This window comes from Sciurus carolinensis, chromosome 14 (genome assembly GCF_902686445.1).
Source record: "Sciurus carolinensis chromosome 14, mSciCar1.2, whole genome shotgun sequence".
NCBI classification, from domain to species: Eukaryota; Metazoa; Chordata; class Mammalia; order Rodentia; family Sciuridae; genus Sciurus; species Sciurus carolinensis.
The window spans coordinates 8,250,159-8,394,337 of record NC_062226.1 but is presented as its reverse complement, the minus strand read 5'-3'; the positions used below and the strand labels follow the sequence as shown (position 1 = coordinate 8,394,337).

The 144,179-nt window shown below is 43.0% G+C and overlaps 3 protein-coding genes, 1 non-coding gene and 1 pseudogene across 16 annotated transcripts; 3 read left to right on the top strand and 2 right to left on the bottom strand.

The window, feature by feature from the left end:
- Positions 1-5,648: 5,648 nt before the first annotated feature.
- Positions 5,649-5,721, bottom strand: Trnas-uga (transfer RNA serine (anticodon UGA)). The gene has a single exon. It is a non-coding gene; the product is annotated as a tRNA-Ser (tRNA).
- A 21,004-nt stretch (positions 5,722-26,725) lies between these two features.
- LOC124964793 (uncharacterized) lies at positions 26,726-92,736 on the bottom strand. The gene is made up of 3 exons (XM_047525456.1): positions 92,646-92,736; positions 77,390-77,902; positions 26,726-26,925 (listed from the first exon to the last, which is right to left on the bottom strand). The coding sequence occupies exons 1-3, from the start codon at positions 92,734-92,736 to the stop codon at positions 26,726-26,728; spliced, it is 804 nt and encodes a 267-aa protein (XP_047381412.1).
- LOC124964408 (single-stranded DNA-binding protein 2-like) lies at positions 41,645-42,725 on the top strand (annotated as a pseudogene).
- On the top strand, positions 76,530-97,576 carry Zbtb43 (zinc finger and BTB domain containing 43). 5 transcript variants are annotated; one of them, XM_047524662.1, is made up of 5 exons: positions 77,534-77,657; positions 81,425-81,545; positions 95,004-95,085; positions 95,782-95,895; positions 95,998-97,576. In XM_047524662.1, the coding sequence occupies exon 5, from the start codon at positions 96,021-96,023 to the stop codon at positions 97,422-97,424; it is 1,404 nt and encodes a 467-aa protein (XP_047380618.1). In that variant the 5' UTR covers positions 77,534-77,657; positions 81,425-81,545; positions 95,004-95,085; positions 95,782-95,895; positions 95,998-96,020; the 3' UTR covers positions 97,425-97,576. The 5 variants fall into 5 exon arrangements, with proteins under 5 accessions (XP_047380619.1, XP_047380620.1, XP_047380618.1 ...); XM_047524663.1 differs by lacking the exons at positions 77,534-77,657; positions 95,004-95,085; positions 95,782-95,895 and adding exons at positions 76,530-76,651; positions 76,756-76,965; XM_047524661.1 differs by lacking the exon at positions 95,782-95,895.
- Positions 97,577-117,978: 20,402 nt separating this feature from the next.
- On the top strand, positions 117,979-143,336 carry Zbtb34 (zinc finger and BTB domain containing 34). Of its 9 annotated transcripts, none has more exons than XM_047525457.1 (4): positions 117,979-118,030; positions 120,833-120,953; positions 136,131-136,225; positions 136,872-143,336. In XM_047525457.1, exons 2-4 carry the CDS (start codon positions 120,942-120,944, stop codon positions 138,394-138,396), a joined length of 1,632 nt encoding a protein of 543 aa, XP_047381413.1. In that variant the 5' UTR covers positions 117,979-118,030; positions 120,833-120,941; the 3' UTR covers positions 138,397-143,336. The 9 variants fall into 9 exon arrangements, with proteins under 9 accessions (XP_047381413.1, XP_047381416.1, XP_047381421.1 ...); XM_047525458.1 differs by lacking the exon at positions 117,979-118,030 and adding an exon at positions 118,488-118,504; XM_047525461.1 differs by lacking the exon at positions 117,979-118,030 and adding an exon at positions 136,704-136,771 and having other exon boundaries at positions 120,935-120,953.
- Positions 143,337-144,179: the final 843 nt, after the last annotated feature.

The following is a 144,179-nucleotide window of genomic DNA, read 5'->3' as shown; positions in this document are numbered from 1 at the left end:
AATCCTGGTCCTCATTACAGGTGGGTCTTCTGCAGCCTCAGGGACAATGTGAGGGGGGCTCAGAGGAAAGAGAAGGTCTGTGCGGGAGTAACATTCAAGCTGGTCACAATGCCACCATTGGCCCCTTTCTCCTCATCCACGCCACAGTTAGGGTGGCTGCAGAGTCCCCCGTCCAGGCAAGTCCAGAAACAGACTGGGTTGGCAATAGGTCCTACACAAAACTAGGTTTTCCTGTTTCATTCAACAACAGTTCCTTCCTCCAGCCAGGTCCCCACCCTCAGGAAGCTATCAGTCTGGTGCAGTTCTATCACTAAGGCACATCCCTAGCCCTTTTAAAAAAATTTTTTTTTTTTTTTAACTTCGAGACAGTTGCCCAGGTTGGCCTCAAACTTGTGAGCCTCCTGCCTCAGTCTTCAGAGTAGATGGGATGACAGGCCACCATACTCCATTTGCAAGATTATCTTAACAGTCTATGACACCAGGGGACAAAGAGGACACAGAGGCCATGAAATCACAGTTGAGTGAATGCACCCTACAAAACTTCCCAGCAGAGGGATATTTGAGCTGAGCCTGGAAGCACCCTTGAGGACTTAACCTAGAGAAGGGAGGGAAGGGCATTTCAGGCAGTGGGAACCACAGTGTGGTAGGCTCAGAGGCATGAAAACACATTCCCTCTAGAAAAACAAGGTAAGGAAAGCAGGAAAGTTGCCAAAGAAGGGAGGTTTGTCAGGGCCTTTGAACAAGATGCTGTGAATTTGGGCTTTAACCAGGGAATAGTGGGCAGTGCTTAGGTGGTTGTATTGAGGGTATGACAAGGCCCTGTTGTCCCTGGCAAGGAGCCTGTTTTAATAATACAGAAGAGAGACACGGGAACTAGAAGACAATGGCTATGATGGCAGGGATAAGAAGGAAGGGGACAGATTTGAGGGATATTTAGAAGGTCAGATGGAAAGGACTTGGTGAGAGATTGCCTGTGAGAAGGATGGGGCGTGGACCGGAGAGGGAAGTGAGGAGCAGGGCAGGGAGGGCAGGCAGAGGGGGCCATCAGAACTGACCTCACCAGGTCATGTGGAGGTGACCAGTTTTCCTCATAAGAGATCAGCGGTTGAGTTCCCCCGAGTGTGATATCCAGGGCATTATTTTTCCGAGTCAACACGACAAAAAGAATATTCCAGAGCCTTCTTCAGCCCTAGGGCTTCTAGCAGGCTGCAGCCGGCTGCAGGCTTGCCCTCTGCCCCCTATCCTGAACTGCACCAGTCCCAGAGTCCCACAGCCTGTGAGCGGGCATCCCAGGTGGCTGGTGTCTCCCACTGCTGAGCCGCTGAGTCACCACCGCCCCTCATCCCCAGGCCAGTGGAGCCACACTTCATTCCCATGCCCGTTTCCTTGTTCTGGTACATGCATGTCACAAAGTCATGTCTGTGGCTCTTAGGTTGTGCAGCCTGGGGCTGAATTAATGCGAAGGGAATTGTGGTGGAGTCAAGTTGGTGACTAGAAATCTAAGAACGGCGGCTCTGGAGTCAGTGTGTTCAAACCCTCACTCTGCCCTGGCTGGCTGCACGCCTGGGGCGGAACCTCTCCTGCTCAACCGCACTCAGATATTCCGCCCTCTACTCACGCCCCCTCCACCCACACCCCCTCTGCAGCTCACACCCCTCCCTCAAGGCCTCCGTCCACACACCCCTCTCCCTCAGCCCTCTCCGCTGTTCACACTTGTCTCCTGTTCATGCTCCCCTTCTCCCTCATCACCCCCTGCCCCAGGCCACACTCCTTTCCTGCCCACACCCAAGTCCGGTTCCCCAGTTCTGCAGATTGATACTGCGAAGGAGTCACTGCAGGCCCCCGAGGAAATAGCGCCGGGGACTCAGAGGCCTTCCGACTCTCCCCTTCTTCTCCAGCCCCAACCTGGTTTCCAGGCAGGTGCCAGTTCGAGCACCAGGGACCAGAGACGTTGCCTGGCCGGCCCGGTACACTTGACCCTGACTCAGACTCAGGGACATTCTCAGAGGAAGCCTGAGGACTGTCACCTGAGGTTCCAAGGCTGGTCTCCATTTCTGTCCCTCTTACTCCCTGGTCCACTGCCCCTCTCCCACCCCACGCCCCAACACTCTCCCGCGGGTGGGCGGAGGGAGGTGTGGCCCGAGGAGGGGGAAGGGGCGGGGCCTGACCAGCCGCGGCGAGGCAAGCCCCGCCCTTGGGGCTCGGACGCTGGGACCCCTCGGGAATGGCCGGGAACCAGCGGGGTCACAGGCTTGGCGCCCCGCAGAGGCCGGGCGCCCCGGGCCTGACCCGCGCCCTGCCTGGCGGGGCCACCCTCGACCGGGGAGGCTCCCAGACTCGGCACCCGCTTCCTCCCCGGGGCGGGGCCGGCGGCCACGGGCCAAGCGCCGTAAAATTTAAAGAGGTGAGAGAGACACTTCGCAGAAACCTCAGCAGCGCGGGGAAATGAAATAAGGCCTCCCCCCGGGGCGCCTCCCCCGCCCGCGCCGCCCGCCCCGGGGCGCCCGGAGGGTCCAGGTGCCGGGCCCGCGTTCCACACCCTCCCCTGGAGGGGGAGAGACGCTGCCCTCCGCTGTCCCCAGCCCCGGAGAGCCAGGTCCACGCGGGGATGTGGACCTCCGCAAGCCGCGCAGTCCCCGCGGGACCGAGGCTGGACCCGGTGCTTGTCCCCTTCCAGGGCAGACAGCGTCCCCTCCCCCACGTGGAAAACGGACCCAGAAATCGCCCCCGACTTGTCCCCGTGCCTTTCTCGGGTGTCCGCTGGTGGGTCTGGTTCCTGCCGCCCCTCCCTCCGCGCGCCGTCTGCGAGCCCCCCTCCCCGCCCCGTCTGTCCCCCCGTGATGGATGGAGCCTTCAGGGAACCAGCGCGGGCGGGCTCGGCTCGGGCGGAAATGAAGAGGATAAGATCTGCGAGGCGAGCCGCCCGTGACACCGTGATATCCGCCCCGCTCGCTGCGCTCGGGGTGATGGATGGGGCGGAGCTCCCCCCTCCGGGCACCGACAGATGGAGGGGCCCCGCCCCGGAACCCCGCCCTCGCGCGCGCGCACACACGCACTCACACACACGCGCGCGAGCGCGCGCACACACACACACATGCACATACACACACACACACACACACCACCCCCACCCCCAGCGGCGCCCCTCCCAGAAACTCCGCACTGCGGTCGCACACGAGGCATTCTCAACTCTCTACACAAACACACACACACACACACACACACACTCACACACACTCACACACACTGTCCCGCACATATCTGGCTGTGCCCCTCACGCACTTATGAAACTGTTCCTCTTCACACCTCCTAGCACTCTAGCACTCACAGGAGCAAGACTCTGTTCTTAGGCAAACCACACCTTACTCATTTGTCCATAACACTGCCTCCTCCCTGCCACGTACACACATCCAGGCAGACTGCACACCTTCCCACCAAAATGAGCTCTTGAACTTTCTGGGTCATGCAAGAGGAGTGTGCGACCATTGTGAAACTCAGCCCTGGGCAGGGGTCTTGGAACAGGAGTTGGACAATAGCTGCCAGATGTGATCACCATCTTATTGGTCCATTAAACAGGTCTGGCTTGGCATTGGACTGGGGCAGCTGTGAGGCCAGTAAGGTCCAAACAGTCCTCCCCATCAATGTTACCATGGTTACCATCAGCACTATCACTCAGCAACATTGCTGTTACTATGGTTACAGGCACCCCATCTCTCTTCACTGCTTTGCTACTATTTGATTCCCATCACCATTACCATTCATTCATTCACTCTGGGTATGCACTCACCCCCTCAATTTATTCATCAGTTAGGGATACAGAGATGAGTAAGTTGGGAACCTTTGGGAACACGTAGCTGAGGGGGGAACCAGAGAGGTAAGCAACCAGCAGTATGGTACATTCTACAGAGCCTGTGGATGGTAGGGCAGGAAGCAGAGCAGGGAGGGTAACGGTGAGAAAAAAGGCACGAAGCCATCACCAGCATCGTGATCACCATGCGGGGCTCTGGGTGTTTGGAGAAATGTACACGCTGGGGGTCAGAGGCAGGCAGTAAGGAAGGGGGCCACTTGGGATTACACTCTGAGGGTTCTTTAATGACCCGTGGTTGTCCATGGCATGTAGTTAAGAACAGTGCTCTGGGAATCTGACAGACTTGGGTTTGAGTCCTGACCCTGCCCCCAATTTAGGACTTGAAGCACACCATTTCTTCACAGTTGTCCTTAAAAATGAAATTGACCAAATTATATTATTCTATTATGTGCACGTACAAGTATGTAACAACAAATGCCATTGTGCATAATTATAATGCAACAATAAAAGACTAAGAAAAAGTGCTTTGGGAGTCATTGTTTTTCTTTTTGTTATTTTGCTCCCACGCATGAGAGCTTTGGAGAATCACCAACATTAACTCTTTTGGCCTCTAGGGGAGCTCACGTTCCTCTCTTCCCCAACCTTCCTCCTCACCCACACCCAGGAGGAACCAATATGAATTAGAATACTTTTGATCCTCCCTAGGCTGAATCCTTGGGTGTGGAACCCGCTGATACTGAGGGCCAACAATCCTCTTGTGTGCATATTTATATGAATGAATCATTCTCAACTTGATTTCCCTCAACATTTATTTTCTGAGATTTGCCCATGTTGATACATGTAGCCTGGTTAATTGATTTTACGATGAATAGCCTGCCCTCTGTATGAAAATACTACAATCTCATCGTGTACTCCACTACAGAGAGATATACACACTGTTCTGATTTTGTTGCAATTACAAATGATCCTGCAATGAACATTCTTGTACATGTCTCTTTGTGTGTAATAGTAAAAAATTTCTGGTGCATTTATTAAAAAGAGAAATTGCTGGGTCTATGAATGTATACATTGCCAAGTTGTAGTATTTCTAAACTACTCTCCAAATCCATTGCACTAATCTACCAGCAGTGTTCCAGAATCTTCCTTCCCACATCCTTGCTACTACTTGGTACTGCTGGACTTTAAAATTTTCTGCACATTCGAAGGATGTGATGGGGGGCACTGTTTGTTATTTTTTTTTTTTCTTTTTCAATTATTAGTGAAATCAAGCATCTTTTCTTTTTTATGGGAAATTTCCCATTTTCTCCTTTGTATGTTAACTGTTTGTACCCTTTGTCCATCTTTCTACTTTTTTGCCTTTATCTTAGTGGATTGAAAAAGTTCCTTATGTAATCTGAATATTAACCTTTTATAGTTTTTTAGTTTGGAAATATTTTTCCCACTTTGTGATTTTAAAAAAACTTTTGTGAAGAGTGTTATCTTCTAATTTTATTTTACTTTCAAATGACAAATATTAATTGTATATGTTATGAATTTAGGAGCTACAGCTTGTGTTTTGATATGTTTGTGGAATGATTAAATATACATCGTGGAATGATTAAATCAAACTAATTAACAAATTCATCACCTTAAATATCTGTTTTTTGTAGTGAGAGAACTTATATAATCTTTCAGTTATTTGGATACTTTTTAAATTGGGCACAGGGATAAACAAAACAACAGAGCAGAGAGGAAGTCAAATTTATCTGTCTTCATGGTTGGTGTTTTCTTTCCTCCCTCCCTTCCTTCTGTCTTCCCTTCCCCCCGACCCCCTTTTTTTTTTTTTTTTTTTTTTTTTTTTTGTGGGTGCTGGGAATTAAACCCAGGGCCTTATGCTTTCAAGGGAGACACTCTACCAACTGAGCTACATCCCCAGTTCCTCTTCTTTTTCCTCCTCTTCTTCTTCTCCTTCTTCCTCTTCTTCTTGTTCCCCCCCCCCCCCACACACACACCTCTTGTCTCTTTCCTATGCTTAAGAAATTTTTCCCTAAACTGGGTGTGGAGGCACACACCTGTAATCCCAGCGATTTGGGAGGCTGAGGCAGGAGGATCACAGGTTCAAAGTCAGCCTAAACAATTTAGCAAGGTCGTAAGCAACAGAGACCCTGTTTCAAAATAAAAAAAAAGCTGGGGATGTGGCTCAGTAGTTAAGTGCCTTTGGGTTCAATCTCCCTGGTACAAAAAAAAAAAAAAAAAAAAAAAAAAGAAAGAAAGAAAAGAAAAAGAAAGAAAGAAAAGCAAAGAAAGAAAGAAAGAAAGAAATCTTCCCTATCCAAGAACATGAAATAGTCCTTTAATACCTTCTTCTAATTAAAGTCTTTTTTTTTTCTTTTTACATTTGGGCTTTTAATCACCTAGAATTTATTTTTGCACATGGCCATCCATATATTATTTATTATTTTATATTTGTTTTCATATTGTTAGCCAATTGTTCCAGCACTATATAATTAATACATGGCTCCCTGCTTCCCCACTGATTCATGAAGCTGTCATGTCATATACAGACTTCCCATATGGGTAACTCGTTTTCTGGTCTCTGCTTTGTGCTCCATAGACATGAGATCTGTTTGTTTATCCCTGTTTCGATGCTCATATCCATAAAAGCGATCTTGATGGATGGCAGATATGACAGAGACTAGCTTGCTTCTCATTACAGCTGTTTCCTCTTGTTCCTGGGACACTACTGGGCTCTATCTCACAGACTCCCCCTAAGTTGGTGTGGCCACATACGTGAGTTCTGGCCAAGGATGTGAAAGAAGCCATGTGCTTTTTCTAGGCACTACTTATAAAACCTCCCATTCATAACCCATCATCATCTTGCTACAAACCAGCACGGTGACCTGGAAAGGTGGAAGCCCAAACTGTAAGAAACTTGGGTCTCTGAATTGCCTCTTAAAGGAGAGCTGACCAGGGCTGAGGTTGTGGCTCAGTGGTAGAGCACTTGTCTGTCATGTGTGAGGCACTATGTTCAATTCTCAGCAACATATAAAAAAATAAATAAATAAAATAAAGGTATTGCATCCATCTACAACTAAAACTATTAGAAAAAAAAAAAAGGAGATCTGATCACTATCAGAGAAATCCATTTTGGATTTTACACAAGCCAGAAATAAACTTTTATCCTATTTGACCCTCAGACATGTTGGGGTTGGTTTGTTTCAGCAGCTAGTGCCACTCTAATACAGTATGGCCTAGTGTATCCCTTGCCCCTTGTTTCTCCACTTTAAAACTCTCGTGGCCAGGATGGGGGTGTAACTCGATTGTAGAGCACTTGCTTAGCATGTGCAAGGCCTTGGATTCCATCACCAGCACTGCAATTAACTCACTAAATAAAATAAAATTGTCTTGGCTATTCTTGGGTTTTATCCTCATAGGAATTTTCAGATCAGTTGGCTGGGTTCCTTTAAAAAAAAAAAAAACAACCTCGCTGGGTCTTTGGTTTTAATTCAAATTAATTTCAATTTTAATTGCTGGAGATTTACTCTCTTTACAACCCTGAGTCTTTCCATTCATAAATATAGTCCACTTATTTTTATATTATTCATTAGATATTATTTGATTAGATTTTATTAAGCCAGTGAAGCTTTATGATTTATCTTTCACATAGGTCTTCATGTCTTCTGTTATGTTTAGTTGGTTTTGTTGCCACAGCTAATATTTTTCCTTTTTGTATTCTGTGCCCTAATTAGTTGGGGCTACTGTATAGGGATCCCACTGGTTTTTGAATATTTATCTTGTATCTGGTAACCTTGCTAAATTCTTCCCTTAGTTCTAACAATGTATATTTGGGTGGGGGGGTTCAATGAAGATGTCTCCAATGGCTGATTTCATCTGCCAAGGACTTGGTTACCCAAGATGTGTGTGGCTCCCTCCTGTGTGACCTCCAGGTCTATGTTCCAATGTCATTGGTTAGCAGCCCTCCCCTGACCTCCTCTATGGCTGTTGCACATTCCTGGCTCTCCTCTCTTGACCTTTGCTTTTGTTCTTCTTAGAACTGACCTAAGTTATTGGTTTATTTCCATCTGCCTTCTCTGCCAGAAGGTAAACTCCAGGAAAACAAAAATCCCTTCGACTTTGTGCTGAAAAGAAATAAGCAGACGGAGATATGAAAGAATAAATTTGACATTATTTATTTTTTAAAAATCATACATTGATTTAAGCATCGTGAGAAACCAAAGTAAGTGAAACCACAAATAATATCAATTTTTTTTCTTTCCTATTCCTTTCCTCTTATTTCTTTTCAACACAAAATCAAAAGGATTGCTTCTAATATTTCACCATTAAAATCTTTAAAGTAGGTTTTGGTAGGTTCACTTGATCAGGTTAAAAAGTTTTACTTAAATGTAAGGTTTTCCATGAATATAATTTTCCATGGACATAGGGTTTTCTAAGAGTTTATATATTTTATTATGGTTTCACATGGTTTTTCTCCATCTTTTGAAATTAAAAACTATTTTTAGTTTTCATCTGTTAATATGGTGAATTGTTCCAATAGATTTACTAATATTAAAGCAGTATTATGTTCCTGGGATAAATTTAATTTAATCTTAGTATATTTTTAGTATAAATTTGAAGATTCCTTTTGCCAACATTTTAAAAGAATTTTTGCATCTATGTTCATAAGTGAGATTGGCCTATCGTTTTCGTTTTCTCAGTTTTTTTCAGATCTGGTTGCAATGTTATCTTGGCCACAGAAAAGAAGGTAGAGGTAGAGGTGGTCATCCCTTCCATGAAACAGTTCTAATTTAGAAAGGAATTATCTATTTCTTGGAGTTTTAAAATAACTCACCTTTAAAAAATCCAAGTTCTGATGTTTTCATTGTGGTTAAATTCTTAAGTGGATATAGGTCTACTTAAATTTGCCATTTTTTTTCTGAAGCTAATATTGATCATTCTTCAGACTTCTAGATGTCTATTTCATAAGAATTTATAAATGTATTGGCATAGTAGCAAAGTATCCCCAAATGATCCTTTTATCTCTATTGTCTCTGAATTGTTGTCCTTCTTTAAAATTTTCTCTTTTCCTTCATTAGCCTTGCTAGAGTCTGTCTCTTTTATCAGAATTATTTTTTCAAAGAACTTATTTTTGGTGGTGTTGATAATTTCTGTTACTTTGTTTTTTTGATTCATTTTTCTTTCCTCTTGATTGAAAATTCAGTTCAATTATTTTAAGTCATTTTGAGCTTTTTTGTTTTGTTTTGGTTTGGTTTGGTTTGGTTTTGGTACTGGGGATTGAACCTGGGGCACTTAACCACTAAACCACATCCCCAACCCTTTTTATTTTTAGTTTTGAGACAAAGTCTTGCTTAGTTTGTTAGGGTCTCCCTAAGTTGCTAAGGCTGGCTTCGAACTTGTGATCCTCCTGCCTCAGCCTCCCAAGTTGCTATATTACAGGCATTTGTCACCATGTCTTGCTTGTTTACTTTTTGAGTCTTCTTTAATGTGTTAGAATGGGTTGATGTTTATAGACATCCCACACCTGCATGAAGAGACTGTTTATTCTCCGTTTGCTACATTCAGAATTTTACATAGGTTCTTTACATTAGCTTGTTTAATTTTAAGACATGGTCTTGCTAAGTTGCAGAAGCTGGCCTTGAACTTGTGGTGCTCCTGCTTCGGCCTCCTGAGTTGGATTACAGATGGGCATTACCATGCCCAGCTACATTAGCTTGTTAATTCTGTTGTTTAGACTCCCATCTTCTTTATTCTTACTCATTTATTTTTCTTATTCCATTGCTTTTTAAAAATGTCTTATTTTTTTAGTTGCAGATGGACACAATACCTTTATTTAGTTATTTTTATGTGGTGCTGAGGGTCAAACTCAGTGCCTCATACATGCGAGGCAAGCGCTCTACCGCTGAGCCACAACCCCTGCCCGTTCCATTGCTTTTGAATGTGTTAAAATCTTCCAGTAGAATCAAGGATTTGTTCATTTTGCTTACTTCATGCTGGGCACTCCAGGTAGGATCAGATGTTCTGAGGAAGTTCTTTTCATCATTCCTTGTCACACACTTTTCTTAGGGTTGCTTTTGCCCTGCAGTTTAGTTTAGCTAACTTTGCTATACTGGTTCTCTTTTGATTAGTGTCTCCTCATTACCATGTGTCTCTTCCCATACATTTGCCACGGCCCATGTCATTTTTTAGATGTGTCTTTGAAAAGAGCATTTATAGCTATATTCTAAAACCAATCTGATTTTTTGTTTGTTAGTTTGTTTTTTTGGTACTGGGGATTGAACTCTGGGGCATTCAACCACTGAGCCACATCCCCAGACCTATTTTGTATTTTATTTAGAGACAGGGTCTCACTGAGTTGCTCAGCGCCTCGCTTTTGTTGAGGCTGGCTTTGAACTTGTGTTCCTCCTGCCTCAGCCTCCCAAGCTGCTGGGATTATAGGCGTGTGTCACCACACCCAACATGAACAGTTTTTAATAAGTGAATTTAATTTGTTTACATTTGATGTGACTGTTATTTTATTTGCAATTATTTATAACTTCTTATTTTGTGTTTGTGTGGGTCTCAACTATGTTTTTCTTTGTTCCTTATTTCTTTCTTTTTTACCTTCCACCAAATCAATCATTTTTCCTTTTTTTCTCAATTGGTTTATAAGTTGTATATCTATTTACATTATTTGGGTAGTTATTCTTAAAATTGAATGTAATTAACACAACGAAGTTGAGCTAATGCCTCTAACATATTTCATAATAATATAAGGACAAAGACTTTTAGTTCACATGTCACCCTCGTCTCCCATATTTTTATTGTCTAGCACTTAGTGTCACTTCATTTTTGACTCTTCCATTAGTCGGCCAGTTATGTTTTATAGCTGAGGCTTACCATATTTTATCAAATCTAAGATGTCGTCAATTGAAGGAACACTATTATTTTATGCACCTCTAAGAAATAAAAAGGGTGACGTCAGCAAAAATGGCAGAGTAAGGATGTCGGGAAAATTCCTTCCTCCATAAAAGCCATGAAAACACTAGCAAAAATTGTCAGAAACAACTTTTTCAGAACTCTGGAAATTAACCAAAGGCTTGCAGCAATCTGGGGAGTGTTTATTTTAAAAGAAAAAAAAAAAAGAGTCCTATAGCTGAATTTCAGTCAGAACAGTAAGCTTTATTGCCTTTTAAACTTCCCTGTTTCCATCTGCCCTACCCAACTCTGCAGTAGCCTTTTTACTGCAATTACAGTGAAAACCAGCAGCCTGGTAGTCATTAGAAGGGGCAGAATGGGTTGGAGCATCTTCAAAGCCCCCTTCCCAGAAAATAGTCATTATTTGACCTATTTGGCGGTTCCATAGAAGATCCCACATACAAAGTTGGCTTTATTTGACCCAACTCAGCTCAAATAACCTTCCTGCAGGGGCTCATGCCAAAAAAAAAAAAATTAGAGGCAATTGTTGAACATTAGGTCCCTTAGGCTACAATAATGGGACAAAAAGAAGCTGACCAAAAAGCTTAAAAGGAAAATATAGGGAAATGGAATGACTATTGGGGGTTTTGGAAAAGTTTTGACATACTCCAGGAAATCAAGAAGGCCACACATGTGCATAGGACTGTGCACGTGCTCAGGAAAAACGTGACAAGGACTTAAGCTCTCGCCTCTGGCTAACCTTGAGACTCTGTGCACACTGTATTGTGTAAGGTAAGGTGGAGCTGTATACTGCCCATCTGAATGATGAAGGCTTGCTCCAGCCCAAGCGTGCATGTGCACTCACACTCACTCAGAAAGACTTAAAGACTTGATGGTTCCAGGCATCTAGGGAAATATTTGTCCAATTATTAGCTCACCACTAACCAGAGACTTCAGTGGTCACATGTGAGAAAGAACATAGATTTTCAGAAGTAGTTCAGAAAACTCACAAAACAAACAGCCAAAAACTATCATGACAACAAATCCCAGGGGAAGAAGAAGGAGGAATTGGATTTACTGACCTGCCACATTAAATTATTTGAATTGTCCAATTCTCAACACAAAAATGAGACACGCAAAGAAACAAGAAAATATGGGCCCACAAACAGGAAAAAAGCAGTCAATTGCAACTGTTCCTGTGAAAACCCAGATGTTGTACTTATGAGAAAAAGACTCTGCATCAGCTATTTCAAGTGTGTTAAGAACTAAAAGAAACGACATCTAAAACACTAAAGGGAAGTATGGGAATAATGTCAAATAGAGAATATCAATAAAGAGATAGAAGTTATAGAAAATAATCAAATGGAAATTTTAGAGTTCAAAAATTAAAATAACTGAAGTGAAAAATTCACTATGGGGACTCAACAGTGGATCTGAATAAGAGGAAGAAAGAATAAGCAAACTTGAAGATAGATCAATTGAGGTTCTCCACTATGGGAAACCAAAGGAAAAGAAAATGAAGAAATACAGACAGATATATAGAGACCTCTGAGATGTCACAGTATATAAATGTGTAAAGAGAATGTTCCAGAAGAAGAGATAGAAAGAGAAATGAAGAATATTTGAAGAAGAAATGGCCAGAAACTTCCCAAATTTGACAAATAACACTAATATGCACCTCCAAGAAACTCAGGGAACTCCAAACCAGGTAAAATCAAAGAGATCCACACCCAGACATAGCAAAAAAATAACTCATCACACACAAGGGATCCTCCAACAAGATTAACAGCTGATTTCTCGCTAGACTCCAAGGAGGCCAGATAATAGTGAGATGGCATATCCAAGTACTGAAAAAATAAAAACCCAAGTCGAATAAGACTTACGTATCTAGCAAACCTGTCCTTCAAAAATGAAGGAGAAAATAAGACATTCCCACATAAAGAAAAACTAAGAAAATGTATCAGTATTAGCTCTACCCTGCCCTACAAGAAGTGGTTAAAGGGATTTTCCAGTGAAAGGACCAAAATGACAGGATGCCAAACAGTTATTCCAATGCACATGAAGAAATAACGGTCACTATTAAAGGTAGGCAACTATAAAAAGGAGTATAAACATATTTTTTGTTTGTAACTTTTTCTCCTATATGATTTAAAGGAAAAAAATATACCTGAATAGATCAATAATTATAAATTAATGTATTTATACATTTGATGTATAAAGATGTAATTTCTATAACAGTAACATCTGAAAGAAGGGAGTGGGAACAGAGCTATGTAAGATGAAAAATTTCTACTACTATAATTAAATTGGCATTAAAATGAATTAGATTATTATAAATTATTAATTCTAATCCTTCAGGCAACCACTAAAAAATAACTCAAATAAACAAATAAAAGACATGACAAGGGAATGAAAATAGTATACAAATTAGACAGTAATAGAGGAAGAAAAAGGTCAAAGGACATATAGAAATCAAGCAGCAAATTTTCAGATGTAAATACGACCTTATTGGTAAATACATTAAATGTAAGTGGATTGGACACTCCAATAAAAATACAGAGATTGGGAGAATGGGTTAAAAAAAAAAAAACAATCTAACCAATGTACTATCTCTTATACTTCAGATTCAAACATACAAATAGGTTGAAAGTAAAAGAATAGAAATCGATACACTATATTAACAGTAAACAAAAGAGATCTGGAGTGGTTATCCTATTGGACAAAACAGACTTCTAGATAAAAAGTGTTATTAGAGACAAAGAAGGTCATTTTATAATAATAAAAGGAGCTATTCTTGAAGGAGATATGACAATTATAAATATAAATGAATTTAATAACAGAATCCCAAAATAATGAAGTAAAAACTGACAGAATTGAAAGGAGAAACGGACAATCCAACATTTGTAATTGGAGACTTTAAGTACCCAATTTCAATCATGATTGGAACATATACACAGAAGAATAACAAAGAAATGTAAGACTTGAAAAATGCCATTCGATAAATAGACACCAACAGAACACTCTTGTTCAACAATAGCAGAACACACACCCTTGCCAAGTGCACATGGAATATTCTCCAGGGTAGGCCATTTGTTAGGCCACCAAACAAATCTCAACAAATTAAAAATATTGGAATCAAAGTGTCTTTTCTAACCACAATGGAACGAAATTCAAAGGGGCTAGGGATATTGCTTAGTGGTAGAGCACCTGCCTAGCATGTGTTAGGCCCTGGGGGGAATTCACAGGTATGTGGAAATTTGACAAACGATTCTATGGGTCAAAAAAGAAATCACAGGGGACATTAGAAAATACTTTGAAATGAATTAAAATGAAAACACAGAATACTAAACTTAGGAAATGTGTTATTATCAATACCTATATTAAAATAGAAAGATATCAGAACAGTAATCTAAATTTTCATCTTAAGAAACTAGAAAAAAAAAAAAAAAGAAAATGGAAAAAGAAGACTAAAGATGTCTTAAGAAGTTAGAAAAAGAAGACTAAAAAAAGACTTAAGAAACTAAAAGAAAGCAGAAAGAAAAATAAATAAATATTTAAATAGAAATAAATGCAATAAACAATAAAAAACAGTAGAAAAAATACAAAGGAAAATTGACTTTTTGAAAAGATTGATAACATTAACAGTCTTTAGCATGTCTGCTCAAGGAAAAAAGAAAGGCCTTTCCTCCGGAACTGCCATCTTCCAATAATTCTCCAAAAAGACGAACACAAAAGGGAAAGAGGAGAGGAACCAATATATGTTTTCTAGGCCGTTTAGAAAACTTGGAGGGGCTGGGGTTGTGGCTCAGTGGTAGTGTGCTCGCCTGGCATGCGTGAGGCCCTGGCACCACATAAAAATAAAATAAAGGGATTGTGTCCACCTACGACAAAATTAAAATATTTTAAAAAAAAACAGAGTTGTTACTTTAGCCACATATATGTGAATCTTCAAGAAGGGTGACATTGTAGACATTAGGGAATGGGTACAGTTCAAAAAGGAATGCCCCACACAGGTTATCATGGCAAAACTGGAGAGTCTACAATGTTACCCAGCATGCTGCTGGCATTGTTGTGAATAAGCAAGTTAAGGGCACCATTCTTGCCAGGAGAATTAATGTGCATATTGAGCACATTAACATTCTAAGAACCGAGACAACTTCCTGACACGTGTGAAGTAAAATGATCAGAAAAAGAAGGAAGCCAAAGAGAAAGCTACCTGCGTTCAGCTGAAGCGCCAGTCTGCTCCACCCAGAGAAGCACGTTTTGTAAGAAGAAATGGAAAGGAGCCTGAGCTGCTGGAAACTATTCCCTAGAATTCATGGCACAATAAATGTAACAATAAGTAAATAAATAAATAGATGCCCATGAACTATTAAAAAAAGAAAAAAGAAGAAAAAAGAGAGAAGACTCAAATTACTAAAATCAGAAATGAAAGAGAGTACTATTGACATTTCAGATAAAAAAAGGATTATAAGGGAATACCATGAACAAATTAAATAAGTTATATGAAATGGATAAATTCCTAGAAAGACACAAACCACTGAAAGCAAATTAAAAATTGAATTAGCTGGGGTTGGGGTTGTGGCTCAGTGGCAGAGCACTTGCTTAGCATTTGTGAGGCACTGGGTTCAATTCTCAGCACCACATATAGATAAATAAAATAAAGGTCCATCGACAACTAAAAAAATATTTTAAAAAAAAATTGAATTAGCTGGGAATGGTGGCACATGCCCTTAATTCCAGCAACTTAGGAGGTTGAGGCTTTGACAGGTTCAAAACCAGCTTCAGCAACTTAGCGAGGCCCAAAGCAACTTACTGAGACCCTGTCTCAAAATTGAAATATATATATATCTCAGGCTGGGGAAGTGACTCAGTGGTAAAGAGCCCCTCTATTCAGTTCTGGGTACAAAAAATATATTTATTGAATTAACTGAAGAGATTTATAATAATGAAAGAGGTCAAATCAGGAATTTAAAAATTTCCGCAAAGAAAATTCTAGGACCAGATGGCTCTACTGCTGAATCCTGCCAGATGTTAAAGAAGAATTCACACAAATCCTTCCAAAAAATAGAAGAGGAAACATCCCAGGCATTCTATAAATCCAGCATTAACCTGATACCAAGGCATTCTACAGAAAGAAAACTACACATAGGAGTCCTTCACAAAAGAGGACGACTGGCTAACTCTACAGACAGAATAGCAACAAAGAGCTGTCAGAGACAAGAAGGAAAAACCAACATTTTGAACCCTCTGAGTAATGAACTTGTCTCTAATTCATATGAACACTGGGACAAATATTTTACAGCATGGGTTCGTGTGTATTATCCACCTACTTCACTCCACCCACCTCACAGCAGAAAAACTATGTATTTCATTTACCCCAAATTTTATTGTTTCACTGAGAAAATAGTTAACCATTAGGATTTTGTTGTTTGGATTGTTTGCAACTCTAATAAACCCCAAATCAATAAAAAATACCCACAAACCAACAACATTTTAAAAGGATAATACACCATGATCAAATGGGATTTATCACAGGAATGCAAGATTGGTTTAACATATAAAAATCAATCTATGTAACATACCATATTAATAGAACAAAAGACAAAAGCCATGTCATCGGTAAGTATAGAAAACATTTGCCAAGAAAGAATAAGGTTGAGAGATTCTGATGCAATGCTTTCATTTGAAATAGATTTTTTATAGTTTTTTTTAAAATTAGTGTCTTATGGCTCTGCAGAGTGGTGAGATTCACTGTGGTATGTTCATAAATGCACCAAGGAAGAGTAGGTTAGAGTCATTCCACCATTCTTATCCAGTCCTTCCTCCCTCCCCCTCAATTCCCTTCCTCTATTCCACTGATATTACTGAAAACGTTTTAAAAACACCTATTAGAGGACTTTTTTTTTTTTTTTGGATATAGATGTTAATCATTTATTACTCTTAGGAAAGTATAAAAGAAAAATACAAGCAAATTTAATTAATTATCGTATTCCTAAAACTTCTTCATATTCAGAACAACTCTTCTGAAGAATCGGTCAATATAATCATATCAAAGTATGGAAGAAACTCGAAGCTACCACAGCTCTCAATTCTGCCATGGGTACCACTGGCTGTAGTCAGTATTTGTAACTTTCTTCTTCCACTCCATATGTCATATTCGCTTTGTTCTCAGCAAGCACGCAACTGGTCGTGTCTCCTTGCTTGCAGGATGACCCTCGCCTTCATTTCTCAAGCATCTCTGTATACCAGTAGCAATATTGCCTATTGCCTAGTATGAGTCAGTTTTTCATCACTATAACAAAATATCTGACATAGGCTACTTAGGAAGAAGAGGTTTATTTAACTCACTCTCAGGTGGTTCAAGGGCATGGTGCTGGCATTGGCTTGGTTCTAGTGAGGGCCCTCCCTCTCAACTGTGACATATCATGGCAGAGACGTGTACACTGCACACAAAACTTATACAGCCAAACAGGAAGTCAGGAGAGGAACCGTGGTCCCACAATCCCTTCTGAGGGCATATTCCCATGGATTTGAGGATCTCCCACTGACTTCCCCTCTTAAAGATTTCACCCAATACCATTACCCCTCCAGTGATGGTGGACCCTTGGGGAACACAATTCAACCACATACAAATCATGGAACCTGCATTGGGATATTGTAATTCTTCATTAACCTTTATTTCAAGATATGAGAGAAGTATCCCAGAAAACTTACTGTGTTTCAGAAACATTCCTCCCTGCCCCCATAGTAGAAACCCATATTCCTGATCAATTCCAGGATCGTTCAATCAACCATTGTGGTAAATCTTCATTGCCTGTTGGCTCATTGGCATGAGAACTCTGTGTGGCCAGGTGGCTGACTCGGCTTCCAGTTTAATGGAAACTCAGTGTGCCCACAAGAGGGAGCATTCCTCCCATTGGAACCACGGTCTTTATCAGTATAGTCCAAAGTGTCAGGGACATGAAGCAAAAATTCTGTTCGTGAACCATTGGGGTAATAGTGAGAGGAGTCGTTCCCATTCCCACCTTTTGATCCCAGGACCTCGAATCCTGCTTATGGAATAAATTACACTGCATATTGGTCACAATGATTCAGAACATACATCATATTCTGGAGGACTCTGCCTTAGCCCTACGAGGTGTTGGTACACCTGAGGAATGATACCCCTCAGGGCTCAGTATTGCTCTCTGCTGTTACCAGGTAGGACACTCAGCAGTAATCGCAGCCAAATCAGTTTTGGTGAGTGGAAATTCTTGAAGCTGAGCGTGCCCACACATAATCTCCCTCTCCACCTGCACGGCCACTTTGTTCAACATCCCATGAGGAAGGACAGGATTGGTTGGCTGGGACCCAGAAAACTGGTCACCTTGTCACCTGAGTATTAAGATCCTTCTCTGCTAAGGTTTCTCTTTGAAGACAGTTTCACAGGACACAAATATCTTCACACTATGTTACACTTTGAAGTGTATTCACATGTCTTTTCCCCAGATCTCTTTGTTACCAGTTTCCAATCTTGTTCTTTCCAAGTCCCTAACCATCAACCAAAACATTAGCTACTATCTGCAACTAATTTTTATGAATCCCTAGATCTATGGGAGTGATCAGTCAATCAACCAGTATGAGTGACTGATCACCATCTTTTGTTCCAAGCAAAACGGACAATGAGGTGCACGGCCCAGTTGTCCACTGGGAGGATTCCCTCCCCACTGCTCTTCAGAACCACCCCACAGTGAGGCGTTAATACTGCAGTGGTTCAGCTACAGGTGGTTCCAGAATGCAGAACCATTTATTTTCCAATCTGAATAGTTTCGTTCTTAGTTAACTGGTCACAGGACCAACTGTAACTGGTCCTTATAGCTGAGGATTGAAAGCAAGAGACAAGGCAGCAGAAGTAGGAACCACTTGCTGATCCAACTTACATGTCATGCTAGACCCGCTCAACAATCACTTCCACCTGATGATGGAGGGGTGTGATATGATGATGTGAATGACCACAGAGTTGTTTTGGGGCCCAGTGAGCCCACAGTGAGACAGACACATGCCAAAACTCAATTAATTATCAGTTATCCTTTTGTCAAATTGGTGGATCACAGTGTCATTTGGGTCCCTAAGTATACAGTGACGCCCCCCAATCTGTCTATTTTTTCCCAAATGCACAGTCACTCTGGTAAATGGCTATAGCTCTCTTTAGAAAAGATTAGGACAAAGAGTTATAGCACATTAAAAAAACGTTCTAGAATATCTTTATTGACAGTGTAGTGTTCCTCCTCAAAAGCCTCCCCATCATTCAAAAGATTCTGGGTCTCTGAATTGACCTAAGTTGAAATTAGTTTGGAGAATATGGCTCTCTGTTGTGTCGATTCAGGTCTGACTTAGGTTCACTGGATGGAGAGTTTTTTCCTTAAATAAGTCAAGTAAGACATTAGCAGGCTGCCCATCTGCTTCAGTCCTAAGAATGCCACAGTCCACCAGCCAATGCTAAAGTGTCCTCCAGGTCAGACCACTCTGAGTGCTGCTTTGGCTTCCATTATAGTAAACATGCCTAACTTTGTTTCTTTCTAAATACCATCACTTGGTCCCTGTTACCCCAGGATCTTACTGTCCCCACTGAATTTAGAGAGTGCAATTTTATGACATCATTTCCCACTCTTGTAAGAAATGGACACTACACTGCTCTTCAGAGTTTCCGGGACTCCCCTCATCAGTGTATTCTTCCTTCTCTTTCTTATTTATTTATTTTGAGATGGGGGTCTTGCTATGTATGTTGCCCAGGCTAGCCTCAAATTCCTGGGCTCAAGCAATCCTCCTGCTCCAGCCTTCTGAGTATCTGGGGTGACAGGTGCATGTCACCACACCTGGTTTACTAATGTATTTCTTAAAACCTTGGTAAGCATGTATCCTGGGCCTTCCTGGGGGACAGAGAGAGAAGGTGGGTAAGCAGGTCTTAAATAATAATCCATCCCAGTATCCTGGCTTCCCTAAGTACTTGGATACCTCCCTCTATAGTAGATTGAAAAAGTTATAAAACCTCAACCTTATTCAGTAAGGGGCATATTGAATATTGAGTGGGCCAGACACTCAAAGGACTACAATAAATTTAGAATCTTTACCTATACATGCATGCCAATAAATTCAGTCAACTTCAACATTACAGTCATTCCACCATGATCTGACACCATTAGGGCCCATTCCTATGTTGATATAAGTTGGAGATATCTTGCCTTTTTTGTGTGTGTGTGTATGCAGTGCCTCTATGAGTCACGCTTTGTACCTGATCACCAAAGCTAGCTGGTTCTTGAGTCTGGTTATAAATCTAGAAGCAACAAGAGTTATGAGGGTTAGTTGAGGAAGATCACCATTCCCCTGCAAGGATATTATCTCAGTGGAGGCCACCACAAATTCTCCAGGCAAGAAGTGAGTAATCTCAGAATGAGAGCAAAGGATGATGCATCTACAGGCAAAAAATTGACAGAATTAGAGATTCAAGTTCCCCGTCTTAATGAAAATCTGCCTGAATGTCCCCATCCCAAGTTTTAGAGTCCCACTCCTTCTCAATAAATGGTGTCTGACTTTAACCTACAACCCTCCAGGGTTGTGAATTCAGTTGGCATTGTAATTAGTTGCCTACAAGATCAGATTTTGGTTTGATTTTCAGAACTCTCAACTGGCAGCTCCAAGAGCTGAGGTTTTTTTCACAGTACTCATAAATGCTTTCAGGTTCTTTACCTATTTCTTGAGCTGAGAATTTAAAGCCCTGAACTCATTATCTTCTCCAGAATTTCCAGCTTACTAAAAAGCAACCAACCAACCTCTTGGTCTTTGTACTTTTGATTTCCACTGCAATATTATGTGGAAGTAGCTAACTGCTCAACCAAAATCTTGCCATCTGTAGCCTTGACTACGGGATTTAAAGGTTATAATTCAAGTAGCTCTTCACCAGTACATGTCAGGCTCCAGCAGAGTCCCCTTTATCACTGAGAACAGCATCCTTAATGCCTGTAAGTCTACTAAGATTGGAGAACCATGCCAGATTCTCATCCTTCAGACTCTCTTGCCCTGGAAGCATCACCAGTACCAATAACTGTATCATTTAGGATTCTATCAGGAAAGCAAAGCTACTGTGAATGTTATAGGTTATGGGTTTATTACAGGAAGTAGGCCTGACAGTTGTGGGTGAAGGTAAGGTAGTGAAGATCTGGAGGGGGAATTGGAGGGTCTGAGGCAAAGTCACTAAGTGGTCCTCCTGAGGCACTGACTTGAGTGGAATCTAAGAAGCCAAGCACTTGAAGCCACTGAAGTGGGACTACAAAGGGGGCCTTGTAGAGAAGTCCATGGGATGCTGCTCCTTCTTGGTAGGTAACTCCCCTGTGACTCCACTGCAAAGCAACTCATGTTGAACCCAAGCTGCTCCTGGTGAACAGGAAGATGAGCAGGTTGTGGAGCAGAGAAGAAGGAAGACAAACAGGGACCCACCCAGCACCTCAGCATCATGACCATACATGACCAGAAAGACCATCAGAGAATAATCTCAACTCTTTCACTTGCACCTCCCATTTCCTGCCTCTTGATTCCTTTTTTTGATCAAGTTTACCCTCGAAGGAAATTCTGGAATCAGTAGCATTCAGATTAACTAAGCTAACAATAGAACATTGCAGCCTGGAATATAATGGCTCTACAGCTCATAAATTTACAAGTTATAATTTCAGATGTGATTGAGACCAATCTGCTCCATCAAGGAAGGCTCCAAACAGCTTGGAAAGAGAAAATGATCAACTCAACTTGGGTCCTGTGTCCAGACGTGATCCAAATACCTATGATCAAGGGACATGAGTCATGTAGTAAAAAAATGGCCCAAGGGCCCTCTCCTGGGAATCAGATACAGTCTTCAGAGAAGAGAGTTGGCTCCAAGCCCTCAGTTGGTGCTGTGTGAAATCGAGAACCTTGGGGAATTGCTTGCTACTAATGAGAAGTTTCCTGTTCACAAGAGAAAGGAGAGCTGGGTCCACACAGGAGTGCACACTCCAGTTTTGGGTGCCAGGACAGCAGGAAGCAAGGGGAAATGGAAATCCTGTCATTTACTCCAAGGATTTTTCCTCACATGCCAGGCACTGCATTAGATTTTGGAACTAATACAACGCTCTCATAGAAATTGCAAATGAGAAGGTTTTAAATAGTTGGGGCCTGCACCCAAAGAAAGAAGGGATCCAGAAAAAAGAACAGGGAACCTGTTCTGTGCCCAGGAGATGGGACCCCCACATGTGCTTGTCACTGAGACCACCTTGGCCCCTGCACCTTTCCCTTGGAAGTTCCAATGTCCATTCAGATTTCTTAAACAGTGTTCACTGCCATGCTAAGAGATTCATCTATGTTCTTTCAGTTGATGTTGATCAGGTGTGGCCATCAGGGGGACAGACAGGAGAGGCTCAGGCAAGTAAAGTTTATTATTCTCCTGGAAGAGACAGTCACTGAACACCAAGATGGAAGCAGTGCCAGGGGCCCCTGGGAAAGGGCCATAGTAAAGTGCCCAAGAAAAGGCACTGGGAATTTCGCTAGGTATGAGTGTCACTAGGTCATGGTGAGAGGCAGGAAGAGGAACTCGTGGCAGGGGCCCACCTTAACACATGGGCATACCTGGTCACCTGGCAGGGTGCTCATAGCCTGTTTGTGGGGACATTGAAGCAATCGGGTGGAAAAAATATGAAGTTTAAGAAATTCACAATGCAGAGATGGAGAAAGAGTAAGGAGATACAGGTGAGGGAGAGGCGGGAACACAGGAACGCTCCCCGGGTTCCAGCTCAGCAGAACACTCCAGGATCTTCTTTCCCCTGTCTCTCCCTCTTCTCCTTTCTTTCTGTCTTCCCTTCCTTCCTCCCTCCCTGCTCTCCTCTCCCAGAGAGATGAGGAAGCAGGAGCAGTCTGAGGCTCAGTGGTTAGCTGTTATATATTACTGGTCACATATTTTACACTCGGCAGCATGAAAAAAGGGCATAAAATTGCAATTAAATGTCTGAACTGTTGCTATTTTGGAAATTAAAACAGCCTACATTATCCTCGGTGCAACTCTGCTTACTGACTCAGGGCTGAGAAGCAGTTATTCCCACCACTTTAACCGACTTCTTTCCCATAAAAACCCGTTGTTAATGGGTCCCCAGGGACCTCTGAAAATAACAAGATCTGTAATAAAGAAATTAATAACATGCAGAGCAGGCCACAGCTAAAAAGCTTTTTAGAATACATTAATGGTTCTGTTCTGAATGAGGGATATTTGCACCCACGCCCCTCCCTCCTGTGCTTGATGGCTGCTAGGTGCCAGGGTGGGAGGGAGATGAGTGGGCTTCTTGGCTGCAGTAGCAGCAGGGGTCATCCCAGTGATGGGGTGTCAGCCACCGCCAGGTGCCAGTCACGCTGGGGTGTCAGGCTCCCTGCAGACCACAGAGCCCAGCAACCCCCAGGCCTGCCCCTCTCTGCTCCCTCTGTCCCCCTCTTGCCTCTTCCCTGGTTCTCTGCTACCACTTCCCGCCTACACGCCCCTCTCCTGCCTCAGGTCGCTTTCTGTTCCCATCTGGTCCACTCTGGTTCCTGGTGCCGACTCTCTGCCTTTCTCCCTTGATCTGGACCTCTATAGCGCTTCTCTCCGCAGCTGCCTCCGTGTTTCCACGTCTTTTCTTTCTCAGTTTTGTTTTCCATCTCTCATTCAACATTCTGACCCTTCCTCAGTTTCTCTATCTGCAACTAGAGGCTTTTCTGTGTCTCCCTACATTTCTGCTGTCCATCCATATCTGCACATACATGTAAGGTGTGCGCTGCTTAACCTTCTGGGAAATGCCTTGACCTTGTGTGGACATCATAGAGTACACTTCCCCAAACCCAGCCCCCTGTGACGTCACTAGGAGACAGAATCTTATGGGACCATTGTTGTATATGTGATCTATTATTGATCAAAATATCATATGTTACATGACTGTATATGTGTAGGTTGCATGTGTATGCAAGTTTATATGTGTGTATGTCACTATATACATGTATATATGTATTGTATATATTATCTACATATTATACATAAATATGGTCTTTAGCTAACTCTCTGTCACCCTTGTACATCTTGGTTTCCATTCCTACTTCTCTGTCCCTGACCTTTCTGCCTCTCCCATGCCTTCAGAGCTGTATCTCACAAACTTCCACATACATTCAAAGCTCCTTGTCCTTTTGTACATCCAAGGCAAAGCTGGGATTTTTCTACACTTGATTTGGAAAATAAGTGGCCACTAAGAAAATATAGCTGTCTAGAAAGTGTGGCATTCCCCCCTGATATCCCATTTCCTTTCCACATGGGGCCAGGAAGACCTCTGGGACACATGCTGGGCTGTGGGGATAGGGGTCATTATCCACATAGGGCCCTCTCCCAGTGTTGAGGACAGGCTTTGGAATTAGACCACCTTCCAATTCCACACCCTTATCCACTTCTGCCCTGCTGTGGAACTTGGAGTAAATCATGGCCAGTTTTCCTATCTGTAAAAGGGGGAGGTAATTAATTTTTGCACATTTAGTGATCGAACATGGGCACAATGAATGGAAAGCAGAAATAGGATGGCAGAAACATTTTACAAGTGATGTTTCAGCTCTTCCCATCCAGAGATGGAGCCTATTTCTCCACCTTTTTAATCTGGCCTGGCCTGTGACGGGCTAGGACCAATGGGATACAGCAGGGTATCACTGCTGAACTTGACCTTCTCTCCTGCCTTTGCCATGAAAACAAGCCTGGCTAACCTGCTGAAGGATGAGGCCAGTGAGCAGATACTACCTGTCCCAGCTGAGCCATCCCAGGCCAGCCAGCCCGGGGCCAGGCAGGCAGCAACTGCAGACTGCAACAGAGGCCAACCCAGGTCAGCAGAACCACCCCACCAAGCCCAGTCTAAAGTGACCTGTGGAATCTTGAGCCAACAACAACTGCCGTTTTCAATATTTTTTCTTTTTTAAGAAAATAAACTTGCTTTTTAGTGGGAATTGGGAGGGAGAGCTGCCTGGGCAGGAATGGGATGAGGGTGTCAGAAGTGCAAGTCCTCGTGGACTCGTTCCTGGCTCTGGAGCTCACCAGTGGCATCTCTGCAGTCATAAAAAGTGGCTGCACGATAACCACAGTGCCCAGAGCATAGCAGCCAGTGGACACCAGCAAGGAGGTGGGCGTGACCACAGGAGCTCCTGGCATGTCAAGGGCAGCTCCGGGCCCAGAGCTCCCACAGTCAGGGGGTGCAGGTGGAGCCCAGGAGCGCCAGGGACCAAAGTCTCTGCACTAATTTTATCGTGTTCACTTTCAGCAGCATCTTGCTGTCCCATTTTAATTTTTTAAAACAAACTTAACCCATTTTTAAAGGTCCAGTTCAGTAGTGTGAGGTGGATTCACATGGTTGTGTCACAAATCTCCAGAACCTTTACAACTGGCAAGTTCTGTACCCATTAAACAAGCCCCCATGTCCCCTCCCCAGCTCCCAGCAACCACCATGTTACTTTCTCTGAATAAATTTGACTCCTGTAGGTCCCATGCAGCGTCTGTCTTTGGCGACTCACTTATTTCCCTTAGCATAAAGTCCTCAAGCTCACCCATGGTCTTTAGTTTTGGTTTGGCAAGCACTCTACCACTGAGCTACACCCCAGCCCTTTTTATTAACTTGGGATCCTCCTGCCTCAGCCTCCAGTGTGGCTGGGATTGTAGGCCTGCCCCCATGCCCTGAGGCTCCTCTGCATATTGATGTTGATGTGAGTCACTAAATTTGGGGGTACTTTTCTACTCAGCAAAAGATAACTGCTAAATATGGCTTCTTCATTACTCCTCCCACACACATTGGTTTTCTTTTTTTTTTTTTCTTCTGATGATTGATCAAAAAAAATTCTTTCTTTGTCCTCTAGAAATTTGAGAGTCACACATTCTATATCTGGTGTTCTAAAGGTTATCATTAAGGATATTTTTGCTCTTAGATTTTGGGTATCCATTACCAAACATAGCTCTACTAAAAAGGTACTTAGAACTTATGTGATTCACCTTAAAAAAAAGAAATTTGACATTTTTTCATTCTTTCTTGTACACACACACACAGACACTTTCAGGTTCAAATTGTGATATCAGTTTATTTAAATACTTTTTTAAAACTACCACTAGTTGTTAAAAATCACCAATGAGTGTTAGCCTTTCCTTGCTTATGTGGCCCACTACTTCCTGGTGACTTCGTTGTTCTTCCTTCCCTTCGTTACTCACCTTTTATCAGCTCTCAGCTGGCCTGTGAGTGGCACACTCTGCTTTCTCGGATGTCAGCTATGCCTTCAGATGACCTTCAAGTCTGAATGATGCTGTAGAACCCCAGGTTCCAAGCTGTTTCCCAGCAGCACATTAAAGACAGTCTGACTTTTTTCTTGCATCCAGTGCAGATGATGAGAAATCTCATGCCCGCTAGAGTCTCCTTTCTTTGTAGGGAATTTCTTTCTTTTGGTGGAGGCATCACTTTTAAGATTTCTATTAACTCCAGTAGATAGATGTTTGCATTTTGAAATCTAGTCTCTTTATATTTAACTTTTCTTTCCAACTTTTCTTCTCTTTTTCTCTTGGTGCTATGTTCTGGGAAAATCCTGCAGCTTGATTTCCAGCTCATTTATTTATGCTTTAGCCCCTCTAGGTTTGCATTTTTTCCTAATTAATTTCTTTGTAACTAAAATAATAAAATAATATAACATAGATTTTAGCCATGTAACCATCTTAGCCATGTTCAATTGTACAGGCCAGTGGCATTAAGGACATTGTCGTCTGCCATTACCACCATCTACCTCCAGAACTCTTTTAATCTTGCAAAACTGAAACTTGGTCCCCATCACACACAAACACCCCATACCCCCGCTGGCAACCCCCATTCTACATTCTCCATGAATCCTACTTATCTACGTATCTAAGTACGCCACACATACATATCTAAGGGTAACCATACAGGTTTTTCTCCTTTTGTGTCTGGCTTATTTCACTTACCATGTCCTCAGAGTTCATCTCAGAGTGTTGAAGCCTGTGCCAGAATTTCCTTTCTTCTCAAGCTGAATACTTCTCCACTGCACGTACACACCACAGTGTGTTGATCCATCCATCACCGGCATTGATGGACGCCAGGCTGCTTCCACCTTCTGGCTACTGGGAAGAGTACTGCCATGATATCTGTCTTGACGCCTTGTTTTCAATTCATCCGGGTCTATACCCAGAAGTGGAATTTCAGAATTATATGGTAATTCCATTCTTTTTTTTCTGAATATCTACACTGTTTACCACAGGAGCTGCACCATTTCACATTCCCATGAACCATAACCTGAGTGCACTGAGAATGTGCTTAACACGCTTACAGTGGTTACAAGGATGACGTGTATGTTCTGTGTATTTTACCCTAACTTATCCACATACTGATCGACACTTGTTATGTTCTGTGTACACACACATATACATACGTGTTGATTAAGTATGTAGACATACATACGTGTGTGTATTTTTTTGTGTACTGGGGGTTGAATCCAGGGGTGCTCTACTATTGAGCCATATCTACTCCCCCTTATTGTGTGTGACAGTGTGCTAAGTTGCCCAGGCTGGCTTCAAACTTGAAATCCTTCCACCTCAGCTTCCTGAGTAGCTAGGATTACAGACGTGAACCACCACAATCTACTATTTATTCTATTTTATATTTTAACATGTATATATAATTTTTTTAGTTGTAGACAGGCATGTTAGCTTTATTTATTTATTTGTATGTGGTGCTGAGGATGAACCCGGTACCTCACGCTGCTAGGCAAGTGCTCCACCACCGAGCTGCCGCTCCAGCCCCCTTACTATTTATTTTTGATAATGGCCACCCTAATGGGTGTGAGGTGGCAGGTCTGGATTTTTATTGGGATGGGCGCCCAGCCATTCCCACTGACGGGGTGAGGCGGGGTGTAGACAGAGCTGTGATGAGCTGCCAAGATCCTCCTGGGGTCCAAGGCGCTCATTTGGCTTCCAGCAGTGTAGCCTGCTGACAGCTCACATCTAAACTCCTCCCTCCCCAGGAATTGCCCTTGGCCGAAGGGTCTGGCTTCCCTCGGGACGCTCCTTCCCTGGGATGGCCTCCATCCTGCCTGATGCAGCAGTAAAAGGCCCAGCCTCACTGCCTCAACTCGGAACCACCCTGAGGGCCGTGCCAGTCCCACAGCCATGTGGCGGTTCACCTGCACCCTCCCCGTGCTGCTCCCTCACTGCAGTTCTTGGGAGCTGGTAGGACCAGATACAGGCTCGTATCCCCTCCTCAAGGGAAGCAGTTTGAGGACCGCCCCGCTGAACACTGAACACTGTTCAGTTCTCGGTAGATGGCCAGGAGGTGGTCAGGTGCAGCAGCGTCTGGTTGCCCGCCGTATGGCCCTGGCCTTGGGACTCTGCGTTGAGACCAGCCCACCTCAACCGGCAACCATGCCCCCAGTCCCCAGGCCCCACACAGCTCTGGCCCTAGAAGGCACTGACTCCTGTCAACACTTCGCTAAGTACTGCCATCTTGACCACCAGGCGCCTCAAGGGATGAAAGGTCCTCACCCAGACGCTGACCTGCAGTCTTGGTGTCCACAGGGTGGCCCACTTCACGCTGCATCCCTTGGAGCATGCTGGTTCCAGGAGGAAAGCCCTTCCCACTTAGACAAACTCCTACTGGTCCTTCTTAGTCCAGCCAAGTGACTCCCTTCATGAAAGCTTTCCTGATACCCCTCACCACTCCACACAGGTGGGAGGACAGACAGCAGCCCCTAAATTCCCTACACGCAGCTATGTGTTGCCCTACTAGACTACATGCCTCTTGAGGACAGAGTTTGGGTTAGAGTCTCCTGATGCCCCTCAAGCGCCTGGCCCAGAGCAGGCATTGTGACTGCAAGGGATGGGCCTGGCTCGGCCCTGGGAACACCCGGGGACCTGTCTGCTCTTGTTCCAGTAATGCCTAGACTTCTCAGAAGGGTTGGTTCTGTCGCAGGTGAGACTGTTCCACTGCCCAAACCCCAGGGGCCTGTGTCTGTCTGGGCACGTAGGTGCCCCAGCCAAGAAGGAAATGTCCCAGTTAGCTGGGACAAGGGGGAGGCAAGTGAGCTTTCAGGGTACACAGTGCAAGGAGGTGCAGACTCAGGCATCCACCTGCCCTGCTCACCCCTGAGAGTGAGCCCTCTTGTATTTCACCCCCAAGAACCTCACCTGCCTCTCCCTGGTCCCAGCCTGCCTTGGAATAATAGCAGTGTTACAGCCACACCTGACATATGGGAAACAGGCCTAAGCCAGTCACTTGACAGGCATTAAGTCACTTAATCTGCTCAACACCCTTAGAGATGGGAACCTCAACATCTTTATTTTATAAATGAGAATACAGGTGAGTGACTGCCAAGCTACACAGAGCTTTGCCTGCAGCCTGGTCTGGCATTGTGCCATCCTGACCCTGAAGAAGGAGTCACTTCCCTCCACGGAGTTCTGCCAGGTTCTCCCAACACCCTGAGACTGTTCCCACCTCTGGTCCTTTGCACATGCTGTGCCAAGCACCAAGTAAACTTCCCAAGTCATATTTCCCAGAGTCGTCCCAGCAGCCCTGTGCAGCAGGCACTGTGGTTTTCCCTATTTTACAGGTGAAGAAACTGAGTCACGGAAAGGGATGGTGGCTGACCTGTGGCCACCCAGAGTGCCAGCAGCAGAACTGGAAAAGGTTCTCTTCTCCTGCCTTCTCCCTGCCCCCGTACTCCTCTATGAGACCTTCCACCAACCCTCACCTCATCAGGTATTTATGGTTTTGCCCATAAAAGGACAAGCCATCCCGATAAGATAGAAACATTTTATGGGGCAACAAAAATATAGATAAAATTTTATAGCGCAAATCAGGGGGAGGAAAGTATTAAGTTCCACAAACACCTTTAAATTTTAAACAGCCCCCATCACAGGGTCCCTGGAGCCAAACTTAAATAATGGATCAGAAAAGGGATAAATCTCCCAGTCCCCTGTGTGATGGTCGGAGAGACCTGATCGACAAGCAGACAGGAAGGGGGAGGGCGGTGGCGGCCGGTGCAACGCTGGGCCCCGGCGGCCGCAGTGCGGGCACACAGCCTCGTCTTTATTGTACTTATAAAATATACATGGCCCTTTATTGAATTGCCTGCTGTCGAAATCTGCAAGAACGTTATTGCCTTTTACTGTCCTGGAGAGAAGCAGAGCAGCAACATCTGTGTAATTTCATAAGATGCAGGAGCCATAAATCTGATTGTGCCGGATATAAGATCGATCGTAAAAAGTCACGCATTGAACAGAGATCGGGGATGCCGGGAAGTGGCAGAGGCAGGAGCAGCTTGCAGGGTGCTGCCGTGCACCCCGCATGTGTGGTGCTAGGTGTGGCCCTGGCAGGCAGGTGCTGTGGAGGAGCAGGGTCCTCCCTGCAGTCAGAGCCTCAGTCAGACCCTGGTGCTGAGGGGAGGGACCCTACCCAGGTCAAAACCTTCCCCCGGCATGGGAGACCCACCGACAGGAGAGAAGCAAGAGCTGGAAGAGGCCCAGGATTCACTGTGCTTGGTTCACAGAAGGGACAGAAGGTGCAGACGCACACAGGCATACTCACTCCCTCACTATCAGAGACGCACCGGGGAACGCCAAGGTACAAAGGACATACGCCCCCACCATCCAGGATAACCTGGTTGCCTGATTCTTCCCTTGTATCAAAACCTGCCTTGTATTTTCATAAAAGTTCAGCTATTTTGGATAGACACGTAGACAAAGAGATAGAGATACAGATATTGACAGTCTGGATGGAGAAAACAAAACCCTTCTATTTCCCTCCATGCTCAGAACTGATGAGGAATAAGTCAGAGAGAGATAGGTCACAGTACCTGCACGAGGAGCCACCAGGCTGAATTGAAGGGTGTGGTTTAGGTGAGTTGCACAGTGGCTTCCTGGGATTCCTCCTGAACTGAATTTGTCCCTTCCACTTATGGGCTGTCCCCTGCAGGGGGTGGGCCTCCCAGGGAAGTCTCAGATCCCCCGTCAGGAGCAGGCCAGTGGGCACCATGCCTGGAGCAGTCCCTGGGGTCAAGACAACCCAAAAGCACCTGGGTAGTGCAGGCTGGGTTCCCACCAAATGCAGCAAGCTGAGTCTCACCTCATGTAATCCTTGTATAATCTGTTCACATAATCCCTGAGGGGTCTGCTGCAGAGACAGGCCAGAACTATTCCTCATGGAAATACAAATCCTCATAGTATGTCCACCCTGGTGTCTCCCCTGAGATGAAGTTCCAAGAAACTCATCAGAAAAGTAACCAGACAGGGAAAGGTCACATGAGACCGCCAGCTCTCTGAATGCTGTGAGTTACTCTGTCTTGGTCACAGCTTCTCTTTCCCTCCAGTTGTGTGAGAAGAGGCAAATTTTTAAAGGGCAGGAAAATAATGCAGAGATAGGAACTGATTGATCCCAAAGAGATGATCTTGCACTGAATAGCACTGAATTAGTTACTGCTGCTGTGTAACAAATTGTCCCAAAACAGAGGGGTTTGAGACAAGAACATTTGCTATCTCACATTGCTATTTTCTGAACATTTGCTATTTTCTTGGCGGTTTGGATCCTACAAGCTGTGATTTAGCAGGGTCCTCAGCTTCAGGGTCTGTCAGAGGCTGCAGTCAAGGTCTTGACTGAGGCTGCAGTCATCTCAGGGGTCAACTGGAAGAGGATCTGCTCCCAGGCTCCTGCATGATGTTGCTCACAGGATTCAGTTCCCACAATGCCAGCTGGGGACACTCTCAGTTCCACCTTATAGGACCCTCTCTGACATATCAGCTTGCTTCATCAAAGTGTGCAAGATGAGAAGACAATAGAGAGACTACTAGCAGTCCAAATATGGAAGACTTTTGCAACCTAATCCCAGAAGTGACATCTCATAATTTTTGCTGTATTTTATTCCTTAGCAGCAAGGCAAACTCAGGGGAAGGCAAATACACAAGGGCATGAATACTAGGGGGTAAGGACAATAGGCACCATGTGAGAAACTGCCTATCACAAGCACTCTTTCTAGAAGGTTCTCTTCCCCAGACACAAATAGACTCCAGAAGGATCTCTGAGATTTATGGTACAAGGGAGATGACAGTGAGAAGGCACACTAGTGAGTACAACTAGAGTCACTATGACCAGGACCAAAAAGTGGTGGCCCTGGATTCAAGAGTGAAATTCATTACACTGAAGCCTGAGACTTACTCCTCAGAGGGGATGCTATAGCAGGATTGTTCCTGCTACTAAACCACGACCAATCTCATCTTTCCTTGCCACCTTCCACAAGAGGTCAGGAAGTTGTTACTCTTTAAATTCCCAGTCTCGTTTGCCACTGGGATAGCCACACAACTCAGTTCTGATAATGAAATGTAAGCATTCAGGGTGAGTTCTGGATAAGAAATAGCTAGTGTCATCTGTCTGTCCCTCCTTTCTGCCTGGGACCCAGACATGTCGACCAGAGTGGTGGCAGCCAACTTGTGACTATCAGTTGACTGCCACAAAGCCATAAAGGACTGCCTGTTAAGAATTAGAAAGAAAGACCTTTGAAGGCATCATGGAGTGGGTCAGCCACCATAAGCAGCCACCTTTCTCCAATCTTTTTACATGAGAAAATAGACTCCTACTTGTCTGAGTCAATCTTGCTGTTTTCTGTTACCAACATAACCAAACACATCTATCTGGCAACTAGCAAGTGGTAACCCATGGGAAAAAGTGCAGCTTTGAAAATGGGTCTCCCCCTCTGCAATGCATTAACTGGTGTGCAGATTTCACAGGGCAGAGAGTGAAGAGAAAGGATTAACAGAAGTGCTGTCTAATTTGGCAAGAGTGTGCGAAAATGATCACTCTTATATACTACTGGCAGAAGTATAAATTGGATTAGCCTTATCAGAGAATAATTTGGAGATATATATATAATGCATATATATTGGGGGGGGTTTTGTTCAGAGCTGGAACTTAAACCCAGGGCCTCACATGTGCCAGGCAAGTTCTCCACTGCTGAGCTACACCTTGGCCATTAGCTATATTCATTATACTGTAAAATACATAAAGCCTTTGACTTAGAAAACTTGTTTCTATAAATCTATCCCAAAGAAATAGTCACGTGCCTGTGTGACATGATAAGCCTAAGAATGTTCATTGTAGCATCACTTCTAACAGCAAAAATTGGAAGAGACCTCTATTTCCATGGGCAGGCACACTTTTAAATAAGTTATGGTTGAAACCTATGTCACCCTCTAAGTATGGCTGCACTGGCCACATGTGGCTGCTGGGGACATGTGACTAGTCCAAAAAAAAAAAATTCTGATATAAGGTACACCTTGGATTTCAAAGATTTAATAATTAAAAAGAATGTAAAACAATTTCAATAATTGTACATTATTTGTGTGTTGGCATTGTAATACATTAGACATATCGAGCGAAGTAAAATACATTAGTAAAATTAATTCCACTTGTTTGATTATATTTTATTTTCATTGGGGCTACCAGAAAATTGAAATTAAAGTGTGGTTCACATTCTCTTCCTATTGGACAGTGCTGTTTAAACAAATAGAATCCTACACAGTCTTTTAAATAGTAAGGTAGATATGAGTGCACATTTGGAAACGTGCCCACAAAATGTTCTAAATTAATAAAGAATTTGTAGAAATAAAAAATTAGGATGGTCCTAATTTTGTAAAAGAAAAAAAAAAGCATTGTGCGTGTGGATAGAATTCTTAAAGACATACTAAGCCACTAACTTGGAATGAGCTTTGGGAATTGCTCTTTATTTCTTATGCTTCTATTATTATTATTATTTAATTTTGCTGCACCAAGCATGAATTCCTTCTGCAACTTAAATAATTTGTAATGGGAAAGAGAGGACAAGCAGCAGCAAGACAGCAGTTGTCACACGTTAGCCATAGAAACTTACACTTGAGAAGTGTAAATACAAGTGCAAGTACAGAGGGGCTGTTCAGGGAAGAAAGGTCAAGCAAGATAGCCAGCCAGGGTCCCTGCGCCACCGCGTGGCATCCTGAAGGCACCTGCCCACTGCTCTTCACTCCTGCACTAATTCATGCTCGTTGAATATTTTGACACCCTCCCTGACCTCTAGGTACCAGGCTAGATGCTGCTACTGAGTCCTCTGGAGCAAGGGGCCCAAGAGGTGAGTCCTCCGTGCTGCTCTCTAGCCATTTTGCATGTAGTGCACCCACTTGAGAAGTCTCAGGACAGACGCATTTGCAAATAAGGGAAGTGCACCTCCAACCAGCTTGGGTGCTGGTTGTCATTGTCATGGGGTCTTTACTGTCTGGCAGTCTCTAGAGCTTCAAGATTAGGCAAGGGGGCTGTGGCTGTGGCTCAGTGGTAAAGCACTTGCCTGGTATGTGTGAGGCACTGGGTTCGGTCCTCAGCACTACATATAAATAAAGTTATTGTGTCCATCTACAACAAAACATATATATGACATATATATATATATATATGGCAAGGGCTTAACCAGAGTTGGAATGCTGGGTTTATATCTGCTCAATCACTTGCACTGCCACCAGCCCTTGGTCAAATTGCTCAACCTGTGTGTACCTCAGTTTTATCTATAATATGGGGATAATATGAGCTTCTACCTCATATGCTTCCTGTGAAGATGAATAAATTAAAACCTTTAACATGCTTAGAATAATGCCTGGTGCACAGTGAGCAGTCCACAAATGTATTTTTTTGTTCTTTACACATTTAGTGATTGCTATAGTTTGGGTCTTAAATGTTTCCATGTGTTAAAGGCTTGGTGCCCGGAGTGGTGCTATTGAAAGGTTGTTGACACTTTAAAAGGTGGGTTTTAGTGAGAGGCCTCTAGGTCACTGGGAGCATGCCCCGGAAGGGGATGGGGAATACTGACTCCCTCCTTACTCTCTTTTTGCTTCCTGGTGATAAGGCCAGTGGTTTTGCTCTGCCATGTGCTCCTGCCATACTGTGCTCTCTCACCACAGGCCCAAAGCAATAAGGCCAACTGATCATGGACTAGAACCTCCAAAGTTGTGAACCAAAATAAACCTTTTCTCTTTATAAGTTGATTGTCTTAAGTATTTGTTATAGTGATGGAAAGCTAACACAGTGATTAACATATTAAACTTAAAAGAACAAAAAGTTCCCCAAATATTTGATACCTTTATGCAAGTATTCAATCAAAAACTTGTAGATGTAATCAAGTTCTGTTAAACACTGATTATGTCATTAATTATATATTTTCATTGATTAAAATCTCTTAAACACTGATGACAAATTTTCCCCATCCCCCTAAACATCTAGATTAAATCATGCATCTAATATTCAATCTTCTTTTAATAGCTTCAAACATCTTCAAAGTAGATGGACTGAACATAATGATCACCAATATGCCTGCTGCCTTGCAGCTAGGGAGGCTTTTACAGAAGTTTCTCTAAAATGGGTAAGGTGGATTTTTATGCATTTCTCCATTATTTCTGTTTTAGTTAGCTCTTGTATCATTGTGACCAAAATAACTGAAAAGAACAATTTAGAGGAGGAGAAGTGTATTTGGTGTTCATAATTTTGGAGTTCTTAGTCCAATGCTCTGGGCCCAAGTTGAGGCAGTATATCATGAGAGAAAAGCACTGCAGAAAGAAGCTGCTCTTTTCCTGGCAGCAAGGAAGGAAGGAGGACGGGGGAGAAGAAGAAAGAGAGAGGGAAAAGAAAGAGAGAAAGGTCAGGGGGGCAGTTAGAACAACTCCTCCAGGACATGCCCCTGGTGACCCATCTTCTCTAACCACATCCCACCTTCCTACAGTTCCCACCCAATCAGTCCACTCAAACCAGGGTGGACTGATCAGGTTACAGCTTCTATAATCCAGTGATTTCGTCTCTGAAAATTCTTGCATGAACAAATTTTGGGGGACACCAGATATCCAAACCATGACAATTTCCATACTTGTGTTTTACCTTCCTGAGGTTACAGTAATCCTGCCAGATCTAAAAGAGAAAGGACACCCTGGGCAGAACCAAAGTTGCAGTGTCAGGGTGCAGGACCAGTCATGCCTCCTACAGTGACACCTGACCAAGCAGTCGTGATGGGGATGCGCCCCTTCTCGGTGAGGTTCCCCAGCTGCTCACTGAGATTCCCCAAGCCCGTCTATTCTTGCAACCTGGCACCTCCTCACCCTTCCCGTGTTCACTGAGGAATCTGTCACCATGGCATGACCCAGGTAACAGTTGCCTGGGAGTTCTTTAGAAGTGTGACTTCCTGGAGCCTCCCTTGTCAGGTAGAGGGCAGCAAGGCCTCAGATAAATGGGACATTGGGTTGGGCAGAGGATGTAAAATGTTTTTGCCTCACTGTTATTATTGTTGTTGTTCCCTTCCATTCATTCTTGAATTTTCAAAGGGTCAAGTTTAAGAACCCCACTTGTGCATGAAGGTGGAATCACCAGAGCAGAGGAAAACTTGCTGGACCACATACCCCCCAGGACCTTGTCAGGGAGTCTGTATGATGCAAATTGCCATGTTCCTAGATATGCAGCAAGACTCATCATGACACCTGGCAGGCCCTGTCCCTGATCCCACCAGTGGAAAGTAAGGTGATGTCAACTGGCTGCCTGCCTATCTTCATATCCACCTTGTCCAGAGGCTGCCTGGCACTCCTCCCCACCCACCCCCACATTCCACACCTTCTTGAGTCCTACATTTGCACTCCAGGCCCAGGGTGGAGGTGAGAGAAAGCAGTAAGGGGAGCAAGAGAGTTCTTATTACCGTCCTGCCATGAGGGGAATTCATGTTTTCCAGGATTGAGAGGAGCGTAAAGGTAAGTTTCCTTCTTGGGTCTTTACATGGATTCTTCCCTTGGTCCCCTGACCCAGACAAATGCCCCTTATTCCAGGAACTAGCTCACTCCCTCCTCAGCTCTGGACAATTGTGTTTGGCTTGGCTCTGCTAGGGTGTCAGGCCTCCCCACTGAGAGTTGAAGACAAGCCCACATTTGGTCTACAGGAAGCACCTATGTCAGGTGCACCTCAGTCAGGACAGAGCTCAGGAGCAGAAACCACTGTCACATGGACACCTCTTGTTTGCTTCCAGCAGCCAGACTTCTCAGGTGAGGATCAGAATCAAGTTCCTGCTTTGGGGGCCACATGGTAAGCTCTCCACTGAAGCTCCTCTGACTAAGCCTAAGGGCTGGGGGAGGACCTTATGCTTATACCCCTGGGGACTGGGATCCTGGCACAACAGCTCTCTCCAAAACACACCCAACGATCTTTTAGCAGCTGCCATCCTGCCCCCTTCATACGCCTGGTGTGGAGAGGAATAGGAGGGGCATCTAATCAGCCTCCCAGACACATGCTTTCTGCAGGTCCCACACCATGGTTGGTCTCCTGATTCCCACTGGTATCTGAATGTCTTTGCTTAGGGCTTGGTCAGAATCAACATTCCATAATACTGTTAGCAACACAAGAATCAGAACTATAAGAAAATTGCTACAAATTTCCAGATAGATGCAATATGGGAAAAAATAACAAATTGTCAGTGGACATCTAATTTGCCATACTGAGCTTGAGATGGAAAACATTATTTATAGAGTTCTGGAGAGGAAAGGATTGTGATCCCAGCATTGTATATCCAATCAGATGTTATTCCTTTAGGATAAAAGAATTTCAGGGCTCAGTGGGTAGTTCAGGGATAGAGCATGGCTTAACATGCGTGAAGCTCTGGGTTCAATTTCCAGCATCCCTCCCTCTAAAGGCCCCCCCAAATTTCAGACCTGTACTACCAATATATTCTTTCCGAAAAAGTTATTCAAAGAAGAATCAAGTCAAGATAAAAGACTTTGTAAACTGTGATCTGCAAGAAACATGGGTAAGAAATCAAACCTGTTAAACTGGTAGCTCATTCTAACCAAAGGCTGACAAATGTGGGTTGTAACATTTTAAGTTATCTTCAAAAAGAATTCTTGAAATATGAGGCATACGGTGAAAAAATTAATAATAATATATACTTTACCTTACATGCTAATTTAATGTTTTTGAAGTGTGGATGGCACAGGTTCTAAAGGTCAAATCTTGTTTGGAGAAAAGGATGGAAGTTATAGAAGTCATTTAATTTTTGACATTGTTAGAAACATAATTTTGAATATGTTTGTTGAATCTTTATGTTAAACGTACTTCTAGAAAAGCACATAAAATTATAAAAAACGAAGAAGGGAAAAGATCAAGGGAATAAAGCAGAAAAGGAAATGATAGGAAAGTGGAAAAAACAGAAAACAACACAAGACGTTAAAAGCAAGACCAATAACTAACTGCAAAGATTTTAGTGATTAAATCCTCCTTTTACCAAAATGAAGATTCTTAGATAGAATAAAAAAGAAAAACCTAGTCCTAGCTCTCAATTCCAGTTCCCGTCGTTTACTGTTGAGTAACAAACCACCCCAAAATTCAGTGACTTAAAACGACAATGAGTTGCTATTTCCCACGCTCCCGTGGGCCTGGGATGGTAGCAGGCCTGGCTGGGGTGTTCTGTTCCCTGGGGAAGGGACTGGGTCACTCAGTTGTGTTCTGAGGGGGCTGGGCAGGGAGTCCTCTGTCTCCTGCCGCGCCTCATTACTTAATATTCTAGCCTGAGCTTCCTCAAGTATGGCAGCAGGCATTTCCAAACACAAGCAGACCTTGCCTCTTGAAGTCTAGGTCTGGAGCTGAGGCAACGGCCCTTCCTCTGCTTTCTATTGGTCAAAGCAAGACACAAGGCCATCCCTATTGGATGGCAGGGCAATAGATCCCGCCTCCTGGTGGGTGGAGCCAAAGGGAAAGGCTTTATGGCGGTCAGCTTTGGCCATCTTTTTTAGCGACTACCTCAATTTTGCTTTAGAAGAGATTCAGTTAACGTTGAATAATTATGAAAGATCTAAAGTATACCAGTATATTCCTGGAAAATGCAAATAGAAGAGAGTCCCTTGACGTAAAAATATATCTAGAGAAAAAGTATTAATTAGAACTGAGGGTTTTTTTTTTTAACAATTGTGTACTGATGAGATGTACAATCATTCATTAAGAAAATGTGGTAATATCCATTTGTTGAACATTTACCTGGATAATTTTGTTTAATCTCATAGCAGTTATGTGAAGTAAATGCTATTCTTTGTCCTACTTCACAGATGAAGAAGTTGAGACTTAGAAATATTAAGTAATTAATTGATTTTGTAAGGGAAAGAACCAAGATTTGAACCCAGTATCCTAACACCAGAGTTAGTCCTCAATCACTGAGTGAGTGGTTTATCATGAATCTGACTCAGTCACACAGACAGATATACTGAAAAAATATATAAAGCAAAATCTTTAATGCAAGGAGAATTTTATAAAACCACAACTAGAATGGGAGATTTTAAGACACATGTCTCAGAATTTAACAGATCAAATATTTTAAAAATCAAATAGACTATCTAAATAACAAAATCAACAAGATTGTTGTAATATATCCAGGTAGAATTTGAACAGGGAATACTCTTGTTTTCCTCAAATGCTCACAGAACAAATAGACAAATTGATTAAGTAATGAGTCTCAAAATAAGCCTCAATAAATTCCAAACACTAGAAACTACATAGGCAATTTCAACAAATCAATAAGAAAAAGACAAATGACCAGACAGAAAAATGGGCAAAGGATAGAAAAGGACTATTTACAAATGAGGATATATAAATGGCCAAAAGTATATAAAAAGATGCTCAAACCTCAGTAGCCAACATGGAACCTGAAATCAAATCAATAAGATAGTATTTCTTTTCACCTAACAGATTGGAAAGAAACAAACAGTTGGATATCAGTTGTTGGTAAGGGGAGAGGAAAGGGTTTCTTTTTTACAGTACTTGTGTAATATAGATTGGCATGGCCGTTTTAAAGAACAATTTGGAATTATCAATTAATAGTGTAAACATATGTGACTTTGTCGCACAGCAATTCCATTTGCAAAATACAGCCTGCACTCCAGTGCTGGTTGAGAGAAGAACCACTATAGCTTCCCTCTCAGTGACCACAACTTCAAGGTCTGGACAAAATGCAAACTGCAAATGCTTGAGGACTCAGAAAATAACAGGTGGATTGGTGAAGGGGACAAAACTTGAAGAAAGGCCCTTCCAGGAGGAGATTGCAGAACTCATTCTTCCCTTGTCACCTGCATTGACCTGCGGTGACTTAAATAAGGAAATGTGCAGCAGGTGCAGGAAGCAAAAGCTCCAAGAGAAACCCAGTTTCCTGGACAGAGACTGTAAGGGGTCTCTGTGAGTCAGAGAGAGTAGGGTCTCTCTTTTTCTCTGTTGACCTGTCCCACAGGTGATCCTGTCAAAAAGCTGCACTATGGTAATGGGGTAGTGGCATTGATCCTAAAATACCAAGAGAAAACCCATCTTTCTTGCCAGATGAATTAGGAAAAGGGGATATGGAGAAGAAATTCCCTATTCTCTCTCTCTTGGCGTTGCCCTGAGGGTGACCCAAGTCATGTGAAGCAGAGCTACAACACAGGTGGCTAAAATTCTACAAGAAATTCCATTCAGTAGCCATTTGGAAGACACACCACCATTTGGAAGACAATGTTGTCAGATTGAGCTGACAAGGTTGTGTCTACTCTCTCTCTCACTCTCACTCTCTCTCTCTCTCTCTCTCTCTCTCTCTCTCTCTCTCTCTGTCACACACACAAACACACACACACACACACACACACAGATTGGACTTCTGTCTACTTGAAAGTCACTGTAATATATTTACAAAGAGAAAGAAAAATGAAGATAAGCATACACCTGTAAGTATTGAACAAAAGATAGCCAGAATAGTTATATTAATGTTAGACAGAGTAGACTACAGAACAAGAAATATTTGCAGACAAAGAGAGATTATGTAACAATTCACCAAGAAGATATAAAAACCCTAAATGTGAATGTATTTAACAACGAGCTTCAAGATGCATGAAGTAAACACTGATAGAACTAAAATGAGAAATAGATAAATTCACTGTTATAATTGGTGAGTCAAACACTCCTTTCAGTAAGCAATTGAAAAATAAACAAAAATTAGTAAGGATGAAGAGGATCCGAACATCACTGTCAACCACGGGACTTGCCTGACAGTCCATGCAACAAGAGCAGATACATATTTTTTCAAGTGCATGGAAGTCTCACCAAGATAAGCCATATTCTGGATCACAGAATAAGCCTTCAAATTTTTAGAGGAATAGAGATCATACAATGTTTCCTACTCATAAAGTAATTAAGTCAAAACTCAATAATAAGAAGATATTTATTTATGTATTTATTTATTTATTTTTGGTGGTACTGGGAATTTAACCCAGGGGTGCTGAGTCAATCCTTAGCCCTTCTTATTTTTATTATAAGACAAGCTCTCACTAAATTGCTGAGTCTGGCCTCAAATTTGCAATCCTTCTTTCTCTGTCTTCTGAGTAGCAGGGTTTACAGGCATGTGCCACCACACCCAGCTGCAAGATACTTTTTAAAACCACCCAATATTTTGAAATTAAGCAGTGTGATTCTAAATAACCCATGGCTCAAAGAGGATGCCTCAAGGTAATATTTGAGCTTAATGAAAATATACATATAACATTCTGTGGGAGAAAGGTGCTGAGGGATGGGAAAGGGGAGTTGCCATGCAGTGTGTAGAGTGTCAGTCCTACAAGATGATAAAGTTCTAGAGATGCTGTACTAACAAGACTTCATTCACACTTAAATGTGCTAATAGTGTAGATTTTTATATTGTGTTTTATTATAATAGGGAATTATGAAATGCAGCTAAAACATTGCCTAGAGGGAAATTCATAGCATATGTGCTTATATTAAAAAAAAAGGGGGGGGGACGGGGCTGTTCCCAGGGAGGCTCTGATGGGTTGACAGGTGCGTGATAGTGGGAGCTGCTCTCGGCACAAGCATGTATGGCAAAGGCAAGAGTAACAGCAGCGCAGTCCAGTCCGACAGCCAGGCCTGGGAGAAGTTAGCACTCTACGTATATGAATATCTGCTCCGTGTAGGAGCTCAGAAATCGGCCCAAACATTTTTATCAGAGATAAGATGGGAAAAAACATCACATTGGGGGAACCACCAGGATTCTTACATTCTTGGTGGTGTGTATTTTGGGATCTCTACTGTGCAGCTCCAGAGAGACAGTAAACATGTGAACACTCAAGCGAAGCAAAAGCCTTCCATGATTATAGTGCTGCAGCAGCTCCCAGTCCAGCGCTAGGAAACATTCCCCCAGGAGACGGCATGCCAGTAGGTCCTGTACCACTAGGGTTCTTTCAGCCTTTTATGCTACCTCGGTACCCTGGAGGTCCAAGGCCCCCATTGAGGATACCTAATCAGGCACTTGGAGGTGTCCCAGGAAGTCAGCCGTTACTCCCCAGTGGAATGGACCCAATGCGACAACAAGGACATCCAAATATGGGTGGGCCAATGCAGAGAATGACTCCTCCAAGAGGAACGGTGCCCTTAGGACCACAGAACTATGGAGGTGCAATGAGACCCCCACTGAATGCTTTAGGTGGTCCCAGAATGCCTGAATGAACATGGGTCCGGCTGGTGGTAGACCTTGGCCAAACCCAACAAATCCAATTCAATACCATACTCCTCAGCACCTCCTGGGAATGATGTAGGTCGTCCAGGAGGTGGAGGGCCACCAGGAACCCCATCATGCCTGGTCCAGCAAATTCAACCAATTCTGGAGACAACATGTATACTTTAATGAATGCAGTACCTCCTGGACTGAACAGACCTAATTTTCCATGGGTCCTGGGTCAGATGGTCCCACGGGTGGATTAGGAGGAATGGAGTCACATCACATGAATGGCTCTTTAGGCTCAGGAGACAGGGACAGTATTTCTAAGAATTCTCCCAATAATATGAGACTGAGTAATCAATTGGGCACTCCAAGGGATGATGGTGAAATGGGGGGGAATTTCTTAAATTCTTTTCAGAGTGAGAGTTACTCCCCTAGCATGACAATGAGTGTGTGATCCACTACCAAGTCTCCTCATGAAAACCATAGTGACTCAGCCCTTCACAGAACTACTACGGAAGAAGATTATTCATCACAGTGTACAGTTAAACAAAGGACTCTCGGCCACATCAAACCAATCTTTTTATTTCTTGCTCTCTCCCCTGTTTTGTGAAGAAAGCAGGTCCAAACACGATCCAAACAACTGTACGGAGCGCACATTAGAATTGCCCTAAACTGAACTGCAAATAATTATCTGTGTATGTATATGTGTGGGAAAGAGAATGTATTGTATATGCATATGTTATATGGACATATGCGCATACATGCATTGACCCACGGGACATTGTGAAATATTATCACATGACATCTTAAGTAGAAGTAAGTAGGGACTTTTATTCCATCCTTTTTTCACGTTTACATTTTAATTATTAAAAGTTGCTCCTGCCCCTTCCCTGAACTATTTTGTGCTGTGTATATCACTGCTTTATATAAGTTATTTTTTTAAGGTGAACTCAGATGTTATGGTTTTGTAAATGTCTGCAATCATGGATAGGAATAAAATCGCTTATTTGAGAGCTTTCATAAAAAAAAAAAGCTAGCAAATGAGATATATAAGCTTCTATCTTAAGAAACTAGATAAAAATAGATGCAAAACAACAGAAGGAACACATAATTAATATAAACATTAATTAATAAAAAGAACAGAAAAATATTAGAGATGATCAAATCAAATTTGATTCTTTGAAAAGACCGATAATTGCTAGTCATCTCACTGCATAACCCTAAATGCTTTTACTAATAAACAAGAAAGTTTACAAATAAATGAACCAAGCATTCATCTAAAAGAGTTAGAAAAAGACAAAATACAGTAGAAAGAAAGAATTAATGAATAAAAAAGAAGACACTGCCTAGGGTTAAAGCCCAACTCCACCACTTAGCTGTATGCCATTATGCAAGTCATTTACTAATTTTGTGATTTAGCTTCTGATCTGTAAAATGAAATAATAATGCATAAAGTTGTTAAAAAATGAAATGAGTTAATATACCTTAGAACAGTGCTTGTCTCGGAGTAAGCACTTGTAAATGTTTGTTATTATATTTCCCTACTGCAGCTACCTCTATTACATTTCTAGCAAGTCTGATGAAGAAAACAAAAAACTAATAATAATAAATGCACAAATACATCATCACTAAGATCAGGTAGATCTAGAGACAGAGAGAGAGAGAGAGATACAGGGTTTTGGGTTATAATCCTGAAAGACACAATCCCAGACTCCATAATTCCAGATGTTGAAATTCCCAAAGACCAAAATCCCTAAATCTAAAGATCAAAGACTCCAAAATATAATCCTATAAAAATAATGTTTAAAATTATCCAGAAGATATTTATTTAAAAATTTAAAAGAGGATATATTTGATAACAGAACACTTCCTAGGCCACTTTATGCAATAAAGTATGTAATAATAACATGTATTTTTGCAAATATAAACCCTCAGGTAGACTAACAGTAGTCACATTATATAGCAGTTACAACAGAGGAAACACAGTCATAAATAAATCGATCAGAAAGTGAAATACATAAGTTCCTTTCACTGTGATTGATAATTGTGTGGTCCTGGTCATCTGAAATGCCATGATGGACAACCTGTCTTTTTAAAATATATACATATATTTTTTTCAATGCAGATGGACACAATACCTTTATTTATTTATGCATTTATTTTTATGTGGTGCTGAGGATCAAACCCAGTGCCTCACATATGCTAGACAAGTGCTCCACCACTGAGCTACAATTCCAGCCCCCAACCTAACTTTTGATGAGATGGATCAAAAAAACCATGAGGGGTGTCCAAAATGTAATTGTTCAAAAAACTGAGATCTTGAGAAATCTTATCTTTTACAAACACAGTTGTACAAACAGGACATCTCTTCCTATATTGAGGGGATTTCAACATTTTGGTTTCTTGTTTTGTTTTTGTGGTGTTGAAAATAGAACCCAGTCTCTCAGCGTGCCAGCAAGCACTCTACCACTGAGCCACACAGTAAGAGGAGGTTTCAATATTGTACACACACACTACTTAAACACAAAGTCAATGTTGTGATAATGCACTTCCATGGAGTTGAATTTGCAAAAACTGCATAACAAGAATTAGAACTCTCTGAAAGTTTTTACATGGTTTAGATTTCCACTGCTAGGAGTGATGTGAAGATAAATACATAGCACAGTGAATTGTAAAAACTAATGCTGACAAGTAGAAAGGGAAAATCAAAACCACAACTGAAGAGCCGGGGACCCAGGGTGCCCCTGGTGCAAGCCCTAGAGTCCGAGTCTGACAGTCTGGAGTTCTGATGTCCAAGGCAGCAGAAGAAAACTGTCACAGTTCTCCGAGACCAAATCACCTTCTCTGTTTGTTCCCCTTAGACCCCACCTGACAGATACATTAACCTCCTCTGGAAACACCCTCACAGATGCACTCAGAAGAGCGCTGTGCCAGGTTTCTGGTATCTGTTCCACCCAACACGAGGCAACTATCCTGCAAACAACCAAGAAAGCATTAATCCCTTTTGTAGTACTTGGCTATCTTTGTTCTGTAGACTTCCTCTTTCAGTGGGTATTGTGGTTTTCAGGATTTTTACTTCCAGATTTTCAGCCTTCAGGATTTTAACATTCTGGATTTTAATCTTTCAAAATTGGGATAGCATGGATTTTAGACTGTAATTTTGATTATTTGGATTTCAGCATTGAGAATTACGGTGTTTATGACTACATCTTTCAGGATTATGAATGGCAACAGAAATACAAAGATTTTTTTAAAATAAAATATGAATACTATGTATCACTCAATGCTAATAAATCTGAACTTTTCTAAGTAACAATGATAACTATTTTAGGAAAACCTAAATGACACAATAGTGAAGAACCAGAAAAGATGAATAATGTAACAAATAAGTTCACAATAATTGTCAAAGGCTCCCGGACCAGATGGTTTTACAGATGGAATAGCGAATGCTGTCAGAACAGATATTGCTTAAATTCTTTAAAAACTGTCAAAGCACTAAAATGTACAGAAAACCTCCAATTCATTTTACAAATCTCATGTAATCCTGATACCCAAAGCAAATAAAACATAAGAAAAAGGGAAACTGTTGAAAAATCTCACTTATACACAAAAATTCTAAATGATATGTTAGCAAATAAAGCCAAAAAATAATAAAATAAAGAGCACACACCATTCCTGGATCTGTTTCTGGAAGCAAAGAGCAAGGGAGGTTAAACTCGGGAGTGTAGATTTTAGAGGCAAACTGCCAGGTGTTGACTCTGGCTTCACTGCATACTAGGAACTGGCTGGGTGACCTGGGTAAGTGACATAAACTCTCTGTGGATATTTTCCAGTTTAAGAAATGAAAATACTATCTAACTCAGAGGGAGAGAAGGATTAGATGAAAATAATTCATTTGAAGGATGTAACCAAGTATTTAGTACATAGTAAATACTAAGTAATGGTTAGATATCAGTATTCACTCTGAAAATAATTTTAAAACCACTAGGTAATACAGTTGGAGACGGTCTTGAGTTCTGCACCCAGTCCAAATAATTAATTTCTGAGCCTTAATTTCTGAGTGGTGGATGGAGAGAACGTGGAGAGGAGGGCAATGCAGGTAGGACTGAGATCCAATGAGCAGGAGGCAGAGCTGAGGCCCTATTTCCAGGGTTCTTCCCATCTATTCTCCTTAGCACCTGATAACCTAGGACATCCCTGGAATTGCTGCTCCTCTCCTGGAAGTCTTAGCCAGTCAGAGCCCAGAATTCTCCCATAGATATTTAAGTTATAGCAACACACACCAGGGGACAGAAAACTGCAGCCAAAGTCGTTAAATTGTCACAGCCAGATGCTGGTCTGTTAGCTACTCAGTCTTACCCCATTTGCTCCATGAACATCACGGCATGAAGTCATGTGGCATGTTTTGAACCATATATAATGCATCGTGGCAGAGTTTCGTCCATTTAAAGGGGAAAATAACCATTTGATCAAATTCACTTCCATTCCTAATTTTAAAAAGAAAACAAAACCCAAACTAGACATGTCATGCCTGTAGTCCCAGCTGCTTGTGAGGCTGAGACAGGAGGATCTCCTGAGCCCAGGAGGTCAGGGCTGTGGTGCCCTATGTAGATCAGGCATCCACACTGTCAGGAGTGGGATTTTGTCTGTGAATAGCCACTGTATTCCAGACTAGACAATACAGGTAAAAAGAGAGAGAGAGAGAGAGAGAGAGAGAGAGAGAGAGAGAGAGAGAGAAGAGAGAGAGAGAGAGAGAGAGAGAGAGAGAGAGAGAGAGAGAGAAAGAAATAAAATTTTGAAAATTGCAAAGAAACTCTCAGTAAAGTAGGAATTGAAGAAAATAGTCTTACCATGATGAAAATATTTGTTCATTCATGCAACAAGTCTGTATCTAGAAATCACAGCCAATACACTGTGGCAAATTCTTAGTGTAGTAATTCCAACACTACCCTGTGGACCACATCTCCATGCAAGAGTAAGGCATGAAGCAAATAGGTCAGTGGTCAAGTTAGTTTAAGACACATTATGTAGTATCCCTCCTTCCTGGACATCTACCAGGCAAATTAACCTCAAATTTTCTAATTATAGCTGAGATTCTGAAATGAGTTTGTCTTTGTGACCCATCATATTCTAAAGTTATTTGGATCCAGACACTTTTTTCTCAATAAAACAATTAGTAACAATTAGCATTTGTGAACCAGTCCTCACAGATGCTATTCTGAAAATACCATTATAGTCTTTCTATTCAAGGTAGAAACATTTCAGGTTTCTGCTATCACAATTACTTGCCTTAATATTGGTCAATAAGATAACAAAAAAGAAAAGAAGGTATATGTATCATCAAGGCAAAGACAAAATTATCATTATTTGCAGATAACAAGCATGTTCACCCTGCAAAATCAAGACAATAAACTGGAAAGTTACAAGAACGTATCAGAGCATTGACTAAAGAGGCTGGCACAGGTGATAAATAGATCCAGATCAATGCCTGTCCTGTACAACCAGCAGAAACTAGTTGGAAAACATCAGGGGACCAAAAATGTGTGCTTAGCAAAATTTGTGCAAAGATATATGTTGAACATGGAGGAAGGACATTAAAAAAGGATTTGAATCAATGGAGGAATGGATCCTGTTCTTGAACGGCATTGTAAAAGTGTCAATCCTCCCTCAAGTAATCTATAAATTTGATGCATAATTTCAACGAAAATCTTCACAGGAATTTTTTATCTTGAGAAATCAATTCTCTAGTTCATCTGGTAGAGGAACGGTGCAGAATGGTCAAGAAATTTGGGAAGAAAAGGGAAATAATTGGTTGATTTGCCTTACATCATTTAAATATTACAAAGCTAAGATACTAGTAGACAATTTGGCAAATTGAAATTTTTGAAAAAGGCACAGAGATAAAATAGCACATTTTATTGCTTTTAATGGTGTTTTTGTTAAGGCTTTAGACAATGCGGAGAGCAAAAACCCATTCACATTAGTTTAATCAAAATAGGGGATTATTAGAAGAATGTTAGATTCTCTTACAGATCCAGAACCTCATAATGGGCAGGAGCAGAGCTCGGCCAAAGGTCAGCCACAAGAGGTGTGTCCTCTATGTGACCCACCTCCATCGGTGCAGCCCTGCACCCGCTAACCCACCTTCCGTCTTCCTCTCACATCAGATCTCAAGCTGTTGATTTAGCTGTCTGAGCCCACCCAAGACGACCTGGGGTTCAGGACTTTCCCTTGGTGAGGCAGGGAAGGTTCCCAGAGGAGAACCCTGAAGGTGCCTCCTGGGCACTACCTGTTCACTTCTGAGACTCTTCCAACTCCACTTGGAAAAACTGAACACAGGGTCTCTGCCACTAACCCGCTCCTTCTCCAGGGGTTTTCTATTTCAGAATATACCACCATATACCAGAATCCAGCTGGAATCCAGATGTCCCCAGACCCCCTGGCTCTCCCCTATCCCATCTGTCCAACTGGCACAATGTCCAGTTGATTTATCTCCTAAAGATTTCTAGAATTGGTCCACTTTTGTCCATCTCTGTGGCCATCACCCTGGTTCAAGGAACCGTCCTACTTCACAGGGACCCCTCGGCCGGTGTTCTTGCCACTTCCCAACATTCCCCCATTGCAGCAGTGAGCTGAACTCATCCTTCAGGGTTCAGCCTGCTTCCCCCAGGGCTCCCTGACTAGACCAGATCTGCCTCCTGCTCCTGGCTGTCACTGTTAGCTCTCTGTCCTATGCAGCGTGTGTCACAAGGCTAAATGCATCACTAATTGCATACTCATTAAGGCATGTTCATTGAGATATCACTTGTTTACACTAAAATTCACCTATTTTCAGTGTAGATGTGTGAGTTTTGGCAAAGGGTTGCAGAACCACCGTGGCAATCAGGATATAGAATATCTGCCGCCTTAGAGAGTTCTCGATGACCCTGAGAGTCCACCCTCAGGATGGACTCACCCCGGGAGCAATGAGCTGATTGCGGTAATTGTAGTTTGCCTTTCACAGGATGTCGCAGAAGCAGGGTCTACGGTATGCAGTCTTTTGGATCTGGCTTCTGTCACTTAGTCACTGTATAATAATTTAGTGCATATCTTCCCTGTAGGAAGGATAGCTCCACAAGGGACCATGTCCCACTCAATACCTACTGTCACCCAGGCCTCATTTGGGGTTTCTCAACCTTCTTTTTCACTATTGATCCACTGAGGAGAAAATTTGAATTGAAATTATCCCTAACGAGAGAGATTAAATACTAAGTAATAAATTTTTGTACATAAGAGCTGAGCTTTGGAGGGTGTCTCAACCTGCTGTAACAAATCACCATAGACTAAAACAATAAGCAATTGTGTTTCACAATTATGGAGGCTGGGAAGACTAAGGTGTCTGGTGAGGGCGTGACTCCTGGTGTTCAGATGGCCATGTTAGTCTGGGTCCTCATGTGGCAGAGAGAGATCCAGAGTCTCCTGTGCTAGTGTTGGGTCCTGACATGGCAGAGAGAGATCCAGAGTCTCCTCCTCTTTTAATCCCATCACAAGGACCCCACCCTCACGATCTAGTTTACTCCTAATCGCCTTCCCAAAGCCCCACTAAAAGTGCCATCACGCTGGAGTTGGAATTTCAACATATAGGCTTTAGGGACACAACCATTCAGTCTACAACGAAGGCCACAAAACACTTTAATAATCACTTCTTCCCCCCAAGAATGAAGTTTTACTTCTTGGGGGTGAGACTACTCCCACTGAGCTTGCATGACTTAGCACATACTAGGTGTTCAACAAATATTTGCAAATTAATACGAATACTTACAGATATTGTCACAGGGTAGTGCCTCCCAAGAAAGCCAGCTCATCGCATTGGAAAGCACTGCTGGGTTTCAAACAGGGCTGAGTGACCAGAATCCTCGTGTGAACATACTTCCCCACTTCTCTTGAAACCCCACCAGTAGTTACAAGGTACCCTGTTAGGGGCTTCAGAAGTACACCCCACATGCATGTTCTCAGGACATAACCAAACTTGTGCTTTTGAAAGTACACTCTGACTCCAGGGAAGGAGATGGGTCAGAAGAAGCCAGATGGAAGGAGAGGGAGCAGATGGAATGTGTCATTGTAGGCGTGGATAGAAATGACAGTGGTTTGGGCTGGGGCTATAGCTCAGTGACAGAGCACTTGCCTAGCATGTGTGAAGCACTGTGTTTGATCCTTAGCACCACGTAAAAATAAAACAAAATAAAGTCACGCTGTCCATCTACAACTACAAAAAAGGATTTAAAAAAAAAGAAAGAAATGACAGTGGTTTGCACTCAGTGACAGTGGGGATGGAGGCAAACAGATTTCTCAAGAATTACTTAGAAATTAGAAGCGGGGGTGCTGGGACTGTAGTTCACTGGTAGAGTACTTGCCTAGCATGTGTGAGGCACTGGGTTCGATTCTTCACAACACATATAAATAAAATAAACTCTCATCAACAACTAAAAAAATATTAAAAAAGAAAATAGAACTAGGACTTAGTGGTGATTTAGCTGTGGACAGAGGGAGGGAGGGTAGATGTTCAAATTTCTAGCTTGGGACACCCAGAGAATGGCGTGCCATCTTGGGAGTTAGGATGCCTGGTTTCTGGGGTGAAGATGAAGGTGTCATGAAGGTTGGCTTTGGACTCCTGAGGCTGAGGCGGCTGTGGGTTATTCAGGGCTACTGGATATACAGGTGAGATGTTCAAGAGAGCAGTGAGGGTCAGAAGGAAGGATTTGGGAAGAGACCGGGAAGATGCTAACCCAGGCCACAGGAAGGGATGACCTCATCAGCGAGTGTGGAGCTTGCGAAGGTGCTACAGGCAGACACCTGGAGGGCAGCATCACCCAGGGTGAAGCCCAGCAGGAGGAAGAGGCACCCCAGTGAAACAGCCATTTCTGTAGCACTAACATTTAGGTGGTGGCCAGCTGTTCATTATGGTTCTTGGCATTTCGTTTTGTTTTGCTTTTGTGCTAATATGAACAATGCTGTCATTTCTTCATGCAGAAAGCTTTTTCTGTGCATAGGATTACTTTCTCAGCATAGAGCCTTAGCAGAATAAGTAGGTCAAAGGATAAGGTTTTTGATTTTTGATGTCTTCTGCCACACTGCCTTCCAACAGTTACAATGTGCCCTCCTGTCACCAAAGTATGAGGGCAAGCAGTCTTCAGTCTAGCTCTTTTTTTCCTGGCTAATTTGATAGAGAGGGAATGAAAGGAGGAAGGGAGGGATGCAGAGAGGGTTGAAGGAGGAGAAGGAAAAGGCAGATGGAATCCATGAGATTTGGTGACTGCTCACATGCAGAGAGTGACGGAGAAGGAGAAGTCAAGGATGAGCCTTAGGTTGTCCACTTGGGCCCCAGGTGGATGCTGGCATGAAGGAGGAGCTGGGTTGGCATGGAGGTGAGGAGTTTGGTGCTGTTCTCTGAATTTGAGGAAGTCGTGAGGCACCCGGAACAGCAGCTATTGGTGGATTAATGGCATTTACAGCTCTGAAGCTCTGAAGTCCTGGATTCCAAAGGGAAGACTGCAATAGTTCCTGACCTTAAAGAGCAGCCACACTGTGGCTCAAAGGACACGTTTCTGGGGACCCCAGGATCCCACGTCCCACCCTCGCAGCTCACCCTGGCTTTTGGCTGCAGCAGAGGCGCACAGCTCTGTGAAAGCACAGGCTCCCAGGCACTGGCAGTGTGCCCCCCAAGCGCCCTCCTCAGGTCTTTTCCCTTCTCCAATGCCACGGCCTTAGCCACGTGCTCAGCTAAACTCGGGTGCCATCTGGAAATGCAGGGAGGCCCCCCAGGGATGTTCCTCACACAATGGAGACAGGCGCCTATGGATCAGTGCTGCCCCCATCCTGAGAGGACCATCCCCTGCAGAACTCTACCTCCCGAGGCCAGAGGACCACACGTCCTTACACTGATTTTTCCTCCCTCCTTTCCTCGTCCTTTCTGCCCCCTCACTTGGCTTCCTGGAATCATATTCTTTAAAAAATGACCTCGCTTCAGGTCATGTGGCAGGATGCTAGAGGACCAGCTTGACTATGCCTTCTCCCTGTCCCATTACAGAAAAACTGGCTGCAACCTATGCCCCCGCGCATCCCCACGCCCAGCTGCCATTTCCTTTCCGTACGTGTGGGACGCATGTGCCTCTGGGCAGGGCAGCTCTTCTTTCCTCTGGCAGGACCAGCTCTTTTCGGGGGATGAACTGCTGGAAAACTACTCAACTTGCTGGTAAGGGGAACCCCTCAGGATGCACTCGCACCCTGATATGAGCAAGAATGAGGTGCCTGCCCTGAGGGGCATCAGAGGGTTCAGTGGAGCAGCTGTGGTTCTCTTGTCTAGGATGGTGGCACCTATGGACTCCAGGGGATTCAAGTCATTCACTGACTCGTCCCTCCATCTACTCAGTCACTACTTTTTAACAGACAGGGACTGTGTGCCAGGTTATGTTCCAGTGAGTGACACAGGCTCTGTCCAGTAATTAGCAGAAACTCTGGGCCTCATACTCATGACCTGATCAAGTCCAAGAGCACTCACTCCCATTCTGCACTGGGCCTCCATTGCTGTCTTCGGACTTCCACAATGAGGTATATATTGGGGTGTCTTCCTCCAAAGTCTCATAATCCTTTCTTGGCCACCAACAAAGGGGACCATGCTTATGGCACACAGGCCTCCTCTCTGGTGAGAGAGGTGAATTCTGACTGAGCTGGGTCAACAGGATTCTGTCCTGGGAATCCGAACTGGAACACCAGACACTGGTTACTGGGGTGGGGGTGCTGGGTAGTAGGGGACATCACTCAAGATGGGGTGACCATTTCCCACCACGTGTAGAATGTGGCGGAGAAAGCCAGTCTCAGAGGGAGAAGAGAGGAAAGCACTTTTCTGCCCTGGCTCCAGACCTTTCCAAGTCCTCCCAGTCCATGAATACACTTGTGTCCTCCAAGGGATGTCCCCATTGCCCCCAACCGGTTTGCATTGATTTCCTTTACTTACAAGCAAGCCAAATTGGACTTCCCTTGCTCCTCTCCCGCACCTCTTCTTGATGGTCCCCATCATGGATCACGGAACACCTGGGTGAGAGTGATCAGAAGGCAGAGCCTGGGGGGCCCAGGGTCCTGGGTGCTGGGAGGAACAGTCTGTGTTCTGCTCTCAGTACTCTCACTCTCTGCCGAGGCCCCAACTGTGAACTCTTGTGAGGAGGCTGCATCAGGCCTGAGGCCCCACAGCTCACCAGAAAGAAAAGAAGGCAGGGAGTGAGGGTGGGAAGCAGGAGAAGCCCTTTAAGGGGCTGACCAAAGTTTATCTGCACCCAGCCCTGGGATCCGGACCCCAGGTCATCTCCTCAGAGCCAGGTTTGCTCAAAACGGTTTCCTGGAGTGTGTTCGGTCTCCCTCCCAGAGAAGAGGTTGAAGAATAAAGGCAGGCCTCAATGTGATGTCACCCCTGCCTTCTCCCCCAACTGTCTACTGCCCCTAGAGCTGGTGACCTTGCCTATTCCTGGAGGGCACTCCATCATCCTTCTATGCCCTCCTCCCACTCCCACTCACAGGTCTGGTCTCTCACCTGTCCTGGACCAACCGCAACAGCGCCGCCTCCAGGCCATCTTGGAGAAGTGCATTTTCTGAACCCCATGGGTACCTGGATTACCTTGTTGGGGGCTGGTGGTGTTGGGCAACGGACCTCCTATCTCTGAGACCCTCTGTAAAATGGGGTTGGTAAAACCTCAAGGGGCAGCTGCGATGATGCTGTGAGATCACTCATATACCTGGAACGTGTCTGGCACCAAGCAAGAATCCAATAACTGAATCTGTTTGAGTTTGAATGATGTACTTGTTGGCCTGGCTTGAAAAATTCCCAAACATCCAACAGTTTCTGAGTTTCATGAAAATCTTATAGAAGTCTTGGCTTCTTTCTTTCCTTTTTTTCTTTGGCTTTCAGATGCATGGCATTAAATTGATGACAATCTTCAGTTCCACTTACAGTCATTCTGGACTACACATGGGTCCTCTGGCCTCTTTGTTTCCTTTATTTGTCTATTTCATCTCCTTCTCCAATCTTCTCCCCTCCTTCTCCCCTCTCCCCACAAGTGAACATTCTTATGTTGTCAATGTGTGAGTGTATGTGTGTCTGTGTCCATGAAAATACAGCAGCATATATATAAGTAGTATTCAACAGACATCTTATTTGTCAAAATAGGTTTTGCTGGTTTTTTTTTTGTTGTTGTTGTTGTTTTGATACCAAAGATTGGGGGGCCCTTAACCACTGAGCCACATCCACAGTCTGCTTCTATTATTTTTTTTATTTAATTTGCTTAGGGACTCACTAAATGGCTGAGGTTGGCTTTGAACTTTTGATCCTCCTGCCTCAGCCTCCTGAGCCACTGGGATTACAGGTGTGGGCCACCGTGCCAAGCTTACTCTCTTCTTTCATTCCAGCAAACTGCTGCGTGGTGATCATTCTTTGTATATGCCACATGTGACTTATCCATCCCTTCACATGGGCATTTTGTTCTTTCCATCCCTTGGCTGGTATATACTTGAAGAAACATCCTTAGACCTTTGTATTTGCACCCTGGTGTGAGAGGTGCTCAGGGTATGTCCCCAGAAGTGGAATTCCTTCAGTGTGGGGTGCATGTTCTCAAATACGGCTGAGTTCACGTTCCCTCTAGGACCAGGGTTCCTGCATCCCTGGTCCTCACCAGCAAACACCAATCTGATGGCTGTAAAATGGAGCTCATTGTCACCTCTCTCTCCTTTCCATCCTAGCTGTCCCTCCTGGATGTGCTGCAGAAGGAATTGATGTAGCCTCTGACATGCCAGATACTGTTTGTCACCTTTTAAGACAAGTGGTTTCTGCTGCTGGACATGCCCCCCACACCCCACTGCTCCCCACCACCCTTGCTCTATGCTTTGTCAGGGAGGCCATGCAAGGCACTGACTTGGTCACCGGGGCATGGGCTGGGACATGAGCCTGGAGACAAGCCAGACCCAAGAATTCTACCCATTTCAGGATGCAAATCAGAAATGTGGGCAGAGGACAGTGGTGTGGTGACTACATTTGGGCTGCCATCCTGAGCCCATTAGTTGTCCCTTCTCCTGGCTGCCTCTGAGGCAAGAGGGGCTGCTGCAGTAGGGGCTGGGAATGGGTGGCTGCATTCCCTTCAAGCTCACATTTTCCAAGTCCATGAAGTGCTTTTGTGTACAGGCTTTCAGGGTCTGGAGCTCTGGAATCAGAATGTGCTGGAACCACGTTCTGACTTAGCCACTTCAAAAGGCTGTTGTAAACGACAGACACAGTACATGTGAAGGGCTTAGTGGGGTTCCAGACACATGCTAAACCTCAAAAATGGTGATATATTATTATTAACAACCCAAAACCACAGGAAATACATTCTCCACTTTATGAATAATAAAAATGACGCCCAGAGAGGCTGAATAACTTGTAGGAACGCAGAATTCAAATTCAGCCCCATCTGTCTGGTGTGTCATCGCCCCCACCCCCATTTCCATCTTTCTGGGCTGCCTGACTTCATTAACTCCCATCCTCTGCCAGGACCCTGGCTGGGTCCAACACTAGATGCCTGATGAGGGCTCCAGGTCCTGAAGGCCTCCCCCAGTCGGGGGAACATGTCCCACTGGACTGTCCTGGCAGGAGTCCCTCAGGGGGTGGGACCCAGAGCAGGCCCAGGCTGGACTACAGGAGGCTCCCAGGTGTTGGGGAAGGCGGTTGCCTGGCTATTCTCCAAGCACATTCAGAGCCAACCCAAGGGAAACCCCAATTCTGTCAGTGCTGGCCTGCCTGGGGCACAAGCAATGGAGACATTAAATATTAAACATGTCGGCTGCCTTCCAAGGCTGGTAATTAAAACTCTTATTTCATATTTTACACAGGATGGACGGGGAGGTCACAGGCTGCTCTAAGAGGTTTCATAGTTTCTTGTTCACAAATGAAGTGGCTCTTCTGAGGAAAACTGCCCTCTCACTTGGGACCCTCTTGCCCTACTTTATAAAGTGATTTCCAGGGAGGGAGGGGGAGGGAGTGGAGGTCGGAAGGTCTCCAGGGTACAGAGCCGCACTCTGGGACCCCAGCAGGCTCTCGGGCTTTCTTCCAACCTCTCCAAAATGCCTATGTACCCAGGAGGCTGCGGAGGGCTCGGCCTTAGACCCTGGCTGCTGGAACGGGCACTGCAAACCCAGAGGGAAGGAGCGCCGAGACCCCACGCGGTGAGGGTCGGAGGGAGGGGCGTCTTCTCTTAGCCTCCGGCGCCATCTGCTGGCCGCAAGCTGAACTGCAGTTCTCCCAAAGGCCAGGAGACCAAATTTGAGTTCAGGGAGGGGTGGAGAGGTGGTGGGGATCAAGGATAAAACCGTCCTGGTGCTCCCAGAGGCATTTTAAAAATACGATTGAGGTGTTGATCACTCGGTCATTCCCCGGTGTCAAGGGGGAAATCTCATTCTGGGATCCTTGGGGACCCAACCCAGAGCAGTTGAGTAGTGATCTCAGCTGGCTATCCATGAGGGTGGGCTGTCCATGTGGCCAGCACTGATGGAGTGAGTGGAGCCCTGGACTACATGACTGACATTATCTCACTGAGCATGCCATCAAGACGCTTGTCATGCCCATTTTACAGATGAAAACACTCAGGCTGAGAGAAAACCCTAACCAGACAACTTCCTTGATCACCACCATCACCACAGTCAGCCTCTCTAGGGCCTCTGTTTCTCCTGGGACACACCCAGGAGCCCCTGTCCTTGTCCCATCATTGTAACCCCTCAACCCTAGGCACACTCACCTCTGCCAGGACTTCCTGCCCCCTGCTTGTCCTTCTCACTATTCCGCATGGTAGCCAATCTGATTTTAAGACATGAAGCATAACACCCCCCCACCCCCCGCAGCTCAAAATCTTTGGCAGCACCCATTGTTCTTTAAATAAACTCTAAGCTCCTTACCATGTTCCAGAAGGCCCCATGGGGTCTGCAGGAGGCTGGGGTCTCACCTGGGTTGCCTGGAGCCCCTTTCCCCTCTTCTCCTTCCCTGTGCTCAAGCCTCGCTGTTCCTCAAATACACCAAGTTTTTTCTGGCCTCATCCTTTTTGCAGGGGTTGTTCCCTCTGCCTGGAGTGCTCCTCTCTTCGCTTCTCTAATTGAGAGTATGGCTTGCCATGGAAACAGGCCCCTCCTAGACCCCCTCTCTGAAGTCCACCTGCCTTTCCATTTTCTATCCCAGTCCCTTGTTTTGTTTTTCTTCACAGAACACACTGCCACTTGCAACAGCGATTTTTACTTTCCCACTAACTTGTTTTTGTTGTCTTCCCAACGAGAATGTAAATTCTGAGTCGGTGGCAAGCATGTCCCTTTTGTTCACCAGCACACAAGGCCTGGTGCATAGTAGGTACAAAAGTATCTGTGGAATGAATGAAAAAGCGCTGTGCTATGGAAGGGACAAGTTGCCCCGGAAGCAGAGCGGGACAGCTCCACTGAGACCTGGAAAATGAATAGGAGCAGCCCAGCTGAGAAGTGGGTGGCCAGGAAGAGCACGGCAGGAAAAGGACGAGCAGGAGAAACGGGCAGGAGGTTGCGGGCCACCTTCCAGAACCTGAAATTGGAAAGAAAACCTATACAGGGGGAGAGGAGGGAGAATGTGGAGGACCCACGTCAAGGCTGTGGCAGAGGGTCCAGGGCTCCTGGACTTGGACCTTTGGCACTAATGCCACTGAGAGGTGAGGGGTAGGGAGGAAGGTGCAGATTTGTGTTGCATGCACAAGGCCCTGGGTTCCATCCCCAGCACTAAGGATAAATAAATTAACTATTCCTCAATTGTACTGTAAAGCATGCAGGGGAAGGCTGGGTCAGGGAGACCAGCTGGGAGGCCACTGCGGTCGTCAGGTGAGACGGAGGCAGGGAGTGTTGCCAAACCGGCCAGAGGAAGCAGGAGTGAAGTGGAAGGCGTGGGAGACAGAGGCTGGGCCGAGAGGCTAGCAGCCTTGGGAACAGATTAGACAGGGAGTCTTGAAGGACAGAGAAGCATTCAGTGGCACATTTCTGCCAAACTGGAGAGACATGTGGAGGTGGCATTCATGGAGATGAGGCACAGGTTGATGTGTGGGAAAGAAAATAAATGTATCAGCTATAATCTTTATGTTGCAAATCACAGAAAACTCAACTCAAATTGGCAATTACTGGGAGGTCCAGAGGTGGGGTGTTTGGGGAATGTTTTGCTTAGAGGTCAATCATATCATTGGGGACCCTGCTTTGTTCTGATGTTTTGTTAGTGTTGTTCTTCTTTTGATCCTGCCATAGTGTTAGTGTCTTCCTGAGGCAGCTCCCTTTGTGGTGACAAAATGGCTGCAGCAGCTCCAGGCTTCACCTCTGCACCTACCCAACCCATAAGAAAAAGCGCAGCAGCAGCAGAATAGTCTTTATCTAAAATCCTAGCATACTTCCCCATGTCTCATTGGCCTAAACTAAACAGGCCTTTGGTGCCCATTTCTGTCCCAGTGAGTGTAGCCTGGGGATGGCATGGCTTCAGTGCTCAAGGTTGCTTACTTGAGCTAATCACCGGCAGTGTCTTCTCTGAGTGGGTCAGAGCAGCTTCTCACCTTGGCTGAACTTGAGTCCCTGGGGGTCAGGTCCAGGGCTGGGCATTTGAAGAGCTCCCCTGGGTGATCCCAATGAGGCATACGGGGTTGAAACCCACTGAGTTATCAAACTGGAGCCTGTTCCTCAATTCAGAGAGGTGTCAACTCCAGCCCCTCCCAATGTATGCAGTTGGGGAGGGCTGGCAGGGAGGTTGAAAAGGAACCACTGCATCCAGCCCACCTTGACCACACTGGATTTGAGCTGCCCGTGGGCACCAAAGGCCAATGCAGTGCTGGGCACAGATTCAGGGCTGGTTTGCTTTAGCACCTCAATCAGCTGCCGTGACCTATTAATACTTTACATCTTCAGTGACTGCAACCTTATTTTGTAATTGAATTGACGCTGTTTATATGCTCCACCCACCTGCGATCACAGTGAATTTTTCCGTCTGACTGCTGGTAGCAGAAAACAATTTTGGTGAATAACTGTTTGGGGATCGAGGCGTCACTGAGCCCTGAGTATTGAATTTGTCTGTAGCCCCATTAGTCTCACAGCCAGTCAGGGGTGCACATTCCCAAGATGGACATTGAGGCAGCAATCCCTGTGGTGACATCCTCCCACATCCATCGCAGAATTTTCCATTTTATCCTGTGTCAGTTTGTTCCTTAATGAACATCCTAAAATCCTGGGGCTGAACACAGCAGTTGATTGTGTCACTCACATGTCCACAGGACAGCTGGGTGAACTGATGGGGGCTGGGCTCAGTGGGGCCACTCTGCTCCAAGGGTCTGTCACCCTCCCTGGGACAGCAGGCACTGTGGTAAAGCACAGGAGTGAGGGAAGCACAGGAGGCCCCTTCTGCCCCTCCTGACCGGCCGGGTCACTCAGGATGGGGAGTGTGCTCTCCTTTGGTGGAAAGGACCAGGAGGGCATATGGCAGACAGTGCAGATAGGAGGGGAGGCAGAGAACTGGAGCCAGGGAAGCGCAGACCATGCCTGGAGATGAGATCACAAAGGCGTGAGGAGTCACGTCCTCTCCCACACACAGCCTCGCCTGAAGGGGAGGGAGTCCTGCAGGTTAGCAGCTCCTGGCTGCCCTTTCCTTGTGGAGATGCTGGTTAAATGGCGAATCTCACATGAAGAAGCAGGAGGAGCTGAGCAGATCTATGTAACAGAGGCAAGAGAGTGAGGGGAGGGGAGGTGGGAGCTGGGCCAGGAGAAAGAGTGCTGCCTGGCTCCAGGCAGCTCTGTGGCCCTATCCCAGCCCTTCCCAGGCCCATCCAGGTTCCTGGCCTGGGTTCCTTTAATACACCATTGGAGGAGGCAGGGCTGGAGATGTGACATAGATTTTTAATATATTTTATATTTTATTTTTAACTTCAAGCACTTGCTCTACTATCAACATACATTTTTTAAAAAACTACTCTGGCCAAGAATAGCAGAGACACTCAAGAACAGGTAGCAGGCGTCAGAAGCTGCTTATTGCCAAGCAATGGGAATCCTGGTAGTATGATATTAGCCCAAGAGTAGGCACAAAGACCAACCGAGGGGGACAGAGACAGGAAACAGTCCCTCACACATGCAGGCACTTGACAGAGGTGGCCATAGACAGTGGGGAAAGGAGAGTCCTTGTGTAAGCTTACTAAACAAGTACCTGAGATAACCAACTTATGAAGGGAAAATGTTGTTTTGGTACTTGGTCTCGAAGGTTCCAGTCCATGATCACTTGGCCTGTTGCTCTGAGCCTGTGGTGAGGCAGTACATGGTGGCAGGAGCACCCAGCTGAGCAAACTGCTTCCCATGCCAGGGAACAGAACGAAAGAGGGGCTGGGATCAAGTGCCCTTTAGAGCATGCACCCCATGACCTAATCTAGGCCCGCCTCTCCCCGTTGCCTCGCACTGTGGACCTAACTGTAATATATGGGTCCTTGGAGGACATTCATGATCCAAAATATAGGTCCTTGATAAGTAATTAGGGGACAATTGATTATTTATGAGAAATAAACCAAATAGACCTCTACTTTCATCCTGCACAACAATACAAATTGTGTGCAGGTCTCAAGGACGGTGGAGAGCAGGAACTGGAGGGCTGTGAAGGACCATGGTGGCTCCTCTGCCCCGCACTCTGTCCTCCTCCTCCTGTTTACAGGTGTGTTTTAGGCACTGGGCACTAGATTAGGACTTCAGTGCATTCTCATTGAATCTCTACAACATTTCTCCTGGGCTGGTATGATCATCCCATTTTATAGCTGAGGAAGCTGAGGCTTGAAGAGTAAGTTATGTGCATAAGGATATCTAAATCACAGGGGCAGGATTGGGATTCCAACTCAAGTAGGGCAGTTCCAGAGCCCTCTGCATTACAGCATTCCTGCTGGAGACAAGAAGTTCAATAAGAGTGGAGCCTGATGTGGGGAAGGATTGGGGGTGTGGCGGTTAGAGGGTGAATGGAGTGAGGCGGATAGAACCAGACCATTGAGGGCCTAGAATGCCAATCAAAGAGCTTGCCCCTCCTCCTCCAGGTAAGAGAGCATGGGGAGGGTTGGGAACCCAAAGAGTCACTTGCTTCTCTATGGCAAGTCCCCCATCACCATGCGAACTTCTGCTGAGGCACACCATCAGGACCCCGGGTCAGGAGTTCTGAGTGAGGGCTGTTCAGATGCAAGCTGCTCCCTTCCAACTTTACTCCTTATCTCTTAAGTCTTAGAGGTGACCCAGATGCACCTTCCCTGTCCAGGTCATGTCAGAATCTGGCTTCGCTGGATGCCAGGTGAGGGTAGAACCAGCAGGCTGGCTAGCCATATCAGTTGGAATGTTTTGCTCACATAAACACAGAAATGCACTGGAACTGGCTCATGACCTACACTGGAAATCTTATGTTTCAAAAACACAGAATCAGAAATGCCACCAGGGCCCTGGAAAAACTAGAATCAGGAATGAAAGATTAAATGGAAACAGGTGGCTCCTCCTCTTCCTGCATCCCCTCACTGCTTAGTCTGGGTCCATCTTCATGCTTCTCTATCATTCCCACAGTCCTCTGCCTCTCCAGCCACCCTGATTCCCACATGATTCTGCACCATGATTCCCACATCCCTGGCTCTAGCTCTGTCTGCTCCCTGAGCCCAGGATCTTATTCCCAAACCCCTCCCAGGCATTGCCATTTGGATAATCCCACAAATATCTCAAACTCAGCATGTCCCAAATTACATTCACCACCTGCTCTGAACCTGGTTTCTTCACACTGTGTTTCCACCCCATGAGCGCCACCATCACCCAGTTGACCTAGTTGCCGATGCCAAAAATCTGAGTCACCCTATGCTCCTCCTGCTCCCTCACTGCCACATTTGAGTCACCAGGTTTAGGTAATTATTTCTCTGAAGGAGCCCTCAGATCTGTTCCTTTCTCGAAATCTCCATGGCCACTACCTTAAACTTCTCTCACAAGGAGAACAGTTGTAGCCTCCGTATAGGTCTCTCCCCTTCAATCTAAAAACAAAGCAGGTGAGTCACTCCTCTGTTTAAAATCTTCATTTACTGGCATAAGGACAGACAAATAGTTTGATGGAAAAAAATTGAGACTCCAGAAATAAACCCATACATTTATGATCCATTGATTTTCAACAAGAGTGCAAAAATGATTCATGATTGAAACTTCAATCTTCTCAACAAACAATTCTAAAACAACTGGATCTCGAAATGCAAAAGAATGAAATTGGATCCCTGTCTCACACCACATGCAAATATTAACTCAAATGGATCAAAGATCTGAATGCAAGAGCTGAAACTATAAAATTCTTAGAGGAAAACATAGGTATAAATATTTGTGACCTTGGTTTACGTCAAGCACAAGCAACCAAAGAAAAAACTTTTAATTGCACCAAAGTTTAAAAATTTTTCTGCTTTAGCTGGGGGTGGTGGTGCACATGGGTAGTTTCAGCTCCTTGGGAGATTGAGGCAGGAGGATCTCTTGAGCTCAGAAGTTTGGGACCAACCTGGGCAACAAAGACTCCATCTCTTTTGTAAAAATGTGTTTCCCATCAATATGTACAACTATAATGCACCAATAAAAAAATAAGTGGAAGAAAAAGGAAAAATATGTTTCAAAGGACACTGCCAAGAAAATGAAAATATTTACAAATCATAAATGTAATAAGGATCTATTTTCAAGAACATATGAGGAATTATTAGAACTCACCAATAAAAAGGCGAATAAACCAATTTAAAAAGTCAAATGATTAGGTTGGGGTGATGCTCACTGAGAGAGCACTTGCCTAGCATTCATCAGGCCCCAGGTTAGATCCATACCCCCCCAAACAGAACAACAAAAAAATCTGAATAGATATTTCTTCAGGGAAGATAAACAAGTGGCCAATACACATATGAATGAAAAGATGTTTAACATCATTAGTCACTAGGGAAAAGCAAATCAAAACCACAATGAGACACTTTATACCCTCTAGGGTGGCAACAATAAAAGGGACAGACAATAGCTGAGACAGGAGGATGTGGAGAAGTTAGAATTCTGATACACTGCTGGTAGAAATGTGAAAGGGTGTGAAAGGGTGAAAGGGTGTGGAAAACAGGGTGAGTTCCTCAAAAAGTCAAGCACAGGGCTGGGGCTGTAGCTCAGTGGTAAGGTGCTTGCCTGGCATGCATGAGGCCCTGGGTTTGAACCCTAACACCACATTTGAAAAAATTTAAAGTTATTTAAATATGTTTCTAAAATGTGTTATTTAAAAAAAGAGTCAAACACAGAGCTACCATATGGTCTAGCAATTTCACATCTAGGTATATACCTAAGAGATCTGAAAATATATGATGTTCACCCAAAGATGTGCACGTGGATATTCATTGTCAGCATTAGCCATAGTAGCCAAAAAGGGAAAGCAACCCTGATGTCCAGAATATTATTCAGCCCTAAAAAGTACTGACACATGAGACAAAGATGAACCCTAGGAAAACACAGTGGCCACTTGTGTTTGATTTCATTTATAGGGAATGTCCAGAATAGCTAAGGGCAAAGAGACACAGAGCAGATTGGTGGTTTCCAGGGACTTGGGGGAGGAAGGAATGGGGAGTGGCTGCTAATGAACGCAAACTTTGAGCAGCTCCACATGGCCCCAAGGACCTTTCATGATCTAGCCCCTGCCTGCCCTTCTAGTCCCTTGCTAGTCTTTCCATTGATCACTTTACCCAGAGAATCAGAACCACAGGAGTGATTTTTTTTTTTTTTTAAAGGATTTAACATTGGGACTTGACTTTAGTTCCTGGGAGCTGGATAAGCAGTTTTTCTGTTGGATGTCCTTGTGTCTAATGTATGGCCTCCAACAGCGTCTGACTAAGTGGAACCAAGTCTGCTGCTTCATCTCTTCTTCCTACCTTCGCACAAATTTCCCTTGAAGCCAACACAGCCCCAGAACTGCACAGGGAAGGGCATTCTGGGAAATGTAGTTCCAGCTTAATTAAATTGCACAGTACAAAGATTACAGTGGTTCTTCTCACCCGTGCCTGGAGCACAGGCCCTGTTCTCATCAGATCATAACAACTCATCTTTCAACTCTAGCCTCCTCTGATCTGCCTCAGCCTACTTCATGAAGTCTACAGTTGGGGAGCTTCTGTACAACTCCGAGGGCACAGATCACATAGTCATCATGGACTTGCATCTTTATGTGATTTTTCCCACAATGGCAATAAAGTGACTGGAGCCAAGAGGCATCTTTTTCTAATTCTAACACAAGTTAGAATTAGAGGCTCTTGTGGGGCAGATTGCACTTCTTTTATCTCAGGGGTGGAGGCTGTTTCACGTCCTAGACTGTGAGACCCACCTGAAAGAGATCACAGCAGAACAACTCGGCTGTGGTTCCCATCATTTAAAATAGGGCCTGGCACATAGCAGACTCTCAATGTTTGTAAAGCAGGAAAAAATGAATATCTGGGAGTTGAAAGAGGAGTGGCCGAAGAGAGTCCAACAGGATGAGTGGGTTCAGGAACTGGGCTAGAGGTAGACAGCTAGACAGCATAGCAGGGTGGATCAGAGTATGGCTTCAGGAGCAGGCTCCCATCTCCACCACTCACTAGGGTGTGACCCACCCTGTTACATCACCTCTCTGTGCCTCAATTTGCTCATCTAAAACTGAGCACCTCCCTCAAGGGGTTGGAGGAGAATGCATTGGGCTAATGTCTGCAGAACACTTGGATAAAAGCATACAAATATTTGTTAAGTAAATACACACACACACATGTGCACGTGTTACACACACACAATAAATAAATAAAATGAAGGAAAGATGAAGCATTTTGTTTCTCTCTCAAAGCCAGGGCAAAAGGCAATGCCCCTCTAAGGAAGTTGCTGCTGGGGTTCCCCATTGCAGCAGCTGGAAGGCAGCATAGTGTTTCTACTCTGAAAATGTATAGGTTTAAGAGTGGGAAGACAAATGCCCTGGCGGTAAGAACATTTAGACTAGAGGGTGTTGCATTAGCATACTGTTAGTTAAGGAATTATAGCTCTTAGGATACCAGCTTTGGCACAATAAAATGATTTTTAAAACAACATTTTAAGAACCTGATTAAAACATAATGCTCTGTTTAGTTACTGCCACAAAATGTTTCGTTTGCAAATTACAGCCCAGCGGATTTAATTTACTTTCTGCTGACACCCATATTAGACGTGATGGACCAGGCCGGCGCAGCAGGGCTGCAGGCTCCAGAGCAGTGTGGCGGGGAGATGAGCTTATGGGGTCCACCGCGGAACTGCTTTGGAGGAAGTGTGATGACCGGGACTCTGTGCTACCCCTGCATGGCACACCCCAAGGGTCTCATGAACGGCCTGCACACGTGGTCCTTCTTGCCCGGTAGGGTTTGGGGCTGTCAGGACACTGTGCTGAGAAGAGACTGAACATTGGTGATCAATGACCAACTTCAGCCCCTTATTGTGACCTGACTGTCACCCTGACTTCTAAAACTGATTTGAGCCGACACTGGACAACAGAAGCTCTCATTTGAAAACCTTGTTTTGTTACTCTGGAAAAATGGGAAGAACTGATAATATTGAACTGTCGTTGTCATGGCAACAAAGGGCTGGGATTTGAGAGGCCATGTGCTTTTTGTTTGTCACAGCCCCTGCTAGTCCTTACTGTCTGCCTCACATGAAGGAGCTTGAGACCACCGGGATGCTGGTTTTTTGCATGTGAACCGTTTTTCTTGGGTAGAGAAGCATTCTCTCACTCATTCTGGGATCCAGCAGGAACAGATGGCTTTGACGCTGGGTAACTGAGGAGAGTTTACTGGGATCACCTATAAAGGTAAGGCCGGGACTTTACAATGATATAATACTCAAGGCTACCGACTGGGAGCTATTGCCACTGTAAGTCTGAAGGGACATGGGCAGGAGGCCTGAAGAAGAGGGGGCTACTGACCTGGCTAAGGCTGGGTCAAAGGCTGCAGCCACACATATCACTCTATGGGAAGGAAACCCTCAAGATAGTTATTCAAATGCACGCTCCCCACTCCCTCCAATCTTCTCTGTGGCTCCCATGAGTTACGCAACTGGAAGTCAGCAGATGAGGGAGTCCATGCAGAAAAGCCTCCACCCAGCACCGTCAAGGATAGGGAGGCAGAAAGGATCGGAAGGAAAGGCCAAGTGGAAGAGACTCAGCATGTCCTATGTCAACACACACGCAGGTGCACGCACACGTGCAGGAGCAGATGTTAAGGACAAATGAAGAATGTAGTTTTGTGTGGTAGTTAAGGTCACACCTCCTCGTACACTTACTGTGTAAATGCACACTCCTCTCTTCTCATCCATATCACCTTCCAGGCCCCCAAGATATCTGACCTTGCCTCTGGGACTCTGGGAGAGCTATCCTCTTCTCCACCTCCGACCCTCACACCCAACCACACTCTTGGTTTTATGTCCATTTGAGGAAGGAGATTCCCATTAGTTCTATGACAAGGAAACGGCATCAGAGGACCCTTCTGGTCCTCTCCACCCCCTAGTCGGTGTGGTGAGGCAGGGGCAAGTCAAGCTGTCACTGGCCTTCCCCTGATACGCCCTTTAGAATAGCTCATCCCTGTTCTGCTCCTGCTGTCCTGCAGCAACTAAGCAAGGCAGAACATCCAGGAGGGAGGTTCAAGCTGCATTCTTCAATTCAGACTTACCATAAATAAAACTGAAGCTAGTGTCCCTGTTTGATCTCAGTCCCTTGTGGCCCATGTTGAATGTTTGGTTTGTTTTGGCTGCCTACCATGGAGCCAAATCACCTGGATTTGAGGAACCCTCATTTTATGAGACTTGGAGGGAGGCAGAACCCACCTCCCACTCTAGAAACCCAAAGGGCTAGTTAGTTGATTTCCCAGCCTCCCTCACAGCTGGGAAGTAGGCACTGTCCCCAGCATCACTAGCCAGGGGACTCTGACTTGACCACTGGCCCTGAGAGGCAGTGGTGGCAGCTGCAGCAAGATCTGCCTAAAAGTAGCAGGGCAGCAAGAGTGCAGACTGGGGAGTCCAGTCAGCAGTGACAATGACGGTGGCTATGGTTGTGGCTGTGGTGGCAGCAGCAGCCTGAGCACTCCAGTTCTGTGGCCCAGGTGTAGTGTGGTTTGGTCACATAGTCAAGGAGCTTGACTTTCCAGCACTCCCAGGGACTATGTGAGCCACCCAAGACCCTTTCAGTGCATTCCTTCTCTGCTAAAATCCATTCCAGTTCCATGCAGCGTAGAACTTCTACTGGTATACACATGCCCCAACAGCCAGGCCCCTGGAGGAAAGGGGGTGAGTGGCAACCGCCCACAGCCTGCGAACCCAATAAAACTACCTTGATTGCTGGGCGGGGGGGGGGGGCACTTTCCTATAAACCCAGCTACTCAGGAGGCTTAGGCAGGAGGATCACAAGGTCAAGGCCAGCCTCTACAACTGAGCAAGACCCTGTCTCAAAAAATAAAAAGGGTTGGGGATGTAGCTCAGTAGGAGAGCGCCCCCTGTGTTCAATCCCTAGGTCGGCAAACAAATTTTTTTTAATTTTCAAAAAAACAACCTTGATTATAAAAACCAGAAGAAGCCAAAGCCTCAGACTGACAAACAGTGAAGTGAATGTGCCAGTTCTCTTGAGTCTGCCTTTCTCAGGCAAAGCCGAATCCAAACTTTCACCAAGAAATTTCCTTTTCCTGGCTCTTTTTGACATCTTCTTGCTGTCAACTTCTCTGTCAGATCCTCTCAAGGTTCCTCCTCTTATGGCATGCTGAGTCTACAATGATTCCTGACCTTATATCCTCTCACACCATCTGACAAACGAGAGCTTGCCCACGAGTCCTGGGAGTCCAGGCTGGGTTGCACGCCTGTCCCAGAATACCATGGTGGCAGGAAAATGGAATATGCGATCAGCTTTAGCTAACCAAGGCTCCTCCCAGAGCTGAATCCCCTCACACCTCACAGTGAGAAGGGGACAGGTGGCAAAATCCCCAAAGAAAATTAGCTCCCTGTGAGTGGAAAGAGGAGGATAATGCTGGGACTCAGGAGACTCAGGTGACCTGGGCCAGTCTCAGCTCTGCTCCTGCCCAGTGGTGTGAAGCTGGCCCAGTCCCTGCCCTCCTCATGGTACAGTGCTCACGTCGGGACCATGGTGGAGAGTGGGCCCAGGCTGGAGTCCTTCCAGCCCTGCTGTTCTACAGACCTGTGGGCCTCTGAGGCATTAGGCACTGTGGATACAGTGGGTGTGAACTGAACTGTCCCTCCTCCCCGATTCGCATGTTGGAGGCCTAACCCCCAGTGCCTCAAGTATTGGGAACAGGGACTTGAATAGGTGATTTAAGTTAAAATGAGGCCAGTAGGGTGAGCCCCAAATGGATCTGACTATTGTCATTATAAGAAGAGGAGACAAAAAAAAAAAAAAAAAAAAAAAAAAATCCAGAGATGCTGGGGTGCCCGTAGTAGAACATCTGCAAACCCAGCAGGGACACCTTGGGAGAAACCAAACCTACCGCATCTTGATTTTAGGCTTTCAATTTCCAGAACTGTGAGACAATGAATGTCTGTTGTTTCCTTTTATTTACTCCTTCTTCCCTTCTTTCCCTCCCTCCCTCTTTCTCTCTTCCTCTCTCCAGGGTCTGCTCCATTGCCCAGGTTGGCCTTGAACTTGAGATCCTCCTGCCTCAGTCTCCTGGTAGCTGATATTACAGCCATGCATCACAGCACCAGGAAAATATCTATTGAAGCCACCAGTCTCTGGTATTTTGTTATGACGGCCCTAGAAAATTGGCACAGTGGCTATGAACTTGGAAGAAGCAAGTCAATCCATGAAGTGGGAAGATGAATCAGTCAGAGTTCCTATCCCTGTCTGGCCCTCACCAGATTTTGTTGAACCCACTCACTTCAGTTCTCTGAGCCCAGAACAAAATAGGGGGAATACATTCTACGAAAGCAGTTGAACTTACAACAGTCTCAGTTGGTCATTTACAGACAGGGTGACCATGGGGAATGTGATAAAGCGGTATCAGTGAGAGAAGGGTTAGGCCTTGGGCCCCAGGTGAGTACTCAGTGTGGTGACCCATCACTGGCCAGAGGAAGTCACCTTCTCTCAGCCCCACACAGCCTACACCAGACTCTGCCCTCTATGCCTAGGCTCAGAAAGTTTTATAGGCTCCCTCTCCCAAATTAGAAGATTTGCCTTATGCTTCTTCTGGAGTCTCAGACACCTCACCTGTGAGATTAGGATGTGTCTTGCACAGTACTCAGTAGTGTGAAGATTACCATGATGGGGTAGGCTCAGACCCTGACCTTGCCTGAGTTAAAGCCGTACTGTTTCCTAAATGCACCCCACTCACCCACACAAAACCCACTCCAGCCCACACCTGGGTAGCTGGACAAGCCACCTCATTTGGTCTCTGGGTACCCAGGTTACTTCCCTCCATCCCAAGCTCTACTTGGCAGCCAGCATGATCTTTCCAAATAGTCTTGAACATATAATCCCTGCAGAAACATCCTCGCTCCTTCCATGTTTTCCTGTCCTCAGAGTCAAATGCAAGTTCCTCCCATGGCTTAGCAAGCAGGCCTGCAGCGATCAGATCCCTGCTGCCCTTCCAGCCTCAGTGCCACCCCCCGCTGCCTTTAAGCACCATGGTCCCACCAGACTGAACTATTTTCAGTTCCTTAAACATATGGGGCTGTGTGCTTTGTTCTCTCCAACAGGAAAGTGCTTGTCCCTCCTCTTCACTTGGCGAGCTCATCCTTTAGAATTTATTCTAGGAAGCCCTGCCTGGTCTGAGTCCATGGTGGGCCTCCTCTGGACTCCTTCAGCCCACAGCTCCGTCGCTGGATGGGAAATGCCCTTTTCTTCACCTGTCTCCCTGATGCATCCAGAACTCTGATGAGGAAAGGAATTGTGACTGAATCCTTGGACCTGGCAGAGTCCAGAATATCACCACAGGCCCTGGCTAAACATTTGCTAATTGTATTAGTTTTCCATTGCTGCTGTAACAACCTACCACACGTAACAGCTTAAACAACACAACCTGATATACAGTTCTGTAGAGGGGGTGTTGAGTCAGAAGACTGACATGAGTCCCAACCACTCTGGAAGCTCAAGAGGAGGCTATTTCCTTGCCTGTTTAGATTGTTGGCAGAATTCAATTTCTCAATAGTTGTGGGACTGACAGTTTTCTTTTGAGTGGTCAGCTGAGGGTTATTTCTATCCTCAAGGAATAGCCCTTGTGACTGACTTCCTCCATCTTCAAAGCCAGCAACAGATCAAGTCCCCCAAACACTTCAAGTATCTCCTCCCCCTAACATCTCATCTGTTAGGCAGGAAAGAAAGTTGTTTTTTTTTTCCTTTTAAGGACTCATGTGAATAAACCACGTAGGTAATCCAGGATAAACTCCCATCTCCAGGTCTGTGACCTTAATCACATCTGCACAAATCTCTTTTTCAATGTAAGTTAACATTTGTAGAATTTCCAGAGATTAGCTCTTTAAGGAGCTATTATTCTGCTTATCATGCTAATGAATGAAAACTACTGAAAAATCAGCAGGATAGAGAAAAGGCCTAGATGAGGGCACCACAGTTAGAGAGTTTTGGGGCCTGATTCAGTGTCCACTGCCCAGTTGACAGGAAGGTGGAGGAGTTGAGTTAGTAGTCCACAGGGAGGGTGTACAAACCAGGGGAGTAGGAGGGAGCTGGAAAGAAGAGCCTTCTCCACAAAGGGTAGGGCCAGATTAGAATTCTTTGGGGCTAGTGAAGATGCAAGGTCAGAAAGAATTAAGATCCCAGGTAGGATGTCTGGGAGGTGGGTTCAACACCCCTTGGACTGGATACTGATCCTCCCAATAAATTATAACCCAGATGTCAGATAGAGTCCAGGTCCCTAAAGGATGGTCAGCTGAAACCACCATCCTTTCCCTATGGAGAGCTCCATGTATTTCCAAGATGCCTGCAAGTATAGCCAGGGCAGACTTGTCACTAGTCCCTCCTGGATCTGAGTGACAGCTTGTGCTGAACTTGTTCAACTTGTCCCTTGTACCTCATTGTCTCCAAAGGAACTTGACCCTTGCTTTGATGTAGACCCCCCCACACACCATTCCTGCAGGGCCTTTGTGGGTCAAACAGTTTTTACTGAAAGTCTTAGATGACAGAGGGGATCACGTATGAAATCCCTTTTATCCCGAATGAACGTTCATGGACAGGCATCCTTCCCTCGCCAGGCTGTCCCTCTGCTTGCACCCAGTGGCTCCCTGCACTCTCACCACCTTGCTGCTGGCGCTCTCTTTCACCCTTCCTCTTCACCCCCTTTCCTAGATGGCTCTCCCAATTCTCATCTCAATACACAGAGAGAAGGTGATAGACTGAATTTTTGGACCTAATTCTTCACCCTTCTGTGTCCTTTCCCATATGATTTTGTAGTTCCCCTCCCTAGTGGTGGACTCTACTTTCCTACCCATTGGCCTGGGCTCAGTCGTGTGACTCTTTTTGGTCACTGGGATGTTAACTGAAATGACATAAGCCAAACACAAGATATACTTGCATAGTGAGGCTTGATCTCTCACCTCTGCACGCCATGAAAAGAAATTCCTCTGGGTAACTGTTGTTCCATTAACCCAGGCCCCAGAATGAAGATACACGAGGCAGATCTGAGCCCCACCTGCAGAGAAGAGCCAAGCCCCACTAGACCCACAGCTGGGAAGCAGAGCAGTCCAACTGAGCTCAGGTTAAATCAGCAAATCCTTAGCTGACCTGCAGTCACACAAGTGAGAATAAATAATTTTCTTAAGCCACTGAGTTTTAGGGATTATTTTGAAGGATATTACAGTAACTGATGCTGGAAAGGGTGGGGGCTGCCATAACAAAACTTTAAATATCGGTTTGGGGACCAGGTCTGGTCCACTGGGTCTGGGACCAGGCAATAAGCAGCAAGGAAACATTTACAGGATAGAGGTTGGAGAACAGTGGGAGAAACACAGGGAAAAGGCAGCCCGTGTTAAGTAGCGTAAAACATTTAATAAAACTATTGTAGGTGAAGATCCAAATGGCAGAAAATTTAACGAACTTTTAGAGTTGAGAGAAGACATCTAGAAGCAGAATATCAAAAGCAGGACTTTTTGATACTAGATAAATTTAAATGTTTCTACTATAAGAAAGACATACGCAGAAAAGAACTAACTAGTTTTGCAAGCATAGCTAGAAAGAATCTAAGTCCAGAAACTGCTTGGTTGAAAAATAGAAGTTTATAATCTTCAGCCTCTCTCATCAGTAAAATGCTTAAATTAGAATACAATTTGGGAGCAAAAACCAATCAAGGGTATGGATCTTTTGGGCTGACAAAAGAGTTCCTAGAAAGATTAGGGATGTGTCCCTGCACAATCCGGTTGATCTATAGAAAGACATGTCAAAAGGAATTATGAGTATGGCTTTTGTCACATGGCATTGACTGGAATAAAATACATAGAAAACCCGCAATGTTTTCAAAAGCTATGTATTGGCAAAAGTACCTCCAGTCTGCACTGAAAGAAGCAGAGATTTCCCCAACTTTCTATGGGAATGTATGGAGCTGAGAATGCTTATCAGTCACCAACACGTGTATACTCTTCAAATGATTTCGAGGTACTCTTCAGAATTAACCAAGGGAGTTGTTGGAAAAGGAAGAATTTCCAAAGGGCAGAACCAAGAGATGTAGAGAATGAACTGGGAAACCATTTCCAGAATCAAGGGCCTGATCTAGAAACATAACTTAATCCCAGGTAGGGAGACCTGACAATATTTGCCCAATGGGACTTCAGAATTGCTATGGGCCAGTGACATCATCCCATTTGTCCTCCTTCTCAAATGATAGTGCTTGTTGCAGTTACTTTATTCCTGTTCCACCATTGTACACTGGGTATGGGGGTGAGGAGGCAGATAACTTTGTCTTTTTAATTCACAGATCTTAGAATCCAGAGGAACCACATCCAGACCTGACTTAGATCATGGGATCTTGAACTTTAAGCCTTATAAGGCTTTTGAGTCTGGATGAAACTTTGGAGGATTTGGAGATTGGGGGTGAATGTGTTTTGCATGTGGGAGGAACCCACATAGCTTTTAAGACTGCAGACTTTGGTCAATTCATTTACTGTTCTTAACTGTTCATGACACCCTGTGTCCATGCCTATTGTCATGACTTTGTGGTTTATTCCTATAGAAGCAGAGTGCACTTCCCTGCCCCTTGACTTGGGCCTTATTGTGTAACTTGCATTAGAACATTAACAAAAAAAGAGAAGGCTTAAGATGCTGAACCCCTGACATCCTTACAAGATGAGTTTCCCTGGGTAGCTGCTGTCACTTTAACTTGGGCCTGAATGAGTGAATACCTGTGGAACAGACCCATTCCCCCAACCAACAGAAAGAAACCAAACTGGGCTAGACACAGTTGAAAGCACAAAAGAATACACAATGGTGTTCTAATCCCCCAGGCTGGGTGTTTGTTATTCAACAATAGCTAAATAATATACTTGCCTTTTGCCTCTGTGGTCCCTACCATCAAAGGACTCTAGACTAACACTTGCATATCAAAACCACATTGAGGTTCTTAGTTAAACAGAATTGGCTTCCTAAGATTACTTCCGCCCACAAATTTCACACTCTTAACAAGATGGTCATACTTTTAAATCACAATCTTTAATTTTCTGTTTGGTTTTATCAATTGGAAATATATTTGGCTATAGAGAAAATCCACAAAATAGTGCCTTAAATGAATAAGGGGTTTGTTCATTTGATGGATGGATAGATGAAAGATAGGTAGATACATATAGTGATTGAAATGAACAAAGGACTTATTTGATGGATAAAGATAGAAAATGTTTTATGTGATATATATGTGTATATATGAATACACAGACATGTATTTTTCAACCTTGCTAGAGATCTGTTTAATTAGTCTTTTTTTTGGGGGGGGGGGGATACCATCCCCAGTCCTATTTTGTCTTTTATTTAGAGATAGGGTCTCACTGAATTGTTTAGCATCTCACCGGTGCTAAGGCTGGCTTTGAACTCCTGATCTTCCTGCCTCAGCCACCCGAGAGGCTGGGATTATACGTGTGTACCATTGCACCTGGCCTTGGTTTGACCTTTTTCAATCTTACAAACTATAAATTGCTATTGTTTTTTGCCCTTGATTTTTGTTATATTTACTTATGTTTGCCATTCTATATTCTCACCAATTTAAATTTTTTCTCATATCTTCCCCCAGAATAATTTTTTTCATCCTGCGATACATCTTCCAGAAGAAGCTTGAGTTAAATTCTAATGGTAGAAATTTAGTTTTTGTTGATCTAAAAACTATTGGGTTTTCATCCTTGAAAGATTATTTTGCGAAGTATACAATTCTAAGTGGGTATTTTCTCTTATTACAGTAACACTTTTATTTCAAGCTATCATTATCAGAAATTCCATTATTGCTGTTGAAAAGTCAGATGTTAGAATCATTGTCATTACATTGTTGATTATCTGATTTTCCTCTTCACCTGCTTTTAAAATCTCTTGTTCTTTGGGTGTTCTGTGGTTTCACCAGAATGGACCTAGGTCTCCCTTTTCCTTACTCTGTTTAGGATTCCTGGTCCTTCCGAGGGCTCTTACCTTTCATCAATTCTGGAATTTCTTGGTCATTATTATTTGACAACTACCTTGCCCCACTTTATTGCAACATCTCACATGAGTGCTAAACATATGCTGGACCTTCTTACTCTTTCACTTTCTTGTCTCTGAGATGTCTTTTGGATTATTTTCTTCAAATCTATCCTCCAGTTCACTAATCTCTCTTCAGCTATACCTCATTTGGTATTTAACCATTCTAATGAGATGTACAGTTAAATTATTATAATAGGCATGTCTATACCTCTTTTAAAGTAGTTCATTTTAACATCTGCTTGGTAATTTTCAAGAGTATTTTGATCCTCATTTGTGATTCTAGTTCTTTGTTTTTTAAAACATGCTTTTTCAATATTCTGGTTCTAAAACGTCCATGGCAGTTGTGGATTTGCTTCTGCTGCTTGTCTTCTCTTCTTATTTCCTAATGGGTTTTGTGGTGAAGTACCACACACACTACCTACTCAGCTCAATTTTAAATACAAATGTTCAGCTCATAGGGTTTGGGACCATGCAAACTGCCCATATGAAAGTTGGACTTTGGCTATGAATCCTCTTGAGAAATGTTGTTTCCCTCCATCCAGAGCCAAAGCAAAGACAGACGACCATCCTTGCTCTCTACCTCTGCATGGCATATTTAAAAAAAAAATTTTGTTGTTGTTGTTGTAGATGGACATAGTATCTTTATATTTTTTATGTGGTGCTGAGGATAGAACCCAGTGCCTCACATGTTCAAGGCAAGTGCTCTACCACTGGGCTACAGTCCCACTGCCCGGCATATTTTTATACCCTAGTTTACCTTTTCTCTAAGGTATGTAGCTTCTTGGGTCCCAACATGATGCTACAATTTGGTTCTTACCCTGCCTGGACTCGGGTAAACACCTTGCAGTTGGTAGCAGCACTAGTGTTTACCTATCTTCAGAAATGATTTTCAAAATATTTATCAGATAGCATATACAAAAACCAACCAGAACAGATGCAGACAGTATGCATGCATAACTTCTGAACATTGACTCTAACATTGATTCCTAGGTTACTGCTTTTTTCCTGATGTTCTTGATGATTTTCCTGATTTTCTTGCAAGTTTATCTTCTCTTAACTTTAAATACTTTGTTGCAGTAATATTTGGAGACAGAGTTCACAAGATTTCTGGAAATAAGTCTAAGTAAGTTTATTTGGCTCATGAAACAAAGCATTTGATAGTGAGCAGTCTACAGCTGGGATTGTAGCTTAATGTCATATGAATGCTAGTCTCTCTCGATCTTCTTGCTTTGCCAGCTTTAGTATTTGCTTGTCACTTCATAGACACATAATGGTGGCTGAACTTCTAAATTTCAGGTCTGCTTAGAGGCGGAAAGAAAATCAGCAAAGCACTTAGAAAAGCACACTCAATTAGAAGTCCTAGTGAACTCTGTAAACAGTCCTTTTCCAGAATTCCCATTCAATGACTTCTACTCACTTATTGGCAAGAAGTTGGTCACATGACCATGCCTAGCTTAATTACTGGCTGAGAGAAAGATTAACAGGATGGTGTGAGCCAATTATGAGTCATCCACTGCAGCTGAGTTGAAGGTCTACCTCCCTTGAAACCAAGGGATTTCTCCTCCTAACTGAATTTTTTTGGGGGGTGGGGAAGAGTAAGGGAAGTTCCCTATCTTGGAGGCACTGGTAGAGGGAGTGGGCTTCAGTTGCGCATAAAAGGGGTAGGAACATACACACTTGAACCAGAATCTTTTTAAAAAGTCATTCTGCACCCATCCCTATTTCTGTGCTTCAATATCTTTTTTTTCCTTTGGCTGTTTTCTAGAATTCCCGTGTAGACTTCGGAAAGTCGCAGCCTCCTCGCTGAACACCCTTCAGTTCTAGAGTCTAAGAAGCAGCAAGACAGGCATACACCTGGGAAACTGGGCACTTTAAGCCAAGACAGAAACAACATCAAACAAGTACGTGTGACCCAACAAGAGAATTCATCCTAAATCCAGAAGCCACCAAATCCATGAAGCTGCCTGAATTTCAGGTATGAATTAACACTTAAACGAAGTGGGATCTTGGCCTCTGAACAGATCCAAAGGTACGTGGCGGCTGGGGTCCCACACACCACTAAAAACTTACCTCTCTTCTACACTAATGGAGAGGGAAAAGGCAGGGTTGCTGGGGTGGCAGAATTGGAAGCCTCAGGAAACGCTCCTGTCCCACCACCTCTACGACGCCGCTGCCCAGTACAATGCCAACCACAGAAGGGACACTGGTCCTTTGGCTGAACATTTACTGAACATCTACTACACGCCAAAGAGTGGGGTGGGCGCTGTTGGAGGCTGACCCAGATTCTGACATAAAGTCGGTTACAAGGCCTGAAATAGGTCAAGGTTTTTAAAGGGTTTAGAACCCCGCACCGGCGCCCCAATTTCCATCACTAGACTCAGCCCCTAAACCCAACTTACTTGCGCCAGCCCGCACTGCACACGCGCGGACACCTCGGCGTCCGCTCCTGACGCCCCGCCCAGAGCGTGATCCCGCATGCGCACACCGCTCTATCGTTGAAGCACCTCCGGAAGCACTGGCGGTTTCGGGGGCGGAACCGAGAAGTGTTTCCGGGGGCGGGAGGCGCAGGCTGAGGCTGTCGCGGCGGGCAACGGCTTGAAGAGGCCTGGCGCCGGCGGTGGAGCGAGTGCCTCGGGCGGGGAACGTGAGACGCGGAGCCCGTGGCAGGTATGGCGGCGTTGGGACAGCTGGCGGTGAGGACGAGAGGAGGAAAAGCCGGGGGAGGGTTGAGGACTTCTCCACAGGCCCGGGCGCGCGCGCAGCCGTCCCCTTCGGGCCCAGCCCGTCGACCCGAATGCTGAACCCGCGCGGGCGGTTGGAGTCCCAGCGCCCCACGTCTGACTCTCCCGGTCTCTGGCCTTCCTGGTGCGCTGACGGCGACACCGAGGTTCCCCCACCCCCCGCCCGGGCAGCTTCTCGCCAAGGTCACCCCGCGGCAGCGGAGCTCGGTCGGCCAGAGCGCTTAGAGATCCCGCCCCCGTCCGTCCGTTGGTCTTTCGGGGCGCGGGGTGGGCGCGGCTTGGCGACCTGGGGTTCATGCCACCCGGGCGAGGCCTGGCGAGCCGAGGCTGGAGAATGCCTGCGCCAGGACTTCTCTGATCTCCATTTCCTTCTGTTTCACCCCTGTGGCTATCTCTGTCACCTGTTGTCACCTGTCCCTTTTTGTCTCTTGTCATGGCCCCTGTCAACCTCGTATTTCTCGCCGCTTTACCTCTCTTGCGATGTCTCTATGTGTCTGGATCCTGTCTTTATTTCTGTCTCTACCTTGCTTCTCTGTCTCTTGACCCTGTCTCTGTCACTCGTCCCTTTCTCTCATTCAGGGCTTGGATGTCATACCGACTTTTCGGCCATCTGTTTGTTTTTCACTTTCTGATGATTTTGTCTCTTTCTCTCTCGTTTCTGTTTCTCCTAACTGGGTTTGTCCAGGCGGGGCGGGGCAGGCCTGCCCGGATCTCTGAGCCATGAAGGTGACTCATGACCCCGTGAAACTCCCTGCACTGGTGACATTCTCAGTAACCCGACCGCAGTCTGGCCTCAGTTCTGACAGGTGCCACCCACCCTAAACAAATGTCAGGGTGCAGGAGCACCTGGTGGACCGACAGGAGGCCCATCTCAGGGCCAAAGCACCTTGATGAATCTTTGTCTTTTGTTGCCTGTGGTTTTCTAGGCGCGCACAGCGTCCCACACCCCTTTGTTTCATCCACCTACCCCTAATGTCCTCCAGGTCTCTCAGGAACCTACTCTTTGAGTTAGAACTGTTCAGCCAGGCCTTTCTACGGGCTGAAGAAGGGTCAGGTTGAGATCTGCCTTTAGGGATCTCGGAAGGGTAGAAGAATTTCTAGGCCAACTATATACTTAGCTCAGGGGCTGTGCCACTGTCCAGTTAAATAAGGAGAAACGTGTTAATTAGGGGTCATTCCCTGCTTTACCAAAGTACCACTTTGGAATACACCAGACACAAAGACAGATATTGTTTGAGACCTCTGAAATGACCTAAAATAGGCAAATTCATAGAGATAGGAAGTAGACTGAGCTGTAGTGAAAGTTTTACTCTATGGATACAAAGTTTGATAAGAAAGTTCTGGAAATGAATTGTGCTGATGGTTGAGCAACATTGTGAAGGTTCTTAATGCCACTGAACTGTACACTTAAACACAGGTTTAATGGTTTTTTGTTATCTATATTTTACAAAGTGCGCACACAAAAAGTACTCACTGGAGCCTCCTGAAACAAGTAGGCTCTTTTGAAATGTAATTTTAAAAATTTGTTCTGTAATTGTTAGGAGCATTGCATGGAATCTGTGTTTATTCATGCCTACTCTTTAGTGGATTAACCTGAGGGCCTTAGAAAAGGAGTTTGTTTAAAATCTCCTTCAAGACTTCTACTTGGAGCAGATTCCTATCCTGGCTCTGCTCCTACCACCTTTCGAATCAGTGCAGAAATCTGCCTGAGGAGGAAACTTAAGAAAATATTTTACTTTTCATATGAAGAAAACTTGTAAGTTCGAAAAAATAGCCCTTTAAAAAGATTATGTTATTTCCAATGGGAGATGCCTTTGTTTTTGTTTTTTGTTCTTTCATTTAAACTTTCAGTTTGCCTTGACGGTAATTTATCAAACTTTTTTTTTTAATGCTCTTTTTTTAAATCCATTTTTTATTCTTTGAAAGAGAAGATTCAATATCTATATCAAGGTATAGTAGAAAATACATACCTGTCTTGAGTGACACTTTATTTTTAATAAAGACTTGGCAGGAGCGGGGGAAAGAGTTTTCTTATTTAGTCTCTCTCTTCTTTTTTTTTTTAATTTATTTTTATTGTAAACAAATGGGATACATGTTGTCAAACTTTCTAATTAGTACCATATTTCATTGATTTAAATGCCATCAATTGTTTTATGTATCATCAAGGAGAGAAAAACACTACCAGTTAAACTACAGTTAACCTACAACAAAACGCTTTGCTATCATTTTAGACTTTCTATTTTATTCTTATTGGAAACATTTGACTTTCTTAGACTTTAAAAATGATATCAGTGCATTTTCTAATGCATGTATAAAAAGAGGAAAATATGTAAAAATAAATTGATTAAAGTGCTCATTAAACTTAACATTCTAACCCTAGCTTTTCAGTCCAGAGTTGTGTCCACATGGTGTCATCCTTTGTGCCATCAGAAACATTGACAAAGCTCTCAAGAGAGCTCTAGCATTGTCTAAGGCAGTGGCAACTATTAAAACTGCCACCTGGTGATCACATCCTGATTTCAGAAATTTTAAAATGTGAAAAAAAGGGTGTTTTTTAAAATCAGTTGACTCAGTGCTTTATTTTCATGAACTTTACTTTTTCACCTTATTTGTAGTTAAAATAGACTTTTGTCTTACTTGTAATTGTTGAGAAAAAAACTTTTATATGTCGGTATGTAGTTGAAATGAGTGTTTCTGTTGAATGTCTTATCCTGAATTCTCATGCATATGAAGGTATAGTTAAAAGTCTCCTAGTAGGTTGGCACAGGCCTGTAATCCCAGCTATTTTGAAAGCAGAGGCAGAAGGATCACAAGTTCCAGGCTAGCTTGGGCATCTTAGCAAGACCTTGTCTCAAAATAAAACATACAGCTGTTTGCAGATGTAGCTTAGTGGTAGAGAATCCCTTGGATTCTATCCCCAGTATCACTAAAAACAAAAACAAACCAAAATAAAATAAAATAAAATAAAAATCCTTGATTTGATTGAAGTGTAATGGAAAAATGACTTATAACTGGAGGTTTAGTGTGTAGAACAATATCTTCTCTTTTGAATTTCAAAGTTTACCTTAAGGGAATGTTTTGTCTTAGAAGTTGTAAGACATTCAACTGTGATTTAAAATTGAAGGGAGCCATAAATCAAACTTCATAAAGTAGGTGACTTGTTTTTTAAAAATCTCAAAATGAGTTTATTAAGTTCTTTAAAGTATTCCAATTAGAAAAAGATATGAGAATGCTTACTGACAGTGGTCATGGACCAAAGGTACTTCATTATTTTAGAATGTTTTATTTTAACCCAGGACCTGGTACATGCTAGCTATGTTCTTTACCACTAAACTGCACCTCTTTCCCCCAAAGGATATTTTAATTCTGCAAAATTATAGTCATTGACCATTGTTCGTGTCCTAGTTTTAATAAAGATGTCATAATAATGTAAAAAGTTAACATTAAAGGAAATTGGGCAAGGGGTAGATGGGAACTCTGTATCATCTTTGCAAGACAATGTCTCAAGACTGATTTGAGACTCTAGCAAGATTGTGCCTCAAAAAAGATAAATAAAGCAATACAACCAAAAACACCGGTCTTGATTAGTTTTCTTTCTGCTACTCACACAAGTAGTGTTTACTAGGGAGGCACATGTACACAGTGAGTGGCACCAGCATCTCTTATATTTTCAACATGATTTTTTCCTTTCAGAAGTTGATGTGATTTAATTGGAAGCAAAACTGAGAAATGAATGCCTCTTCCTCATTCATTCATATTGTTTTGATGGCCATGGCATAAGGAACTTTATCCCAGGAATACAACTTTGCAGTAGGTAAGCTATAAAGTTGCCTTTAATAGAATTTTTTAAACTATTTACTGGAATAGTTTCTCTTTTCAGCAAAAATAGTAATGTAATTTGTCAAGATTCTTAATGACTCTAGACCAGGTGATTCTTCTCCTCCAAAGAGGAGATATTGCACATTTAAAGGCCAATCACTGCCGTACTTTGCACTGTCAAAGCATTTAATTTCAGGGAAATTTTAAAAAATTTAACTTAGGAGTTTATTAGACTTGTAGTTACACTTCTGTTTGAATCTTGACATGCCCCTTATAAGATGGGTAACCTTGGACGGGTCTTTTAATCTGAACTCCAGTATACTTCTCTTTAAAATGAGTATGATAATGGAAGGAGGTTGTTCAAGACCCATTTACATAGTATGCTTCATGGACTGTAAAGCATTTGACTTAATATAAAGACTTTGGTAGGCATTGGGTGTTGGTTTTTTGTACATTTGTGCCAGACTTTAAATTTACTAAAGCAACATTTACTGTGTTTAAATAGCAAGCATGCAAATTACCATATGCTCTGATTAAAGAAATCTCTGGAGGGCTTCAAGACAAGTAGCTGGTGGGTCTGCTACCCTGTTATATTGCCTTATCTGTGCTTCTAGGATGTTTAGTTCTTGTTTAAATGGTGTATAAACTTGATGTATATTCTCAGCTGAATAATGGATAGTGGCTACTATTAAACTCATGAGAGTTGGAAGGAATCTTGGAGGTCTTCTGGTTCATTCTTCAATATTGTTGCCCTTTATCTTCTGCTTTAAAAAAGCTGGATAGCTATCATGAAGGATGGATGGAATTGTTGGGATTGTTATATTTGTTTTAGAAAAACTGTTGCTGTTAGATTTTTTCCTTAATTGTTTGTGAGATAAAATAAATTGCTAATATTAAGTCTGAGGCTGGTGAAGTCCCTGGAGTATAGGAATGTATTGCTCATAACCTAAATTATAGATTATTTAGGCTATTTACGAAAATGACATTCCCTTTTACCTTCTATACTATCCCATCTCTCAGACTGTACTGGGTCTGAACAGGTGCTTTGAATTTAAATCTCAACTTCACTATTTACTAGTTATGTGACTGTATTAGTCAACTTCGCATTGCTGTGAATAAAATACCTGACAAGAAGCAGAAGTTTATTTTAGGCTCACTGTTTCACAGATTCAGTTCATGACTGGCCAACACCATTGCTCTATACCTGAGGTGAGGCAGAACATCATGGCAGAAGGGTGTAGTGGGGAAAAGTTGCTCAGCTCGTGGCAACTAGGACAGGGAATAGGGGTGCAGGAACAGATGCAGGTCCCCAGAGACCTACTTCCTCTAGGCACACCTCACCTGTCTACAGTTATCACCCAGTAATCCTTTCATATTATTAATCCATTAAATGGATTAATTCACTGATAAGGCTACAACTCTGATAATCTTTTTACCTCTGAACATTCCTGCATTGTAACACTTGAGCTTTCTGGGGACATTAAAGATCCAAACCATAACAATGACCTTAGACAAATAGAGTCGTCCTCTTTGTCACCTATTCTGTATAATAAAAATAAAAAGGACCTAACAAATGGACAGGTGATTTGCCTAAACATTGTAGTATGGTCTGGGCAAAGCACATTATATACAGTCAGCCTTCTGTATCTATGAGTTTTACATCCATGGATTCAATCCACCTCATGTTGCAAATATTCAGAAAAAAATTGCAGCCATACTAAACAAGTACAGACTTTTCTTTCTTGCCATTATTCCCTAAACAATGCAGTATAACAACTATTGACCTAACATTTACATTGTATTTGTTATTATAAATAATCTAAAGATGATTCAAAGTATTCTTGAGGATATGTATAAGTTACATGCAAATACTGTGATACCATTTTATACAGGGGACTTGAGCATCCATAGATTTTGAATTTTGAGGGGGTTCTGGAACAATCCCCTATAGATAATGGGGAGAAAACATTTATATAAATATATATTTTTATATGTATAAATGCATACATATGTATTTTAATTAGCCTCTCCATCAGACTTCTTTTGCTTTAGTCCATCAACAGATTGACCTTCTTGAACTATGTTTTATAGCTTCTCACTCAGAACTTCTCAGTGCTTCCCCTAGCGCCCCCCACACTTAATGGTCAAACTCAACCTTCAATAGGATAATCCCATTTGTCTTTTCTTGATTTGTCTCCCACCACTCAACTGCCACTTGTAAAAGGAAGTACAGGTAATGATCTGTGTATTACCAGGGTTGGTCTTGACTGGAAGAGAGCCAAGGAGATCTCTTGAAAATACTTTTTAATGGCAATTTTACCATAATCTAAGATCTTGCATTCCATGTAATGGGACCAGTAACCCAGTTTCTTCAATATACCATACTCACAGTGCACTCTAGCCATGGGGGACTAAAGCAAATAAACAAGAATGCCATGTGACTTACCATTTTCTTTCTGTGTTAATAAATGAGATTGGCTTATAGTTTTTTCCTTTGTTGCCTAGTTTTGATACCAGGATTTCACCTAACATTAATTAGCAGATTTCTCCTGCCCTTGTTTTCTTGCCCCCCCCCAACTTTTAATATTTCTAGTTTTATTACTTTGTATAATCACATGTAATCAAATGTGCCCTGTTTTGGGGAATTAATTTATTAAAGTTCTCTGTGACCTATATAAATTTCTTCTTTATTCTATTTTTAATTCAGGCAGCTTTTTTTTTTTTCATATCATCCCACTATTTTATAATTCAAAGAGACCATGTTTTCATAAAGTTGATGGAAAACATCAATTTAAGAAGTGTTATCTAAAATGTATTTTTGCCTATCCCTTGTCATTACTTTCTTTTTTGATATTGTAGAATCTATTTGCAGACCTTTGTTGATTGTTTGCTTTTTTTTTTTTCTTGAGGGAAGCATTCTGTTTAGGACTGAAATTTTACTCTGTGAATTGTTTTGTGGTCCCTCATTGCACACTTGAATGTTGTTACCTTACTTAGTTTATAAGCTGGATGTAGGGTGGAACCATGTTGACAGCAGGGTTTAGCTTGAGTGTAATAGCTGGGCTCTGTGGTAGGCCTCAGGCACTCTCCAGAGTGCTTGGGTTTTGTGCACTTTCTTTTGTGCTGGTGAAATTGTGATACTAGGATAGGAGCCTCTGTTGTCTCTTGGGCCCAGCTGACAAAGGATGGGTGGTTACACCTTCCTGAGTGACTAAGCCCCACCCTCTGGTTAAGATTTTTTCCTGCTGAGGCAATGTGCAACCTTTGAGATCCTAATATCACCACTTTTGAATGTTACCAATCTGCAGCACCTGTCTGTCCCATGGCCCACCCTACCCCTGGCTTTTAGTTCTGGGCCCTCCAAATGAAGGGGTGTTCTAATCCTTCTTGGGAATTACTGCTACTATACAGGATTGCCTGGAGCAGGAAGTGAAGTTGCAGTGTCTCCGTTCAGTCTGGATCAATATCCACTATATTTTTAATTTCTTAAAGATTGGGCCATGTAGATAACACTGTTCCCTAAGTTTTAGGGCTCAGCCTAATTTTTCCATATTTCTGTAAGGATGTGGTAGATGAGAAGAATTATATTCCTATCTTCAAGTTGTCTTTTTACTCTGATGACACCGAATTATATAGTAGTGAGTCATATAACTCTCTAGAGTATGCCAGGTGCCCCCTCTGAATTCCTTGTAGGTTTGTGATTCTCTTATGGTACTTTCATCAGGCTTTGCCTTGAGTAACAGTGTTGTACACGTGTGTTTTATCTGCCCTACCAGATTTAAACTCTCCAAGGACAGCAGTATATCTCCATAATACCTTGTGTGTTTTATGGGATTTTTCTTAGTTGATCTTCTAATCAGCTGAAACACCAACTATACTAAATATAGGTTGCAGTTGCTTGTGAGTGTGTAAATATTGCTAGACAGCAGGAAAACCTGTAAGAATTTTAGACTTTGCATGTTACTAATATCAGAGAATATGAAGAAATGCTACATTTACCCAAATTTAAGGCAGAGGTCAGATACTTAGTAAATTTCAAGGACCATTACCACCTTGACACAGTTAAAAATAAAATATATGAAAATATTTTCCAGTTTTTTTTCCTTTTTGGTAAAATATATATAACTTTAAATTTGCTATTTTAACCCTCTTTGTTTGGTGATGCTGTGGACTGAACCCAGAATCCTATGCATGCTGGGTAAGCACTCTACCATTGAGCTATATCCTCAGCCCCATGTTAACCATTTTTTAGAGTATGGTTCAGTGGTGCTAATTACAATCATTGTTGTACAACCAACACTACTATTTTGAAATTTTTTTCATCATCTCAAACAAAAGCTGTACCTGTTAAGAAATAACTCCCCATTTCCTAATCCCCCAGTAAATGTATCTATCTTTATTAATTTGCCTATTTTAGATATTTCACATTTGTCCTTTTATGTCTGGCTTTCAGTGAGCATATTGATTTCAGTGTTCATGTTGTAGAACATCAGAACTTCATTTCTCTTTGGGACTGAATGACATTCCATTATTTAGAGATACCACATTTTGCTTATCCATTCATCTATTGGTGAACACTTCGGTTGTTTCCACCTTTTGGCAATCTAGTGAATAGTGCTGCTGTGAATATTGGCATATGAGTATCTGAATCCCTATTGTTTGGGATACATACCTAGCAGTAGAATTGTGAAGTATATGGTAATTCTTTGTTAAACATTTTGAGAAACTGCCAGACTTTTCCCAAGCAGCTACTCTATTTTGCATTTCCATCAGCAGTATAATGGACATTTTATTTTCTCCACATCCTTGTCAGCACCTTTTCTATTTGTTTGTTTTTTATTATAGCCATTCTAGGAGGTGTGGAGTGGTTTCTCATTGTGATTTTGCCTAATGGCTAATGTGACATCTTTTCTTATGCTTATTGACCATTTGTATATTTTCTTTAGATAATACCTGTTCATGTTCTTGAACAAAATTTATCATTTTGTTATTGTTGTAGAAGGAATTCTATATATGTTCTGGATGCTAGATTAAACTCTTGTCATATATATGATTTCAAATGTTTTCTTCCATCTTATGGGTTGTCTTCATTCTTGATAGTGTCTTCTTTTTAACTGCTGGGGACCACACTCAGGGCCTCATGCTGAGCTATACCCCATCCCTTGATAGTATCATTTGGTTCCCAAAATTTTAAATTTTAATGAAGTCTACTTTATTTAAATTTTGCCCATACTAAGAGTTAATATTTCACCTCTTACATATCTGTAAGTCTTATATATATATGTGTGTGTGTGTGTGTGTGTGTGTGTATAAATATATATATATGAATATATATTTTTTCTAGTTGTAGATGGGGCACAATATTTTTGTACTGTTGTACTTTTGGTGCTGAGGATCAAACCCAGTGTCTCATATGTGCCAGGCAAGCGCACTACCACTGCCCACAACCCCAGCCCTATATGTAAGTCTTTGATCCTATATTTTTAGAAATGGCATAAGGTAAGGTAAGGGTCCAGCCTTTGAGTTCCTTTTGCATGTGGGTATATAGTTTCCCCAGCACTGTTTGTTTAAAAAAAACTGTTCTTTTCCCATTGAATGGCCTCAGCACCCTTATCACAGTTCAGATTGGCCATAGACGTGAAGGTTTATTTCTGGGTTAGGTTCTATTCCATTGCTTTCTATGCTCATCTTTTTGCCATTACCACACTATTTTGATTACTGTAGCTTTGTAATAACTTCTGAAATTGGACTTCCAACTTTGTTCTCCTTGCTCTGCCTCCCCACACATTGTTTTGCTATTCTGGGTTCCTTGAAATTCTATGAGTTTTAGGATACAATTTTCCATTTCTGCCAGAAATGCCCCTGGGTTTTTAATAGGACTTGCACTGAATCTTGTGTTAGACAGCTTTTTGTTGCTGTGACCAAAATAAGTGACAAGAACAACTTAGAGGCGGAAAGATTAATTTGGGTTCACAGTTTCAGAGGTTTCTATCCCTTGTCAACTGGCTCTGAGGCAGAAACATCATGATGAAAGGGCATGGTGGAGGGAAAGCTGGTCAACTTATGGCAGCAGGGAAATAGGAGTGGAGAGAAATCATCCCAGGGCACACCTTCAGTCACCTACTTTCTCTGGCTAATTCCCCCCTCCCCAGTAGTTTACTCAGCTATCAATGAACTAATCCATTAAAAGGATTAATCCACCAATGAGGTCAGAGCCCTCATGATCCAGTCATTGCCTAAAAGCCCCATTTCTGAATTTTGCTGCTTTGGGGACCATGGTTCCAACACATAAGCTTTTGGGGGCTATTCCAGATTCAAACAATAACAAACCCATGTATCATTTTGGATAATATTACTATCTTAACAATATTAAATCTTCCAGTCCACAAACAGATGTCTTTCCATTTATTTGCTGATTCTTTAATTCTTACACAGACTTGGTAGTTTTTAGTATAACATTTTTGTTTTGTTGTTTTTACCTTCTTGGTTAATTCCCAAGAATTTTATTCTTTTTGATGTTACTGTGAGTGGAATTGTTTTTCTTAATTTTCTTTTTGGTTCCTTCATTTTAGTGAATAGAAACTCAACTGATTTTTGTGTGTTAATATTGTATTCTGCTATTTTGCTGAGTTTGTTCATTCTAACAATTTTATGTGGCATCTTAAGGATTTTCTGTAAACAATGTGATCTTTGAACAAAGATAATTTTTGCTTCTTCCTTTCCAATTTAGATGCCTTTTATTCCTTGTAAGCAAGGAATAAAACTTCTAGCTTTGGCTAGAACTTCCAATACTGTGTTGAGTAGAAGTGGTAAAAGAAGGCATTTTTGTCTTATTCCTGATTTTGGAGGAAAGGCTTTCATTCTCTCACCATTGAACATATTGTTATTCTTGGGTTTTCATGTATGGCTTTTATTATTATTGAGACAGTTTCCTTCTACAGGGCTCCCAGTTTCTCAAATGTTCTTATCATGGAAGAGTTGAATTTTGTCAAATATTATTTCTGTTTCAATTGAGATGATCATGTGGAGTTTTCCCCCTTTTACTCTGTTAATGTGATATATTAAGTAATTTCCTGTGTTGAATTATCCTCATATTCCAAGAATATTTTAGTCAGTTTTTTTCACTGCTGCTACTAAAAGACCCGACTAGCACAATTGTAGAGAAGCAAAAGTTTGAGGACCCACGGTTTTAGAGGTCTTAGTCCTAGAAGGCCGGCTCCATTTCTCGGAGCTCAAGGTGAGGCAGAACATTATGGCAAAAGAGTGTGGCAGAGGGAAGCAACTCACATGATGATCTAAAAGCAGAGAGAGAGATCTCTACTTTCCAGATACAAATATATACCCAAAGCCACACCACCAATGCCCACCTGCCTTCAGTTACCACTCAGTCAATTCCATCAGGTGATCATTTCACTGTTTGGGTTAAGATGCTCATAACCAAATCATTTCCCCTCTGAACCCTCTCACATTGTCTCATACATGAGCTTTTGGGAGACACCTCATATCCAAATCATAACAAAGAATAAAACCCACTTGATAATGGTGTCTGATCCTTATAATATGTTTCTGATTTTGATTTAATAGTATCTGGATACAAAGCAAAAATGGATAGAATTTGAAGGAAGAATTATAGTTTTACAACAATGTGGAAACTTCAATACGTAACTTTTAACAATGAATAGAAAAACAGACCGATATCCCTTAGGAACATTGTTAAAAGTGGAGCATTGAAGTCTTCACTACTTCACTACTTATAAAATTATATTTCTCCCTTCAATTTTATCCATTACTGCCTCTTATAAGTTTGGAGTTCTCTTGTTAGGTATATATATACTTATTATTGTAGAATATCTTCTTTTTTAAAAAATTTTTAGTTATAAATGGACATAGTACCTCAATTTTATTTATCTTTATGCAGTGCTGAGGGTTGAACCCAGTGCCTCACATGTGTTAGGCAAGGGCTTTACCACTGAGCTACAACCCCAGCCCATAGAATATCTTCTTGATGGATGAAATCTTTTTACTGTATAAGGTCCTTTTGTCTCTTGTACCGTTTTTTACTTAAAATCTATTGTTTCTGATAATGCAGCCATCCTGTCTCCTTTTGTTATTCTTTAAAAAATTTTTTTTAGTTGTCCATGGACCTTCATTTTCTATATTTATTTATTTATATGTGGTGCTGAGAATCAAACCCAGTGCTTCAAACATGCTAGGTAAGCGCTCTACCACTGAGCTACAACCCCAGCCCTCCTTTTGTTACTCTATACATGGATTTTCTTTGTCTGCCCTTTCACTTTCAATCTTTTTGTATCTTCATATCTAAAATGAGTCTAAAAGTTTAAAATGGCATATAAATAAGTCATGTTTTTTAATCCATTCTGATAGTCTCTGAGATTAACCCATTTATATTTAAAGTGATTACTGATAAGGATTCATTTCTGCCTTTTAGCTGTTCATTTTATGTCATATATTTTTCCCCCAGTTCCTCTATTACTCTCTCCCTACCCTTTCAACATGTATGGTTTTTCCTCATTTTTTTGCAGTATACTTTTTAAATTAGTTTCTTAGTTACTCTGAGGTTTACAATGACCATTTTAAACTTTTAAAAACCTAGCTCAAATAATAGCAAGTAGTTTCAACATATATACTCTGCTCCTGCTTATCTCCTGTCCTCTGCCTTCATATTGTTATTGTCACATATTGCATTTTTATATATTGTGCCCTTGTTAACATAGGTTATAATTATTGGTTTATGCAGTTTTCTGTTAAATCATGTTTGAAAAAAAGGAGTTATATGCCAAAAGTACAATAATAGTGACTTTTATATTCACCTATGTAGTTACTTATCTTTACCAGTATTATTGTTTTCATGTAGCTTTGATTTTCAGTCAGATTCTTTTGTTTCAGCCTAAAGGAACCCCTCTTAGCATTTCTCATAGGGCGGGACTACTGGTAATGCTGGTAATGAATGCTTTTAGTTTCTGTTTACCTGGAAATGCCTTTATCCTTTTTTTTTTTTTTTTTTTTTTTTAAGGTACTTGGGATTGACCAGGGTTACTCTACCTCTAAACTACATTCCCAGCCCTTTTTACAATTTTTTTTTTTTTTTAATTTTGAGACTGGATTCCACTAAGATGCCCAGGCTGTCCTCAAGCTTGTGATCCTCTTACTTTAACCAGATAGCTAGGATTACAGACATGCACCAACACATCAAACTTAAACTTGTTTTGTTTTGTTTGGGATTTGAGTTTGGGTTTTTCCTGCATTGGGATCAAGCCCAGGGGCCTCATACATACTAGGTACATGCTGTACCGTTGAGCTACATCCTAGGCCCCGTGACCTCTCTGGTTTCTGATGAGAAATTGGCTGCTAATTTTATTGAGAATCATACTTGTGACTAGTAACTTCTCTCCTCCTGTGTTTGAGGTTCTTTTTATCTTTGGCTTTCTAAAGTATGATTATAAAGTGGCTCAGTGTGGATCTCTTTTAACTTATCCTACTTGCCATTTGTTGAGATTCTTGGATGTGTAAATTCATGACCTTTATTAAATTTTGAAAGTGTTTGACCATTATTTCTTTAAATTTTTGTAGCTCCCTTCTGTGTCTCTTCTATTTCTGGGACTCCTGTGGTATATATATGTTTAATCATGTTTCACACATCCCACTTTTTGTTTTTGTTTTTCTTCATTCTTCTTTCTTTCCTCATATTGGATAATTTCAGTTGCCTTTGTTGATTTTTCCCCCCTACTGCCTCCCCAAATGTGCCATTGAATGCTTCTTGGGAATTTTTAATTTTATATTCATTTGCTAGGGCTTCTATAACAAAATACCATACTGGTTACTTAAATTTATTTTCTTACAGTTCTTGAGGCTAGCAGTCCAAGATCAAGGTGTTGACTTATTTGATTTCTCCTGCAGCCTCACTCCTTGGCTTTCAGATGGCCACTTCCTCACCAGTGCCTCATCCCATGGTCATTTCTTTGAATGTGTACATCCATGCTACCTCTGTTTATGTCCAGATCTCATCTTCTTAAAAGGATACTAGTCATGTTGTGCTAGAGCCCACCAAAATGGCCTTATTTGAATTTAATCACTTCTTTAAAGTACCTATTTCCAGGAGTCACTCTGAGGTACTGGGTAATAGGACTCAATATTTGAATTGAGCAATTCAACGAGTTACACAACTATTGTGCTTTTCAGCTTCACAATTTCTATGTGTTTCCTTTTTTTTGCCTTATTGATGTTTTTCTCCTGATTTCCTTTAGTTTTTTTTATCCATAGATTTATTCAATCCTTTGGGCATATTTAAGACAGTTGATTTAACATCTGTTATTAGTAATTATATCTTGATTTATTTTCTGTTACTATAACAAAATACCCAAGACCAGATAATTTATAAAGAATAGAAATTTATTTGACTCATAGTTCTGGAAGCTGGAAGGTCCAGGAGCATGATGCTGACATCTGCTCAGCATGTGGCGAGGGCCATCCTGCTGCATCATAACATGAGATGGGACACTACATGGCAAGAGAGAGACAGCAAGTATGCAATCTCAGATCTCAATCTTCTTATGAAGCCATTAACACCATCATGGGGCCCTCAGCCTCACGACTTCATCTAATCCTAATTACCTCCCAGAGGCCCCACCTCCAAATACCGTTAGCATATTAATTTGGGGATTAAGTTTCCAACACATGAACTTTTGGGGGATACTACAAACCATAGTAAAAGTCTGTGTTTCAGTTTCCTCAGGATAGTTTCTTTTTTCCTGTGAATGTGCCATGTCTTCCTTTTACTATGTATGCTTCGTGACTTTTTGTGGAGATCTGGGCATTTTGAGTGTTGTAGCAACTCAAAATCAGATTCTTCTCCTCCTTAGGGATTTCTTGTTGTTGCTACTGGTTGAATCTGCAGTTGTCTGAAACTTTCCCAAAGTATTTTGCAAAGTCTGTAGTCTTTGTTACATGTAGTATCTGAAGTTTCCTTTCTTTTGTAAATATAGTTAGCCTGTGACCTGATAGAGATTTCCTTAAGAGTGTGTGTGTGTGTGTGTGTGTGTGTCTGGGTCGGGGTCCATCTGTTCCTAAATCTCACGATAGATGCCAGTGGGGAAGTCACTGTACCATGAGGAGGCCAAAACAAACCTGTGCAGGTCTGCCAGGCTGGCCAGAGTACACAGCCCCATGTTTGGAGGACAGGCTCCATACCGTGCATCCTGGCATCAGCCAGCTGCTCTAGGAATGCAGGCCTCTTTCCCACCAGCTGTGGCAGGGCCGAGTCACAGTGGGCGCACACACTGCTTTCTTCTGAGTTCAGCAGTCTTTCTCTTCATCCAGCATTCTCTTCATTGCTGTGTCTGATCAGTTTTCAGGGTTCTGAAATAGTAATCCCAGTCTTCTTTTTCCAGCTTCTCAATTATGTTGGTGGAGGAGCTTCCTACTCTATTTTCCATAACCTAATTTATGGCATTTACTTCTGTAGAACTGTTTTTAAATGTCTTCTTGTTTAGAATTCCACAACAGATACTTGAATTTTTTGAGGGAAAGGTGGGTTATTCAATAAATGGTGTTAGGAAAATAGGCTAGCTATTTTAAAAGAAAAGGGCTGGGTTCCAGCTATACTTTTCATAACTAAACTATGTATTAAGGTTTAAATGTTTTTTTTTTTTTTTAAATATTACCAAGAAAAAATAAAAATTCTTATGTTTAAAAAAGAAATTTGGAGTTTGGATTGCCTTTCTATGTCTGACATGAAACCCTGAAGCCATAAAAGGAAAGAGAATGGTTATTTTTCATGAATTTCACTGTGGTAAAAAGTTCTGTGTCAGCTAACAGAAGAAAAAATTACAACACAGGATAAAGTTAATTTCCTGAATTTACAAAATGATCTTAGAAACTAACATTAATTTCCCAGTTTATTTAAGCAAAGGATATGACTGATAATTTATAGAAAAAAGTACAACTGATGAGTAAACTTAAGTACAGAATATCAGTGTTATTCATAATTAGGGAAATACAAATTAAAATAGCAATGAATCATGGATTATTCCCTTACAAGATTTGCATCATTTTTTTCTGGTTTATTAATACCCAGTCTTGGTGAGGGTGTGGGAAATAGACACTGTCATTTACTGTTAGTGAAGGTGTGACTTGGTACAAACTTTCTGGAAAGAGTTTGGGTAATACATATCAGCATGTTCAAGGTGTAGCCCTTTGACCCAGCAACTCCACTGGTGGAAATTGCCCAGTAGATATTTTCAAAGGTAAGCCAACATAGTTGTGCACCAGTAATCATTGTAGCATTGCTTGTAATTTTAAAAACCCAGACAAGTGAAATTCTATGAGAACTGCTTATATGAGCCTGTATCCATGTACCAGGAACTATGTAGCCAAAAAACAGAATGAGTAGCTGTTGTGGGGCTAGTGTGGGAAGACCACAAACGACAAAGCTAAGTGTGGAATAAAAAGTGGTAATGAACCTATTTTGATGAGACTTTTTAAAGGATATATATGCTTTATTCTGATACGTGCACACAGAAATTTCTAGGAAGATGTATAGGAGTTTGTCAGTGGTAATTTTCATTGGATGAATAAATGAGAGCAAATTTTTAATACTTTGTGTAAAATTTTTTTATATGTACATGCATTGTCCTCCCTCTCTTTTTTAAATAGTTAACATCAAAATTCTACAGTGGTGATAACTACCAAAGAATTTGTTCACCCAGATGTAGTTGTCAGAATTTACATATAAACCTCCAGTCTATACAAATCTGAAATTACAATGTCTAAATAATCTCATGGTCTTTGTTTATAATTGTTGCAAAATGTTTTAAGATGTATAAAAACATAAATTAATAACATTATTCCAAAAACATAGTTTTCTCTTAAAATTATTAATGACTTATCTGGCATTTTGGCAACTTATAGGAGCCAGACTGAGGTGATGGGAAAAATACCACAGCCTTTAGAGTCATACTGACCCAAATTCATATCTCAACTTACTAAAAACTAACTTTTAACCTTGGGAAAGTTACTTAAAATAACTGAACTTAAGAATATCAAGCCCTACATTTGCAGAGTAATTATAAAGACTAAAGTAAAAAAAGATGTGCAGTCCCTAGCATATAATTACTCAAGAAACTTTCATTTCTTCTAGTCTCATCTCTCCTGTCCCTCAAGAATAACTTCCAGGGCTGGGGTTTTAGCTCAGTGGTAGAGCGCTTGCCTGGCACATGTGAGGCACTGGGTTTGATCCTCAGCACCACATAAAAATAAATAAAATAAAGGTATTGTGTCCAACAACAACAAAAAACAAAAAACCTCCAGTCTTGGTCTGAGTTGCCTGATCTCACACATAGAAGACATGGTATTAGTGATGAATTATTGTATTAGAGCAAGTGACAAGTAGCAGATATGTCACTTGCGTGTTTTTGTCTATTTTAATTTACTGTAGAGTTCATCATGTGCTGCTCTTGTTAAGAATCGTCTCTAATGCAGGACTCGCCCCATAAAATATATTTACTATAACAACACAGGTAATTCTTATTCTTTGTTGTAGCTTTATCTCTTAACTGATTGTTTAGTAGCAGAGACAATTTACTGTTTGTTACAATTTCCCCGTTGGTCTGTAAGTCATTTGGAGACCACCAGATAGAGTACCTTGCTTTGCAATTTCATCCAGCCTCACATCTTCAGAACCTCTTCAAGGGCTAAAATTCCCACAGCAGCTAGAGAAACTTGCATTGTTCAGGCCTCAGTGAGTACACCCCTTTGGTACTGAGAGACTGAAGGTACGATGTCCTGGCCCCATGTCTCCAGCCCCCTTGACCCTCACACCCTCCCTGGAATCTGTCCTAGCAGTCTCCTGTGGGATACTTGCAATTACCAGATTCATTCCTGCCTGAGTGCCTTTGCATCTGTGTTTCCTTCCTCCCACAACTGTTTTGTATGTTGATGGGGGAGGTTTGCTGGGGATCAAACTCAGGGCCTTGAGCATGCTGAGCATACCCTTTAGCATTGAGCTGTGCTCCCAGCCCTCTTCCCACAATTCTATTCTCCCTCCCTCACCACAACTTGTCAAATGTGAATTGAATCTGAGGCTTAAAAATCAGTTGTTTTCATAGGAATCATGTTTGTTTTGATTAGAAATACTCACTTTATTTTACCTGAAGGATTTATATAGGTTACAGATAAAATCACTATGGATTTTATTTTCTTACCCCCCCACGCAGAGGCAAATCAAGAGTTAATTCTTTGAAGGGTTGTGGGTGGCTCCTGCTTTTGACACCCTCACACCTGCAAGCCTTTCTCTAGAGAATGAATCTTCTACCCAATAGTGCCCATAGGTAAGGGGGATTTATGGAACTTTGGAACTTTCTTTAGCTTTTTCAGGTATAGACTGTTTCTCTTTGAGCTGGAATTAGTACTAACTTTTCTTTCTCTTGTAGCACTAAACAAGATTTGTGATGAAATGGAGCCTGGAACAAACTCTTTTCGAGTAGAATTTCCTGATTTTTCTAGCACCATTCTGCAGAAACTGAACCAGCAGCGCCAGCAAGGACAATTATGTGACGTCTCCATTGTTGTCCAAGGCCACATTTTCCGGGCACACAAAGCTGTTCTTGCTGCCAGTTCACCCTACTTTTGTGACCAAGTACTTCTGAAAAACAGCAGGAGAATTGTTTTGCCTGATGTGATGAACCCAAGAGTGTTTGAGAACATTCTCCTCTCTAGTTACACAGGACGCCTAGTAATGCCTGCTCCAGAAATTGTTAGTTACTTAACAGCAGCCAGCTTCCTCCAGATGTGGCATGTGGTGGACAAATGCACTGAGGTTTTAGAGGGAAACCCTACAGTCCTTTGTCAGAAGCTAAATCATGGCAGTGACCACCAGTCTCCAAGCAGCAGTAGTTACAATGGCCTGGTAGAGAGCTTCGAGCTGGGTTCTGGGGGCCATACTGATTTCCCCAAAGGCCAAGAACTGAGGGATGGTGAGAACGAAGAGGAGAGTACCAAAGATGAGCTATCGTCTCAGCTCACAGAGCATGAATACCTGCCCAGCAACTCGTCCACAGAGCATGACCGGCTGAGTACTGAAATGGCAAGCCAGGATGGGGAGGAGGGAGCCAGTGACAGTGCTGAGTTCCACTACACCCGGCCCATGTATAGCAAGCCCAGCATCATGGCTCACAAACGCTGGATCCACGTGAAGCCGGAGCGGTTGGAGCAGGCGTGTGAGGGCATGGATGTGCATGCAGCTTACGATGAGCACCAGGTCACTGAGTCCATCAACACCATGCAGACAGAGCACTCGGTGCAGCCTTCAGGAGTGGAGGAGGACTTTCCCATTGGGGAGAAGAAGGTAGAAGCAGAGTTTGATGAACAGGCCGATGAAAGTAACTACGATGAGCAGGTGGATTTCTATGGCTCTTCCATGGAAGAATTTTCTGGAGAGAGGTCTGATGGGAATCTCATTGGGCATAGACAGGAGGCTGCCCTTGCAGCAGGCTATAGTGAGAATATTGAAATGGTAACAGGGATTAAAGAAGAAGCTTCCCACTTAGGATTCTCAGCCACTGACAAGCTGTATCCTTGTCAGTGTGGGAAAAGTTTCACTCACAAGAGTCAGAGAGATCGACACATGAGCATGCACCTCGGTCTTCGGCCTTATGGCTGTGGTGTCTGTGGTAAGAAATTCAAAATGAAGCACCATCTCGTGGGCCACATGAAAATTCATACAGGCATTAAGCCGTATGAGTGTAATATCTGTGCAAAGAGATTTATGTGGAGGGACAGTTTCCACAGGCATGTGACTTCTTGTACCAAGTCCTACGAAGCTGCAAAGGCTGAGCAGAATACAACTGAGGCTAACTAAAAATAGGATCTGGCCCTTGAGTGGCATGCACAAAAATAAACTATGGTAATTAATGCAAATCTGGGCACAGATGATGCGTGCTACTTGCTATTATGAGAGAGGCTTAAAAAAAAAAAAAAAAAGGAAGATATTTCTGAAAGACCAGCTCTAAGTAGGCCAATTAAAAAATCTAATTCTTCAACTTTGTATGTTTCAGTCCTGGCCTGAAATGGGCAATGGGGATAAGTTAACCCACTGCCCAGCTGGCAAGAGAAACCTTCAAGCCAGTTGTGTTTGAGGCAGGTGGACTTGGTGATAGAGACACCTGCACTTGGAACTGGACTCCAGCCTACCAGTTCCATTGCAGTGGCAGCAGTTTTTGATCACTCATTATTACAAGGTCATGTTGAAATTTTATTTTGCTTTAGCTATAGATGCTTAGGAAATGTGGATTTGTTTTGGTAGCTGCTTCACTGAATGAAATGCTACTTATGTAAAAGCTACAAATAATGTGATTCCTAGTATGAGAAATTGATTAACAGAGCTCTCTTTGGTTTTATTATTTCTACAGAGTATTTTAACTAAACTGTGGAGATGCTAAGAGGGTAACATTCTAAAACAAATAACTTAATGGTACAAGCTTCAATTTCTGTAAGATGCCACCGTCACAATGTTTCAAACTCTTAATAAGGCACAGATTTGTATTTTAATACTAACTTTGAATTTGAATTGTATCTAATTGAAATTCTCTTGGGTGCCAGAGATAGGTGTTTCGAATTGGTTTGCTGCCCCTAATCCTGTTTGTTTAAATGTAGCATGGAGGCAGTGAGATCTACTCTGGTTAGGAGACATCTAGCCTGCTGTGACTCTGACCTCTGTGCCAGATAATGCCCCAGTTGTTGCTCCATCTTAGATTATGGTGCTTTCCAGCAAGGGCAGCCAGTGATCCCAGTTCACAGGAAGGAAAAGTCTTGGCAGAGTTACCTGTGAGCTGTAGGAGTTAACAGAGTGCTACAGTGACACTCCCATGTCAGAGTGAGAGTTGAAAGGAAGCAGACTCTTAGGAGTGAAAGGTTAAAATTTAGGGGAAAACACCGCCCAAGAAAAGAGGAGTCTTGGAATTACACTGGTGGGGGGCGGGGGACACTCTCAGAAGGGTACATGGAGCTAATGCTGCCTGTTTCTTATGAGTGCTGCAATGTGTGTCAAGAGGGGAGGGGAGTCCTAATTTTAGCCAAATATTCTACAGGTTCATTCTTCCAGGTTACAGATAAGCTGCATAAATTGACAGGTCCACACAGCTATATCCAGCAACAAACAAGCAGCTATTCTGAAACCTTTTCTGCCAGCCAGTCAGATGTTTTAGGTTCAAAAGAAGGTGTATATTCAGAGTGCTCTAAAGCTGTGTAAGGTACCTGAGGTTATTATCAGGGTAGGATAGGGTGCTAGGGTGCTACTATTATGTCATTTTTCCATAAACTTAACTGGTCTATTACTTCAAAGTAGAAACTCTTTTTCCTTAAAATAAAAATAATTTTTCTTGGATTTGGGGTGACTTTTGTTTAAGAAGTTTGGTTTTAATCTAATATGGTAGACATTGCTGGCCATGGCCTCTGATCCTCAAGCTCCTAACACAAAGATGTTTACTTGTTGAGCATTGTCTGGAAAGGGGAAAGAAAATGCTTATTTACCAGTTAACTCTTGTAATCAAGGTTACAAAACAGGGATCTATTCACTAACACTGTATCAGTCTCGATATATAAAAAGCACTTTGTATTTAAAACTTTATTATAAATATAAATATATATATATTGTTTTTTTAACCTAGAAACTAGATATTACCTCTTGGTTGTTTGCCACCTTAATATCATCTTCTCTTAATGTTGAAACTGCCAGGTAACAGGCCTTTTTCTGTGTATTGACGAAATTGTGCGGAGCTGACTGTACAATCAAGCTCAGTTGCTCCTTTTCTTGTTCTCATGTTAGAGGCCAGTGAGTCTTAGGTATGATCCTAGCCATTATGTGTGAGGAGAAATTGTTTTATTGCTCCTACTAATATCCATACTGAGTCAGTGAAGCCATTCCATTCTGCCAAAAGCTGATCACCACTCCTGTGGTTTTAGCAAGACATTTTCTCCCTTTTGAGAAGGTTTGGTGTGCTGTTTCCCACTAAAGGTTATATTCAAATGGAGAGAAGAGTTTGAGAGGCAAAATTGAAGTATTCTGGGAAAATCATGAACCTTCAGTTCTGCTGAATCAGCGCCCTCATCTTGAATGTAACAAAGAGCTTTTGTTCAGCCAGGAGTGTAGCCAGTCCCTGGGTGGCAGTTTGGAAGCAGATAGTTGTGCTGGGACTTAATGTGTTTGAAGAGAGGAGTATCTTATTAAAATCCTTACATGTACATCAGCTGCTAAATGTAGAACTTAAGGTCCTCACATCTGATATTTGAAGTTTTTTGTGGTAGTTCAGGTTTTGGTAAAAATGGGGATTGCTTATGGGTCACCCAGGCCCTATGAGATGCTGGGTGTCTGAGATGCTGGCCATGTTTAGGAGGCAGAAGAAGGGATATCCTTTGTCTGGATATGAAATGGGAGTATTGGTGAACTGTGCTTTGCAGGATTAGGAGGTCCTGCTGCACTCCTGCCTCCCCGTCCCCAGTCTATCCCTCAGCCCAGACACAGCTTTAGGAAATCCTCATCCTTCCAAACGTGTTTGGATAGTAACATTTCCAAACAGTCTTTCAGGGATCGTTTCGATGGCCTACTACCAAGGTATTTGTCCCCTACTTTGAGTCTTAACTGTGGTTTTTCTCCAGTTCCAGTGGGAAAGGGCTTCAAGGCACCCCCAGTGGCATTTAATATTCTGCATAGATCAGACCTTTCACTCTAGACAGACATATCACAGGAATCTATTTGGTAAAGCAGATATCATTGTCTAGCTACCGAAGGAATGTGGTGACTTTTCTCAGGTGCTAGAGCTTGCCCCCAGCCTCTCCTGAGCCCCAAACTGTTGATTCCCATTTCTAGATCTTGCCTTCTCCAGTCCCTGTTGACCCCTATGTTAAGAGACTGCCCAAAAGGGTTCCCTCCATTCTAGTGGGCATTTGTTGATCTACGCTGACCCTGGGCAGGCTGCTAGCTATTGGGAAAGCCTGTGGCTCCTTCCTACAGAGACTGGCACACCCTGAGCTGCTGCAGAAGGGAAGTTAGGGACAAAGCTGTGCTTTCCCTGGAAGGGTGCGCTGCAGCCCCAGGTCGGGGCAGGGAAGGCACTGCAGTAAATTCTCACCTTTGCTCCTGTAAGCTCTCTGATACTTTAGGAATGCTGGAAACCAAGGGATGCATTACACCAGCCCCCTTCTGTGCCACTGACTTTGTGATTTGGGTTGCTTTCATGAGTAACTTTGTTCAGTGAAACCAGGGTTTGTTTTCTGTTTTTGTTTTTTTCCTTTGCTACTTACATATTTAAAGGTACAAGTTTCTTATTTCAAATCTCTACTGATAGTGCCCTATGGGAAGATGCTGGAACACATTTTGCAAATGTGACTTTTTTTTTTTTTTTTTAATTTTGCTTGAAGCCTGTGTCATGTCAGTTGCTGCTGCCTTCTTTCTTTTTATGAGGTTCCCAATGTTTCTTCCAGAAAATTTCTTTATTTATGCAAGTCAGGTGACTCGTAGGCCACAAAACCATTTGATGATAAGCAGATTATCATTAGGTGCATATCTTATTGGTATTTGTGAAATGTTATGCCTGTGTTGCAAAAGTTGAATAGTTTTGTCTTTATATAATTGCTGTCTTTGGTGCACAGCATGGTTTTTCTTAATTGAATGTTACTGTTTAATATTTCTTCTTATAGAAGAGACCTTGCCCTTTTGTATGACATGTTTTAATAAATGTTATCTGTCAATTTTGTAAAAGTTTTGTTTTTCACTCTTGAGTGGATGACCACATCTTGTTTTCATTCTGGCTTTTGCCACCTGAGAATAAAGTTGTATTATGGCCTTTTGATAAGTAAATACCACATGGTCTGTCACTTGGGCAGTGAGTACCTGTTTACTGTGCCAGGCACTTATGATGACTGTCTCACTTTAAACTCAGCTCCCTGCCAGCCTTAGGTATTCAGGCAGATATTCTCTGAGTATTCCGTGGGCCCTCTCCTTACCCTGCACCTGCCCTGAGAGCCAGCTTCTGTGGACCCTCCCTGGCTGCTGGTCAGAATCACCACAAATGCTGGGAGGAACTCAGAGGATGAGGGAAATCTCTTTGGCCTCCTCCTGCCAAGTGTGGGTTAGCCGTGGCTGGGCTTCTCTGCCAAGGGCCACAGCTCCAGTCAGGTGACTTCTGAGACTTGGTAATCACACCCTCCTCTTTGCCTCCCAGCCCAGGATTGGTCTTGACTTCCTGCTTTTGCCAGCCTCAGGTGCTTTACTGTCCTTGTGTGTGTTTCTGGCCAGGAATTCAGCTGATAGCTTAGGTGTCCTCGTTTCACAGTTGAGCCAGCCTTGATGCAGAGAAGGTAGGTATTTACCAACAGTCACAGAATGATGTGAATAGGGCCAGGATTCGAGAGCAGGCCCTTGTGGCTGCCACACATGCTGGTGTTTTTTTCCTTTACTCTTCAATGTCCTCATGCCTTTCACTCAAGTCCTTGTGTCACCTCACTTTGCCCTTCATCCTTTCCCCTCAAAAACCCAAGCCCTCGAGAGGCAGCAGCAGTGCTCTCTCAGAGGCTGTGAGCACCAAGGGCCCCACGTATTTCCTAACAACAGCTCATTACCAGAGACACTGCTTGTTTTAGACCAAACTTAACCATCCTCCCACACAAACCTTCTGTTACCACTATTTGTTGTGAGGTTCCCCCTCCCTGTTGCTGATTTCAAAGCCAACGCCAGATTGCCTCTGCTAGCTTAGCCGTCCTCTATATGGGGGAGAAGTCACCCCAAAGAACCATGCTAGCCTTTATTTGAGGTGAGGCCTGTCCATCTTGACCAAGGGCCAGCAGTGCAACCCCTGCAGCATGGTGATCTCTCTCTGACCCACCCCCCACCTCTACTGGGGATCTCCTGAGGCCCCGGTTGCCAGTAGTCTAGGGAAACCCACCTAGGGAGCAGGAGTCCCAGAACACTCACCTCTCTCTGGGTGGAGACCTGTGGGACTAGAGATGAGCAGCACGTGACAAGAAGAGAGAAGATGGAGTGGCTCATTTGTATTTGGGAACAGAAGGGGTAGGATGTGAGGGATGTTACCCATATGGAGCTTATAGCACCTGTGCAGTTTATTTAGATTTCTTCCTAGTACAGCTCAGGGATCACTTTCAGCAAACCACCGAAGATTCCTTGACAGTTCTCATTCCTGGTCATCCAAGGGGCCCAGCCCTAGAATTTGCCCACAGTTAGTGGATCTGGGAGCAGATCAGCAACTGGAAATGAGGTAAGTTTGCTGTGATAAGCAGTTATTTGGCGGGTGATCTAATATGTTCTTTTTCAGTACAGATACGGGAAAGATAAGAACTCTGCCCTTTTACCTTTCTGTCATGCATGAGCTGGGGTTGAGCTCAATGGTGGAAGGTTTGCCTAGCATGCGGGAGGTCCTCAGTTCATTCAGTGCAAAAAGAAAAAGAAAATGCTATTTCAAGTTCAGTGAATGAAGATGGGCATGTATTTCCCTTCAGGAGAAACCACAAAGGCAGGTGGGGGTGGGGAGAGAAGTCTCTTGGTCTTTTTCTGAACTGGTTTGACTAGTATGAATCAAAACTGAACAATTTGATTTTAAAATCTCATACCACTTTGATTTCTTTCAAGGGGATAAGCCAGTTGATCCTTGCAAATAGGAGAGTCACACTTGTCCTTTGAGGAGGCATGTGGGCTCCATAAAAAAGATAATTCAGCTGGGGAGATAGCTCAGTCGGTAGAGTGCTTGCCTTGCAAGCACAAGGCCCTGGGTTCGATCCCCAGCACCCCAAAAAAAAAAAAAAAAAAAAAAAAAAAAAAAAAAGATAATTCATAAGCAATATTGTGGGTAAATACATGTTATAAAAAATAGTGGCTTTTTACTTAGACTCTTATGATTATGAGTTCTGTTTTTTCTTTCTCATATTCCAAAATAAGAAACTAGTACTGAAGCTATTAAATGTATTTATAACTTAATAAGATACTAGTTACTCCCCAGAGTATACTGGTCTGCCTATTATAACAGCTAACCTTGATGAATGGAAGCTAAAGGTTGCCTCTAGAACTGCTCTTGTTAATTTGGGATCAGCAATGCTGTGATAAAATCTCACATATTAGGGGGTCTCTGAAAAGATCCTCAACTCCAGTTATGATGGATGGATGCCAGCACTATAAGTACTGCTGCAATTCCTGTAGGATTTGGCTTAGTTAGAAATTGTAGGCTTTAAAATGACAGCAAAGTGACCTTGAGTCAACCTAGAAAGAATTAATTTTTGCCTCATTTTTATAGCATGCCCTAACGTGAAGTATCTTTTGTCTTCACACTATGAAGAATGCAAAATAAATTTTCTTAGAATATTTTAAACTGTAGTTCTGTATGCTCATTGGGCCTGGAATACCCACTCATCCCACCGAACACCCTATCATACTTTAATAGGTATAAGAAGAATGGATTGCAGGTAAGTGGACTGCAGGTGAAGGCCCTTGGTAAATACTCAGCTGAGATGAGCTCATTTGTAATAGAACCATGAGGTAGAACTTCCTTTGAGGTCACTTCAAGTAGCAGAAAATGATGACAACTGATACTCTGTTGGGGAGGGTTCTTCCCCCAGGAAGCCCCTTTCTCAGTTCTCTTCCTGGGCTGGCAGGGGTGTCTGTATTTGGGGTGAGCTTTGTACAATTTTCCTTAACCTGCAGAGCACTGGGCCCAACTCTTGACTCTGGGCATTGTGGGCCTGGGCTGGATTATCCTGGTGCCTGTAGGTAGTGGGTGACTCCTGATTCTCCTCAGGTTGTTAAACTCTGCTTCCTGAGGAGAAACAGAGATAGGCATCAGCAGCTAATCCTACTTGAATCCCTTGGATTCTGGAAGCAGAAATTAACCCCAGAAATGGAGAGTGTCATGATTTTCAGACAGGTGAAGTTCCACCAAGGCCTACTCCAGGGAATGGGCAAGGGCAAGGAATTGGACTCCAGTGCCTTTCCACCAGAGCAGCTTTAACTTCCTAGACTTCAGTCCACCAGCTAACCCTTACCCAAGGGCCTCTATATTCCAAGCTGTTCTTAACACCTTCCATGAATTGAGCACTCTCATCATACCAGTACCACCAGGGCAGGGGCCAGTGTCATCCCTCAAAGCAGGACACTGACTTGCAGAGATGAAAAGAAACTGACTCAAGAGTGACAGAACCAGATTCAAAAACAGGCAGCCCAAGTTCTGGGCTCCACTGACTTTCATGTCCTCTGCTGTCATCCTGTGATGGGCAGCCAAGGGCCATCACAGTAAACCCTGCTATACTTTGCTGCCTCAGTGAAATAGGAGTTCCAAAGGTCACAGGCTTATCTGCCCACTGCCCTGGTGTTCACTTCCAGGAGATTGTCTTAGCACTGGCAGAACCTGCTTATTTTGGGGGGCCCCACACAGGCCCACCCTGTTCCCATTAGCCTCTGAGGCAGCCACTCCTTCACAACAGCCTCCACTCCATGCCATACTAGTCGCCCAGGGTGTCTTCTAAGCAGATGTGATTGCCACTTCCCTTGCAAGGGCCACCTGACTGAACTCTGCAACTTGGTGTCCAAGGCCCTTCCAGATCTGACATCAGCCTACTGGTCTGTCCTCAACCGTTGCTTCCCAGTGGGGCCTGGTTGGTTTCCTTTGGCTTCTCCTGGTCCTTGCATGGATGATTTTCTGTGCCTTGAGTATTAATCCTGCTCTTTTTCCATCCACCCCTCCATAATCTTTGTCGTCCTGGAGGGCAGGCTCCTTTCCATTATCCCAGGCTCTGCAAAAATATTGCAACTTCTTCCCTAAGTGACCCTCAGATTCATAGCACTCATATGACCCCATTTTATTTTGAACTTAGCTCTGTGGTGACACCCGTATTGTATGTTTATGTATTCCATCTATTCTTCACCCTCCCACATCCAAGTTCCCTGTTGGACAGCAAGATACTCAGGCAGGAACTGTGTCTTATCGCCTCTGAATGGCTGCCCTGGCACAGACCAGATCCATAGTTGGTGAATACTGCTGAATTTTACAAGATAAAATAAAGCAGATGTACTTTTAAGTCTTATCCACCAGTTATAACCGTGGACCTTTTGCTCCAAAAACCTTTCTTAGGGCTAGTCCAGGGCATGCCTATAATCCCAGCAGCTCGGGAGGCTGAGGCAGGAGGAACACAAGTTCAAGCCAACCTCAGCAACTTAGCAAGACCCTAAGCAACTTAGTGAGACCCTATCTCAAAATAAAAAGTGAAAAAGGGCTGGGGATGTAGCTCAGTGGCAGAGCACTTGAACAGCACACGAGGCCTTGGGTTCCGTTCCAGCACCACAAAACCAAAAGCAAAAACCTTTTTTAAGGAAGTATAAGCACTCAACTGTCATGAAGTTGCCAAAATTGCCTGTTAGCTGAGAATTCTGAGATAAGTATGGGTTCTCTTTTCAACCCAAATGAAAGATTTTATTTCTGAGCAGGTTACTTAGCTAAAATACCAGATGCTGGTTATTTAAGTCAAGTCAGGCAAAAGAGGGCAATGGGAGTCATCAAGGGTTTCTGGTACAGAGCAGTCAGCATGAGAAGTCAGTGGGTGTTGGTGGAATAACTCACAGTTGACCACTTGTTTTGGAAGTAAAACAAACAGAATCCCCATACTCCATATTAAATATACCAGCCTGATAATTACAAAAAGTGACTAATTTCATTGTTAATTTCTGCCAGGAAGCTGTCCCAGAAGGGCATGCTTTCAGTGTGATTTTGGTATTATCTAAAGCAGATGGCTACATGTTATTTAGTGCTTCATCTAATACTAAAATTTGTGGCAATTGATTAAGAACAAAAACTGGCTTTTGGACAACTTTCAAATTGTGATTGTGCCAATCTTAAGTTTTAAGTAATAGTAGAGTGTTAAGTCAGAAAACAGAATCTGAGCCAAGCTTTTATGAAATAAAAACTGTTTCTTGTGACCAGGCTCTGAGAGGTGTGGCTTGAGCCACTCCTGAAAGAGCAGTGTCAGGTCTGTGACTCACACACAGAGCTCTGCCCCCAAGGTGGTATCTCTGCTGGGAGTGTCTCAGAAGCACCTTAGGGCCATTGTTTCCATTTTTAATATTAGAATGTTTCAGAGCCTCCTACCCCCACCTGATAGGTTGGTCAATAAAAATTTTAAATCACAAAACACTTATGAATTCAGTAATGCTAAAATGCATATAGTTGAATCTGAGGCAGGAAGTTTGAGGCCAGCCTTAGCAACTTAATGAGACCCTGCCTCAAAAATAAAAAGGGTTAGGGATGTGACTCAGTGGTGGAGTGCCCTGGATTGAACCCCGAGTACTGGGAGAAGAAAAAAAGAACACACACAGTTCATTTTTTTCAATTGACTAGGATTAGCATAAACATAGGAGACCTCAAAGTAGTTCAATCATTCATTCATTCCTTTATTTACCAATATTTATTTATTTGTTTGAAATGAGGGTCTCACTATGTTGCTCAGACTGGCACTGAACTCCTGACTCAAGCGATTCTCCTGCCTCAGCCTCCCAAGAAGCTGAGGCTATGGGCATGTGCCACCAAATATTTACTGACCACCAGCTTTTGACTCTGGGCTGGGCCTACAGATGGTGATTCCCTGTCTTCAGGGGTTGTGAAAATCCCTCCTGTGGACAAACAAATGGATATTTCCTCATAGGTCCTTTGCTGCCTACATCACATAATTAGCTAAACCTATGAATCCAGACCTATAAATGAGATTTAGCCATCAACTTCAATAGAACAATTCTCAAACAGAGCTAACCTGGGACGCTAGCTGTAACACTCAGAGCCGTAGGTGAGGCCTGAGTCACTGAGTTTAACAGACCTAGATAGACCCTAGTTATGGCCTCTTCCTGGAATAGCTGTGGAGCTGAACTCAATCTCACCTGCTTATTGAGATTTTCTGTTAACATCACTTATCACCTCAGGGTAGAAAGGAACAAAACTTCCCCATCCTTAAAGATTCCTGTTTCTGCCTCCCCTGATTTTCCCATTTTCTCTATTTGAGCAGAACCCTTTTCACATAATCCATCCACCATAGTTGAGCATGTTGATTCACAGAATACAGAAGCTGCAGAATAAATCAGTACTCACTTCCCATAGAGTACTCTGTCGAGGAAGCAGAGGCATGCTCCTCCCACTCCATCCCCCCACCAAAAAAAAAAAAAAGCCCACAAAAGAGCCTAATACTAGTGTTATTCCAAGCACTGAGGATATATCAGTAAATAAAATGGATTTTTAAAATCCCTGCTTTCCTGAAGTTCACATTCTAGAGACAGATAAGACTGATAGCTCTCTAACGCCAAGAAGGGCCACAGACATGCAGGAGCAGGATAACTAGGAGCATTCGGGAGGACTGGGTGGATTCTGGCCTGTGGAAGTGTGGATTGGATTGAAGAAGAGGCTATCCTGCCCAAAGGGAAAAGTGTGGAGAGAAGCATGGAGGAGGTGGGAAGGTGCCATGAGCCACGGTAGCAGTGGAATCCAGGATGACGGGGAGCTGGTGGTTACCATGGTAATGGATATCAACTACTGAGCATTCACTTGTGCCAGGCTCTGTGTTCCACTTTTTTTTTTTTTTTTTTTTTTTTTTATAGTTGTAGATGTACACAATGCCTTTATTTTATTGCCTTATTTTTATGTGGTGCTGAGGATGGAAACCAGTGCTGGGCAGTCACTCTACCGCTGAGCCACAACCCCAGCCCCTGTGCTCCGCTCTTTATGTGTGATATTTCATTAGATCTTCACTGTAATCCAGCTTGAAAGGTAAGGGGAAACTGAGGCTCAGGGGGTATAAATAAGTGGCAGAGCTGGGATTCTAACTAGGTCATCTGACTGTAGTGCCGAAGCTGACAATAATCACACAATGTTGCTGCACAAGGTCATGACATGCTACAGATCTCAGTCTGAGAAGCGTGGATTTGATTTAGTAGACAATGATCAGAGCTGTCAGGAAGATGAATCCAATGGGATGATGTGACCTAAGATGTGGTGTCTGTGCTGCATTCCCTACATGGGTCGAGTGACTAATAATAGGCTTGCCAACATAGTCTCCTGGGTGTGGAGCAGGTGCCTGGAGGGTAGAGCCACCAGGAGCCCAGGTAGGTCAAGTTCGAAGTCAGTGGTGGAACAAGGCAAGCCCAACTCCTGAGGCCTAATGGGGGCCTGTTAACCTACAGCTGTCTGAGAACAGAGATACTTTCTAAACTTGACTTCCGTGGGATTTTTGCCTCTGACACTGGTCATAACCCAATCAGCAATTCCTTTAATATAATTTAAAAATTGCCATTGTCCCCAGAATGAGCAACACTCACCCCCTTCTCTCTGTGCTGGTCTTGAGGGGAAGGGTGGGTGGCAGAGAATCTTGTGAACCCCTTTGCCTCCCACACACTGCAGGAAGCCTGACGCTAGCCATGGGGGTGGCTGTCAGCAGCCCGGCCTCCTCCTGTCACTTACTTGTTGCATAGGCCGGCCCTCTCCTTCTCCTCCACCCTACACACACCTGTCTGCCTCACTTTCCCCTCCAGTCTCCAGTCTCCAGCCTGCTCAGAAACCTCCATGGTATTCCCAGTTCCTATCAAAGCAGGCCCTAGCTCTCCAGACTGTGTTCTTAGACTTCTTTTCCGAATGGTACCTCCCCTATTTCTCCATCCTACCTGCTGTACTCTCCAGCCATATTACCATCTTCCTTAGACTTTCCCTCAGCTTCCTGGTATCCATAAGCATTGCTAATCCTGTTCCCTCTGCTGGGGACACCCACTTCGTCCTCTCCTCCTGCCAGAATCCTGCCCACTAGTCAAGGCTATTTCTAAGGCCACCTCCTCTAAGAAACATTCACTCTTCTTCCAGTCCAGCAACATCAGTCCCTCCTTAGAAGCCTCATGAAGTTCAGGGCAGGTCATCATGCAGGCCTCATTTATATGCACATTTCTAGCTCTGTGAGGACCAGAGGGTGCAAAGAACTACTTATTTCTGTGTTCCTTGCAGACCAGGGCCTGCACCCACCTGCACCTGACAAACATTTGTTCAGTTGAAGTCAGAACAGTCTCCTGCAGTCTGAAGGTAGATATGGGTGTGGCACCTATAAGGTGAGAGACTGGGGAGACCAAAATACTTGCCCAGATATGAACATCAGATTCTTCTGGTAAGAATTAAAAGTATACGAAACTGAACCGTTGCTGGTTGTGTAGTGTCAATCATCCCTCAGATACACAGTTTTCATTACCAACCTCTCCCAGGCCAGGAACTGCTTCGGAAATGGCAGAGTAATGGAGGTTGGCTTTGTCACATTCCAGTTTCTCCCCTCTTAAGAACTGAAATGTGTTGAGCTACTGAGGGGCCCCTGCCACTTCTCCACAACTCATGAGCAGCTGTCACAGCTACTGAGTTGCTGCATGGGATCAGGAATTGAGCTCTGCTTCTACTCCCATAGGCCCCTCCGTCCTCTGCAACAGAGGAATTCAGGCTTTTTCCTTTTGGACTTAGAGAAATGACTAGTTTGACTGACTTTAAAAACACAGGCTTGGGGCTGGGGAGATAGCTCAGTTGGTAGAGTGCTTGTCTTGTAAGCACAAGGCCCTGAGTTCGATCCCCAGCACCCAAAAAAAAAAAAAAAAAAACACAGGCTTGTCCTTGTTCTTTGAGTAATCTTATCAGTCACAAACCACCCCTTTCAAAGTCTGAACCCCAAAGAACCCCTCTGATTTGGGCAGAATGAAAGTTGACATGTCATTTTACAGAAGGCCTGAGGGACAGCTTGTCCTGTGATCAGGGTGCCACTTGTCAGGTGGAAGGGCAGCCTGAAAACCTGAGGTTGGGAGCCCCTCCCCAAATATGGCCCCTGTCTGCTCCAGGCAAAGTGGCTGCATGCTCCTAAAGACTGGTCAGCAACAGCTGCACTGTCTAGCAGCTACTGATTGGTCTCCCTCAGAGGGGATGACATAGCACTTGTATAAACAGGGGTCCGAGGAAGACATTGTGGGTGAGAGTCCCCTCCCTCTGTTTGCTAGGAAAGTAAAGTTTTCTCATGGGAGAATTTATGGCCCCTTGGACACGGGAGAGCCGGATTGGAGCACTCCTCTTTTCATTACTCTGAGTTTGTTTAAACATAAAGAAACTTACACCAAAGCTTGCTTTATCATTGTGTGATTAGCTCCTGTACCTCAGGATTTCCTGCCAGTATACATACTGTAGAGTCCAAATCATATGCATACAACTCAATGAATTTTCACAAAATAAACAAACTCATCGCCATACCCAATTCAAAAAACATGGTTCTCACAATTCTGCTTGTTCCTCTTGCCAAGGGGAATCTACCCTGACCAGTGGAATCGTAGGTTAGTTTTGCCTGTCTTGAAACTTCACATCAATGGAATCGCACAGCAAATACTCTTGCCTCTGACTCCTTTTGCTCAATGTTATGTTTCTGAGATTCATTCACATCACTTGTGGTCATATTCCCAACACTTGTTTTTAAGTCATTGCTCTTTGTTTTTGTTGTTTTTGGGTTTTGGTTTTGTGGTACTGGGGATGAAACCCAGGCCCTAAAGTGCTAGGCAAACACTTTACCACTGAGCTACATCCCCAGCCCTTATTTGTCTTTAAATGGTCCCCAAAATTGCAGTTCGAGCTCCACTAGAGTACCACACCCCACAGCAGAGTGTGTTAGCTGTAACTGAGATTGTCTTACCCAATCCTTATCCTGCTAAAAAAAAACCAGCATTCCCATCTCCAGGAGGTGATATCAGCAAGTTAACTATGGGTATTTGGAGAGATTCAGGGGCCAAATAATACAGCTTCACTCGATTGAGCCGAGAAGGGGCTACACTCACACTTTGACCTCCAAGTCTTTCTTCTGAATTTCTGGGTCTCTTGATTGAGAGGTACTGTTAGGCCCCTGGGAGAGTGCTTTAGAAATCAAAAAGGACTTTCTGCTAAGGAAATTTAACAAACCAAGGGACCCAGAGGCTGAAAGGAATAGCTGTCCAATGCATATTATTGGTACAAGATTGTTGGAGAAGAGGCAGCTGCAGGTGACTGTGGACTCTGCCACTGGGGCTCTGCTATGGATCATCTTATAGAAGTGGACTCTGCTGGATTTTTCAGCTCCAGAGAAAGGCAAAGTGGGCAGCAGTTTTGTGAAGATGTTGGTGTGAGGACCAAGGAGGGCAGGCATGTAGGACTGCTCTGCATTTACCAGGGTGTTGGGATGCTGCCCACTCAGGAGGGCTCTCAGTTGGTGTCCTTCAGCTCTGAGTCATCTCATCCCAGGGAGAGGGGAACCTGACCTCTTTTTGTCCCTCCATTGTTCCTTGGTTGAAAACATTTATTGAGCATTTGCCTTGTGCCTGGCCTGGTACTGGATACAGGGATCTCAATGGGAAACAATCCACAGTCCCTATTCTCAAGTCACAGGAAGCCTCTGACAACAGGAAATGCTGGTATCTTTTAAGAACTGTGGGAGAACAAGACAAGGTCCCGTTATTCAGTTATTTATGCCTGACAGATGAGTCAGCAGATGTCTTCATTCATGTGATAGTTTCCAGGTAAGTTGGACATGATGGAGAAAACTTATCCAAGCAAACCCCAATGTGGATACAGAAACCACTGTCCATTGCATGTTGATCATACACCAGGCATTTGGGAAGCACCGCAGAGTCACTGTCTCATTGTACTACTCCCAGCAACCCTTTGGGATCTGAATAATTATTATCTCTGTCTTACACATGAGGAAACAGATGTTCAGAGAAGCTGAGCATCTTATCTTTGTTCATGGAGTTTCGACCATGGAAACTGTGTCCTTAACTTACTGCTTGACCAGCAGTTGAGCCACCCCTAATAAGACTTCTGCCAAAAAGGATGGGCATAAGTTACCCACTTATCCAAATGTCCTGTGGGTACTGGAGGCGGGTATTAAGGAAGGTCTTTCATTAAAAATTGTCAGCAAAGCCAGGCTTCCATGCTGTGAAAAGAAAGTTACTTTGGTTCCAGTCAAGAGAAGAGCTGGAGGCAGAGGCACTGAGATTCTCTGTGCCAGAGCATCCCCAAGATGAACTGAACCTACTGATTCATTGGGCTTTGAGCACCAAGGTTTCTGTGAGTTCCAAAAGGCTACTTAGTCTCAAAGAGGACAAAAACAAACAAACAAACAAACAAACAAAAAAAGCCCATGTCTTTCAAACCAGGGCATTAAAAATAAAGAAAAAGCCAAGATAGCCCAGCCTTCCCTAGTCTTGACTGACAGGGCAGCCTTCTCTTGGAACAGAGACTGTTCTTCAGGCAACAAGGTGGGAGGGAGAAAAGGAGCCGGCAGATCAGTTGAAGAGTTTTCTCATTAAATAGCCAGAGGCAAAGATTCCACCGAGCTAAGCTCCATGATGAAAGGGGAGCAGAGAATGACAGCCTGTCAGGGATGGAGGAGGAGAGGCCTGAGGAGGGCAGGGGGAGGTAAACCAGAGCACACCTCACACTGTGCTGCCCCCTGCATCGCTGCCGTTCGGTCAGTCCCACATAAGCTAATAGCTCCTTTTGACTCAGAATCCATTGAGTGCAAACCACCTCTATTTTCTCATGGATCCTCACATTAACCATCTGGGGCGGGTACCATTGCCATGCCCATTTAATAGATGAGAAAACAGCAGTTCAGAGAGAGTGAACAACTTGCCCAGAGTCTCACAGTTTTTATGACATTCACCCAGACTTGGGAATACCATGAAGTCAAGTGTCCAGTAATGGTGGAAGCACTGAATTAGAAAACAAAGTTCTGGGCCAGGGATAATGGACAAGACTCCTGAACTGAGATCAGAGGACAGAAGAGACAGGAGCTGGTGAGGGGCAAATTCCCCAGAGAAGAGGACTGATCAGAGCAGGGCAGGTACACAGGGCGCCTAGCTTGATGTCTGAGAAGGAAGATCACCAGGAAGGCAATAATGCCACAAGCCCTGCTCACTGGCACCCATGAGCATCCTCTCATTTGATGTAGAAGAGTAAGATTAGAAGTATGGTAAGGACTCAAAGTAGTCCTGGGGATGCATTTTCTTCTCCCTTTCCCGCTCCTCATTTATTTTTCCATAGTCCTCACCATCTACTATGTCACAATGTTGACAGTTTATGCTGCTCTTTTCCATGAAAGCACAATAGCATGTATACTCCTTAAGAGCATGAATTTTGTGTTTTTTGTTCACTTCTAAATCCTCAGCACCTCGAGTAATGTTTGTTACTTAATACACATTTAATAAACATCTATCAAATGAATAAATATGCAACAGTTTTCATGACAGGGCCTCCAGAGCACTAGAGCACTGTACAGCTCCACTGCCAACTAATTCTGTTTGCAGCACAGTGACCTCACCTCTCTTGTTAGGACTCCCTCAGTTACTATTTCTGCAGCCTGAATAAGCAAGGCAAGGATGAGCAGGGATCCTAGGAGTCAAGATCAATATCAGGAGCAGAAAGCTCTGTTCATGCTCAGCCATGAAGAAAGGCAAGATTCAAAAAAACAGAGGTCTTGGTGGCAGTGAACAAATATAGACATTTGTCAGGACACATTTTACCTCATTTAAGTCGATTAAAAGAAAAAGCAACAAAAAAAAAATGGACTCTCCTCCCTTCTCTCCAATTCCTGGGATTCTATTCCTGAAGGGCTCCTTCCATTCTGATTCTGTTGTAAGGAGAAAAGGAATAAAGAACTAGCAGAAGGAGAAAAAAAGACAGAGAGAAATTAAAGAGAGGCCCGCTCTCCAGATTCTCATATTTGAAATTTTCAGTGGGGCCTTTAAGCAATCTGATGCCATGACTTTTATTTTTAACTGGCTTTCAACTCTGAAGAAAGCCCTGAAGTCGCCTCTAAGGTCAATGGAACTATTTGCTCTAGGGAAATTTACTTGGGGGTGGGGGGAAAGGTTCCATCTTCCTGGGAATCTTTTCAAAAAGCCTTGGTCATCAAAGTCATCCTGCAAAGCCCTCTGACTTCTGAGCGAAGGCAAGCAGTGTTTCTGGTCTGAAGTTTGATGGACAGGATGTTGGCTTTACATTAAACACATGTGGCGGCATGAATGCTCTTCACGTGCAGCTTGCTCACTTCATTGAAATCCAGGGTGTGCCCAGCGGGTTTCTGCCTGCTTATAACACTCAGAGCACAGCCACCTTTTTAAACAGGCTAGATCTGGGCAGATGTCTTTGCTTTTCTGATTGCCTGTGGGAAAACACAGCAGCCCATCTCAAGATACTGTCATAGAGAAGGTCATTGATTCTGAGATAGACTGGATTTTATGACTGTTTTCAGGGGAAAAAACAACCAAATTTAATATATGCTTTGATGGTAAAATGTCTTTGGGTTCCAGAAATGCTTAAATTTTAATAGAGTGGTTTCTTTATTGAAGAAATTCAGTGTCACTAGTCACCATTTTAAGAAAAAGTTTAAAAGACGAAGTAATTCACCCAAAGCAACCCTAAAGACTTTTAAAGATGCCTTCAACCTCCAGGCAATTACTCCCACTTTTTTTTTTTTTTTTTTTTTAACACTGCTGAGGATTGAACCTAGCACCTCACACATGCTAAGCAAGTGCTCTGAGTTACATCCCCAGTCCTTTTTATTTTTCATTTTGAGACAGGGTTTCCCCAAGTTTCCCAGACTGGCCTTGAACTTGGGATCCTCTTGCCTCAGCCTCCTAAATGGCTGGGAATACAGGCATTGCCACTGTGCCCAGCATCTCAGTTCTCTTAATCAGCACACAGCACTACAGCTACCTTAGGTATCTACCAGAGTATGTGTGAGTGTGGCTAAGGTATTTGCAATCGATGACTTTTGAGGAAAAAGCAAGGCCTGTCCTGCATAAATTTGTGTGCCCCACCCCCAGAAGCGAAGTCACCCTTTTAGATCAGGGAGGTGTGTCCTCTGTAGGAACTGAATAAAGAGGCCCATGCAAATTTTCTGAAAAACCTTATTTTTCAGGTGAGTATACCCTATAAATGTGGAAAGGATTTCTTGTCTATCATCCTTAGGAGTCTGGTAAAGACAGAGACTGGCTAGGACCAAGAAACCATTTCCACTGATGGGGATACCCAACTAAGGCATGATGCAGCTAAATGGGGCATTTCAATCTCTTCATTCATTCATTATTTCATTCAGCAAATGGGTAGTACTACCCATTCAGTACCAGGTTCTCTGCAGGAACAGAGAAAATGGATCAATAAAACAATCTATTCCCTCAGGAACATAGAGTCAGAAGTAAAAACAGGTATTGAAGTATTAAGCACTGGAGAAACAGCAGGAAAAAGTCAAATTCTCATCCTTACAGTTTACAGACTAGTGATGAGGGATGCAAACACTTAGCACACAACCATACAAGAAATTACCACTGTGATTACTACAAAGAAGTGCAGAGTGACAAGAGAGCCAATTACAAGGGTTGGTGTTGGAGAACCAGCAGGAAATAGGAGAGAGCGGACCACTTACAGTGGGGAAGGACGCCTGGGCCCAGTGGGTGTCAGGAGGGCTCAGGTCAGAGGGAGGAGGGACCCATCTGGAAGCCAGAGAGGTCTCCAAGGAAGAGGGCCCTTCCTGGACCAGGGAAAATGTTCCCAGTCTTCTGCAGAAGCAGCTGGTGGAAGGAACCCTCACCCACTGGGATATTTTAGAGGACAACTTGGGCCTGTTTAGAGAGACAGGCTCCCCCTGCTGGCCCAGTGTTACTCAGGTAGAAGGCAGGTGGAAGGGACACCAGTATGTCCTAGTGAAGAAAGCCAAGAATGAGGAGACTCCTAATACTTCATGCCATTTTTCAAAGGAGACTCATAAGTCATATGTGTCCTATAAAGACTCCAATATAGACTGTAGGTTTAGCCAAACCCTGGGGATTGCAGGGTGAGCCAAAGCCAAGTAGTAGCAGTAGTGGTAGATGGCCAAAAACTTCAAGGTGCTTGGAAGAAAGGTCAAATACTTAGGAACATTTGGGTCTTTATGGTCCTTAACAACATGCAAATACTGAACCATGGTCAAGAGTACCCCAACTCTTACCAACAAATTTAGCAAAAACGAGTTAAAGTGATGAGGTCTAAAACTAGTATGTGGGGAAACAGGAACTCATTCATTGATGTGGGTATGTAAATCAGCCCAGGGGGTCCTATGGAAACCTGGTCAGACCAGATGATGTATTCCCTGTGCCCCAGGTCCACTGATCTCATGTATGGGTCCAGATCTCAAGGTTCTCAGGAATAGCAACTAGTGAGCAAGTCTTTGTGTCTGCCCAGGTGCCTACCTCAAAATCTGTTTGGAATGTTCTGTTGCCATAAGAAAATCTGGAGCTAGAGAAAAAAGAGCTGAATACACACCTGCCATTACTATGTGAGACTTTCAGTAAGTCAGTCAATCTTTGTGCCTCAGTTCCCTCCTGCATAAAATGGAAATGATAGATTGCTACCTCCTGGGGTTGTGTATTAAAGGAGCCCATATCTATAGTGTCTATATACAGTGCCTGGCACAGTGTATGACCAGGGGCGGCTGTTGTTTTGGGGAGATGACCCCCACCCACCCACTCTGGAGACAGTTGCTTGTAAAGGATTAGGTAGCATCAGAAAGTCATTTTTTGATCTTGCAGAAAAACTGGTATCTGTCTCCTAGAGTTTATTTTTGGTACAAAGTCAGAAAAAAGATCATCTCTGCCACAACCGCTGAGAAGTCCACCCAAACGCAAAGGGAAGCTCTTCAAAGGGAGCTAAATTCGTCTGAAGCTGAGTGGAAAATGCCAGGTGAGGTTCCAACTCCCGCTCCAAAAGTGTGAAGACGGTGTCTTCAAGATCTGGAAATGCACATTCTTTGGGGCCTGTTTGGTGACCGTAGTTTTACAACCCCCAGCTGGGAACTGTCTCTGTTTTGAGGGAGAAAACCTGCCCAGGGTGACAAATGACCACTGCACCTTACTGCCTTCAGCTGCCTGTCCAGCGAGGCTCGGGCTGGGGTCAGGTGCCCGACGCGCTCCAGAGTGAGCGGCAGCCCCAGTGCTGGCGGGCCAAGAGTCTGGGAGCCCCGGGAGCGCCCCGCGGCCGAGCCCTCCTGTCGCCGGCAGGGGGCGCCGAAGGGAGGGCGGGCTGAAGGCCGCGGTCCGCGGTCCTCGGAGCCGGTGTCCCTTCTGGAGACGGGACTCCAAGGTCGAGACCAGGGCTGCCTTCTCCCGTCCGCCAGCGAGGACCGGGGACGAAGGCTTGGCGAGATCCCTTAAACCGGCGGCGGCGAGAGCCCCCTCCGCCGCGCCGCCAGCCCAGTGCCCGCCTGCCCGGAAGCGCGGGCGCCGGGTGGGCGGGGCCGGGAAGCGCTTCCGGGGGCGGGGGGCGCGGGCAGGGGCGGCAGCCGGAGCTGCGGGGACGGGCCTGGCGCCGGCGGCGGCGGAGGGGGCGCCGCGGGCGGGCGATGTGAGCGCGGCGCTCTGGGCAGGTGAGGTGCGCCCGCCGGGGGCGGCGGGCGGCGGGCGAGGCGCGGGCGGGGCCGGCAGGACGGGGGGCAGTCCCCGGGCGGCTGTCCGGCTCCCCCTGGGCGCGGCGGGGCGGGCGTCTCCGCGCCTGGTCAGTCCCGCTGGCCGGCGGGAGCCGAGGCCGGGTGGGGTCCAGAGGCCCGGGCACCTGCTCGGGCCAGGCGCGCGCCCCGAGGGGCAGCGGTGCTCGGCCCCGGAGCCCGGGCGCCGCTGGCCGGGCGGAGGGTCGCGCTGAGGCGGATGCCCTGGGTGCTCAGCCTCCGCCCCGGGCGTCTCGGGATCCCCGCTTCCGGGCCCGTCGCTCCTGGGGTTGCTCCCTGTTGTCCCGGGGGCGGGGGTCTGGGTGTTTGAGGCCCCTGGAGAACCGGGCCGGCCGGGGGTCGGCCCCGCGAGTGGCTGCCAAGAAGCGGCTGCCTCACGCCACCGCCTTTCTCCAGGTAAACAGGCGGCGGCGGGTTGTGCTTGGCCCCTGAGGTCTCCATGGTCACTCGCGCTCAGTCGGTCTTGCCATTCCGAGGGCGGACTGGCCCGGGGGATGTAAACAGTGCCCTTCTAGGCCAAGTGGCCATGCTTTATTGCGGCACTAGTTAGGGAGTCTCATATCTTGGGGATTTCGGCAAGCTTTTTCCATGCTGGGCCTCAGTTTCCCCACGTGAGAACTGAGGGTTTAGATTAGCTCTCAAAAGACCCTTCCAGCGCTGCCATGCTGTGCAAGCCTGGAATTGGAAGGGCTGTCCCTGGTTGAAAACACTGGGCAGCTTCACTGAAGACTTTTTTGCAAATGTGGACTTTTAGCCACTTAATGCACTTTGTTTCCGACAGGTTTAAAATAACTACAATCAGCGTTTTATAAACCTCACCTTATTTCATCCTTCATTCCTTCCTGTTGTCCCTAGTTTTAGTTAAACGCAGTCCACGGAGCTTTTGCATGCAAACATTTTGTTTATATTTGCCCATTTTCTCTTTGTTCCCTAGTCCAGGCCCTTTTTGCTTCACATCTGGATTATTGCAACAGTTTCTTAGCTGGTCGCTGACTCCAGAGGTTTCCCCTCCCCCATCCTTCCTTTATGCTAACGCCAAACTTACTATAGGAAGTCAAAAAATAGTTGAGTGCTTTTTGCTTATTAAATGTCAAGATGCTGTTCCATGTGGTGGGGAAAAGTAACTGAAGGCACACTTAGTCTCCAAACAGCTTTACACTAGGTGCCAAGACATTACCTGTGAAAAGGTAATTTTGATTAGACAAGACTCTGTGCTGTAGAATTAAGAAGGGGAGATGGAGGTCACTGAAGGCACAGTGGTCAGGGAGGGCTTAGTGAGAGGGCAGGATTTGAGCTGGGTGTTAAAGGATGAGTAGGCTTCAGATAGGAAAAGAGGAGTCAGGCCCAGTGATCCTGTGGAGTTAGTGACTAGACCAGTCTCCTGGCAGAGAAGTACTCATGTAGGAGAGGAGTAGGAGGAAAGATTGGTTGGGGCTGGTACCAGAAAGAACTTAAACAGTAGGCCAAAGTTGAAACTATTTTAAAGGCATTGGTGAGCTACAGGAGACAAGGGGTGTTTGGTGAGCTAGAGCTGGAAGGGAGAGGCTGGAGACCAGGGGATCAGCTAGGAGGCACTGGTAGTCATACCACTATTCACAGCTGATTGGTGTCCAGCCATTGCATGCCCTGTCTGTCTAGGGCTCTTCTTGGTTTAGTTCCTCCCCACCCTCCTGAACCTTATTCCCTGCCTCTTCTCCAAGTCTGGCCCCAGCAGAAGCCAAGTCATGACTGCCTCCTGGGCTTTGCCCCTGTTGTTCCCCTCCTCTGTGCACATTCTCCATTTCACTTCCTTCAAGCCCCTGCTGAAGACATACTTCCTTCAGAGCGTGTTCCCTGACTGCCCTACCCCCATGCCTTTGTGGCAGTCAGATCCAGCACTTGTTCCTTGATTATTAAACTTGTTCTTGTCCCAACTGGAGTGGGAACTTTTTTAAGGGCACTGTGTTTTAACACTTCTCTCAGAGCCTTTCTAGTACCTGATAATGGAGCTGGATTTTTTTTTAAATAGGTGTTGAGATACTTTCTAACCTTTGTTGGTAAACAACTTTTTTTAACTTTTTTTTTTTTTTAAAGGAGAAGCTGTTTATTAGTTATGTGTTCTCTAGCATGTTTAACTAGTATCTAATGCCATTCAGGGTGGAGGTTTTCAGCTTTCATTCTTGGAATACAGAAAACTCAAAATGAATCTTTGAAACATTAAAATGTTTATTTCTGATCACGGGAAAAGAAAAAAGTCATATAATTCTTCAGTTGGAGGATGTGGGGAAAGATCATCAGCTTTGCAATCAGACCTTGGTTTGAATCCCACTAAGGCTGCTTACTTTGAGCAATTCATCAGATGTCTCAGTCTTCATTTTTTATTTGTAGTATGTAGGACAATAAAGTCCCTTTCATAGGATTACTATGAGTTTTTAAATGAAAATGATATACAAATGAGGTAGTAAAATTTGTATTCCCTGGTAACTGCTTAACACATTGTTATGGGGTGTAACTTTATCAAGGTGGAGAAATGATAGGCTACCAGACTCTGTGTATCCCCTGAGTTGGGGATTTCAGCATGATTCTGTATCTGCCTGCAGCTGAAGCACTTGTCAAAAATGTCAGTATTAGAAATCTAGACTACCACCATTATATTTTATTCTCATTAATTTTCATGTTGCTTTACTTTAAATTCTGCTTAATGTTTTTCAAACTTCTTAATCGTGTCCATTTAATGTTTTGTAGCTGACAAACTGCTGAATTTAGCTTAGTGAAGGTCATCAACTGAACGCAGTTAAGTTTCTAATGGTTATTTTCTGGTTGATGTTGATGGCATGGAAAACCTCATGGAAGAATGCAATTCCAGGTGAGCTTTTCTAATCCTTTTGTCATAAGAGGCAGAACATAATGTGTTTTCCAGGTCCAGTGCCCCTGAAATGCCAGCAGTGAGCAGATAAGATGCTACTCTTAGTATTGTATGTTGAGTTCTTTGCCCTAAGAAAGTTTATTATTTTACCTGAAACAAAGCCTTTCAATTTGTGATTGGAATTTGAAACATCTAGCAGGGCATGGTGGCACATACCCGCAGTCCCAGCTACTTGGGAGGCTAAGGTAGGAGGATTGCTTGAACCCAGGAGTTTAAGGCCAGCCTGGGCAACATCTTTAGACCCCATAACAAAAAAAGAAGAATTTGGAGTATCTTTTTGCCTGCTTCACTGACAGTAAAAAAAATGAACATTTCATAGAGAAATAATGGCAAACTTTTTGAAGTGTAATATATCGTGACCTTGTAATTATTACCGAGTCAGACTTGGGCTGACTTTCTCCATGTAGTGCATCCTTAAATGAGAATTCTCTTTCCACTTGAAATTGATCATTAAGAATTCAGCACCAGTTTAAATTCTGCTTTTTTCGGATTGAACCCAGGGGCGCTTTACCACTGAGCTATCTCCAGCCCTTTTTATTTTTTATAACCCTTTTATTTATTTTTTGAGACTGTCTTCTGAAGTTGCCCAGGCTATCCTCAAGCTTGAGATCCTACTGTCTCAGCCTCCTGTGCTGCTGAGATTACAGGCTTTCATCAACACACCCATCTTAAAGTCTAATAGGAGGTAGGAGTTCTGACTTTTTTAAAAAAATATTTTATTTTTTAGTTGTATGTGGACACAGTACCTTTATTTATTTTTTATGTGATGCTGAGGATTGAACCCAGTGCCTCACATGTGCTAAGTGAATGCTCTACCACTGAGCCACAATCCCAGTCTCAGGAGTTCCGATTCTTGAGAAAGACAAATCTAGGTTCAAATCCTGGCTGAGCCAGTCATTAGCTGAATGAACCAGGGAGTTTCTTCATCTCTCAGTTTGTTTCTTCATCTGTAGAAGGGGAATACTTATAACAATTATCTTATTGTTGTCAGAAAGATTCGGTGATCAAGTAAAGAGCTTACTTAGAGCACTGTACACAGTAGGAGCTGAATAACTCGGTGCTTACCATTGCAAGTAAAGTTAAAGAGGTCATTCCTCTCCTGCTTGGAAAGCTCAGAAGCAGCTTCTGATGTTTTGCATTGACTAAGACAAATCGCACCCTCTCGAATTAGTGTATCTGAGCAGACCTGGAGAATGTTAACGCCTTGGTAGGAAATGTAACAGTTTGGATAAAAATGTTCTTTCAGGCTCACATGAATTAATGCAGTAAGAACTCTAAACTTGTTTTCCTTTAAATTAGGATGAGTGCTTCATGAATATCCATCACAGAATGCCATTTTCTTTATTTTTTATTTTTTCTTGTGTTGAGTTTCAGTAGCACCAGAATGTTTCGTGCAGCCCTGGTGCTATTCGGCTGTTGCTGCTTTCCAAAGGATTAGATTGTAGCTCATGACAGCTCAATTTTAGTTTTGATCTAGACCCGGGCAGAAATATCTAGAAAAGTTATTTTTATATAGTTGTTACTGCTGTTACCATGCCTTTCGTCTCCACTGCTTCAATCTGTGGTCTTTTTAAAAGACTTTTTGTATGAGAGTGAAAATTGGGGATCTTCTGTGTCTGATAGAGAAAGCTTAGTTTGAGCTGTGTCTCAGGTGTCAGCAAGTGACTGACTGAAGCCAGCAGGTGCAAATCTGGATTTGGAATCATGAGCATCTTGACTGAGAATAATGGGTACCTCCTGGTGCCTTAAACGACTTCCAAATTTGTAACCTTACTTTCCTTTCTTGGAAGTGTAACTGGATATTTTTAAAGGAAGTGTAGCATCTTGTGAAACAAATTTTAGCGTTTTCAGGTTAGGTGGGAATAAGCCACCTTGCTAGATTTTGCCTTCTGTTAGAGACTGTCCTATGCCTCAGGGGTCTTCAGCAAAGGTTGAGAGCCAACAGTACAGCTATGGTAGCAGTACATGGATCTTGAGTCACTAGCTTGGTTTAGGTTACATCAGCTGACCACATGGTGAGAACCCTTCCACCTCTGTCCTCAGAGAGCTCATCTGGGAGTAGGAAAGCTCTGTGCCCTTTAAACTCACAAAACCAGCCCAACTACAGTCCCTTAGTCTATACTCTTTTGCTTTAGTTCTGGTTGTTGTAGGGAAATGGTTCTGAGGTTTTACCCAAGAATGTAGGCCCATGAGCGTGTGTCCAGGTGACATTTAAAAGTCCCTTGTCTGTAAGTTCTCTCTAGCATGGGTTAGTGGTGAGACAAAATGTTACTAGTTTTTATTGTCCAGTTGCCTTATACTAGCAGAGGTTAATCCCACCACCACCACAAGGGATTGAACCCAGGGGTGCTTACCCACTGAGCCACATTCCCAGCCTTTATTTTTATTTATTTATTTATTTTTTTGGGGGGGAGATAGGGTTTTGCTAAGTTGCTCAGGGCCTCATTATGAGTCTGGCTTTGTACTTTCGATCCCCCTGCCTCAGCCTCCGCAGTTGCTGGGATTACAGACCTGTGCACCATGCTTGGCTGATAAAGAGTTTTACTTTTGATACTAGTCAGTGGAAATGCTGTTTCAGGAGAGTGCCAGTTGTGAATGGTACATTTTTTCATCAGATACTGTGTTAGAGTACCTCATAAGGAGCAGGCACCTTTTTCTGTTCCCAATGCTCTTCTGTTTTCTCTCCCTGAGGAACCTCATCTTTCACCACCATCCTCAGTACAGGTTTTGGTCACTTCTCAGTCAGTATCTGTTTCTCTCTCGCCCTGTGTTTCCCATGCCCAGTGGGCAGCCTAGCCTAAGCTTGTCCTGGCTGAACTTCTTGCCCCTGAGAGTGGATGTCGAACCTGTCTCCCAAGTCCCGTTGAATCCTCTTCACTCATGTTCACAGTGGCTGCCTTGAGAATCCCATCTGTATTATTCTCTAACCAGGTGCTCAAGGGACTCCACCCTATGGCAGTCCTCAGTCACATCCCTTCTTGTACCATTCATGCAGCTCACTGCACCCCAGACCCCATCCGTTTGCATTCTGTTCCTGCCACTTCTGTCTGGAGTGTTCATTCTGTTCCTTTTGAAGTGCACGGCCCTGTTCAAAAATATGTTGCCTGTGAAGTTTCCTTTTGTTCTCTTGATTTTTAAAAAATCTTTTTGGTCAAAAGTAATCAGTCCTGTCATTGTTCCTCATACTTCTTTATTTCTGCCTCTATATTGTTGACTTTATTTAATAATTATCCATTTGTAGCCCATCATTCTCCTTTAGATTATTTAATTAAAAAAAAACTATTTTTAGGTTAAAAACCTACATGTCTTTAAAAAATTTAGTGAGAATAATACCACTATTTGATCAAAAAATTTAGAAGTTTTAAAATGAAGTATATTTATTTTCCCTTTACTCAGTCCTGTAATCCTTCTCAGGGTGACCAATGTTAATAGTATCATGTGATTCAGTCTAGAACAAATTCAACCACACATACATTTGACCCTTGAATAACACCTTTTTGAACTGCATGGGTTCACTCATTCATGGAAAGTTTTTAAAATTTCTTTAGATATTTGTAACAATTTGAAAAACTTCACAAAATATATCGCCTAGAAATAAGGAAAAAATTAAGAAAAAGATATGTCATGAATACATAAATATGTAGATACTAGTCTTAAAAAAATTTTATCATTCTCTACCATAAAATACCCACAAATCTATCATAAAACATTAATGTATATCAAAACTTAAATCAGACACAGTACTGTGGTGTGACTCAGTGGGTTCGAGTCTCAGCAACACATAAAAAATAAATAAAGATATTGTCCATGTATAGCTAAAAATATTTAAAAAACACAGATGACATGGTACCATTTGCAGTTGAGAGAAATATAAATAAACATAAAGATGCAGTATTAAGTCATAACTGCATAAAATTAATAGTATGTACTGTACTGCCATAATAATTTCATAGCTATCTCCTGTTGCTATTGCAGTGAGCTCAAGTGTTGGGAGTATCCACCTAAATAACCATGTAACACTATCCTTTCCACTTTTCTCCAGTAGATTGCATGTAGCAGTAAAAAGATCTCTTGAGGTTCTTTTGTGCTTTTCACTGCATATAATACATATAGCATACAAAATGCGTTTATCTACTGTTTGTTATTCGTAAGGCTTCCTATCAATAGCAGGCTATTAGTCGTAAAGCTTTGGGGAAGTCAGAAGTTATATATATACACATATGTATATGTGTGTAAAAATACATACACACACATATATACACACTTTTTTGGGGGTACTAGGAATTGAACCCAGGAGTGTTTAACCACTGAGCCACATCCCCAGACTTTTTGTATTTTATTTAGAGACAAAGTCTCAGTAAATTGCTTAGGACCTCACTAAGTTGCTGAGACTGGCCTTGAACTTGGGATCCTCCTGCCTCAGCTTCCTGAGTTGCTGGGATTATAGGCGTGTGCCAACATCCCAGGTAATACATAGACTTTTGACTGTGGGGAGATCAAATAATCCTAACTCCTACGTTGTTCAAGAGTCAGCCATGGGGCTCTGGGACTGACAGCGTAGCTCAGTGGCAGAACACTTACCTAGCATGAGGGAGACCATAATTCTGATACCCAGCACTGCCAAAAAAAAAAAAAAAAAGTCAACTGTAGTTATTCTTTTGAGAAATGTGCATGAAATCACATATATGCATGCATATTATGCTCTATCTTGCTGTTTTTAGCTAAATTTTAGAGCTGTTTCCATTTCAAAGCATACAGATCTGAGAGTTTAATTTTTTCTTTTTTTTTTTTTCTTTTTTTTTTTTTTTTTTTTTTTTTGGTACTAGGGTTCGTCCCCAGGAGCCTTTAACCACTGAACTACATGCCTTGCCCCTTTTTATTTTTTATTTTAAGACAGGGTCTTACTAAGTTGCTTAGGGCCTCACTAAATTGCTGAGGCTGGTCTCAAACTTGCAATCCTCCTGCCTCAGGCTTTGGAATCCCTAGGATTAAAGGTATGTGCCACCGTGCCTGACTATCTGTTCTTTTCAGTAGCTGCATAATATTTCATTGTAGTTTTGTTTTTGAGACAGTTTTGTATTGGCCAGGCTGTTGTCAAACTCCTGGGCTCATGTTCCTTCTGCCTCATCCTCCCAAGTAACTGGGATTACAGGAATATATGACCCTATCCATCTTGGGGTTGTTTTTTTTTGTTTTTTGTTTTTTGTTTTTTAAACCAGTCTCCTTTTGGTGATGTTCCTTTTTTTTTTTAGCTATAGCACAGAAAAATCCTTAGTTGGACATCCTTGTTACATATACCCTAATCCTAATGTACCTTTTGGGTTTATATATAAATAAATATTTGTGGGTTTTATATATAAATAAATATCTATCTGTTGGTGCTACTGGGTGGCACACAGAAGTACTTTCACTGAGCTTCATCCCCAGTCCTTTTTGTATTTTATTTTGAGACAGGATCTTCCTAAGTTGCCCAGGTCGGCCTCAAGCTCCTGGGCGCAAGCAATACTCTGCCTCTGCCTCCCGAGTTGCTGGGATTATAGGTATGCACTACTCCCCTAGTTTGTGGGTACAGTATATTTAAAGGCTTAATTCTTAGTTGCTTTTGTGGACCAACAGGTGATGCCCTTTACATGTTGGTAGATATTTCCCAGTTCTCTCTCAGATTTACATTTGCCAGCTTTTTAAAAATGTCCACAAGTCTGATGGGTTAAAAGTTGTATCTCATGGACTAGTGTATAGGTCAGTGATAGAGTGCTTGACTAGAGGCTCTGGGTTCAATCCCCAGAACTTTTTTTTTTTTTTTTTTTTTTAATGATTTTTTAGTTGTAGATGGACACAATACCTTTATTTTATGTATTTATTTTTACATGGTGCTGAGGATCGAACCCAGTGCCTCACACGTGCTAGGCGAGCACTCTGTCACTGAGCCACAACTCCAGCACCAATCCCCAGAACTTAAAAAAAAAAAAAAAGTCTCTTTTATTTTTCTTTTTGGAATTCAAATGTCTTTAATCATGAGTAAAGTTAAAACATCTTTTCATGGTGTTTTTTTCTTTTCGCTGGTTTTTGTTTTTTTGAACTGTGTGTATCCTTTGCCTATTCTTCAGTAGTTTTTTTTGTGTGTCAGCCCAATTTGATTTATAAATTTGAAAACTGGGGCAGTAGCCCTCTGTCAAATATGCATGCATTTTTCCTCTATTATAGCATTCATCTTGTGACTTTTTGGAAAGAGGGGTATGTTTTTGTCATGCTTTTCTCTTGTCAAGTACATTTGTCTTTGACTTTGTGGCTTCTGGACTTTTATGTTGATAAAAATAAATTAACCCAAGTTTCCTTTTTTTTTTTTTTTTGGTGATATGCAAATCTTTTCAAAATACTGGTATAAGAATATAATGAATAATATAATGGTATTAAGTGGAAAAAAATAATAGGACCGTTCATACTTTCCCTGGTGCTATTTAGGATGCTGTTAAACTAATGCAACAGCTCTGAAAACTCAGGGAACTGCGTTTCTGTTAATTGGGCTTTTTAGTTTATGTTACCCTACAGTGTTATTGTATATAAGGGCGGTTGTTGCCATTTGCCTGTTTTGCTCAAGCTCAGTGGGAGGAGCTGGGTGAAGGAAGAGCAGGGGCTTTTGTCACTGGTGTCACTCTAAAGCAGTTTCTGTTAAATTACGGTTGACTGGTTTCCCTGTCTTTACAAAGTGCCTTTTTGTTCCAGAACCCCTTTAGGCGAAAGGTACTTTCTTCTAGGGAGCTCTGGAGCCTGTGTTAGAGGTGTCGTTTCCTTTTTTGTTGTATTTCAGAACAGCATCTTGTCCTCATGCATGGGCATGGTGAAGTCTTTTTAGTCTTTTTTTGAGTGCGATCTTGCAAAGATCTCAAGCAGCTTTACTTGCTAAGCCTCTTGCCATATGGTCTTGCATCAGCCCTTTTGTTTTCTTTTCCTTCACCTTTTTCAGGTCTGTGGGAGGAGTGTCTAACCTGGCTCAGGTGGTTATTGACAGACCAGTCCCACTCTCCCTGTGTCTGTGCCCACAGTGCCTCACTGTGTGAGTGGCCTGTCTCCTACCAGAGCCCATTCTGCCTTAATTCCACCCAGCGTGTGTCTCTGTACTTCCAAAGCTGCTCACCTTCCCCTGGGCTCACCTTGGTGATTTAGCTTTCCTGCCTGCTGTCCTCTGGTGCCATCAGACTTGGCTTTCTTACTACTTGCTCAGTCTTGTATAGCCCTTCAGTTTGCTCTTGTTTTTTGAACACAGACTCAGTGCCACTTTGAATTCTGTTGAACTTGGGCTGAATGAACCCTGTGTCTTCTGGGAAAAATCTGCTCTTTGGGACTTCCACCTTTAAACACCAAAGGACCAGTCACTTGAGCCTAGTTCTGTGGTTTCTAATTAACTGAGACTTTAACATGTAAAGATGGTTTTTTGCTTAAAGCAGATAAAATGAGCTAGGGTTAATGGTCTGTGAGGGAGAAGAAGGGATCAAAGCTGTGAATATGGATGGCATAGTGCACTTTTAGCGGGAAGATTTGGGGTTTTCTGCTCACAGTCCTGCAGATGGGTTTGATCTAAAAAGAAGGTGCTGAAATTGCTTTACCATAGGGATATGTATTTATAATTTTGGTGGATCTTACTAAAATGCCCTCATTTGCTGTTCTTCCTCCTGGGTAGCAGTAAGAACAGTCCTGGGAAAGTCAGCCTTGGAGTCTGTTTCCTCATCTCTAAAATGGTCTAATAGTGCCTGCTTCATGGGGGAAGGTAAAGAGAATTCAGTGAGCATGGCAAGCCTTTCAATCATGCCTATATGCATCAAGCATTCAGTACTTGGTGGTTATGGATGCTGCTGCTGGGGAAGGACTTTCCCAGGAAAAGGAGGAGGTTTAAGGTATGTGGTTGGAGGTGGCAGTCATCCCCTTTTTTACAGTTGCAGAGGCCAGTGTAGGGGTTCAGTATGGAAGTAGAATATTGGACTGCCCACATCAGGTGGGTCCTTCCTAAAGCCCACCCATGAGACCAGAGAGAGCCTCATATGGCCACAGCAGAGGCTGTGTGAGAGGTGGAAGCTGTTTCCATAGTGTGACTTTGTTCTCTTTCTTTGTAAGAAAGAAAGAATTCTGCCTTGAAGTATGATTCAATGATAGAGTCCTGGATTTGATTCCGAGCACTACCAAAAAAAGAAAGAAAGAAAGGAAAGAAAAAGGAAAAAAAGAAAATAACGAATTCTAAAGTAAGAAATTGAAAGAGTAGGAAGATAATCTCCTCATTGGTTGTATGAACAGAAGAGGCCTCTGAAGCTGAGGAGCCAGCAGACACCTTCAACTGAGTCCTCACATATGGTGGTTTTTGAAAGAAGTATTTCTGGTTCTTATTCAGAGTATAATTTTTACAAACAAAAATGAAATAAATATTGTTAAAATAAGTATTAATGGTATTAGAGAAAAAATATTCACTTTTTATGTGCTTTTTTAAAAATTAAAATACAACTATGTACCTGTCTAATATGGGCATGGTGTTCTGCCTAATATGAAGGAAAGACCTATGATTGATATGCTAAATTAAAGAATACTGATTCCGATGTTTTCAAAGTGAGTGGAATAATCAAATTCATAATTGTTTTCTGAAGTAGCTGCAAACTGAATCTAAATGAAAAACTAATATAAATCACTACTCTGCATTATCAAAAATGAATTTCATTCCCATATCTCTTTGAGTTGGGAGGAATCTACATTAAGCCTGGATCAAACTGGAAGACTGGGACTCATTCATCTTTGAATTCCCTGTGGTTTTGTATATGTAGGAGATTGGTATTGAATGAATATTTCCTATAAATGGAGGAAGAAATAATTTAAATCGTGCATTAGTGTGCCATTTAGTGATTTCAATTAAATCTCATATTTGTAGCACATCTGACAAAAGGCTAATTTCCTTAATTTGCAAAGAGCTCTGACAATTCAGTAAAAAAGGCAAGTATGGGCAAAGTATAAGAATAGGTAATTCAAAGATAGAGTTAGGCAGATTGCCATTAAACATGAGAAAAGATATCATTCTTACTTATAAATAAACATATGCACATCAAAACAATGAGGTACCATTTTCTCCTGTCAATTAAGCAGAAGTGAAACGGTTTAATACCAATTGCTGGTACTTGTAGGGGAGCAGACCCTTCCCTGTGTTTTTGGTGAAAGGGTAGTTGCTGCCACCTCTTAGAGGATAATTTAACATTATTGGTTGAAATGAAAACCTCAAGATTCCTCTGTGAGGAGTTAGAAAAGAAAGTCACAATGTATGTGATATTATGTTGCTGTTCTGGCTTTGTATTGGCTATAAAGTTGCTTCCTTCTTTGGTATAAGATGGAACTGGTTAAAAATACTGTGACACAACCCTCCACAGAATGCTGTGAAGTTGGAAAAAAATGAGGCCACTGGATATATGTTGCTAAGGAAAGATTTTAAGGTATATTAAATGTGTTTCTTAAGAGCAGGATACAAAACAGTTTATGCCAATGCATGTTTAAATTTCTCTGAAAGAACACCCCCCAAACTACCAGTAATTGTCTTTGGGAAAAGGGGTTGAGACTGAGGAGAGTTTGACTGTTTTCATACTTTTTTCTACTATAATCTGAAGTTCTATATGCATATTTTTAAAAGATAATTAAAAGCTGATTTAACAAGTTGTAAGGCCTTCTGGCATCCTGTGCAGGGAAGAAATCAAGACCTGCCAGAACCCATTGAGTAACCTCTTGGGGAATGGGCAGTTCTGAGGATGGAGGATCATATTTGAACTTGAAGTCCCTTTTATAAAAGGTTCTAACCTCTTCTATCTCAGGACTACCATGATAAGTCCAGTCATGGGGCATGGAACTTGTGATGAATTATGCCATTTGCTCTCTCTAGCCCGGTAATGGGCCTAGAATCGAGATTTACTGTAAATTCATTCTATGCCAGTCTTTTAGAAGCTGCTTACTCAAGTGTTGCTTGTTGGCAGCTCTAGAGAGGAACTTTGAATCTCATGGTCACTGTGGAAAGAAGCATTTTGGTGGAAGGGAGAGGAGAGCAAGTGTTTCCTTTGTCATTTTGCGGAAAAATGGAATCCCTCTTAGGTGTTAATCAGGGTGTTTCGTTTTCTCCTGAGTGATTGTCTTTAAGTATCATCCCCCACTTCTGAGAAGAGGAAAAGCTGCCCACAGGAGAGGAGGCCTCATTGCGAACATGTTTCCAGTTTTTCATTCTACTTCAGAAACGCTGTTTTGCTGTCCTTTTCCCCTGGTTTTCCCCTGAACCCACCTTCCTTTTGCCCTTTCATTCCACAAGTTGCTGTTTACACACTTGGTGTCATGAAAGTGCTGTCAGGTTAAGTAATATTTGACCTCTTGTCAGATGCCATCTAGGTTGTGCTTTTTTGTAAGTTGTGCCAATTTGAGAAGTGTGGTCCCATCTTAATTTTTTGTTTATTGATGAAGTGGTTAAACATTTTTTCTGTATGTTTAAAAGGCAAGGCTATTTTTATTTCTTTTTTAAAGCACCTGTTCATACTCTTTGCTGATTTTTCAATTGTTATATATGACTTTCATTGATTTGTGAATCTTGTATTCATGCATGTTGGAAAGTATTTTTCATAATTTTTTTTCTTTTGGTCAAAAGGTATTTTTTTAGATATATAAAACTTACTTCTCTAGTTAAACCTACATCTCTGTCTTCCACTGCTTAGAACTGCCTTTTCTAGAGGTTATTTCAGGGTGTGCTGTGAAGAAGAGATCTGACTTTGTTATTGTTTGTTCATATTCCCTAAGCAACATCTATTTTGGTTGTTATTCCTTTCTTCACTGATTTGAAGTGGTGCATGGGCTCATCTGATTCTGATTTCTACCTGCCTGCCTTGACGGCATCATATGGGCTCCGCCTTCTCCTCAGCCTTGTCCTGCTCTGCCATGATGCTCCCAGCAGTCCTTCCTTCCCAGCTCAGGCTCTTTACCTCTTCATGCATGTGATTCCTGTTTCCCTGCAGCACCCCCACACCCTCACAGAGCTGTCTGACCTTTACTCATCCTTTTGGTCTCATTTAAAATAGTATTTGTGCAAGTGTCCTTCTCTGACCACTCCCCTAGTATGAGATCTCGTAGTTCTTATCACAGTTTATGCGGAGATTATAATGCTTCTGGTGGTTAGTGCCACCAGGAAGCACAGAAGGTACTTAATATCTATTTATTTAGCAAATGAATTAGAGTCTTAATTTTACATTGACTGTTTTTCTCTTTTTTTAAAAATTCTTCAGCATTTATCCTAGATCTATGCTGTTCAATTTGGTAGCCACTGACCACATGTGCACTCGAAATGCAGTAAGTAGGGCTGGGGATGTAATACAGTGTTAAAGCGATTGCCTACCATGTGTAAGGCCCTGGGTTCAATCCCCAGAACTTCCAAAACAAAAAACAAAACAGTAACAACGAAACCAACCCCTGAAATGCAACTAGTCCATACATGTTGTATATAAAATATATACATATATACATATATATATATATCAGATTTCAAAGACTTAATATGAAAAAAAGAATTTAAAATGTCTCATAGCTTTCTAAACTGTTGATTATGTGGTGCCACAATGTTTTAGATACCTAGGTTAAATGTATCTTGAAAATTTATTTCAGTTTTTTACTTTAAAAAATGTAACTACTGACACCAGGCACTGTGGTGCATATCTGTAATCACAGCAACTTGGGTGGCTGAGTCAGGAGGATTGGAAGTTTGAGGCCAGCCTGGGCCGTGTAGTAAGTCCCTCAGTAACTTAGTGAGACCCTGTCTCAAAATAAAATAAAAAATAAAAAGGGTTGGGGGGAGTAGCTCAGTGGTAAAGCATCCTTGCGTTCAACCCCAGTACCAAAAAAAAGAAAAAAGTACTAGATGGTTTAGGTTGCAGTGCAATGATAAAGCACTTGTCTAGCATGCATAGGACCCTGCGTTTCATCCCTAGTGCTGCAAAGAAAAAGGAAAAAAAGTAACTAGAAAATACTAAATTACACACGTGTTTTATATTTCATTTGACATCATTATTATAGCATATGTGAGGTCCTGGGTTCAATTCCTAGCACTGGGGGGATAAATGAATTTTGAAATCATTTTGTCAAATTTCTAAGAAAATCTTCCATTGTGCTGCATTATATTTACAAGTTAATTTTAAAGAAAGGTGTCTGTTTCCATAGTATTGAATCTTTGTATCAGAAGCATCTCTTCATTCATGCCTTTTTTTTTTTTTTTTGGTACTGGGAATTGAACTCGGGGGCACTTAACCACTGAGCCACATCCCCCACCCCTTTTTTTGTTTTTTATTTAGAGACAGGGTCTCACTGAGTTGCTTAGCTCCTTGCTTAGTTGCTGAGGCTAGCTTTGAACTCTCTATCCTCCTGCCTCAGCCTCCTGAGCTGATGGGATTACAGGCATGCGCCACTATGCCCTGCCCATTTATGCATTTTTGTCCTTGTATTAAGGTAATATTGTGTTTTTCTTTCTGTTGGCCATATTGAAACCGGAGTTTTGAGATGAGACCCTATTTCTCAAATTTCCTCTGGGTTCTTGTCTCACAAATTTTGAAAAAGGGAAGAGTAATTGGAGCAGGATTTATTTAAGACAGAAGAGATAGAACTCCCACCATGGGAGAGGGGGCCTGACAGCAGGAATAAAACCCATTTTGTTGTGCCAGCTTAGGAGATTATATATGGTTTTGGGCAGAGTGTGGAGCAAGATCTGTGTAAATCAGGCATTGAAAAAGTATCAAGACTATCATCCGGGTTCACCCCCACCTTCCTTTCTATAATTTCAATCTGGGTTCACCCCCATTGTCCTTTTTCCACCTCATCCCACAAAGGACTTGGCTGGAAGTGTTCCCACAGGTGAGTCTCAAGGTCTTTTATATTTGAAATAGGCCTTGATGCTCATTAGCTTGTGTACTGGTTAGCCTCCTGGTATGGTCGAATGGGACCCATTATCCTGACTTCTGGTCATTTTACTACCTATTCTATTTGATCCTTATTCACTATTTGTTCATCCTCATCATACCCAGGTATTGTATAGTTTCTGTTGCTATGTTGCTCTTTGTAACTTGTCCTTATCTTGTGTCTTTTTTATGTGCTGTTATTTTTGAAACCCTCCACTTCTTAGATCCCAATTCTAATATATATTGCAAGTGATTTGTGTTTTCTATGTAAATAGTCTTATCTGTGTGTAACAGTAACTTGTCTTTCTTTTTTTTAATGGTTATATGCCTTAATTTCCCCTTGTCTTATTGCTTTGACTAGAAGTTCCAAAACAATCTAAGGAGTAGTGATGGTAGAAAAATGTTGTCTATCTTCCAGGTCCTGATGGGAATGCCTTACTAAAGTGTTTACCAGAATATGCTCCAGGGAGCATTAATTCTTTGGAATATTAATGTGTATACCTTGAGAGAAGAGTTCCACAATTAAATGAGTTTGCAAACTGCTGAGTTAAACAGAATGCCCCTCTGCAGGACTTTTCAGATGGGTTATTATGCTAATGTGTTTTTGATCCCTAGTAGTTAAGGAAGGATCTGGGGCTGGCTAGCTCATGGGCTTGTGTTCTATCAAATACATTTGGAATATGCAGACATAACGTTTCTTTTTTTTTTTTTAAACAATAAACTTTTTTTTTTTTAAACAATAAACTTTTTTTTTTTTTTTTTTAGTTATAGATGGATATAATATCTTTATTTTATTTATTTATTTTTATATAGTGCTGAGGATCAAACCCAGTGCCTCACATGTGCAGGACAGGCACTGTACCAGTAGTAGTGAGTAAGTAGTAGTAAGCCACAACCCAGCCCCTTCCTTTTTAAGGATGATGTTGTCATTGGCTTGCAGTAGATACTGTTTATCAAGGAAGTATTGTTCACCAACTAGCTTATTGAATATTCCTTCCTTACTCTGAGGTGTTCAACTTCCTCAAATGCATTTTTGGATTAGTATTGATATAGTCATATGAATTTTTTTCCCTTTGACCTTCTGATATTACAGACTATATTTGTATATTTCCTAATATGTAGCTATTCCTACATTTAGGAAGCAGCTATTCTTGGTCATTATATATATTTTTAATGTGTTGTATTTCCTAGTATTTCCATTAGAACTTTAAAATCTCCTCTACTTAGACAAAGTAGATAGTGTTCTTCTTTGTGCTATTTGTCATCTTCTGGTATCAGATTTGTGCCAGATGAACTGAAATGCTTTAAATGTTTCTACATGTGTCTGGAACAGTGTGAACGGCCTGAAGATCATTTGTGCCTTGGCACTTCTGTTTCTTTTTTATTTAGTTCTGCCAATTTATGTTATCCTAAAAATATGTCCATCCATACACATTTCAAATTGATTTCAGTCATAAGTCTAGGATAAATAAAGGCACAGTATTCCTGTTTGACTAAAATGTTTTAACTCAGATTTTGACATGATTTAAAAAAAAAAAAAATTCTAAAGTAATGTAGTCACAGTTACTGATTCTTTCCTGCAAGAGTCTTATATTTGGTTGCACATTGTCTTGTCTTAAAATTGTTAATTTTTTTCTGTGATTATATATTGTTATTCTATTTTCTTGCTTTCTTTGGACCTAATTTGTTATTTTCTGACCTGAGTTGAGTAGTTTCACTTATTTTTAGTACTCATTCTTTAATGATACAAATTTGAAGACGCTGACTTCTCTTGCTGTTCTTGATGTTGATGATATTTTCTAAGCCTCTGGCATTTTATTATAAAAATTTTCAAATATTCAGAAAAGTTGAGAGAATTCTATAGCAAACACGTGGATACCTGCTATACAGACCCTACCATTGTTAGCATTTTACCATGCTTGCTTTATTACATACCTGTCCATCTATTTTTTGGAGATACCTTCTCAAGTAAGTTGAATATACCTTCTCAAGTAAGTTGAATATGTATGTAAATTTCACTCCTAAACCCTTCTTTACTGCTGATTTTGTTTTCTCATAAGTACTTGTATTCCATTTTGATTTTTCTCTGATTCATTACCTATTTAGGAGGGGTTTAAATTTCTGTTGGTTGGATTTTAAAAACTAAAATTTAATTGTTAGATCTCATCTTGTGTTTTAGTCAGAAAATGTAGCCTGGGCACTCTACTCCTCTACTCCAGTTTTGAGCAAGCTGATGCCGCAGATTCCAGGCAGGAGGGAGCAGAACTATCCAAGGTGCGCCAGTGCTGTGAGCACTAGGGGAGGGTGAGGCACTTTTGATGCATCAATCACTCTTCTTACTCGTACTGCCTAAAAATAACTTCACTGGAAGGAACTGGGCTTTGCTCTGTCACATAAAGGTATGAAGAACTGAAGGGGGAAAAGTGCAAATCAAGACAATACTGAAAAAGGATCTGTTTCACTCATGATGTCCATTGTGCTCTTAACTTGAAAAATACCAGTTAGATATTAATACACAGATAAGTCAGATCACCTTTTAGGTGAATTTTAATATTTTTTTTTACAGAGTCCTTCAAATCATCAAAAGTAAGTGAAACAGGGAAATAATTTTCCTGAATATATACTGAAAGTATAGTTTCTCAATTGGAGCAGAAACAGCCCTATTATGTGTACAGTGTTTTAATTTTGATCAAGGTGAATGTTGGGCAATAATGACACCAAGCTAATTGATCCTGTGGTTATTTGGCTTTAGGTAAATTAACTGAAACCTGAAAGACTATAAAAAAGCAAGAGGAAGAATGTTGAGGCAGGCCTTAGGAGGTACGATAGCTGCAGTGTTGTAGATGTTGTCGGCTTGTGTTTATTTCACTTGTGCTTGGGGAGCAGTCATTGGTGAATTATGAAATCTCTCTTTCCACAGATTGCGCTTCATGTCAGTAGAAATGGACAGCAGCAGTTTTATTCAGTTTGACGTGCCCGAGTACAGCAGCACTGTTCTGAGCCAGCTAAACGAACTCCGCCTGCAAGGGAAACTATGTGACATCATTGTCCATATTCAGGGTCAGCCATTCCGAGCCCACAAAGCAGTCCTTGCTGCCAGTTCCCCTTATTTCCGGGACCATTCAGCATTAAGTACCATGAGTGGCTTGTCAATATCGGTGATTAAAAACCCCAATGTTTTTGAACAGTTGCTTTCCTTTTGTTACACTGGAAGAATGTCCTTGCAGCTGAAGGATGTTGTCAGTTTTCTGACTGCAGCCAGCTTTCTTCAGATGCAGTGTGTCATTGACAAGTGCACACAGATCCTAGAGAGCATCCATTCAAAAATAAGTGTTGGAGATGTCGACTCTGTCACTGTCGGTGCTGAGGAGAATCCCGAGAGCCGTAATGGAGTGAAAGACGGCAGCTTCTTCACCAACCCTGTTGAGATCTCCCCTCCATACTGCCCTCAGGTACGGCAGCCCACCGTGAGCAGTGATCTCCGGATGGAGACGACTCCCAGCAAAGCTTTGCGCAGCCGCTTACAGGAGGAGGGGCACTCAGACCGGGGGAGCAGTGGGAGTGTGTCCGAGTATGAGATTCAGATTGAAGGGGACCATGAGCAAGGGGACCTGTTGGTGAGAGAAAGCCAGATCACTGAGGTGAAAGTGAAGATGGAAAAGTCCGACCGACCCAGCTGTTCCGACAGCTCCTCCCTGGGTGATGACGGGTACCACACTGAAATGGTTGATGGGGAACAGGTTGTGGCAGTGAATGTGGGCTCCTATGGCTCTGTGCTCCAGCATGCGTATTCCTATTCCCAGGCAGCCTCACAGCCAACCAGTGTGTCAGAAGCTTTTGGAAGTTTGAGTAATTCTAGCCCATCCAGGTCCATGCTGAGCTGTTTCCGAGGAGGGCGTGCCCGCCAGAAGCGGGCCCTGTCTGTCCACCTGCATAGTGACCTGCAGGGCATGGTACAGGGATCTGACAGTGAAGCTGTGATGAACAACCCTGGGTATGAGAGTAGTCCCCGGGAGAGGAGTGCAAGAGGTCACTGGTACCCATACAATGAGAGGTTGATCTGCATTTACTGTGGGAAGTCCTTCAACCAGAAAGGAAGCCTCGATAGGCACATGCGTCTCCATATGGGAATCACCCCCTTTGTGTGCAAGTTCTGTGGGAAGAAGTACACACGGAAGGACCAACTGGAGTACCACATCAGGGGCCACACTGATGATAAACCATTCCGCTGTGAGATCTGTGGGAAGTGCTTTCCATTCCAAGGTACCCTCAACCAGCACCTGCGGAAAAACCACCCAGGCGTCGCCGAAGTCAGGAGTCGCATGGAGTCCCCCGAGAGAACAGATGTGTATGTGGAACAGAAACTAGAAAATGATGCATCAGCCTCAGAGATGGCCCTAGATTCCCGGATGGAAATTCATACGGTGTCGGATGCTCCTGATTAAGATGGTAAAGAAGTGCACCCAAACAAAGCACATTAATCAATGCATATTTGTGATTTGCTTTGTTGTAATCTTTGGTTTTCCCAACCATCTGGAAATCTCTTGGTGTCTTGGCAGTTTTTCTAAAGTTTCTGGATGGAACACTTCATTGTGTTTATCCTTTCCCCACCCTCTCTCCCCCAAGGAGCTCAAAGCATGAAGGGCAACATATCCAGGGAAAACACGGGCTGACAGTATTCCTCTTAGGCTGAACTCTTAATCCAAAATCCGCCAGTGAGTTAGCTATGCCAACTGGTTGACCCTCCATTCTCTGCCAAGAGGCATACTCTCTCTCATTGTGGGCGCTGGCACCAGTGCATTTCCACGGAGGGACTAGGCTGCCATCAGCTGATACAAATGGGTAACCTTTTCTAATTTAAACTTACTTTAGGGGGTAGTTAGACAATTTATATATATATATAATAAAATGATTATTATATATAGTATATATACATTCTCAAATTTGATTTTATTCTGGTTGAGGTGAATGTAAGAGGAATATATAATTTAATACAATGTGAACAGAGCTTTTGACTCTGTCTCATCCCTACCTAATATGTTACTTTTGCCCCTTTGTTTTCCTCACAGAAGAATGTTAATAGGTTTTCATATATATTAATCATGGTGTCCAAAAGCAAGCAAAGCAAATCACAGTGTTCACAGCTCTGCTTCATAACAAATACATAAACCAAATGCCATAAAATTTCTTCAACTCTAGTTGGGAACCGTTTGGAATTTTTGTTCGTTGTCTGGCAGGAAAGCTGGACGACCTGTGGTGCTGACCTTTTTACATAGTGTAGTGTTATATTAGCCAACCCCAAAGGAGCAGTGGTTTTCAAGGTTTTTACCGGCCTACAAATCTACCTTCATTCCGTACTGTAGAAACATACATACCAGGTAACTAAATCGAATCACTCTCTACCATGAGTTAGTCCTCGCACTAAAGGAAAGGGATTTGTAGTTCTGTCTACAAAATTCTCCAAGCAGTGTTGTGGTGTTTTTGTTTTTGTTTTCTTCTTCCTTTTTCTTTCTCTTTTCAAACAGCCAGTTCAGGTGCACAGCAACTTTTTCTACATGCAGTTCCCAGGGAAACTGCAGAACTTGGAATTTGTACTTTTTGTAAAGCTATACTCTATGGGAATTGCAAGCAATATATCTATCTTAGTATTGTGTGTGCTAATGAGAGCCTCAGTGGCTCCCCCACTCTCTCAGTGTTTCCTGCTTAAAGAAACCAACAGTTAAAAGCCCTCTAAGATACTCAGTATGTCACCAAATTTGTGTGTGTGTCACCATATTTTTGGTCACGTGGTGCTATTTTTGTTAAGTATCTTTTAGGTCAGTATAGTTGAGAAAATGTGAAATTTAATGGTAGTTGTGAATTCATTATTTTCTTCTCTTTGGTTCATAGCTTGAAAAGAGACCTCAAAAGCATGTGCTGGCAAACACATTGCTGTATACCTGAGTCCTGTTTGAGTAATTCCTATTTGAATAATGTTTTATTAGTACTTTAGGAAAAGTCTTTAGTTCACTATTGTGTTCACATACACAAACAGGCTTTACGAGATCACTTTGGTACTATAGCCTCCAGCAGAGAGCAGTTCTGAAAGCAGCTTGGTGGTGAGTCTTGCTGCAGCCTCTGCCTGTGGATTCTGAGACACTCAGCACATTTTCACAGGGGAACAACGCTGCATCCTAAGAGAGAAGTAGAAGCGAAAGGCAACCTCTGAGGCTGGGTGTTAAGGAATGCAGAAATGGATGTTTGCTGGTATTCCATGCTTTTTTGGCTCTTAAAATACCAAGAATGGTAGGTTTGGGGGATTATTTTGGTTTTGGGGTTTTTTTGTTTTGTTTTTGAGAAAAAAAGTCATTCAAACCCTTTGTGTGTAATAGCCCCTGGGTGGTGGCTGTGCAGTTGCACCTCTTTAGCACACAGGACCTGTTCACGTGTGAACTGCTGCGCTACACATCAGTGTTAACTCCGAGTAGATTACACTCTAATCCTGCTGCTCCTGAGGAGCGGCTCTTGCTAAATCGGGTATATAGTATGCCTTTTTCCTCGTCAAACTGCCTAAGTGGGGGTTTGTTCTCTCCTTGAAGCACTTGTTCAACTCCTGATAAAGCCGCGTGCCTCACGGGGAGGCTGGACCCCAAGTGTTTACCCACTTAAATATGTTCTGGGGTTTCAGGTAAATGTTTGTGATTTTTTTTTCCTTACATGAACAAGTTTGATTTTGATTTTTTTTTTTAAAGAATTGAATGCAAAAAATTTGTGTTGTGATACAAATTAAGTTTGTGACAAGAAAGACCCAAATCCAAGGACATGAGAGGTCAAGCTCAGGGAAGGAACCTCCTTTTCACTCAGGCTTGGGGCCTTCTGTAAGGTCTCCAGAGCTTTCTGCAGCATGTGAGACAAGTTGGGAGGGAGAGCACTTGGGGCAAGCACCTTCAGTGTCCTGGTTCTTGTCATCGTGTCCGTCTTAACCTTATTTACATGGAGTTCTTGTATTTGTAAATTTGTTTAACTGGTTTGAGTTTACCAAAGAGTGACTTATCCAAAATTGTCTTTGACAAAAATATACATTGCTTTGATTGTACAGTTCAGGTTCAAACATTGTAATGGGACTGTTAAGGGGCAGAAAATTGATTGAGTTTCTCTCTAGCAATCATGATTCCATATTTTGCAAGTTCCACTTGCTCCCATTCTTGTTGCTAACACTTTACCCTTTCCACTGCTAGCAGTGTTAAGAATGAATTCTCAAGCCATAACACAGTACTGTAAAGTTCCGCAGGGCTTCGAGGGAGGCAGCGCGTAGGCCAGCACACAGCTGCGTAGTCTCTCTGAGCACTAGCACTGTCATGCCTCCCAGTGTGCATGACTGGTGAGAGGGTCACTCCACTCAGACGGGGCAGCAGCGGTTAATTGTGCCTTGCCGCATGAGGATGTGCCAGGAGGATTAACACGACCACAGAACAGAAACATTCCCTCCCTGAAGTTCATGTCTCCGCAGACGAAGTACGCTGTGTAACTCCTTAGAGCAACTCTTTTTGGAAAGCAAAGTCCCTATTTCTGTACAGTTTTAGGTTAGGTGTTTTCATTTATAACAAATGCAGAAATCAATTAAGATAAAGTGATATGTGAAAAAATCTTTTACAGTAAAGTATATCCTGAATCCATAAGGCTTGTTCATAATTGAGTCTCTTCCTGAGCTACCTTCTCAGCATTAGACAATGTGAAGACAGTGACAGCGTCCTTTCTATCAATGTTTAACCTGTTACTACAAACTGTGAAGACAAAGAATTTTATACTTGTACTAATGTTTGTGGTTTTAAGCAGTTATTTTCATTCTAATCAGTTCTCTACCCTCTAATTTCTACTAAAGCTGTAAATACATTTAGAAACTATATTTGTAAATACAGTATATGAAGACAAGTTAATTTTTTGGTTAGTGGAAAGCCTCCTGCCCAGTTGGCACTGCTTTGGCAGTTGTCTGATTTTTTTGTTTTGCTTTAAGTTTTTTTTGTTTTTCTTTTTTCTTTTTTTTAACAGCAGAAAGGATACTGTCAGTTCACTGTTAAGCAGAATATACTGTAGAACTAAATTGATAATTTTTTAAATCTTTCAGAGCATATGTCTCTTCTAATGAAAGCAGTTATAACCAACTGTTTTTCCCTTAGCCCAGACCATAGCCTGCATGTTTCTGTGTGTGGTTTTGTTTTTATTTTTGTTTTACAGCCTAGACTCTAGGAAGAATTTGCAGGAACACAAAACAAGGGCTGGGGGGAATCACCTATGTGAATGAGCTTTACTTTAAAGAGATCAATGTGTTTTATTTTAACAACTTTTTCTATTTGTTACTGTGATATTTTTGTTGTTGTTGTTGTCATCGTTGTTGTTATTGTTAAATTCTATAATGGTTTCCTGTGAAGCCTCCACTGAAAGGGACTCAAATATGCAACACCTAAACTATTTTCCAAGGGCACATGCCCCTTGAATGGTGCTTCTAGACTGGTCAGGGTTATTTATTAAATTTTATATATGAAAGTATTGGGGAATTATGTAAATTCTTTATATGAAACTATCTAGTTCATAAATCATAGATTTCATATTACTCAGTGCAACTGAACTGAAAGTTCAGAAAAGTCATTCACATTGTTCCAAATTTGTAACGGTTATCACATGTCACATGCATCTTTTTCAGTAAGTGCCAGAGTGTTTCCACTGTTTCTGCCTTGACTTCTCAGTCCAGAAGAGAACCTGTTTTCTCTGGTTCCCTCCCTGGGTCTGGTACAGACAGGGCTATTGTAATTCTTGATCAAGTCCCGGAGTCAGCCTTGCTTGGCACTCCGAGTAGCTGATTCAGTAAACAGACCTCTTGCTGCCCCTCAGTGACAAGTATGCTGTGAATTCAACCTTTGGACTTGTGGCCTAAGCCTCTGGTTGCTGCCCTGACTAGAGTAAGAGGTAAACTTACCTGGTTTGTTTGAGAATGACCATTTTCCTAATGTGAAAACCATCTCTCTCACCACTTTTATTAGTAGGGCTAACATTGCTTTCCGTTATAAATGGTTGAGCAATTTGAATGACTTAACACAGTGTCATTATCTTGCAATATAAACTGGTAACCTCACAACTCCACACTTCATCACCATATGAAGTAAATGAAGCTAGCTAAGCGGATGCTGTATCAACTAGTAACTTGCCATTAAGGATTATTTTATAGCATGGATTTAAGACTATTTATTCAAATGATATTTTACTCTCGTATTCATTTTGTTTTAGATTTGTGACATGAATATTTCAGTGCTGCTTAATTTTGTTCTGAATTCTTGTTTCTTGCTTGTAAATGGCTTTTTTATGGTATAAAGTCAATGGAAATTGCTGTTTGTAAATAAAAATGCTGCTAGAGCAACTGTGCTGTGTTTGCCCTGTTTTCGCCTGCCATGGCCTCTGAGAGTTTCCCTGGCCCTGACAAACTTCTGCTGTCTCATAGTTTCTGTAACCACTGTTTTCAAAAGGCAAGGGTTTCATAAGAAGCTCTTGTGCCACGATTGTGCTGAGAAGAGAAAGGAGCAGGTATATTTCTGATCTTTCTTTTGTGTGGCCAAGACTGGATCAACGGGGCTGTAGGCTGCACCCAGGTTCCTCAGAATGAGTTGCCAGTCAACCCTGCTGTCCCTGCCTGCCTGCAGAAGTACCCACTCGGTTCTTTGAAGGTGCCTCGCTGGTCCTGCACAGGGCTTGCAGCTGCATGGGCTCTCTCTTGTGTCTCTACTGTCTTCTCCCACTTGACCGAGTCAACTCCTCCAGGTTCCAGTTCTGCTTCCCTGCAAGGGCCATTGAGGTCAGGCCCCGTTACAACAGACTTGTTGAGCTGGGCTCCTGACCTGCAGAGCACTTACTGCCATTTGTAATTGGGACTGTTCAGCTCATCTTTCCCCCACTAGCCTGGCAGCCCTCTGCTGCAGGAATCCTGAACTCACTCTCACTCACGTGCCCTTAGCACAGGCCCTGACACCACCTTAGGCGCTCGGCAGATGTTTGTTGAGCAAATGAGCACTCACACATCTTCAGGAGGGTCAGTAGGACAGCTGTGGGATTCAGCTTGGCTGCTGTGGTGCTATGAGCTGGCTTGCTCCTTACAGAGTTTCCTGCTATCTGCTCAGGGAGGGTGAATAGGTTCCCAGACCCTTGTCCCTGAAACACTCTCCAGGGGAATGTTACTGTAGTGACCCTGCAGCTTTCCAGA

What these genes read in the sequence shown, in the direction of transcription:
- Zbtb43 (XM_047524663.1), top strand. Translation starts at nt 96,021, where the DNA reads ATGGAGCCTGGAACAAACTCTTTTCGAGTAGAATTTCCTGATTTTTCT.
- Zbtb34 (XM_047525457.1), top strand. An exon ending in AGGGAGCAGAACTATCCAAG is followed by an intron (nt 136,226 to 136,871) that starts GTGCGCCAGTGC and finishes CTCTTTCCACAG; the next exon opens with ATTGCGCTTCATGTCAGTAG.
- LOC124964793 (XM_047525456.1), bottom strand. Translation starts at nt 92,736, where the DNA reads ATGGGGCTGTGTACTCTGGCCAGCCTGGCAGACCTGCACAGGTTTGTT. An exon ending in CTTCCCCACTGGCATCTATC is followed by an intron (nt 77,903 to 92,645) that starts GTGAGATTTAGG and finishes CTTGGCGAGAAG; the next exon opens with CTGCCCGGGCGGGGGGTGGG. An exon ending in TGCAGTGCGGGCTGGCGCAA is followed by an intron (nt 26,926 to 77,389) that starts GTAAGTTGGGTT and finishes TTCTGGGTATAG; the next exon opens with ACCCGGATGAATTGAAAACA.